This window comes from Pelophylax lessonae, assembly GCF_965119305.1.
Source record: "Pelophylax lessonae genome assembly, chromosome: 2".
In the NCBI taxonomy this organism is placed as follows: Eukaryota; Metazoa; Chordata; class Amphibia; order Anura; family Ranidae; genus Pelophylax; species Pelophylax lessonae.
This window is the reverse complement of record NC_138769.1, coordinates 561,084,343-561,228,521: the sequence shown is the minus strand read 5'-3', so window position 1 is coordinate 561,228,521 and position 144,179 is coordinate 561,084,343. Positions and strand designations below refer to the sequence as shown.

At 42.6% G+C, this 144,179-nt stretch overlaps 1 protein-coding gene across 1 annotated transcript; it reads left to right on the top strand.

Moving 5' to 3' along the window:
- The first annotated feature begins 30,855 nt into the window (after positions 1–30,855).
- Positions 30,856–127,970, top strand: SLC39A5 (solute carrier family 39 member 5). Its single transcript, XM_082245469.1, has 12 exons — positions 30,856–30,990; positions 44,890–45,168; positions 52,730–52,893; positions 55,191–55,371; positions 65,508–65,688; positions 67,718–67,887; positions 71,291–71,437; positions 90,684–90,759; positions 96,760–96,957; positions 98,033–98,113; positions 125,998–126,188; positions 127,526–127,970. The coding sequence occupies exons 1-12, from the start codon at positions 30,988–30,990 to the stop codon at positions 127,667–127,669; spliced, it is 1,815 nt and encodes a 604-aa protein (XP_082101595.1). The 5' UTR covers positions 30,856–30,987; the 3' UTR covers positions 127,670–127,970.
- Positions 127,971–144,179: the final 16,209 nt, after the last annotated feature.

The window sequence follows — 144,179 nt, the reverse complement described above, 5'->3', positions numbered from 1 at the left end:
ATTTAACTCTTTCAGCCGGCCGCTCGCACACGATCGTCAGTCGGCTAGCAGAGCAGAAACCATCCGGATCATAGGAGATCATGGATAATCATAATGCAAACTCTGAATGTGTTGATACATAACTGCCGCCACAGCAACATATATTTCATATGATTTAAAGTAGTCTGCATACCCATACCGCAATAGGGGAGAAACTTATATCACAAGGATGCTGACAATAACTGCACAATATCATTAAATGACCATCATATTACTGAAAGGGTCATAATAGTCAATGTGCAACAATAGAATCTGGTGTTCCACACAGATATATCGATCTGAATCAAATATAAATAATAAGTGTACAATCACCAAGCCGACACATTCAAAGAAGCATATTACATTTACAGCAACACATATGAGTATCATAATCCACAAATAATACACAGTAATAGTATAAAAATTACATAGCAGCATATAATCGCAAACCTAAAAACTATATAGGCAGAATTAATAACAGCCAATATATGTGCGCATACAAAAATTGTATATATAGACAACACGCTATAAATATAAGAATATAAATATTAAATTGATTAAAATTACATAATTAAAGTAACAAGCCGCAGCATGAAATAAAAAAATTAAGACTACATTTTGGAATATTAATAGGTGGGATAACAGTAAAATCTCAAAGGTGAACTGATCTCAATAATCACTAATGAAGCAATTGACATCTAGTTCTATATTTAAACCCTTGGGAGTTAAAGAACCGGTCAAATAAATCCAGTGAGTCTCTCGTTTGGAGAGTTCCTGAACTAAATTGGATAGATACTGGATCTATCTTGTCTATACCCCAGAATTTGAGGCCAGACGGGTCTCTATTATGTTTCTGCCAGAAATGTAAAGAGACACTATGGTCCTTATAGCCTTTCTTAATATTCTCCAGATGTTCAGATACCCTTTTTGGACAATGTTCTTTTTGTGCGGCCTATATACATTAGGCCGCATGGGCACTCTAGGCAGTAAACAACATGTGTCGAAAGGCACAAGATAAACTTCTTTATTTCAAAATTTCTGCCATTGGCACTCAAAACAAAAGAAGTTTTAGCTCTTTGTGTTTCTTTTACTTGCCTGCAAGAAACACATCTCCGGCAAGAGTAAAACCCGACTCTATCCCAAAAAATACTGGGTCTGGTAGGCGGGTCCAAGACTTTCTTAATAATTTGGTCACCGAATGAGGGAGATTTTCTAGATATGAACACAGGTACCCAGCACCTTGTCTATACAGAGAACCCTCCAATGTTTACGAAAGATGTCCTCTATTTCCCTCTACTGTTCATTGTACTGGGTAATAAAACCCCATTCATGATTGGTATTAATGGGAGTAATCCTGTCTTGAAGGCATACCTCCTGGGACATCATACCTACTTCATCAATGATTTTATCGGGCTTAGAACCATCATATCCCTTCTCCACAAAGCGATTCTTGATGGTCTGAACCTGCCTAGAGTAATCCAAATTAGAGGTACAATTCCTCCTAACTCTGAGGAACTGTCCCTTTGGGATATTTCTCAGCCACTGGGGATGATGTCCACTAAACATAGGTAGGTAGCCATTCCGATCAGTAGGCTTAAAGTATGCCTTTGTACTCAGATGGCCTTGATGGATCATTACTTCAACATCCAAGTAATGAACACTCTCCCTACTCCAATTACATTCCAGTCTAATGTTATTGGTATTATCATTCAAATGATCTGCGAACGATGTCAGTGATGATTCTGATCCATTCCAAATAAAAAACAGATCATCGATGTAGCGCCAGTATAAGATCAGTTCTTTTACACAAGTAGAATAGATATACCTGTCCTCCCACTCACTCATATGCACTCATATGCATCCTTGTAATATACGTTTCTCCCTTATTGTGGTATGGGTATGCAGACTACTTTAAATCATATGAAATATATGTTGCTGTGGCGGCAGTTATGTATCGACACATTCAGAGTTTGCATTATGATTATCCATGATCTCCTATGATCCGGATGGTTTCTGCTCTGCTAGCCGACTGACGATCGTGTGCGAGCGGCCGGCTGAAAGAGTTAAATGTCCAGAGAGAAGGGAAATAAAGAGAGGTAGCGGTGCCGCGTGCTCACGCCCTCTGTAGAAGTCAGTGTGATAACGAAACACGTCAGGGCGTGAGGTGAGCACGCGGCCACCCCGACACTGTGAACAGCTGATGCAGATCTGTCTCTACTCGCTCCCAACGCTGACAAGCAGGAGAGGAACGGTGAGCTTCCGTGCAGCTTCACTGGTGCTATTCATTTTGGACTTTGAGTGCCTGTATTTTTTGCATATTATGTGAGTGCATAGAGTGGGGGATCCGGGGGTATGTTTAATAAAACTTGTTTTGAAATACTGCCCTATGAGCCCTCTATGTTCTATAATTGTGGTGAGTGAGCATTACCCTGGGGGGTCACGTGGTGTGGTGGAAATATACTATATCTACACTCCTTTTGACCCTCTCACCAACGAAGTGCTCATGGTTTCACCTATGCATTAAGGGGTCATACTCTTTTCAGCGCTGCTTATGTGTTGGACTTTCTTATACATGGACTTCAAAAGGGATTGACACATTTTTTTATGGATATTTCTTCTCTTCTGTACACTTGCACACCTAATACCGCTGGATTACAGGCTGTTAGACACTTCCTTACTATGCTTGACAATCCTGAACTACCAAATGAATATGTCGTTGAATGCCTTGAGTTTATTCTCACCAGTAACCACTTCAAATTCGAAGGTCAAATGTATGTACAGACTAGAGGGACGGCCATCGGCAGTTCAGCGCCCTCATCATTTGCAAATCTGTTCATGGGCTATCTTGAGGATCAGCATGTTTAACCGTCCATTCCCTTCATCAGCTTTGTGAGGAGGTGGATGAGATATATGGACGACTTTTTTTTAATCTGGACTGGGAGTAGTGATGCGTTTTCCATTTGTGTCGATTTTTTGAAGGGAATATTCCCGGAATAGTCTTCAACCCAGATATCTCGGACCACCAGATTACTTTCCTAGACATCCTGATTACCAAGAAACATGGCACTGTCCTTACCTCTCTCTATACCAAACCCACTGACATAAATACGTTGCTCCATTATCAGAGCGCCCATCCAACTCCCTTACGCAAGAACCTACCAATTTCACAGTTCATGAGGGTGATACATATCTGCTCTGACGCCAAAGAAAGAGAGCGGCAACTTCATATTATGTACAATACACTTCCAGCAAGAGGTTATCCCACCCAGGTACTTGATCGTGCCCTTGAGAGGGCCACGTCCGAACGATGCAGAACTAACGACTCTAACGAACGCCCACTATTCGTACATTCCTTCAGTCGTGAATCCAACAGGATCAAGCATGCAGTAATGAAAAACTGTAATATCCTACAGGCGGATATAACCCTCGCATCAAGCCTTAAGACAAAACCCATGATTGCCTACAAACGTAGTAAGTCACTGCGGGAACATCTTATACAGGCTGATCCCAGGCGGAAGTATGCCCCAACTCCCTTTAAAATATCACACAAGAAAGGGTGTTACAGATGCCATAATTGCAATGTGTGTAACTCTCTCATCAGTGGTGAATATTTTTCACACCCACACAGGGGCAATCAATACCGGATATTGGACTATCTGAACTGCAATACTGAATTTTGTGTTTATATTTTGAAATGTCCCTGTGCGTTGACATATGTTGGTAAGACGAGGGGTATGTTTAAAAAACGGTTTCAGAAGCACAGAAGTGACATTAGGACCACATTAGCGAGAGTTGAAAAAGGCGAACAAGCCGATCCTAACAAACCTGTAGCGGTACATTTTGCCACGGCCAAACATCAGACCCACGAATTACCTGGGATGGCTATTGAACATGTCAGACAACCGACCAGAGGAGGCGACCGGGATCTACTACTCCTCCGCCGTGAGGCGTACTGGATCTATACTTTGGGTACGGTACAACCCGGAGGCCTCAACACCTATTTGTCTCTTACATGTTTTGTCGGAGACAGATAGTCCCATTATTAGCACCCTCGGGGCGACACTGACCGCTTTGTTTCCTGAGCTTTACTCGATTGATCATGTGCATTAACAAAAGATGTTGTCTTTTGTTTCCTTTCCCCTCCCCCCCTTTTTTTCCTTTTCCTTTCCTTTCAACCATTTATGTCAATCTTGAGTCTTTCACATTAATTGCTAGGGTGCCGCATTGTAGGTGGCATACGTTCTCATGAACATATTGCTCACGTAATTACTCCCTTGCAGACAATACGACACATGGTCCATGTCTAATGTTTACCTTTATACTAATGACCTATACAATGCAGCTCTCCTTCCCCTTATTGGGCAAGGCCCTGGCCTATTAATTATGTTTTTCTCTCTCCTTGACATACTGGTCCCTTCTCGTTCTCCCCTTTTTTCCCCCTTGTTTCATGCCTTTCTCTTTTTTCCCTCTTTTTTTACTTTCCTTTTGCATCTTTTTTCCCCTCCGCCCCCCCCCCCCCCCCCTTACCACACGGCACTCCCCACACCATTTCACCGTCCAGGTTTCCTTTCTCTTACTGATGTCTCCTCCACTTTTACAACGCATCTTTTCATCTCTTCTCTCTGTTTTAACTACCTCTTTCTTCTTTATCTTCTTTATATCTTATTTTTTATTTATATATTTTTATATTTATTTTTGGTTTTTATTTATTTTTATTTTTATTTATTATTTCTTTTAATTTTTTTACATTTTCCTATTTTTTATTTGTAATTTTTTCTATCATTATCACTTTTCTATTCTCTTTTTCCATTTGTATGCTTATTATTATTTATTTTTCTATTGATTTGTTTTATCATCCATATATTATTATTATTTTTTATTTGCATTTCCTTCTTTTTTTCAGTCTCCATTTCATTTGTAATCTCTGGCTTCTTTTCCCCCTTTTTCTTGCTCTGCATCCCATTTTTTCTGCCTAATATTCTTCTGTGGCTCTATATTCTCAATGCATTCTATTTGCCTGTGTTCTGTCACTCATTTTATTCTCTTTCTCCCTCCTTTCTCTTCAGCCCGTGCCTCCCCCTTCAGAGCCTAGCCTCTCTAATGCGCATGCGTGTCCCTGCGTCATGGTTCCCATGACAGCAGCGGACGCTATGCATCCAGAGGCATACCGTTCCTCATACAGGCGGCCTACGTGGCGCGCTACGATTGGCTCCCGCTGCGCACTGCTCTGCAATGGAGACGCTCTGCCCCGCTTGTTAAAGGAGGGATCGGGACGCATCTTAGCGATGTGCCCAAACAGCCTGCACACACCAGCCCCTGTCCTCATCAATAAGTCCCCAAGGTATTGTAACCCCAACATTTATTATATTAGTGCTGGCTTTTAATGATATTAACGTTTATTATGTGTATATTAGGCGGGAGAATGATGTCATCTGAGGTGGGTGTCACCTAATTGCACTGCTTTCTATTGGTAGGGTGTGCTGGCGAATATGTATCTAATTGTAACCGATCCAGTTGCCAACTGGTGATCGCTTCAGCACCCAGTACACATGAGCCTACAAACCGGGAAGGTGTGCGATAGGAATATGAACTATACGGGATCTGTGGGGGGTCTCTGATGTAAGGGTGGTCTCTGATGTAAGGGGGGCTCTGTGAGGGTCTCTGATGTAAGGGGGGATCTGTGGGGGGTCTCTGATGTAAGGGGGGTCTCTGATGTAAGGGGGGGCTCTGTGGGGGGGTTTCTGATGTAAGAGGGGGCTCCATGGGGGTGTCTCTGATGTAGGGACAGGGCTCCGTGGGGGGTGTCTCTAATGTAAGAGGGCTAAGTTATTAGTGATCATAAAAAAGTTCCAAGAAAAGTCCAATGAAGTGCAAAATAGGTGCAAGAAAATGTGCAAAAAAGTACAAAAAATATTTATGGTGACAAATCTTGCACCAAAAAAGCACCCTATGTGCTGCTTCCACCAATCACCCCAAAATGACTCACCAGACTTAAATAAAAGCCTTTGTATTTTATGGAATCACGCTATGTTGATTCATTTTTGCACATTGTAGAGGTTATGAATATTTAATTGTTATTTATTTAGTAGTGGTATATGGTATGTATACTGTAGTAGCCATGCAGATTTAATTATTATTTAGCACTGTGCACCTTTTACAATAGAAACAGATTTGGGTGATATATTTATTTATCATTTTAGGGTAAATACTTAGAGTAATTTTGCGCTGATTTTTTCCCTGTTTTTATCTTGCTGCTGCACCCACTTGCAGTCAATTAGCAGCAATTATACTCTTAGTTTTTCAATAGATACAGCCATGTTTAGGGGGGCGAGGTGTGAGGATGGGGGGCACCACAGGATTAGCTCGCAGAGGGCGCCTGAACACCTAAGGCCGGCCCTGAGTGCCAGAGATGTCCCAGTATGGAAGTGGTTAAAAAAAACAGGCAAAACGTAGAATGGCAAAGAGCTTCTATGTTTATCTATACATATTTTCACTTTTATCAATTATTGTGCAATACTGTATGGATGCGGCTCCCTTGGTGGCCAGGGTCTGGGCCGTGGGCATTGCCTTGAGACGCATGGTTTGGCTAAAGAGCTGGTTGGCTGACCAAGCTTCTAAGAAGGCCCTAGCTGACCTCCCTTTTCTGGGAGAGCATTTGTTTGGTGACTTATTGGATGAGTTGATCAAGGGCTTGACTGGCGGGAAGAGTACTCTTCTTCCTCAATCCTCCAAGGGTAAGACCCCGTACTAAGTGGGGGCCTTCTTTTACTGCTTACAAGCATTTTTTCGTGCCTCCGGGGCGCAAGAAAATGGTAAGCCGTTCAGAGCTTCTGGAGGGGCTAAAAAGCATTGGGACAAACCCAAGGCCGGTCAGTCAGGGGCTGCTGACAAGTTATTTTCAGCATTAAGGGGCGCCCTCACCCGGTTCAGGGGTGGGGAGACGCCTGCGCTTCTTTCGGTAACCCTGGACTTCATTTTCAACTGTCTCCAGGGCATTTGAAGGATCTGCGGGAGGCTGTGCAAGATCTCCTGGCTCAAGGGGTGATTGTGCCGGTTCCTCCGCAAGAACGCTCTCAAGGTTTCTATTCAAACCTGTTCACAGTGCCCAGAAAAGAGGGCAAGGTGTGCCCAATTCTGGACCTCAAGGCTCTGAACCACTTTGTGTGGGTGCAGAAGTTTTGAATGGAGTCTATTCGGTCAGTGGTGGCATCATTGAATTAGGGGGATTTTCTGGCCTCTATCAATCTCAAAGATGCGTATCTCCATGTCCCCATTTTCGAGGGACACCAGCAATTCCTCTGCTTTGCACTTTCAATTTGTGGTGTTACCCTTTGGTCTTGCCTCAGCTCCCAGAGTATTTATCAAGGTCCTGGCATTGGAAAAGGGTGTACAGTAGTAATAAATAGAACTACCCAACAGAATGGCAAAAGGCCTCTAATCTGTTTCATGTAAATGCATTTTCCCTTTAATTGCAAATTTACTTTTACAGTTACAGTAATACACAGTAAATAGAATTAACCAACAGAATGGCAGAAGGCCGTTATTCTGTTTCATATAAACATATTTCAACTTTAATTAAAAATGATTGTGCAAAATAGTATATAAACTCTAAAATATTCCCACATCGCAGACATGGTCCCCCTTTGCTGGTAGCACAGTATTTTGATAAGGTTAACAGCTAGAGTGGGAGTGAAATCTAAGGGGGAAAAAAAGGACTAATCAATTTTAAACTAAACCTCAGCTATGAATTAAAAAAAAAATGGGGAAAGTGACTAGCAAAAAAAAAAAAAATAAACTTTTATATTTACTTATAAATTACCTCTACCTCCTGCACTCACCTCGGCACTCCTTTTAAATGGGGAAAGGTTGGGTGGGCAGAGGTCATAGTGGTGGCACGCAAAAATAGCCAGGCTATCGAGGGCGGTCCTTGGAGCAGAGTAATGGCCACAGAGACAGAGCAGTGTTCGCAGAGGCTGCGTATTACAGCATGACACTGGGTCTGGGGGAGTGAGTCCAGAGAAGGCCACCATGGGGGAGGGAAGCAGGAGAGGCAGTGACAGATTCATGAAGCCAGGTTTCAGGGACACAAGTAAATTAACCTCTTCAGCCCCATAAGATTTTCCCCCCTTCATGGCCAGGCCTTTTTTTGCAATATGGCATTGCGTTACTTTAACTGACTATTGCGTGGTCGTGCGACACTATATTAAAAAAAATTGATGCCTTTTTTCCTACAAATAGTGATTTCTTTTGGTGGTTTTTATTTTTTGCTCTATAAACAAAAAAAACCAACAATTTTGAAAAAAAAAAAAAAACAATAGTTTTTACTTTATGCTAAAAAATATACCCAATAAAAAAATGTCAAAATCTAATTTATTCATCAGCTTAGGCCAATATGTATTCTGCTGCATGTTTTTGGTAAAAAAAAATCCAAATAAGCGTATATTGATTGGTTTGCGCAAAAGTTAAAGCGTTTACAAACAATGGGATATGTTTATGAAATGTTTATTTTTTTATTGTTTTTTTACAAGTAATGCCGCCGATCAGCGGTTTTTAGTGGGATTGTGGCATACAAAACAGACACTGAGTGCTGGTTCACACTAGTGCGATGCCAGACAACGAATGTGATTTGCACCGCATTGCTGTGCAGATCAAATGCAATGTCTGTGCAATGCGATTTCAGCCATACAAACCGTGTGGCTGAAATCGCATTGCATTCGCACCAAAATGGTGCAGGACCCATTTTTTGGTTCACACTTGAATCTGATCGCATGGGTGTTCAGACCTATGTGATCAGATTCCTGCACAATTTTACAGTTCGCACTACGATCTGCGAACCAATCTTGGGGCGATTCGCAGATCTCTGTGTGAACCACTGTGCGATTCTGGTGCGATGCGGGAACCGTCACTGAATTGCAGGGTTTCAGGTATTGTACCAGTGTGAACTGGGACTAAGTGACATTTTTTTGGGAACCAGTGACACCAATACAGTAAGCCGTGCAAACAAAAAGGCACTGCCACTGTATTAATGACACTGGCAGGAAAGCGGTTAACATCAGGGGCGATCAAAGGGTTAAATGTGCTCCTAGGGAGTGCTTTCTAACTGTGTGGGGATGTCTTGACTGGGAAAAGACAAAGATCCATGTTCTTACTTAGCAGGAACACAAGATCTTCATCTTCCCCTAACACAGAACGACGTTAGATGTCGGTAAACATCGGGTCTGCCTGACCCACTGATTGGCTCCCGCTGTGTCTAATCACAGTGGGAGTGGCTTGCCAGAGGCACACGGCCTAGGCCAAGTGCAAAAAATCATGTACAGGTACGTGATTTCGTGCAGGATGGCCGCCCTTCAGCAGTATATCTGTGTGGGGCGGTCCAGAAGGGGTTAAAGGAGTTGGTGACAAAGACGTCATGAACAGAGGTGAGTTGGTGCACACAGAGTGGGCATTCCAGAGGGCACAGGGGAAGGGGAGGCTGGTTTTGGGAAGAAGAGGAGTGGAAACGAAATTGTGTGGATTTCGTCTGCCAGAGGGTACAGGGTGATGGGTACATTGGGTACAGTTAAATAAAGGAGGCCCAGGGTTTAGGGATACATCTCCAGAGGTTAGGAGAAGCAGAAGGATGAGGGAGGTAATATGAGAGTGTGATCTATAAGAGGAGACATGCTCAGCGTTCTGGACAGGGCTCGCATGGGAACAGTGTTCCCGTTGGCAGCCGCATCCTGCAGGACTGGCCTTTGTATGTGAGCTGTCTGTGGCATCTGTGTGGGTGAAGAACGGAGTCGGCACTAGAGGAAGCAGAGCCAATGCTTACTGTATAGTTCCGGCTCCTGTCACAGACGAAGTGATACCAAATGTACTCTGTGACAGGAGCGATACAGAGAGCATTGGCTCTGCTCTCTACTGAAGCCACATGCTTCCCCCAGTGCCGACTCCAGTCACAGACTCACATTGATGCTCAGGGATGGACAGTGGGTCGGGAACCAGCCAGCAGTACCCACCAGTAGTACCAACCAGCAGTACCAGCCAGTAGTACCAACCAACAGTACCAGCCAGCAGTACCAGCCACTAGTACCAGCCAACAGTAACAGCCAGCAGTACCAGCCAACAGTACCAGCCAGTACTACCCACTAGCAGTACCAGCCAACAGAACCAGCCAGCAATACATGGCAGTAGTACCCACCAGCAGTACCCGCCAACATGACTAGCCAGCATCACACTACAGGAGGAAATAAAAAAGATAAAATGCCATTCACCATACTAGGATACTACTAGTGAGATACGCTTTTGACTCTAGTCGACTCTTGAGTCCGTGAGTAGGGAGTTAAGGCTGGGAGCACGGAGGAGTGATATTGCACAATAAGAGATTCATCTGCACAAGCACTTTATATATTTTTTTGGCAACGGACTTATGATTATCAAGTTGGATTATATAAGCACTTAATTAGCACTGGTCACTTTCGTACATAGAATTTATGAATTGTTTAGATTTTATTTATTTAGAGCACAATGTGAATGATGGTAAGAGCAGCATTTGGATTTATAACTTTCATTAAGGTTATTTAACCCTACACCATAGCGGCAGCTCCATTAATCCTGTGTAATTATAATCATTTATTATTGTTCATTATTTATTTATTTAGCACTACCGAGCGCAGCACCATAGTGCGTGAGCACCACTCATTTCTATTCCTTAGAATAAGCCAATGTTTTCCTAATAGGCCCTTGACCAATTTATGTAGATTAGAGTATGAGGAGGTGAAAGACCACTCAGATTTATTATCCTGACTAGTCCTTGGCTTGAAATGAAATATATTGTTCCTGTTAGTTTGTGCAGCTTCTTGAATATAAGCTTCTACCCAGGCCCGCCCCTACCATGGGTCCCACTGGGTCCATTGGACCCAGGCAGCACTTTGAGAGGGACAGCAAATTGATGGCCAAGATTTCTTTTCCAGCAGTTTTGTGTGTCATCAGTTTGCAGTGCGTTACAGGCGGCATTTCCCTATCTCATGCTGCCGCCTGTAGTGTAAACTGAGGAGTATGAGGAGATGGAGGGTCTCCTCCGGGGAACGTTCCTTATGTGATTGTGGTGTGCGTAATGATGTCAGACATTCAGACAAACAAAATAAAATAAGTTTGTGGTTTGGAATTAAACATATTGGTATGTCAAATAATTGTGCATGTAGACAAGGTAATGTTGCATATAAATCTGACTTCCTGATACATTTAATTTTAGTTTAATTATCATGATATAAAATAAAATTGTGTGGGCCTTTTGGTGGGCGTGATTTTTTTTTTTTGGGGGGGGGGCAGCATTTAACTTTTGGTCCCAGGCAGCACAAAGTCTTGGGCCAGCCCTGCTTCTATGGGGTATCATAGCTCTTTTACAAAACTTTGTTTTATTTTATTGGCTCGCCTCCTAAAATCGTCCTCTTCTGAGCAGTTCCTCCTGATCTGTAAAAATTGACCCTTAGGTATTGCTTTTAGCCACTTAGAGAGGTGAGAACTTTGCACTGGAATGTACCCATTCCTGTCAGTTTTCTTAAACAATGTTCTTGTGTACAGGCGATTGTGCAATCTTCTTGTAAATGGTAAGGTCAAAAAAGTTTACCTCAAAATGACCACTTGATACCACACTCATTATTGTTCAAGTTGGTCATAAACATTTGCAAAAATTGTAGATCTCCAATTTTACAATATATATTTTTTGTTCCTCTGGTAACCGATCATGTCACCTATATATTGTGGTTTGCATCATTTAGGACACACAACAAGAGCCCTACATGGCAAAATAAATGAAGACTGCGATATTGCGGCAAACAGATCGGACCCCTAACTGACATTTCTGACACTTTTGGGGGGACCAGTGACAATACTACAGTAATCAGTGCTAAAATATGCACTGTTATTGTAAATGTGACACTGGCAGGGAAGGGGTTAACACTGTTGGTGATTAAGGGGTTAAGAATGTGAAAAATATAATTTTTTTTTTTTTGAAAATTGTCGCTTTTTTTTTTATAGCACAAAAAGTAAAAATCGCACAGGGGATCAAATACCACCAAAAGAAAGCTCTATTTGTGGGAAAAAAGGACGTAAATTTTGTTTGGGTACAGCATCGTACGACCGCACAATTGTCCATTAAAGTAACGCAGTGCCAAATCACAAAATATGGCCTGGTCAGGAAGGGGGTAAAATCTTCCGGTCTTAAAGTGGATAAAAATACGCTCATTGAGAATTTTTTTGTCAAAGACATGTAGCTAAATACATTTTGGCCTAAATATATGACAAAAATTGAATATATTGGATATTTTTTAACAGTCAAAGTAGAAAATGTAAATTTTTCACAAATTTTTCGCTTATTTTTTATTAATTTCGCAAAAAAAACTAAAAGCGCAGAGGTGATCAAATACAAAATGATAAAGAAAGAGTGACCAGCGCTACGGACTGTAATATATGGTGGGAAGGTGAAAACGAAAAAAGGTGTAAGCTGCCCCAATCAAACCTTAAGTGTAAAGGTGAAAAGTGCTAAAATGGAGTGTGACGATTGGTTTTGGCGCTACCTTAGAAAATATAAATAAAAAATATAAATAAAATCATATACAGTGCCCCTAATGGCGTGAATGGGGGTATAAGGTATAGTGACCCACAAAATTGTGAAGTGTTGCCAAATAGTGTAAGTGAAGGTCTTAAAATAAAAATATAGAAACGAAGTGTTTATTCACATATATCCAAACACAAATCAATAAACCATGAAATAAAATAAACGGATGCCGTGAAATTGTTAACCCGCAACCACAAGTGTGTGAACAGGTTACAAATAACTGATAAAAGTGCCACACAAAATGTGATTATATGGTGAAAAGATGTTGATAAGTAAAGTCCACGAGTGGCCACTGGGTGGCGTTTGTGATGATATACAACCTGTATGATGGTATGTAGGGGGGTTCCTCTTCGTTGTAGGGGAGCAATCATGAGCCGGTGGCGGATGCCCTAGATGCTCACATAAGAAGAAGAAGGCCCCATAGTGAATAGATAAATCATACAGTCATAAACAAAGGCGTAGTAAACTCACTCGTTCAGATGATCAAGATCAGAAAAGCAGTGCGCGCCGGGATGCTTCCGCGTTCCACGGCCGACAACCGGAAGTGACGTTTGACGTCGGAGACTCCGCCCTACGCGTTTCGTCACAATGACGTCAACTGGAGCGGCCGCACTGCTTTTCTGATCTTGATCATCTGAACGAGTGAGTTTACTACGCCTTTGTTTATGACTGTATGATTTATCTATTCACTATGGGGCCTTCTTCTTCTTATGTGAGCATCTAGGGCATCCGCCACCGGCTCATGATTGCTCCCCTACAACGAAGAGGAACCCCCCTACATACCATCATACAGGTTGTATCATCACAAACACCACCCAGTGGCCACTCGTGGACTTTACTTATCAACATCTTTTCACCATATAATCACATTTTGTGTGGCACTTTTATCAGTTATTTGTAACCTGTTCACACACTTGTGGTTGCGGGTTAACAATTTCACGGCATCCGTTTATTTTATTTCATGGTTTATTGATTTGTGTTTGGATATATGTGAATAAACACTTCATTTCTATATTTTTATTTTAAGACCTTCACTTACACTGTTTGGCAACACTTCACAATTTTGTGGGTCACTATACCTTATACCCCCATTCACGCCATTAGGGGCACTGTATATGATTTTATTTATATTTTTTATTTATATTTTCTAAGGTAGCGCCAACACCAATCGTCACACTCCATTTTAACAACCAAAAGAAAGCTCTGTTTGTGGAAAAAAAGGGACGCAAATTAGGTTTGGGTACAGCATTGTATGACGGCGCAATTGACAGTTAAAATCCCGCAGTGCCAAGTTGAAAAAAGTGGAATGGTCATTGAGCAGCAAAATCTTCCGGTCTTAAAGTGGTTAAAAAACAAACTGCTCCAACTTGCGCACTTCACTGGCGGTTGCCATCTTCAAACGGTTGTAGTTTGAAAATTTTAAATCCTACAGTGAAGAGCTTTATATTGTGAGAATCAAAAGACACAGACCTGCATTTTGATGCATAGTATGTCTCTGAAATATTAAAAATGAAGGCACAGTCACAGTTTAGAAATTGCCCTTCAAATTTTAGGTGGCTAGAGTGGAGTTTCAATAAATGTCAATGGGCGGCGTGAGTTGAAAACAAATGGTCATATTGTGAAAACTATCAGGATTATGGCTTAGCCGTGGACATTTTTAGTGGCAGCAGGGATAGCTGCACATTTTGATATAAGATTTGTGTACGTGGGCTTGAAAATGAGGGAGTGATGGCAATTTAGAAATCATGTCCTGATTTTTCAGCTCCCACTCTAGCTTTTTGTCAGCTCCCACTCTAGTTTTGAACATTCCGCCATTCATTCCTATGGGACCAATTTTGCCACAAAAACGCAGATATGTTGTGAACCATTTGGCGAAACGTTCCACAAAGTAACAGCACACCAATCGGAAACAATCAGCTCCTTTCAGTATATTATATACTTGTCTATGTAGTGTAAAAACTGTGGGAGGAGTTAGGGTGGTAAATTTGGCTATAATAAGAATATATATGTGAGATAACAGTAAGTGGTCTTGCCATGCATGAACACTTAATAATTATATGAAAAAAAAGCAAATGTGAATCATGGTCAGGAAGATGCATTCCTCATTGCCACTATGGGTTATTGGGTTTTCTATGTCTGGTAAGTATGAGAAAATGTCATAGTAGGACAGAGCAAACCTAAAAACCCAAAAGCCAAATTTGTTTAATATTTGCATAACACTAAATAACTTCAATGATGACATTGACAAGAACATACATCAGGAAAGCAGTCTGAATAACAGTCCTCTGTCAGTGGTAGAGTTGCACATGTCAAGAAGAACAAAGTGAACTTAATGGTGAAATGTGCTCTGCTACTGTAAATCTTCTTCCTTCCCAAGAACCCCCAACAGGCAAAAAAATTAAGGAGGTAAGGATTTAACAACAGTAGTTAATGTACAAGGACCAAAAAGGTACCAAAACCAGAGCATAACCATGTATGATGGTGTCCCATTGAAAAAATCACACAGGGCCCTCCTGTTTCTCTAATCTCAAGGGCAACTGCTCAAGTGATACATTGAATGTATATATACATTCATTTCATCCATATATATTTGTCAATTGCTGCTGCTACGTGCAGTGGTGGAGCCTCAGTGAAGCCTCATCAGTGGCCATCAGTACAGTATCAGTGGCCATCAGTACAGCCCCATCAGTGGCCACTAGTGCAGCCTATCAGTGCCCATTAGCGCACCCTATCACTGCATCATATCAGTGCCCATCAATGCTGCCCTATCAGTGCAGCCCCATCAGTGCAGCTTATCAGTGCCCTCTCATCAGTGGCCATCAGTCCAACCTCATCAGTGGCCAACAGTGCAGCCTGTTAATGCCCATCAGTGCAACATATCAGTGCCAATCAGGGTAGCATGTCAGTGCAGCCCCATCAGTGAAGCTTATCAGTGCCACCTTGTTCCCATCAGTGCAGCCTCATTAGTGCAGTATATCAGTGCAGCCTCATTAGTGCCCATCAGAGCAGTTTATCATTACCCACGAATGCCGACTCGTCAGTGGCCATCAGAGCAGCATATTGGTGCCCATCAGTGCAGCCTATTAGCGCCCATCAGTGCAGCATATCAGTGCCCACCAGTGCAGCCTATTAGTGCCCATTAGTGCAGCATATCAGTGCCCATCAGTGCAGCATATCAGTCCTACCATATCAGTGTAGCCCCATCAGTGCAGCTTATCAGTGCCACCTCATTAGTGGCCATCAGTGCAGCCTTATCAGTGCTCATTTGTACAGCATTATGTCACAGGATTAGTAAGAATACAATCAGTGGCAGCAAATACAAGTCCAAATATCTTAAAAGTAATCATAGGATTATTTCACTTATTTTTATGAGTAGGAAGTCCATAGTCATTATACAAATAAGTGAAATAATCAGAGGCAGCAAACACAAGTCCAAATATGTTATAAGATAGGAGTAATCTTACTAACCCAGTGACATATTGCAATAGCAGCTTTTTTGCTGCCCCCTTACTGTAAGATTCTGGTACCTTTGGTACCCTTATTTACCATTTTCCTTTCAAAACATTGTGTCCCACCTTTCTAGTTAGGTGGAACGCATACACCTTTAAGACGGATGACGTCATCGCTGAGCGCCGCTGAGCGGCTATTTCAATCGCCAGCATTCTCTCTCACGTTGTTCGTTCAATGTGTGTCTACATGCTCACAAGCCTTGTCTTGCTGTTGGAACCTCCAGCTATTTGCCTTTACCTGGAACAGACCGGAACCTCGCAACTGATCCCGTATCTCGCTACCGGATCACTCCCTCACTACTGGACCCCTCTACTTACTAAACCTTACTAGTGATAAGTACCCCACAGGGGAATCCTCCATAACTAACTTACACTATCATCTTGTGCACATTAAGGACTGTTACTATCTATGCATACTAATTCTACCATCTGCACTGTTACATAGATTGCTAGCTCTTGAGTCTACTACCATCTATCCTTGCACTGGGTTAGTCTATCCTGTCTATGTCATCTGCTGTCCTTACCACCTGTTACCATACATGATTACTAACCTATCTGCATTCTACCTATTACCATCTACTACTCTCCTGAACATTACTATCAAGTGCTTACCATTACTGTCACTGCTCACACCTGTCCCTTCAGCACATCACTACCATACTATCATATACATCCATCACTCCAGGAACATCTTATTGAGTGTGTGTATATCTGTATGCTGAAGCAGACAGGCCCACAGTGATGAGTCTGGAGAGTTGGATCTGGTATTCCAACACATCTCTACATGACTACTAAGTGGAGATTCTGCAGCTGCAAATCCAGCTTACAATAAAAACGCAGGAGAGTTACACTTGCAAAGTGTCGGCCTAGGCCAAGATACAGCACTGGCTACGTGTACACATCATTATGTAGTAAGATAGTCCTGGGCCCCCTGTGCTTCTGGGTCTTTTAGAAGTTACATAGTCTATAATGGCTTTAGTTACATCCGTGGCTAAAATCATCTTACTAAGAGCCTGAAACTACTGTTCAGTCAAGTGCCAAAGAAATTGTTAGCAGTATGGAAAGGTTTTCTATCATGCTTATCTGAATGAGGCCCTAAAAGTAAGTTAGGCTAGTAATTAATGCTTCAAGTAATATGTTGTTAACATATGTTAGGGAAAATTCTAGTAAAAAAAAACTTTGAAAGTACAAATGAAGGGGGGCTTGTTTTCAAGCAGCGTAGTAGAGTTTTTCAGCACATGGACCACTTTATTTTATGGTGCAATTTATGTGTTTATATGCAGTGCACTTTGACTTTGTGCTCCCAAAACTCCCAAACTCCGGTTCATAGAAGTTTGAATGCACTTTTACCAATGTAAGTAAGTATGCATATTCCATACCTGGAATCCTCTTTATCTTCCCAGCCCAGTGCCTAGCCACTTCCCTGCTGCATAGAGAAGGCAGAGGGTTGCTTATGTAGCACATGTACAGGTAGGTGCTAGGTAAATGTATAGTGGGCTTTGTCTGCCTAACAGCAGGGCCATGATTTCTTTTAGTAGGGTGTCATGGTTTCCAGGTGTGTCTGCTGAAGGGGGAGTCTCCCCACTGGCTCTGTGAGAGGCTTCTCATAGGGCAGTGGAGGAAACCCAATCAGGGATACATTCAGGCTTGTAACTACCCCAGAAGGCAGATTCTGCCGCAAAGGATTCTGGGAGTGGGTATAAGTTTAAGGGAGAGCATGACTCATTGTCTTTGGTGGCAAGAAGAGTCCCAGGAGGGAGAGGACGGCTGTCTCTCCTCCTGTCAGAGGAAGTGGATGTCTCGGGTGCTGCCTGAGAATCCAGAGAATGCTGAGTTGAGCTGAGGGGGATCTGGTGTGCCGAGAACCAGCAGAGAGCGAGAGGGGTCCAGTCCCAGGAAAGCCTACACAGGTCGTGAGTACTGAGGATTGCTCCTTTGGGTCTGCCTAGAGTCAGCGGGGACTACTCCGGAGAAGGTTCTAGGATCCAAGTTTCAGCTAGCGGAAAAGGGAATACCTAATCAGAGGACCCTGAAGTGTCAGAGGGGGTACCTGCAGTTTGAGGACCTGAAGAGTTAATGCACAGTGTGAGTGCATCAGTTGAGAGTTGCAGCCATGCAGGAATACACAGCAAGCTACCTCAAGCCAAGGCAAGGCTGGAGAGAGTAGTCAGTGACTTTGCAGTGCTAGCAGTATCAGATGTTCAAGGTTCTACAGTCCTGGATCTGCTAGACTTAAGTCGGAGTTCCAGCACAGCTTTCAGAGATACACTGTGTTCAAAGAGTTAGTAAGCATTGGCTAGTGTCGGCTGGCGTCAAGACAGCGCTTACGGGAATTTTTGCTACAAAAGTCCCAGAATTGTACATAGTCAAGCCAAAGGCATATCCCACTCATTCCCTTCTCCCATCCCCTAAAATGATGCCGGAGTTGTCAATGTGTCAGTTCTCACACCCAGGGCTTCAGCTCACATGGGCTGGAGAGGTAACCGGTATCAATGGCAGCCCCACTACAGGCCTGGAAGCCTTGCTACATTTGGGGGCTCGTCAAGGATTTTGCCATTAGTTACTGGGCCAGTTGCCCCTGGCAACGGCAAAAAGAAACGTCCAAAAAATCAATTTTTGTGTCCAGAACTGTTATTCAAACACTGGGCCGGGTGTGAGACTGCAGCAGTGGGAGGTAGGGAGAGTGGGATGAAGTTGGAAGCACACATAGAAGCATGTTTATGGCAACGCAAATGTTCTAAGGAAAATTGTACTGTGATGAAGATCTTCCGTATAGACTATGAAATGTACTTAGCGATCAGGAAATGGAGAGCAGGAGGTAAAAGTGTCCGTGTGTATGAATGCTGCAACTTCTCTTCCGCAAGCAGTCATATCAGCATGGAGCATTGGTAGTTTCAAAAAACTATTAGATGGGCACCTTAAAGACCACAACATACAGGGGTATACAATGTACGGTTAACAGCAAACGCACACACACATTATAGGTTGAACTGGATGGACTGATGTCTTTTTTCAACCTCACTAAATATGTAACTATGTAACTATGCTTAACAGTGCGAAGTCCCAGGGTGGGCAGTGAAGATGGCGTCAGGGGTCCCAGGGTGGACGGAGAAGAGGACGCCGGAGGTCCTAGTGTAGACGGTGAAGATGGAGGCCAGGGGCACGGGAAAAGAGGTGCCAGGGGCCTGGTGATTGTGCATGCTATGTGGGAGGATGTTGGCCGTGCATTTGACAGCGGGACATTTATTCTGTATAGTCGCTGCACTTATACTGTGGGGATCGTAGTCGGCCATGCCGAGATGGACAGTGGAGCTAGTCCCAGAGCCAGTATGAAAGATGAGGACAGCACGTGTGTGGCAAGGAAACCTTGCTACACTTACGTAGCGTGGGTGCCATTCAGAGAACACCTTGTATTTTTTTCAATCATTACAAGATTTCTTCCGATTGGATGAGATGGGATTTGTCATGTCACCGCCCTGCCTCAAATTATGGGTGGAATCTGGGCTTGAGACAGGATATAAGGTAAAAGGCTCGCACCTGACTGGTTTTGCCATTCCTAGCCGACTGCATTCTAGGTCTCAGACCCAGCTTCACAGCCTGTCCCGTGCCCTGATTCTGGCCATGATTTGAGCTGATATTCGATGGTGAAAAAACACTTCATCGGTATGTTTAAGCCCCTATGTGGATACTACCTTCAACCTGGCCCATTGCATGTAAGTACCACGTTTTTACTACATATGCTTCTTGAAATAAGGCCAGACATCTTGTGATTGTGAATAAAATTCTGTTTGTGAATATGATTCTGCTGATATCTATTTAGCTACAGCTTCACTGCACATCACCAATCATAAGCAACCGTGACATTCAAGGGGTGTGCATACGTGCGACTGCAGGGCAGGGAATGCCTTCTCTGCTTATGATTGGCGATGTGCAGTGAAATCTTCCTGGCGGGATAGCTCAGGTGCGTTCACACTAGGATCCAAATGCAGCTGTTATGTACATATAAAAGTGCAGAGCTATGTGAGTATGGCAAGTGTTTACCTATATAATGTGAGTAAACAATGTAAGTACATATATACATAGTCTTAATAAAAGGACATTAACATATTCAAAACAGATTCTATATAAAGTGCACAGTGCATAAAAATGTTGACTTATTAACATTCAATTATAAGTGCATTCAGTATATATATATATAAGTCCATTCAGTAAATCACAATAGTGTTCATCCAAATCACTGTGGATGGCAGCCACAAACCTTAATATGCAGATCATCAAGATGTGATTATCTACCACCAAAGGAGGGTAAATAGCTTACCAGAAATCATGGATACCAGCGGCACTGAGTCATAAAAGCTGATAACAGCATAAATCTCCAGGGGGATGATCTATGAGATGGCTCCAGGGATCTCACTATATATCGCAATGGAAGGGGCACTACGCTCTAGGTTATATCATACAATCTATGTAGCCATAAATATAAAACATCTATACATAGTGTAATACCGCAAATTCTGAAGTTTATTAAAAAGTACAGAACACTTACATCAATGTTGAAGTTATAGCGCTTATCTCATCCAACAAGTAGAAAAACACATGGTACGCAATGGCCTGGGCAGGACTCAACCCCGGGGTACCATGTGTTTTCTACTTGTTGGATGAGATAAGAGCTGTAACTTCAACATTGATGTAAGTGTTCGTGATGGGCCGAACACTCCCCTGTTCGGTTCGCACCAAAACACCACGAACGGGGGATAAGTTCGTTCGAACATTCAAACTCCATTGAAGTCTATGGGACTCGAACGTCAAAAATCAAAAGTCCTAATTTTAAAGGCTAAAATGCAAGTTATTGCCCAAAAAAGTGTATGGGGGTCTGGGTACCGACCTGGGGGACATGTACCAGTGCAAACATTTTTTTTTTTAAAACAATTGTTTTTAAAGGAGCAGTGATTTTAAAGATGCTTAAACTAAAACAATAAAAATGAAAATTCCTTTAAATATCGTCCCCTAAATGTGCCTGCATTTGGTGCATTTGTACGATGTATAGATCTTGCTACAGCAATACTGACATTTCTAAAGGAAAAAATGTAATTTAAACTTGCTTGTGGCTGTAATGTATTGTCGGCTCCCCGCAATACAGATAAAAAAAGAAAAAAATGGCGTAGGGTCCCCCCCAGTCCCTTCGGGTCCGGTATGGATTAGAATCTGGTACGCAGAAATTATTGAAAAAAAACAAAACAAAACGCGCAGGGCGCAGGAACGAGTCCTGCTGTTAAAAATTCGATACAAAATTGAAATCGCATTAACTTGTCATACAGGTGCAGAAAAATTGGGCCTTGTTTGTTGGTGGTGCCTGAACACCGCAACCCTTCGCAGTTACTCTTGCTGGGTGCAGGAATGTGCCCTGCTGTAAAAATGAGATACGGAATTGAAATTGCATGCACCTGTCATACAAGTGCAGAAAAATTAGGCCTTGGGTATTGGTGGTGCCCTAAACCAAAAACATTGTTGGAAGCTAGCATTATGACGATTGAAGAAAAGGATAGGCAGCATATGCAGTCTTCAAGGGATGGCAGACCCCTAGCAAATTCAATCAGTTACATCAGCATCAGGGGCTTGATAGCTGCTGTTGATCCAGGACTGATTCATTTTAATAAAAATCAGCTCGTCAATGGAGTCTGTGGACAGACGCACTCTTTTGTCCATCACAAAACCTCCAGCAGCACTGAATGTCTGTTCAGAAAGCACGCTGAAAGCAGGACAGGCCAGTAGCTCCACTGCATATTGAGCAAGTTCGTGACCCAGTATCCCAGTGGATTCTTAGTTGGAAAGGTCTCCAAGTCTGCTCTTGCCCCTAGATAATCCAGCATCATATGATGGAGACGCTGCCAGTGATGCTTAAACCTAACAGCCCTGGGCGCTGAGGACTAAACAATTGGTTAAAGGCATCGGTCAGCTGGCCGCTTTCTCCACCTTTCCTCCTTTGGCTGAACGATGCCTTAGAAACATGTCCAGAGAATGTTAACCTCCTAGTGTCTGGAAAGGTGTTACACAAGTTTTTCTTCAAGGCGTCCCCAAGATGTTTCATCCTGTGCTCCCTCTTTTAAGGCAGGATGAGCTCTGCAACTTTATCCTTGTAACGTGAATTAAGAAGGGTTGCCAACCAGTAATAATCTCTCTCCTTGATACCACAAATCCTCTGGTCCTTTTGCAGGCTTTGCAGAATCAGGGAGGCGATGCAGCGTAAGTTTGAGCTCCCCTCTTTCTATTGACTCTTGAGCCTCCTTATCTGGCACAATAACGACCACAGGGCCTGGTGGGCTGCTCCCAGCTTCAGAACCCCAGTCCCATTCCGTCTCATCTTCGGATCTCCAATCACTGATCCCTTCCTCAATGGATCCGTACTTGTACTGAAAGGAGGGAGACCCCACATTAATGACCCCAGCCTCTTCCTCACTATTCATGCTGGTGGGTGAGGCCTTGATGGCCGCTGGCCATTTTTACTGAGATATAGGAACAGAGGCAGACTTCCTTTCTGCTGCGGTGGATTCCGGTGTATCCCCTGGCCGCCAACCCGCATGCTGAGCTGCTCCAGTATTGACAAAGCTGGACCACTGTCAGTCTGCATGGTCTCCAACTTCATCAGCACCCTGATCATGCCCCTCCCGCCTCTGTGGAGGAACCTGCACTCCATGCCTGTCACCTCCAGAGTGAGCCTGGACTCCCAAGCCACACACATCTGCCTGGGCCGGCCTTCACTTTTCTCTACCCACAGCAGCAGGTAGCCCCAATGCCCACACTGACTCCACGCTTGCACCCGAAGGGGGGAGTAATGTATGGGCTCCCCTAGTCACTCCTGATTGGCTGGGCGTGACCGACGTCTCCACCCATACTCCTTGTTTGGTGGTGGCTCCTCCTGCTAGGCAGTGCTTTCTGGATAGTGCTTTCCCACGCGGTGCAGCAACTCCTTCCGTGCCATGCTCTCTCTCTCTAGCCCGCAGGGAAGTTGCTGCAAAGGGGACCATGTCCCTCGCCAGACATGCATCCACTCTTCTTACTTGCAACAGGGCCCCAGCTGCGCCTCCCTCTCCCGAAGCCAGCTGTCCCTCTTTGCCAGGCAAGAGAATTGTCCCTCTGTCACATGCACGGTCAGCAGTCCTATCCTCGACACATGTGCAAGTAAGGCCCACCATACTGTCTCCAAAGATAGTCCCACTGCACCTACCGGCTTGGCCGACTGCTGTCTTCACAGTATCACTGCAGTCACTGTACAGAACAAATGTCCCGCTGTCATAAGCATGGTCAACATCAGTCCATATAGCCTGCACACACACCTGGCCCCTGGACCTTTCTCTGTTAAGCAGCTGCAGCTTTTATTCACTAACATAGATCTCTTCCCTGCTCTCCAATACTTGATAGCAAAGTACATCTCATAGCTGAAGTGCAAGGTTCCAGACATTTTGCAGGATTGACAAGAACATTTCCGTTGCCACGGGCAACCTTCCATGTGCACATAAATCTTCATCCCACTCTCCCTACCTCCCGTAGAGCTGACCTCACACTCGGCTTGAGTTTTGGAATAAAGTCCCGGACACAAAAATGGAGATTTTGAACCTTTCCTTTGGCCGTTGCCAGGGGCAACTGACCCAGTAACCCATGGAAAAATCCCAGACGAGCCCCCAAATGTAGCAGGATTCCCAGCTGTTTTGCTGGATATGGGTCCGCCTGGATTACCGCTAGCAACAACAGCACATTTAAGCATGTTCTCCAAGTGTGAGCACTGAGACAGTGACCAGTCCAGTATCTTAGGGTTTTTATATTGATTGAGAACTTGGATGGGAGAAGGGAATGAGTGGGATACTCCTTTTGCTCAACTATGCACAAATTGCTAGGGACAGCTGAAAAATGCCAATTGGCGCTGACTTGACACTGGCTAGATGCTCACAGCTTAGACACTGTCACCCCCCTTCTAAGCCCTCTCCACTGGCCAGCTGGCTCCCGGATTCCTCCGACCCTCTGGAGTGGTCCCCACTCCCAGGCAGACCCCTGGGCAGTTTTGAGTACCCACAATACTGTTTTTCCTGGAAACTTCTGCCCAGCAGCTCCACTCGGTCCACAGAACACCGGATCCCTCTCTGCAGCTCAGTTCAACCTTCGTCCTCCAGGCTGACTGTCCAGGACACCCTCCCCAGCGCTGACAGGAGGAGAGACAGCCATCACCCTCCTCCTGGGACTCTGCTTCCCGCCAAAGACACCCTGTCACATGCTCCCCTCAGACTTATAACTCATCCCAGGGTGAATTGTGGCAAACTCCGCCCATTGAGATAGCCATAAGCCCTGGTGTGCTATTTGCCAAGTTTCCTCCACTATCCAATAAGAGCCCTCATTGGAAACAGTGGGGAGACTCCCTAGGCTCAACAGGTCACACCTGGAAACATGTGACAGCCTAACTAAACGATCAGGCCCCCCTGATATGCAGACAGGGCCATCTATATGCTTTTTCCTAGCACCTACCTAGGAGGGTGCTACATATATATTTTAATACACAATGTTTTGTCAATTGTGGTGCTAGCAGCTTTTTGAAAATTATAGCGCAATGTTTAATTTAATTAAATAATTAAATTGATTTACTATTATATGTCATAGTTTAACACATATATAATTTTGCTATATATAATGTACAATAAAATATTAAAGCGTAACTCCACTTTTGTTGAGAAAAAAACATTCCCCTCTGGGTGATCTATGTATATCGCAGGGATTATAACAAGCTTTGTTGCAGATTTCTACCTTTTGTTATTCTGAATAAATCACTGTCTGTTCCTCTGTGCCCCTGTGCTAAGTGAGTCTATTGGGAGTGGTTTCATAATTATCAATCAGCTGTGCAGCTACAGGGCTCTAATGAAGAAAATCTGCTGGGCCTGCATCCCTTTAGACGTGTTCCTATTGGGAGTATCTCCCCCAAAAATGACATTTTTGTTGCAGGGGATGCCAGAAATCTGTCTTGTATCTTAGGCAGACTTCGGGGAAAATTGGTGAGCTTATCTCACAAGCAGGAAATTATTTTTATGGGGTTTGGTCAGTACACATTCTGTGTACAGAACAACTCCAGGTAGCCATATTGCATTGCATTTTCAGAAAATTACAGCGGCTGCAGATTGAAAAGGAAAGGTATTTTTTTTATAAAATTAAATTACAATATGATTTGTGTCGCAAATGTATATGCTATATTATTTTTTCTTTATTTGCTATTTTTTCCCCGTAAAAGTGGGGTTACCCTTTAATTGTTATTAATTAATTATTTGTGTAATAGAAACTGCTAGTCATGTTTTTGTTAGTTGTATTTAACTGTTTGCGGTAAAATCATGCAAACAGAATTGCAGGACACCTGTCGCTCAAAATAAGTCCCGGAACAAAGGATTATAACACGTCACATTTTGGCAACAGTACTGTGCTGAAAAAAAGTACAAAAAGTCCTACTTTTTCAAGTTACATCACTGCAGTGCAGTGGTGTGAACTAAACTAATAGGACATGAGGAAAGCTGTCTTAGACTGGCCATACATTATACAATTTTCTTGTTCAACTTTCCTTTAGATTTACCAAAACCATGTAATATAGGGTCAAACCTAAACACTTTCAATTTGTATGCAGTCAGGCAGGCCCTTGCACTACATAGTTTAAGGTAAATCTAAAGGAAACTGAATAAGAAAATTGTATAGTGTATGGCCAGCCTAACACAGTCCAATGCATATAGTTTGGTCCTAAGACTGACCATACACTATATACTGTAATCTGACTGTACAAGATCTACCATCAACTATGTAAAACAAAAGGCTACCTGATTGGATACTAATTGAATGGATTGTTTAGGTTTGTTCTCATATTAAAACATTTTGGTAAAACAAATGGAGATTATATAACAGATTGTATAGTTTATATTCAGTTTAGGACCTGACACTACTTCCTAACCAGCAGTGTTGCAAATGGACGGTTTGTAAAAAAAACAGGCACTTTTCTCAGGTCCGTAAATGTCTGTAGATGGGAGAAAAATGGCCATAGAAAAATACACTTGTCTGCGGCTCTGAAATATGCATGCGAAGTTCCAGAGACAGCCAATTAGAGAACTGCCAGGCTCGGCCTCTGATCGGACAATGGGTGTGTCTTATATTTACTCATGCCAAGCCGCATAAGTTGAGGCCAAGCCTGGCAGTTAACTTTTGGCTGTCTTCAGAGCCATGCATGCGCAGTTCAGAGTCACCAATAAAGATATAAAAAAATGCTTTGCCTTACCGGAAGTTAGTCACTCGAGCCCCCGACACTAAGGGGACACTCTGTCTTGAAGCACTGAGGGGTCACTTTGTCTGGAGGCACTAAGGTGGCACTCTGTCTGGAGGTACTAAGGTAGCACTCTGTCTGGAGGTACTAAGGTGGCACTCTGTCTGGAGGTACTAAGGGGGAACTCTGTCTGGAGGTACTAAGGGGGAACTCTGTCTGGAGGTACTAAGGGTGCATTCTGGATGCACTAGGGGGTTACTTCTGTGACACTGATGTAAGGTGACACTCTGGGGGCACTGATGTATGTAGGCACTCTGGAGGATGTAACAGACCAATGATGTAAGGTGGGACTCTGGGGGCACTTATATAAGGTGATACTCTGGGGACACAGATGTAAGGGGTACTCTGCGGACTCTGATTTGTAGGGGGAATGCTGGGGACTTTGATGTAAGGGAAGACTCTGGTGTGAATGTGGTGGTATCCTGACTGCTGCACTGTACATGTTGTTTTGTTTATTACTTACTCCTGACCACTGCACTCTGTACATTATTCTGTACATGGACCTGACCAAAGTTTTCATTGTCTCAACAGCTGCTGATTTTAATGAAGATCTTCTTTAAGGTAGGCTCAGTAAGACAAACATTTTATTTTTTTATGCATTAAAACATATGTAACGGAAAAATTGAATTAGAACAAAAATGATCATTTGTCCTGAGGTTTACTGTATTTGTGTCTGTGAGACTATAGGTTTTGGTGCACTAAATAATGTTTTGTGGGTACAAGGACTGTGGAAAGGTACCTCATGAAAGTGAGTACACCCCTCACATTTTTGTAAATATTTTATCATATCTTTTTATGTGACAACACTGAAGAAATAACCCTTTGCTACAATGTAAAGTAGTGAGTGTACAGCTGGTATAACAGTATAAATTTGCTGTCCGCTCAAAATATTTCAACACACAGCCATTAATGTCTACACCCCTATGTTAAAATGTCCAAATTGGGCCCAAAGTGTCAATATTATATTTTGTGTGGCCACCATTATTTTCCAGCACTGCCTTAACCCTCTTGGGCATGGAGTTTACCAGAGCTTGACAGGTTGTCACTGAAGTCCTCTTCCACTCCTCCATGGCAACATCACGGAGCTGGTGGATGTTAGAGAACTTGCGCTCCTCCACCTTCCATTTGAGGATGCCCCACAGATGCTCAATAGGGTTTAGGTCTAGAGACGTGCTTGGCCAGTCACCTTTACCCTCAGCTTCTTTAGCAAGGCAGTGGTCGTCTTGGAGGTGGGTTTGGGGTCATTATCATGTTGGAATACTGCCCTGCGGCCAAGTCTCCGAAGGGAGGGAATCATGCTCTGCTTCAGTGTGTCACAGTACATGTTGGCATTTATGGTTCCCTTAACCACTTAAGCCCCGGAAGATTTTACCCCCATTCCGACCAGGGGGTATTTTGCGTTTCGGCACTGCGTGACTTTAACGGACAATTGCGCGGTCGTGCGACGCTGTACCTAAACGAATTTGGCGTCCTTTTTTTCCCACAAACAGAGCTTTCTTTTGGTGGTATTTGATCACCTGTGCGATTTTTTGATCACGCGCTATAAACAAAAAAAGAGCGTCAATTTTGCAAAAATAGCAATATTTTTCACATTTTTTTATATGAAATTCCCCCAAAAAAAATTTAAAAATCAAAATTTTTTTACTTTTTCGGCCAATTTGTTTTATGCTACCTATGTTTGGTAAAAAAAATCGCAAAAAGCGTATTTTGATTGGTTTGCGCAAAAGTTATCGCGTTTACTAACAAAGGGAAAGATTTCTGTCATTTTTGTTGTTTTTTTTTTTAACGTGTAATGGCGGCGATCTGCGATTTTTTTTGCGGTACTGCGACATTGGGGCGGACAGATCGGACCCTTGACTGACATTTTTGACACTTTTGGGGTTACCAGTGACATTTCTACAGTAATCAGTGCTATATATATGCACTGTTACTGTAAAAATACACTGGTAGTGAAGGGGTTAACTTTATTTGGGAGGGAGGGGCTGTGTGTATCCCTAGGGGCGTGCTTTCTACTGTGATTGGCTGGGGCTTGAGCTGTATGGACACTGATCAACGGATCTACATACTAGATCCGAGTGATCAGTATCCTAACAGCAAGGAGAATGACAGGCAGCTTGTTTACACAGGCTGCCTGACATTCTCCCTCTCCCCCGCCGATCGCCGAGTGACCGGCGGACATCGGGTCCGCCGGTCACACGCGCGGGGGGGTCCGTGACCACGCGGGAGCGGGAGCGCGCCTCCGGGGGCGCGCGCTCGCTCCCTAGACCCTCACAAGCTAGTGACGTAGCCCTACGTCACTTTGCCTGTGAGGGGCTGACTGCCGACGTAGATCGGCGTTAGGCAGTCGGCAAGTGGTTAATTAACTGTAGCTCCCCAGTGCCGGCAACACTCATTCAGCCCCAGACCATGACAATCCTACCATCATGCTTGACTGTAGGCAAGACACACTTGTCTTTGTACTCCTCACCTGGTTGCCGCCCCACACGCTTGACACCATCTGAAACAAATACGTTTATCTTGATCTCATCAGATCACAGGACATGGTTCCAGTAATCCATGTCCTTAGTCTGCTTGTATTCAGCAAACTGTTTGCGAGCTTTCTTGTGCATCAGCTTTAGAAGAGGCTTTCTTCTGGGATGACAGACATGCAGACCACTTTGATGCAGTGTGCGGCGTATGATCTGAGCACTCACAGGCTGACCCCCCACCCCTTTAAGCTCTGCAAAAATGCTGGCAGCACTCATACATCTATTCCCTAAAGACAACCTCTGGATATGACGTTGAGCATGTGCACTCAAATTCTTTTGTCTCCCATGGCGAGGCCTGTTCTGAGTGAAACCTGTCCTGTTAAACCGCTGTATGGTCTTGGCCACCGTGCTGCAGCTCAATTTCATGGTCTTGGCAATCTTCTTATAGCTTAGGCCATCTTTATGTAGAGCAACAATTCTTTTTGCCATGAGGTGCCATGTTAAACTTCCAGTGACCAGTATGAGAGTGTGAGAGCGATAAAACCAAATGTAACACACCTACTCCCCATTCACACATGAGACCTTGTAACACTAACGAGTCACATGACACTGGGGACGGAAAATTGCTAATTGGGCCCAATTTGGACATTTTCACTTAGGGGTGTATTCACTTCTGTTTCCACTTCTGTTTCCAGTGGTTAAGCCCCCGTTCACACTGGGGCGACCTGTCAGGCGACCTGGTCGCCTGACAGGTTGCCGTAGGTCGTCTGGCATAGAGAAGCTGTGGATCCATTCTAATAGGAGCGACACAAGTCGCTCCGACTTAGAAAAAGGGTCTGGAGCTTCTTTGGGGCGACCCGGAGCGACCTGCATTGACTTCAATGTTATGAAGTCCGTGCCGGCCGCTCCGAGGTCGCGGTGCGAGCAGCGCGCCGCGACCTGTGAGGTCGCCCCGGGAAGTAGCGTCGCCCCAGTGTGAACGGGGCCTTAGACATTAATGGCTGTGTGTTGAGTTATTTTGAGGGGACAGCAAATTTACACTGTTATACAAACTGTACACTCACTACTTTACATTGTAGCAAAGTGTCATTTCTTCAGTGTTGTCACATGGAAATATATAATAAAATATTTACAAAAATGTGAGGGGGGTACTGACTTTTGTGAGATACTGTATATGTGGGCAGTGTACACAACAAGGCCTCACACTGACCATGACCATTGTTTGCGGTGGCAAACTTATTTTTCTGTTCTGTCCCAGGATGCCCCATGTCTTTCATAATCTTAGTCTTGCTCACATTTTGTCATGCTCTTTTAAATTTTTAATTGCAAAGCCAAGCAGATTACATGCTATGGATATTGTTATTGTTTACATATTGTTTGTAATGTTTAAAGGCTAAGTTCCCTTTAGGAACATGTTAAATGCTACAAATGTATTTAGGGTTTAACATGGTGCTAAACACCCCAACCCTCACCCCCTGATCAGAGCTTTCCACCTGAAAAACTATGAGGAACTGTCTGCAGGAGCCCAGCATTGCACACAAAATCCACTGATCCAGGGTGCAATGCTTTGTGAGCCCCTGTGGGAAAAAAAATAATAAATGCACATTTATTTCCTGCAAAAATATGTGCATATATTATTATTTCTTTAATGGTGAATTTAGACTTTAAATATTGATTGCCTTATTTTATAATAGGAGTTTCTGTCATATTTCAGGCTGTCAGTGAAAATTGTGCTCTGTCAGTAAATTTTTCATGTTTTGCAGGTAAAAAAAGTAATTGGGGATTGTTGACACAGCTAACCAGGTGTGTATATCATTTAGACCTGACACTGCTAGAAAGAGCTAATTTCCCCAGTGAGTGGCAGCAATGTCACACACATTGTCACTCCCCGGAAGGTGAAACTTGACCTTTGGGAATGTGGGCAGTTTCATTTTACCTGTATAAGAGGAGTAACAAGTAAATCCTGCTCTGATTGTCATGATATTTGCCTGGACTGGACTGTATATGATGCCAATGCAGCAGGAGAGAAGATTGCAGAGTTGATGTCTACTGAATACAATGGTAAATATTGTGAATATGGGTTTGCAGTTGTTTTTTTTTGGATCTTTTTCACAATTGTGTATGTGTGTATGTATTGCTCTGAGGTAAACATGTCATCAGAGACATATGGAGGCTGCCGTTACTGATAGTCCTTTAACTGGCAATGTGATTAATGGGTTTAATACTTTGGGTCACTGACCTAGAACAAGCTTAGTTATAGGGATCTCTGACTTCATTTTCTGCATGCTTGTGGCAAATAAATGATGCCTTAAGTATTGAAGGTAAAGGATCAGCATGACTGTTAGGCAGCTAGCATTTTCATAAAGAGGTCATCAATGGCACAGGTGTGCTTTAAATCAGTAAATATGGGCATCTGGATGGGGCGCTTGCCATCCTCCTTCACCAACCATATTATTCACCTTATTTGGAATTTCTTATGTTAAAATGTAGAACAGATTTTATACCAAGAAAAGGTATTAATGTTATAATTGTGGCTGTGTAAATACCTCCAAGGGTAAATTCTAAGCTGGCTCTGGAGAAATTATATGACGCTATTAAGAGTCAGCTGAATGTGCATCCAGGGGGGGTTGTGATTGTGGCTGGAGATTTAAATCATGTACAGCTGGAAATTGTTCTTTCTAAATTTCGTAATTTTTTGCACTTTTCAACAAGGGAGAACAGTGTTTTAGATAAGGTATATACCAATGTTTCTAGTGCTACTTTGTTGCCAAATCTTGGTCCATCAGATCAGGCCTCTGTAATGATGATTCCATGTTTTAGGCCTCATGCACACTGGGGGATTTTACAGTTGCTGTTTTGGGCAAAATATGTTTTTTTTTTTTTTTTGTTAACTGCCTCAAAACTTCCCAGACTGTTATCCTATGTGTTCACGCACACATAGGCTTTTAGCGGCGTTTTTTGGCAGGAGAGTTTAATGGCAGGAAAAAAAACCCTCTGCCAGTGCATTCTGAAGTAGCAGTGTTTTTGCTGAAAAATCTCTGACAGCTCCTAAACTCTGCTAAACGCTGGTGCCCAGCATTTAGCAGTGCATGTTTTTTTCTTTTGCGGAAGCTGCCCGTATCCTTAACAACCAGTGAATAGCTAGTTGTTAAGGAGCGGGCTAGCGTTCTTAACAGATGAGTCATCAGCTGCCAGGGAGGATACATGGTACAGCAGGCACATATCAGGAATATAAAATGTTAGGGTAACATATTCTTTAAGCCTCTTGTTTGAAGAATGTGAAAATATGTAACTGAAAATTACAATGGTGCGCTAATTACTAAATAATCAAACAAACAAAATTGTCCGTGAATAACTAAATTGATTGAAGAGGAGTCTATTCCATCTTGAAAAAGGGTGTTCCCAAACAAATACGTGCTGAACGAACTCTTGTGAAGTGATAGGTGAATTAACCTCTTACCAAACAAAAGTCCAATGGAGCATGATATAGTGCAATAACTGTGTATGAAAGTGACACCCAGTGATATGAATGGACCCTTACCACATAGGAGAGAAAACGAAGCATATGCTGTGGAACCAGGAAATCCAAACAAACGGCCACACTAGATGAAAAATCCAGAGGGATGGATGGATGGACGGATGCAGCTTCCCAAGATCTTTATGGGCTTCCACGGGTAGAGGTGCCAGCAGGAGGACCACAATGGAAAAAAGGAAGGGACTGATGGTGCATTACCCACGATATTTATTAATAAAATGACAAGAAAACACTTACAAGCATCCTGTATGTTTACAGCGATATGCCCAAAAAGAGTCGCGGTCGCCTGCAGTGCGATCCGGGACCAATAGCAAGGAGCGGCTTGCTCCCTCCGACGCGTTTCCATTGAATAGTCGGCTTCTGGGACTGGAGCCGACTATTCAGTGGAAACGCGTCGGAGGGAGCAAGCCGCGCTGCTATTGGTCCCGGATCGCACTGCAGGCGACCGCGACTCTTTTTGGGCATATCGCTGTAAACATACAGGATGCTTGTAAGTGTTTTCTTGTCATTTTATTAATAAATATCGTGGGTAATGCACCATCAGTCCCTTCCTTTTTTCCATTGTGGTCCTCCTGCTGGCAGCTCTACCCGTGGAAGCCCATAAAGATCTTGGGAAGCTGCATCCGTGCATCCATCTATCCCTCTGGATTTCTCATCTAGTGTGGCCGTTTGTTTGGATTTCCTGGTTCCACAGCATATGCTTAGTTTTCTCTCCTATGTGGTAAGGGTCCATTCATATCACTGGGTGTCACTTTCATACACAGTTATTGCACTATATCATGCTCCATTGGACTTCGTTTTGGTAAGAGGTTAATTCACCTATCACTTCACAAGAGTTCGTTCAGCACGTATTTGTTTGGGAACACCCTTTTTCAAGATGGAATAGACTCCTCTTCAATCAATTTAGTTATTCACGGACAATTTTGTTTGTTTGATTATTTAGTAATTAGCGCACCATTGTAATTTTCAGTTACATATTTTCACATTATCCATTTATTTTTCACAGTGCTGCTTTTGCACGTCTGTATTGGTTTGCACACCTTTTTTCATTTTTATTCTTGTTTGAAGAACAAGACCAGATATTAAAACTATACAGGTTTGGAGTAAAAAAGAAAATTCACTCTTGCAAGAGTACTTAGAATTGACAGATTGGAATGTATTTGCACAGGATGCAGATTTAGAAGAATATGCTTCATTTGTTCTAGCGGTATTCACTTTTGTATAAGGGTGTTACTAGTTACAAACCCCATTAAGGTGTTCTCAAATCAAAGACCGAGGCTGTATTGTAATGTGAGGGCTCAGCTTAGAGCGAGAGATATGGCCTTTAGATCAGATGACCCTATAGATCAGTGGTTCTCAACCCCCGGTCCTCAAGACCCACTAACAGGCCAGATTTTAAGTATCACCTTGGGGAGATAGAGACTAGAATACTGCAATCACTGAGCACCAAAATATATCACCTGTGATATATTTCAGTTATCTTGCAAACCTGGCCTGTTAGTGGGTCCCGAGGCCCGGAGTTGAGAACCACTGCTATAGATGGCCTATAGGAAAGCTCTGAATGATTTCAAATATAACTTAAGGCAAAACCTTTTTTTAATTTTGGGTAAAGTGGAAAGGGATTAGAACACCTGTCAGGTTTTATTGGGGTCTCTGCCCCTATAAGGGAGATTCACCTTCTCTATTTCTCCTGTTTACCATTAACATTAAAAGTGAAAGTAAATGAAAATCCCAAATTTTGGGTTTCCCCCTAGAAAAGCAATAGAACGAAAATCTTCCAATGGGGACACTAGTTCTGGCAATCTGGTGGCCCAAAGATTTCCCTTAATTTGCAGGGGTTTCCTCTCACTTCATGTTTTGGCTATGGGACAGGAAGTGGAGGTAAATCTCTGAAATAGGACACAGATGGCAGAAAACAATCTGACAGGGGTTATAACCCTCCTTTACTTACCCTTATCTAAAATGGAAAAAAAAAAGAATTGCCTATTGTTCTATTTTAAAAAAGGCTTTAGGGAGGCTAAGCGCAGATTTAAACTGTTAAATGTTAAATGCTAAATGTTAAATGTTATTTTGAGAATCCAAATTCTCGAACCATGTGAAAAAAAGATTAAAGCTATGGTAGATTTTAAATCTAGCAATACAGAGGTTTGTATAGTACTTTCTGATACCTTCAGGCTGGGTTACACCTAATACCGGTGTGGCTCACAGCAGGGGTCCGGTGCGTCCCTGTAGTTCTCTGCTACAGGGACGAATTATGCATGAATATTTACCTGAATTCAGGCCTAAAAAGGGAGCCAAAGACGCACAGAACCCCTGTGCAAACCGCTCCGCAGTCACCCTGGATATGTGTGAACCGGCTCAATTGAGAGCCGATCACAATCTCCTGTCTTGCAAATTGGATGCGGGGAAACCCACATCCAATTCACATAATTGTGAACCCAGCCTAAACCAATTTTTTGCTCACTTTGAGGATCAAAATCTGTGATGTGAAACCCATTGTAAAGAACCTGTGAAGGAGAACATATATTGATATTAAAAACACATGAGGTCAGATCAAGCTTGAGGAAGATTGACATCAGAAAGGCAGCAGGACCAGACAGGGTGTCAGGCTGTATACTGATGGTATGTACGGATCAGTTAGCAGGTGTTTTTACTGATAGATTTAATTTGTCTCTGAGAAAAAACTGCAGTACCAACTTGTAAATCTACCAGTATTGTCGCAATACCTAGCAGTAACATGCTTAAATGATTATCGCCGAGTTGCTCTAACATCTATCATAAAGTGTTTTGAGTGGCTTATACTATCACATCTTAAGGCAAGCATTCATGTTGATCTGGATAATTATCAGTTTGCCTATCATGCAAACGAGCTGCGCATGCATCATTGACCATCTCCACTGCAGGGCAGAGAATAAGAAACGCCTGTCTTGTGTGATGAAAACAGCCCAGCAGATCATAGGTACAGATCTAACAAATTTGGACACAGCATACGCCAGCCAATTAAAAAAGTTGGCAAAAGCTATTAGTAGTGCTCCGGCCAATCCGCGTTACAGTGTATTTGCCACATTTCCATCAGGGAAATGATAAAGGAAACTTAAAATGCACACTAATCATTTGAAGTGTTGCTTTCCCTGGGGCTGTATTGTCCGTAGACCCACAAAGTGCAGAGTTTTAGGAGTTTTACAATGTGTGAAATTTTTATTTTTTATTTATTTTTTTTATATTTTACCTATATTTAAGAATAGATATGTGGGCATGAGCTAGGATTATGTATGTGTGGTTGTGTTGAGAAATGTTGTTTTTTTTTTAATTGTAAAGTGTAATGAGTACTTTGATAAATTTAGTTGTATGTATACAATGGCAATAAAGTAAAATCTTATCTTATCTATCATGCCATGACCATGCAGAAGCCAAAGGCACAGGACTGGGTTCCTAGTCAACAACCATTTGACAGCTGTAAAGAGTGCAGGCAGAGCAGTCATCATCAGTCATTGATCCGTGTAAAATGGGAATTATCCTCTTCATAGTCTTTTGGTATAAAAATAGATTCTAATATTTCTTGAAAAAAAAGTTTTGCAATGGTGCAATCTAAAATTAGAAAATATTTTTATGAGTAAATTAAACATTAACTTGTCTATGGAAGTCAGAGCTAAGTTTCTGCACCCTTCCCCCATCCAAGCCCTAATTTGTATTCCAGTGGGCAAATGTAGGGATGGAAAAGCAAACTATATTTACCAGCACAGCTTTGATGTGAATGAGAGTGGGATATGTGACAGCTTGCTTGTGGAGCAGTAAGGAGCTTCTACAGCAGATAAACCGTACTGCATACACCAAAACTGGCAAGTATCATACTATAGTATATATTCCAGTAATGGACCAGTGCAGAGATAGAATCTTGGTATGTTATATGTCTTTTGTCTGTGTGTTTTTAATCGCTTACAATTTTAAGTCACTATAAAGTGGATAAATCCAATGTTTTGTACCGATTGTCCAAGTAATATTGAAGTAATTTTCTAGTACTATTCCTGTAGATGTTTATGTTATCATGTATACTTCTAGTTTATATTTTATATAAATATTAGAAAAAATATACATAATATAAAAAAGTTTTTTTTTTTATTCTGGGCATCCTTATTGCAGAGCGACCAAGCATTAAAGAATAATTTCAACATTCGTAATATGTTCGTAACCCATATTCAGGGTTTAACATGTAAGCTGTTACTGTTGCAGCAGCCATTTGCCATTGTGACAGTGAATGGGGATTCTTCTCCCTGCACTTGCTGTCACAATTTTTTTTTTTTTCCAAAAAAAAAAAAAATAGAACAAAAATTCAAAACAGAGCACAATATACTTTGATAGTCATACATTTCTCTCGTATTAATACTGTATATTTGCTTTCTAGCACTATATAAAGGCTATAAGTAGGCTAAACTTTCTAAAAACAGTTTAATATAACAACTAAAAGGGTCATTGTTACAGTGTTATTAAAGCGGAGTTCCGGGCACAAAAACAACCTTTTCTTTTTGTGCCCGTCCGCTTGGTCTTCTTAACCTGAAAAGGAATTGGATAGTTAGGTTTTTTGTTTTTTTTTACTCACCTTGTAATTTTAGATAGAAGATACTCACCTATTCTTCACTTCCTCCCTCTGCGCCGCGGCTCCGCCGTCACTTCCTGTCTTGCGATGATTCCTGGGAGCTGAACGTCATCGCTCCCAGGAATCAATGCGATGCACCGGGCCCGCTCGTCACTTCCGGGGCAATGCCGCATTCCCTGTTAAACAGCTTCTGGGCATGCCCAGAAGCTGTGGAGGAATGCGGCGCCACACCGGAAGTGACGAGAGGGGCCGGTGCAGGCGCATTCTGGGAGAAGAAGACGCGGAAGAGGACGCCGAAGAGGATCGCGCCGGCTTCAGCTGCCCACAAGAGAGATGGCAACGCTGTGGAAGAAATTTTATAAGTGAGTATTTCTTCTTGCAGGTAAGTGCGAACCGGGACTGATCAGAGGTTATCCATTGTGGAATGTACTAGCCCTGACTGTCCCGGGGGTATGTTTATTAAAAAAAAATTTCTGTGCCCGGAACTCCGCTTTAAGTTTTCCGTGTTTAGAAACTCAAATCAATACAAAACCGTATACTCAATTTTCAGTATGCTGTAAGTACAAAACTTATGGAGGAGCTCCAGGCTCCTTCATAAAAAAAATAAAAGTCAGCAACTACAAATACTGTAGCTGCTGACTTTTAATATTAGGGCACTTACCTAGGAATCAAGGGATGTGGGCACCCAAGCTGATTTTTCAAATGGCTATCGGGTGCTGCCGCCACCATCTCCATTAAGAGATACCGGTAGTGAAGTCCTGTGGCTTCACAGCCCGTTCCCTACTGTGCATGCGCGAATGAGCCAGCTGTGGGTGAAGGAGGAGGGGGCTCAAACTTCAGTTTCCGTGCGCCGTGGCTAACTGAGACAAAAATGGGAGCGGGTACCTGTCAAACAGGTACCCACTCCCCCTCCCCCCCAAATGGGGGAGGAAGCAGACAAGCGTAGCTTCCCCTTTTGGGTGGAGCTCCGCTTTAAGAGTAGTAACTCTGCTATTGCCTTATGCTGCATACAGTTATGACACTCTGATACGATGTTTACCCAGTACATGTCTGTGGCACTCCACCTCCCATCTGACCAAAACTAGCCAATCAATGAACAGATACATCAACAATAAAAATAAACATTAAAAGATCTGTAAAGACATTAATGACTAAACCTGTAACCATGGATCACACAGCTTTTGAAATTTATGAAGGGTACCTTTATGTAACAGAACTTGTCATTCCTTCAGCAGATTAGAATTTACTTGCTCTTGCCATTTCTCGAAAGTACAGGGGATCGAAGGTAACCATGTTAATAAAAATACATTTGCGGGCCAAAAACAGTAACCTAGAGAAAGAGGTCCGAGCTTGAGGATTAAAAAATTCCTCGTCTAAGAAACCTTGTACACTTGCCAATGGGTCGTTATGTAACAGAGGTTGAATAGCCTGATTATTGGTAACAGTAACAGTAATACCCTGCCAATAGCATACCAGCTTGGTGCACTTCCAGAGCATATGTAGAAGGTCCACAGAGGAACCTCCACATCTAGGACATTCTGAACTCTCTCTACAATGACACTGATATAATTTGTTCTATAAGCTCTATGTATTACTCGCTGTCACAATTAAAAAAAAAAACACGGCCATGTGGGGCTTACTCCCATCATTTATTCACAGAGTTCTGTAAATGTGAGAACTACAAGAACCGACAGCCTTTGCAGCTGTCGGTTTGTAGTTCTTAGTGAACTACCAGGACGCTGTTAAGTGCTCTAGGTAGGTTATTGATGTTTCCTGTCAGTGTGTAATGCCTGCCTGTTCGAGCAAACAGATACACTGACAGTCTGCAAGTGCCCTCCATTGTACCTGGGATCTGCGTGCTGATTGCGGGTGTAATGCTTTGCAGTAAAAATTTAAAAAATGCACATTTTTTACCTGCAAAAAGATGTGCATTTATTTTTTTATTTTTTACAAAGGTGAACTTATCCTTTACAAACTCTTCCCTATGCAGATAAGATAGTAGTAAAACCGTTGTGAAGCGGAGGCTCCTTCCGGCTTGCGATGTTCAGGCTGATGGCAGACTCTACCTACATGTTTCGCGATACGTCCGGTCATCAGGGGAAAGTGGTCTGCCAAATGTCGGACATCAGTTTAATACGCCAGCTCCACAGGAAGCACAGAGACCGGTAACAAATGGGCAAGCTCGATCAGAACGAGCACAGGAACCGGAACTGGACCCCATGAGCCGCAAGAGCAACCAAATGGAACGCAAACCGGAAAACGAACATTCCAGAAGCCATAATAGTAAATAAAAACATACAAAAGGTGCTATTTTAATCTGGGCAATAATTAACCTGTAAAAAAAAAATATATATATATATAAAGGACACCCTACTCAGGGGTCAACTTGGTAGAACGCAAGCGCATACTATGTGGAAACACAATATATATATAAAGCAGCTTGCTTCTAGCCGTAATTAAGTACAACTTAATACATAATTTAAAAAAGATCCTACTTGTGAAACCCCAAAAGGGAGATCATCCAATAAGGAAACACAGAAAAAGAATTCTTACATTAAGGCTAACATAACCCAATAAATAAAAAATTCCTAAAATAAAAACATTTATTTCAAAATAAAATTTCTTAATAATTAAAATACAAACCCATCAACCTGAAAAAAAATCGCAAGCCAGAAGAGCTAACAAATATTTGTAAAAATACTAAAAAATGCTAAAATATTAGCGTATACATAATATTGAACGGAGAAAGCCAGGCAGTTCAATAAGTGAGGAAGTCAAAGACAAAACAATCAACTTTTGTTGAACAGGAATGGCTACACATGGATCGAAATTCAGTCTTCCCCTGATGAACCAGCCTAATTTCAATCCATCTACGGCCAGTTTTACTTAGGCTTAAGCCCCATCAGCCGGTTTCTTTTGAATGGGCTGATAAAGGTCGATATTTGGCTGTGCGTACACCAGCCTGTCCAACAGAAGCCAGCTGAAAGGGCATGCTGGAAAACCAGCATCCGATTGGCATCTGATCAGCGCTGGCAGAAAATGGCTATGAGCGCTGACCGAGGTGTTTAGTTCCCCTGTCAAAATGCAATAGCTTAGTGGGGAGATCACTCTACTAACTCGCTGGGTTGAATGAAAAAAAAAAAAAAAGATAGTGTGTACCAGCCATTAGTTTTCACCTGCATTGTTTTCTGAAAAAGTGGATCACTTTTCAGAGAAAGGTACTGGTGCAGCCGAAGGCATTCATGAGGCAATATTGCTAGCTCCTGAATGCCTGTATGGGTTTTTTTAGTGGGAATATGCATATTTTTACCACAGCATTATGGGACTTAGATGGTTGAAGCATTCTGGTTGCCAAACCCTATAATTTATTTATATGGATCAAGTTTGAGTTGAATATGAGTTTGCCTTGAGACCAGCCTATTTACTTTTTTGGCGAACAGGCAAACAAATTGGCCATGTTTGCCCAGTTCACACACCCAAACCTTTAGGTGATGTTTGTAACATCGGTCAGGTTGTTTTTATTTGTAAAGAAAATGGCCGGGAATCCTAAGTGACGTCATTGACCTAATTTGGTCACCCAGCTTCCCTGGAGCTGTCCAGAAATTTGTCATTTGCGATGAGAGCAGAAAATATTGTTGGGTCCTGGTGAATGACAAGGATGAGGCCCTTTTCCAGATTAGTTTGAAAACAAGGTGATTTGCAAAGAGGGGGAGGCTTGGCCGCCCTTCTTGTAAGATACCCTGTTAATGCTGAGGGCATGTGGTATGGTATGGTTCAGGAGAGAGGGGCTGCATGCTCGCTGCCCCCCCCCCTTTCCTGGACACCCAAGCTGCATACCTAGATGAGAGCTTTTTAAATTTTTAGGAAGACTCCACACTGTGATGTTTTTTTTGTTTTCTTTTTTTAAAGGAACAGTACACATTGTTTACAAAAATGTGTACTGTCACTTTATTTATTTATACCAGCTTAGACAGGAGCCAGTTAATCTACCAGCATGTCTTTGGAATGTGAGAGGAAACCAGAGTTTCCAGAGGAAACCCACGCAGGCACAGTGAGAACATGCAAACTCTGACCCTGGTGCTGCTGGATGGAAGTGCTAACCACTTGGCCACTGTGCTGCCCTGAAAAAAGCAAACAAAAAAAGGCTCCCCCACCCTTGCATGGCAACATGTCCCCATGTTAATGGAGACAGGGGCTTAATCCCCACACCTGATATTTTGTCATATGAAATATTTGTCCACTGTAGCCTAGTCTTGAGATGTTAGATTACTGCTGTACTAAAATGGCTTTTCTTGTTTCTTGTTCAATTGTTTTTATTAGGTTTTCAATATAATTACAAAAAGGGGGGGTAAAGGCCACAGAACAGGTTCTCTCATAACAAGAATGTAAAAAGAAACACAAGGTGTGTTAAATTAGTTATCAATTACAGACCTATTGAAGTGGAAGTGATATGTGGCACACAAAAATTTTCAATCAAAGGAATAAAAAAAATGGAAATATAATTGAGAAGTGTCCTTCCAGTTTTTGTTATTATCATTATGGCATTTCCAGGGCTTAATGGGCTGTGGGAGTTTAGAGGACAGAGTAGTAAAGTAAGGTGGTCAGAAACAGAAAGGAAGAAAACAAAGAGGAAAATAAATGGGGGGGGGGGGGGGTAAAGGGGAGGAAAGATGGAGGTTAAGCAGGTAAATTAACCCCCACCCTCCCCCCAAGGACCGGACAAGTATAGTAGCAGTTCAAAGAGTTAGTGCTCTCAGGTCAGGTTAAGAACTTGAGAATGAAGAGGACCAGATCTTCAGGAATTTTACCTATGTATTAGATGAAATAGCCAATATTATCTCATATTTCATAGATCCATTTAGTCAGTAAAGAACTTCAGAGAAGTTTAATGTATGGGATTTCCATGGATGGGCAATTGTCTTTTTTAATTTCAATAGTTTTTTATTATTTTTTAGTAACAAGAAAAATAAATACAACATTGTTAATACAGTGATAATACACTTTGCATTAATAGAGGGCCAACGAAAAACATTTGTATAAGTCCAGTGTTAGTGAGGATCATCTGTAAACCGGCGTGTGAATAATACAATAACGGTAAGCTGGGTACCATGGCGCAACCCCCCCCCCCCCGGACACCCCACCGGGAACAACAATTGTGCCCAGAGGGGGAGAGGCAGCACCACCAGCCTAGATGCAATTTCAGCAATACCATACTATACAACTAAACAAAAGCCTAGTTTCACAAATAATTTCCCCAAAGGGTGTGCCAAGGTAGACGCGACGACTCCACACAATGCAAGTAACATAGTAATTAGAAAAGATGAAATGAAAAATGGGGAGACAATGTACAAGACAAACAATAAGAAAGAAAGAGAGAAAGAGGGAGAGAAGGAAAAATAAGAGAAAGAAGGAAAAATAGGAGAGAAGCGGTCAGCAATAGGTCATCTTTAATCTGCAAGTTATTCTTTCATAATATACAAAAGTATTCAATAGAAAAGGACACAACATTAGTGGTACAAACTCCAAGCAGTCCACAGACTCCAGTATCTGTTAAATAAGCATATATGGTACCTCAATTTTTATATGCCAACAGCTTTTCATAAGAATGATTCACCTTCACTATAGCCAGAACCTCCGATACATTAGGTGCAATATTCTACTTCCATTTTCTTGTTATAAGGCTTCTAGCGGCCAGGAGGATATGGGTTACTATTTTACGACAATCAAGTGGAAATGGGATGTATTGCAGGGATGTATTCCAGAGATAAGACTATAATCCTTCCACTTTATAAAACTCTGGTCCGACCGCATCTGGAGTATTCTGTCCAGTTCTGGTCACCAGTCCTCAGGAGGGATGTGTTGGAGCTGGAGAAAGTCCAGAGAAGGGCAACTAAACTGATTAGGGGGTTGGAGGACCTTAACTATGAAGAGCGGCTGCAATCGCTCGATTTATTCTCCCTGGAGAAGAGACGTCTGAGAGGGGACATGATAGCAATTTATAAATATCTTAATGGGGATCTAAGCTTAGAAAAAAAGCTGTTCATTCGAAGGAATTGCATGAGGACTCAAGGACATACAATGCGATTAGAGGAGAAGCGTTTTAACCTCAGGCAACGTGGGGGGTTCTTTACTGTTAGGGCTACAAGATTGTGGAATTGTCTACCACAAGAGGTGGTTTCTGCGGGTAGTATGGTGACTTTCAAAAGACTCTTAGACTTGCATCTCAAGGATCAGGAGATTAAAGGCTATGTTAGATGATTACAGTCACACACACCTACACAGGTTGAACTGGATGGACTATTGTCTTTATTCAACCTCACCTACTATGTAACTATAATTAAATTCCCAAGTTAGGTATCACCAGTGCCGGAGAGGGCAAGGTGAGGACCCCTGCAATATCAGAGATTATACTAAATATTTTAATCCAGAAGCTGGTCAGATGCTTATAAGACCAGAAGATATGCATAAGGTGGCCTACTTCACCGCATCCCCACCAGCACAGCAGGGGGCAATTGTCTTTTTTGGTGGCATTAAAAATAAAAGTGATCAATCTCCCTGCTGAGCGTGGAACCTCTGCAGGGGGTTTATTACGGCTATCTATTTTCACTATGGAGATGTGTTTAGTGCTCTCTTTATAATAGTTTTTAGTTTTTTTTTGTTTTAATTTTCCTGTCTAACATTTGCAAACTTGATACATTTTTTACATTCCTTAATGGCTGTTTGCAGATCTTGTTTTTATTATCTGTATAAAATCAGTGATTAAATGGTTAGTACTTCCACAAAGCAGCACTAAGGTGGTCAGTTTGAATCCCAACCATGCCACTACCTGCATGAAGTGTATATTTTTTATGTGCCTGTGTGAATTTCCCTTGGGTACTCTGGTTTCCTCTCACACCCCAAAGACATGCTGGTAGGTTAATTGGCTCCTGACTAAATTGGCCCTAGAATGTGTATGTATGAATGTAAGCTAGATTGTAAGTTCCTTGAGGGCAGGACTGATGTGAATGTACAATATATATATATATATATATATATATATATATATATATATATATATATATAGCATTGTGTAAATTGACAGTGCTATATAAGTACCTGTAATAAATAAATCCTGTAATTAGAGATCTTTGGGGGCTACCAGAGCAGACTTTTATCTAAGCATGCTAGTTGCTTGGCTATCTTTGGCTTCAGGATTGCCTGAATCAGTAAAAAGTATGCCTCAAGCATGACAGACAATTAATCAAAGTGACATTAGAGCCCATGATTGGCAAAACTTGTTTTATGTTAATGACTTGCCTCTGGGTTCAAAACAGTGGGTCGCTAACCTGTTAAACAAGTCAAGTCAGACCTTCTGATCTCTATTTTTTTACAGATGATTGAATCAGATAGAATTAACACTAATGTTTTCAGATGTAGAAGTCAGCAATGGAAGCCTCCTTTTTGCTCTCAGAAAATGATACTGTTATCAAATAAACATTTATTATTTAATTAAATGAATGGCACATTGGAAAGCATGGTAGGCTTTTAAATAAGAAAGCCCAGGACTGTCAACATGCTAGTTAGCAGCCTAAGGTGTAATTGATTCCTCTACTCCTCTGAGTCATTTAGCTGCTTTTTTTTTTTGCTTTTTTTTGGTACAACAACTGTAGACATACACCGATCAGCCATTATATAAATATTCAACATACAGCATGTAATATTTACCTGGCAAAAAAAAGTACCATTTTAAATGTTATTTTTTTTAAGTTCTGATCATAAAATGATTGTGATATAAAAAGAAAACATTATTTATTCCCTTTAAGTTATTGTTATTTTTTTTTTCTGTTTTTAGATGCTTTTCCATAGGGTCTGGCTTGTGCTTGCTTCCATCCTCTGGATATTCTGCACCCCCTTTGCATGTCAGGACAAGTTACACTATCAGAATGTCACTTCAAGCAAACAAGAACCCTCTAAACAAGGCCTTTTGAACAATATCACCTCTCTGGAGGAGGCTGAGAAGGAACAAGGGTACTATCTTCAGCAGCTCTTTCAGTTGTATGGTGAAAATAACACATTGACTTACCACGGGCTCACAGATTTACTGAAAAATATTGGGCTTGGAAAAGTACAGGTGACTGACTCAATGTAAAATATAATATACATATATAGAAAAATGAAATACTGACATCGGGGCAAAAATAAATAACACACATGAATGGAAAATGCATGTTTTAATTTAACTTGTAGGGACAAGTTAAAGTATAACTAAAGGCCAAACTTTTTTTTTTTCGTTTTGTATAAAGTGGAGATGGATTAGAACACCTGTCAGGTTTTTATAGTGTTAGGGAGATTCACCCCCTCTATTTGTCCAGTTTACCATTATCATTGAGAGTAAAAAAAGTAAAAGAAAATCCCAAATTGTGGGTTGTCCTCAGAAAAGTAAAAGAGGGGCAATCTTCCAATGGGGACACTAGTACTGGTGACCTGGGGGGCCCCAAGAGATTTCCTTAATTTAGAGGGATTTTCCTTTCACTTCACTGTTTGGGTCATGGGACAGGAAATTAAGGTTATTCTCTCCAAGGGGACACATATGGCAAAAATAAACCTTACAGGGGTTATAAACCTCCCTTACTCTATCCAAATTGAAAAAATAGTTTTGCCTATAGTTTCTGTAAGAATGTTTGAACTAAATTCTACTGGTGTATGGCCAGCTTACATCAACAACATAAGGTCAAACTGTTTATTACAGTGCATGGTAAAATGTTATATGTTTAATTTTTTTGTTTTACTGCAGCTTTTTGATTCAAGATGGCACACAGTGTACAGGTGTGAGATAATTTACTAGAGATTTGAAGGTTTACAATATAGAAGATCTTTTGGAGTACTACTGGACTTATTTAGCTAAGCAAGGAACAAGTTACTTAGCCCACAAATCTAGAGCAACCAATCAGAATTCATTTTCTCACTGATTTGGGCGCAGCAGACTTAAATCTGGATGGTATAGGTTACTGAACCTCCCACATCTGTATTAAATGCTTTACCTTTCTGTACTTATATCTTTCAGGGAAATGGGTTGCTTTATAACTACATTTAAAGCGTTATTAATCCAAAAACCAAAGGATTAATATATTGCAGTTTACCAACCATTAGATGTGGTGGCAGTATTCGTTTTCTTTTTTCAGGCCTTTTTCCCTCCATTTCCACTTGGTGATCTGGCCAGTAACACACCTCCTGTATTATAGAGCCCCAACTCTAGATGAAGGAGCAACAGAAACACTTTTGGACAGAAAAATTGTCATTTTGATGGGAGTGTTAGATGGACGAGCAAATTTAGATTCACTAACAAACTGAAGTCACATTCCAGATAACACTTTTTAAGCAGTTACAGCAAGCAGTTTTGGACATTTTGAGATAAAATTTTTCCATAAATAAATGAAAGCTGATCATTGTATGCCCCCCTGTCTTTGTTAAATGGTTTGTCTCTCCACTCTAACTGCCACATCTGCGGAACAGCTTGTTCTGTTGAAAAACAAACTAACGGACTATTCTAAGTCCTGTTGGCGAAGCTGTGGGGCAAATGGTTCGCTACTTCGTCTATTGTGGGATTGCAGGAGCTTACAGAGCTTTTGGAAATCCGTATTCTCCTTGATAGCCTCTGTCACTGGTGTTATCTCTCCTCCAGAACCGGACTTAGCTTTACTTAACCTCAAAATGTAAACCATACCCATCCAATATAGGTGTTTAGTCGCACATATCCTTATAGCGGCAAGATTGAATATTACCTCCCTGTGGAAATCCAATGCCCCCAATCTAACAGACGTGATCCAAAGGGTGAAAACCCAATACATGTACGAGAAGTTTCTTCCAACTCTATATCTCAATTCTCAAATAACTGGTGCTTGTGGGTTGCTAGGTTCCCAGAGACTCCTCCATTTTAGGAATTTATACTTGTACTGAAGTTTGAAAGTTTACTATGATGGTATATTCTATTGGTTTTTCCTTCTTTTTTCTTCTATGTATCCTCTTCTCTCTTTTTCCCTCTCTCCATTTTTCCGCTCTCTCACTTTTCTGATTCTTCCTATCTCTTTATTTTACAATACATACGCATCGAGTGCAATGTATGTTCGCTATAACTTTACCTACTAAGGTTGTAATAATATTGAATACCAGTGCCTTACTAGTATACTTCATAATTTGTACATTTCTTGAGGCGTGTTAGGCCGGTTTCTGTTTCTTGTTTTACTGTTTATGCAAGATATGATACAATGTAGTTTTTTGCTTTGTTATTCTACCTTTTCAATAATATACAATTGAACGAAAAACAAATTAACAGGCAGGATCACCAGGTGAAAATAACATAAAAAAATCTAAGGCCTCATGCACACTAGGCTTAAAAAGCACTGCAGCATTGGAGCCTGGGTTCACACTACTGTGAACACAGACATCGCATGTGATTCGCACCGCATTGCTATGCAGATACATGCGATGTCTGTGCAATGCGAATTCAGCCATACAGTTTGTATGGCTGAATTTGCATGCCATTCACACAAAAATGGTGCAGGAAAGTTTTTTTTTTCCCGTACTAAAATCCTGTTCAAAATTCACAGTTGGCACTGTTCGCAGAGGGCAGTGTGAACTGCCTGTGGGGAAGATGCGATGCGGGAACCCGCACTACAATTGCGCTGGTTCCAACATCGCAGTAGTGTGAACCCAGGCTGAGGGTTTTTTTTCAGCCTGTAAAAGTACTCCTATGTTAGACTATATGTCCATTCCCACACAAACATTTATATACGTAATAAATGAGGAGTGTTTACAGGCTGGAAAAAAACACCCCATCACCAGAGCTTTCAGGAGAGTTTTTGACCTAAATGCATGTAAATGCGTCTAAACGTTAGGTGCGTTTTGGCGCATTTGAGAGTAATGCATTCCAATGGCCAGAATAAATTTGTATTCTGGCTAGTTGAATCCATTTATGCTCAAACGCTTGACACTTCTGAACGCGTGTGCAATATGTGGCATAAGGTACATTTTTAAACAGCTTTTTTCTCGCTAGGGGTTCTCGCAATATAAGGAGAAAAGCAAATGCCCTGTGTGCATGAGGCCTAAAATCGAATGCAGCCATCACATCTAAGAAATAGTAAGCTGCAATATAAACAATGTTTGCTTTTAGGTTTAATACGACTTTAAGTACTTGTACTACTTTCAAGTATTTTTTAATTATCAGTATCTATCTATCTATCTATCTATCTATCTATCTATCTATCTATCTATCTATCTATCTATCTATCTATCTATCTATCTATCTATCTATCTATCTATCTATCTATCTATCTATCTATCTATCTATCTATCTATCTATCTATCTATCTATCTATCTATCTATCTATCTATCTATCTATCTATCTATCTATCTATCTATCTATCTATCTATCTATCTATCATTGAATGAACATCACACAAAAAGCCTTGGTCCTTGCGATACTTCCTTCATTAAATTGCAATTTCTTTACATATTTATCATTCAGTGTTTTACAAAACCTTTTACATAAACCAGATAACAGAAATGTGTCCCTCTTTAATCCTCATTTATCCTCATTTTGGTCTGATCTATATAGTTGTATATAAAATGCACTTTTTATCTTTGAAAAAAATTCCCACGGCTAAACCTTTCATCCAATATCTAAATTGCTGCATTTGTAAACTTCAAAAACCAGTATAAAGAAATAGTAGGGGTAAAAAAAAGTACTTGTGGGTTTAACCAATCATTTTTTTTTGCATAATTTCCTTTAAGGCGGCGTGGAAGGAGGGTGTCCTATGATTACATATTTTTGCTAATAGGTGTCCCTCGTCTCCATTTAAAAAAGTTGTAAGGTATGCCATATGTACCAAAATACCATTAATGTACCTTGGTTGCAGAAAAATAAAAGCTTTCTTTGGTTTTTAGAACAAGGCCTTACCTTAGCCCCTGCTGTGTTCATAGAAAACTTTATGACTTCCTGACCCCAGAGGGTTTAGTATGCAGCCTGGGCCTGTCTGGAGAGATGCTGAGAATGCCTTGCAAACATAGCATCTGTGGCAGCTTGCATTGACAAGGCAGGCAAATGCACACATGGAGAGATGCCATACAAACCTAGTTGATGAGTGCAGGGTGTGTGTGTTAATCACACTTGTATAAAGTACTCGAAACCCATACATGAGTAAAAGTACAAGTGCTCGATCAAAAAGTGACTTGAGTAGAAGTGGAAGTGCTCTATCAAAAAGTGACTTGAGTAGAAGTACTAAAGTATTCAACCTTTTTTGTACTTAAGTATTGCAAGTAGTTTTTTTTTTTTAATTTTGCTACTCAAGCAATGAAAGTAAAAGTACCAGTAGTTTTTTAAAAAAAATTGCTACTCAAGTACTGAAAGTAAAAGTACAAGTACTGTGTTATGTAGTTATTAAAGAAATAAGTCAAAAGTTTGAACATCCTATTGTTTTTTATTATTTCAAATGATTAACCTAAAGGACAATCACAATTCCTTTGGCTGTAACTTTTTGTAAACAAAAACAGATAAAGTATGTCCCTCCCTTCCCCCTTTAAAGCATCCCTCCTTCTCTTCCCTGTATGTTTTTTTTTTTATCCACAGCTTATTGGTGTGCGAAATCTTATATAAACCAATGTGATATACAGCAATATATTCCAATAATTAAATAAAGGAAGAGTGTATGAAATCAAAGTCAATAAAAAGTCCATATCTATAATGCCATAATACCATATATATATATATATATATATATATATATATATATATATATATATATATATATATATATATATATATATATATGACAAAACAAGATGAATATATTTTCAAAGGTGCAGGAATCAAACAGGTGCTATTCCAAATAATATGTAGGTGCAGACTCCCACCACCCTGTGGATTTCCCCCTTAGCCGGCGGATGAAGGGAAGTGCAAAATAATATCCAAATAGACTCTTCCAGTGAAACAAAACTGCAAAACCTGTGCTCTCAACTTCCAGTGAAAAAAGCAAAATCAGCCTCTTACCAGAAAAAAGGTCTATGTACGCTTGTGACTCTCCTTGGTTGGGGGAGGTTCTCTTTCCCCTTAACAGCAGATATGTAGACCATTTTATTTATACATACAGTAGCATTTATTTTCATATGCGCTGATTTACACATGACATTATACACATTTTTTTGAACTTCATGAAACCTGCCATCTACTGTTCTGGCAGTGGTAATTTTTATATTTGTAACGAGTAACTATGCAGCACAAAAAAAAAATATCGGAGTAGAAGTATTGAATTCATCGAAAAAATGTAGTGAAGTAAAAGTGGAAGTAGGAGAAAAAAATTATACTCCAGGAAAGTACAGATACCGCCTTTCGGTACTTAAAGCGGAGTTCCGGGCACAGAAGTCATTTTTTAATAAACATACTCCCGGGACAGTCAGGGCTAGCACATTCCACAATGGCTAGCCTCTGATCTGTCCCGGTTCGCACTTACCTTTTAGAAGAAATACTTACTTATAAAATTTCTTCCACAGCGTTTCCATCTCTCTTGTGGGCAGCTGAAGCCGGCGCGGTCCTCTTCTGTGTCTTCTTCCGCGTCTTCTTGTCCCAGAATGCGCCTGCACCGGCCCCTCTCGTCACTTCCGGTGCGGCGCCGCATTCCTAAACAGCTTCTGGGCATGCCCAGAAGCTGTTTAGCAGGGGAATGCGGCATCGCCCGGAAGTGACGAGCGGGGCCGGTGCCGTCGCATTGATTCCTGGGAGCGATGACGTTCAGCTCCCAGGAATCATAGCGAGACAGGAAGTGACGGGGTGAGCCGCGGCTCCGAGGGAGGAAGTACTCTGAGGTGAGCATTTACGATCTTCAATTAAAAGGTAAGTAAACAAAAAAAAAAATAACTATCCAATTCCTTTTCAGGTGATCTCGAACTAGCGGAGGGGCACAAAAAAAAAATATCGTTTTTGTGCCCGGAACTCCGCTTTAAGTACAGTAGTGAAGTAGTTCTACTTAGTTACTATACATCTCTGGTGCTAATGAGGTCAGCTGGTAACCCCTTTCTGTGTCTTACTGGCTCTCCCATCCCCAATCTACATACCAGGAAGTCATGAAGTTTACTATGAACACAGTAGGGGCTAAGTTAAGGCCTTGTTCTAAAAACAAAGAAAGCTTTTATGTTTCTGTAACCAAGGTACATTATTAGTATATTGGTACATAGGGGAGCTGGATTTTAGAAAAAAAAAAAAAAAAGGTAAACTTAGCCTTTAAGGCTTATAATGTAAAAGTAAACCTTTTTTCTCATATTTTGTTTTAATATGTTTAAGGTTTTTTTTTTAGTAGTTAAAGTTATCTTATATTTTTGAAAATGTTGTATAATATGTTTTAAAAATAAGTTCAAGCATGCTACTAGGGTAAGAGTAGTCTTCTGCAGTCACTATGAACTTGCAGAGATCAGGCTAGTGTGGAAATTGATACTGCAGTTTTCATCTGAACTCACTTGATACTTTCAGTCACCAGCGAGAAGTCATATTTAGCAGAACAGACAAATCTCATAGGAAAAGTGTATAAAGCGCTGCGGGTGTATTGCGGTGGTACTGTTCATGATTAGCTCACAGCTGTGTATATGTTGTTAGTATTGCTGCTGCAACTTTCATTCTGTAGCTTTACTTTCTGCAATTAAAAAGACATGATTGAGTTGATTTACTAAATGAGTAGAGACTATTTCCATAGCAGGTGAATAATGAAGTTGCAAAATGTACATTCACTTTTCAAAATAATGTTGTTATGAGAATAGAAAAAGAAAAGAGAGTGCACTGGCCTAGTGCATTATCCAACAGATTTATCAAAAAATATAATTAAAATAATAAAGCTGTCAACTCACAGAATGCAATAAGATAAAAAACCTTCTGACTTTGCCATAACTCCCAACTGTCCCTGATTTCAAGGGACTGTCCCTGATTCGGAACAATGTCCCTCTTTCCACCTTATCTGTCCCTCATTTTGGTGCGATCCATATATTTGTATAAAAATTCACTATCTTTTAAAAAGTGTTTTAAAGTGCTAAACTTTTAATCCAATTTCTAAATTGCTGCATTTGTAAATTTCAAAAGGCGGTATAAAGGAATAGGGGTGGTTAAAAAAAATACATGTACGTTTAACTAATCTTTTTTTTTTTTTTTTTTTTTATAATTCTCCTATAAGGGGGTGTGGCAAGGTGTATGTCCTGTGGCTACATACTTTTGCTAATAGGTGTCCCTCGTTCCCATTTAAAAAAGTTGGGAGGTATACTTTACAACTCCTTTAATTTCCCACACACGATTTTATAATCAAAATAAACACAGCTCAGTTGTATTCACTAAGATTCAATTTGTCCACTACCATACATGGATTGGAATTCAGCCGGTTCAGCAGGAACAAGCCAAATTTAGATCCATGTATGGGCAGGAAGGTTGTGAGAAGTCAATCTACCAATTGACTTCTGTACAAGCGCCTTTTGGATTTTCCCTGCTCGATAAATTTATGGCCAGCCTTAGTAAATCAACTCTAATGGGTAGGCTTCTCTGGACAATGCCACTTCAGTGGAAGGTATATATGTGGTTAGAATGGTGGTTCACTTGAACTACTTTGTATGGGCCAAGCACATCGTTAATCAATCAATAACTGGATTTACTATTTCCCTGCAGGTTGTACAGATCCAGCATACAGAGCTGGGACATGATCATGTCTCTCACCTGGATATTCTTGATGTCCAGGAAAATAGACATAAACATTTCCACCCCAGCCATGAACATTCACCAGTCTCTTCCACTGCCGGGGTAAAGGAGAGAGTAGAGGATGATAACATGAGGTGAGCATTTCCATTTGTTTTATTTTGTACCTATCCTGCATAGTTAGTAAGTACTTGATGTACATATATGTTCTTGTTTGCTGACTTTCTAACTGATGAGTTTGTGGAAGGATCATTACTGACAGAGTTAATAGAGCAGGAACGTATTTGGGGACACATATTTGATATAGATAGATTGATAGAAACAATGAAGTGACACTGAATTGTATCCTTTATCTTCAAAAATAATCCATACACATATTTAATAGCTTTGTAATCTATTTTTAAAGAAATTGTTTTTTAACTGTTTTTAACTATTTTTTTCTGCCTCTTTATAATGTCCTATATGAGTTCCTGAACCTCTCCTTTTCCCTCTCACTTGCGTTTCTTTGAACAATGCATATTAGTTGCAGTCTTATGTTCTGCTCTATGCACCCTGCAGATCTCATAGTTCATAGTCCATGGCAGGAGTGAGCAAGACAGCATAGCTACGTTCCTCATACAGTGGGACCATATAGAATGAAGGTAGCCACTCTCTAACAGGAAGTGAGGTCACAGCAGAAAAAAAGTTTGTAGATTTATAGAATTCTGAGAGTAATAAACCATCATTCATTGTCACTTTCAATAGGTTACACATTGCCTAGAAGAATTGGGCAAACACAGTATAGCCTTCAATACATTACTTGGTATAATTCCACAACTTTTTGGAGTGGTGCATTGCGTTATCGGACATTTCATTAACCACTTGCCGACCCTGCGCCACAGATATCCTGCGGCAGGCCGGCTCGGCTGCACGAACCGACGTATGGGTACGTCGGTTCGCAGGAACGCTCCTGGGGCATTAGGCAGCGGGGAAGCTGATCCACGGGGCCGGCGGCTGTGACTGCCGCCGGGCACCCGCGATCACTCCCCATAGAGAGAGAACAACGGTCTGCTGTTGTAAACAAAAGCAGACCGTTGTTCTTTCTGGAATGAACACAGAGCGCCTGTGTTTTCCTTTTTAGGATCAAAGGTCTCTGTGTTGATTCCACAAGTCCCTCCCCCATACAGTTAGAAAACACCACCTTGGCTCTCACTTAGCCCTTTGATCACCCGTGGGTCAACCTCTTCCCTCTCAGTGTCATTATTACAGTAACAGTGCATATTTTTAGCACTGATTACTGTAGTAATGTCACTGGTCCCCCCAAAAGTGTCAAAAATGTCAGTTAGGTGTCTGATCTGTCCGCCGCTATGTGGCAGTCCTGCTAAAAATCACTGATCGCCACCATTACTAGTAAAAATAAATAAATAAAAATGACATAAATCTTTCCCCTAGTTTGTAGACGCGATAACCTTTGCGCAAACCAATCAAAATACGCTTATTGGGATTTTTTTTATCAAAAATATGTAGTAGAATAAATATTGCCCCAAAATTGAAAAAATTTGATTTTTGCTTTTTTTTTTTTTATTGGGAATGTTATATAACAGAATGTGAAAAATATATATATATTTTTTTCAGAATTGTCGCTCTTTTCTTGTTTATAGCGCAAAAAATAAAAATTGCACAGGTGATCAAATACCACCAAAAGAATGCTCTATTTGTGGGGAAAAAAAGGACATCCATTTATTTTGGTTACAGCGTAACGGGACCGCGCAATTGTCCGCTAAAGTAACGCAGTGCCGAATGGCAAAAAATGGCCTGGTCATTAAGAGGGTAAAACCTTCCGGTCCAGAAGTGGTTAAGGCAGCCCATTTAACTAAATGGGTTGACAATGCACCAAAACAATTGACGTGAACCATTTTCGGCAGCACAGTGCACTGCAACACATGTACATTGACACTGCCTCAGTGCACTGGGGTGTCACCCAAAAAGAATGGCGCTATAACGTACTAATGCATGTAATGTGTGTTGTGCTAAATCTTTCATGTATTGGGGTGCCATTCAAAATAAATGTGCTAAAGTGATTTGCATTAATGCCAGCATTACCGCAATGCAACGGAGCTGAAATATGATCCCAGCATAATTAGCAACAAAGAAGGTTGCACATTTCATAGACCTCAGGTCGCATCAAAGTTGGACCAAAGTAGTGCAGGGACTACTTTGAAGTTGCTGTGACTTGAAGTCGCACAGATATGAATGGTATTCATTGGAACTTATGGGGTACGACTTGTCATGCCACTTGGCAGTCCCAAGTGGCAGGACAAGTCGCACAAGTGTGAAAGGAGCCTTATAATTATTATGGGCATCTAGTCCACATTTATACTGTTTCTATTTTGAACTGCTTTTGACTTTGGTATGACTAATGTATACTTTGTCACTTTTTTTCTGTGAACACCAGCTCAGATAAAACTCATAATACGCAACATGCTGCAAAGGCTGAGCCAGATCACAGCAAACCCACAGTGCCAGACGGCAAAATGGATCACGTAAATTCACAGCACCGAGAGTGGTCACACAGCGACATACTGCATCAACTGCTACACCTTCATGAGTCCGAGAACACCCACCAGCACGAAGATGTAAGTCACGTCCAGCAGTTCTTTCAGCTGCTGCTAGCTTTATCTTCAACTCCAGAAAAGTTACACTTTAACCCAACTGATATTCATTTTCTGTTCCTAGGTAGTTAGAATTCCATATGTATAATTTGTAGCAAAATAAAGACAGAATAGAAATAGCGTCAGACCTGGCACTAACCTATTCCATATAGATGGCATTATTTGCTGCAATGAATTGCAAGTATAAATAACGTTTCTCCTACTAAAGTCAATGTAAACCCAAAACTTTAAAAAATTTCCGCACTTTTATATTTTTGTTGGAAACGGTGAGTAGTAATTGGTTGTGCCTGAGGCTTGGGTGACACTGGTGTGACATACGCTCAGACTTTGGGAGCACATGTCACATTATATGTATAAACCAACGGTTCCCTATGAGAGCAATATTAACTGGTCCGGCATAAGTCATTCTGACGGTGAAAAAGTTTCCTACACTACTTTGGTCCGTTTGCAGCCCATTCAATATCATTAAAGTCGAATCATCATCTTAACTGATCCGACTTGTGGCATGAGACTTGTACTCTGAGGATCTTAAAGGGGAACACCACAGCAAAAAAAGAAAAGAGGGGTGGGGCCGGGTCCCTCCCCCAAGATCCATATCAGACCCCTATCCGAGCATGCAGCCCAGCGGGTTAGAAGAGGGGGGAAGAGCGAGTGCCCCCCCCCTCCTGGACCATCAACATGGGGACAAGGTGCTTTGGGGCAGGGCCAATCCAACACTCACATCCCCATGTTAAAGTCATGTAGCCTGGTATGGTCCAGGAGGGGGGGGGGGTGCTCACTCGTTCCCCCTTCCTGCTTTCCTGACCTGCCAGGCTGCGTGCTCAGATGAGGTTCTGGCATGGATATTGTGTTTGTTTTCTTTTTTCAATTTTGGCGTGGGGTTCCTCCCACAAGATTCATTCCAGACTTTAAGGGCCTGGTATCGTCGGATCAAATTCAGATTCTGTTCATTGAAGTCGCATGGAAGTTGGACATGAAATATTAGGGCAAAATTGGATCGGACAGCTGACCCTGCAGTTTAGTAAAAGAGTTGTCACTCTGTGGTAAAGATGGCTGCGAAACATATATAAAAAAAAAACATTCACCCCCCCCCATTAAAAAAATAATATGTCTGTCAAAAGTTGAAGAGGAGGGGGGGAAGTGGAGGAAGATCAGAACTTTCCCTTTTGGGTGAAGTTCCTCTTTAAGTTTTATAACATATAGGAATGGCCTTGGAGGGTGGATCAGGACTATGTGCAGTGCTGATTCCCCCCAGTGCCCCGGGCTTCCCCCTGTTTTGTACCCCCCCAATTCCCCCACCTGGCAGTACTGCTGGCTTCCCTCTCCTCCCGGCTGCTGCGGTGGATGTTTCAATTTGGAGAGCGGGGGAAGTGGCTAGTAAATATGTAATTTACTGACCCCTTCCCTTTCTAAATGGACACAGTAAACACACTCACTCACTGTGTTCATTCATAACTGAAGTATAGTGAACTGTGTTTACTATGCTTCAGTTTGTAAATGAACAAGAAGCCACTCAGCATAATACTTCCTGTTCATTCACTGTCCCATACAGCCTCAGCTGCAGAGAAAGGCATGCATGTTTGAGCTTTGGGGTGCACATCCTAATGCACTAGGCTATGTACACATTCCATACATTCAGGCTCTATCACAGAGCAGAATATCAGATATTGTTAGCAAAAGTAATACAAAATCCATAGCAGATTAAACAGCTGTGACATCTGACGCAAGAAAAACCTTTAACAGAAAGCTGTAGTCCTGTCTCTTGCTGTAATGATTTATTTACTTGTTTAGACTTTGAACTGCAGTAAAATATTTTATGACCTGGGAGCTTTTTGTTTCTGCTGCTACTTCTCATGTTCATTTCCTTTTAAACCCCTGATATAGTGCTGTTCTGATTACCCTTAAGTGCCGGCTCACATTGGTGCGATGCGGGAACCCTGCGAACCCACTGCGGGTTTCCACATCGCACCCGATTCACAGGCAGTTCACACTGCCATTTGTGAACTGCTGGGAATGTCAATACAAAGTTAACGACACCCCCAGATTAATTTGCATATCGCAGTGCGAACTGTTAGTTCAGACAGGAATCGGATCGCATGCAATCCAATTCTGGTGCGGACCAAAAAAGTGTCCTGTGCGACTTTGGTCCAAATGCAATGCAAATTCAGCCATGCAATCTGCATGGCTGAGTTTGCATTGCACAGACATCGCATGTTATTTGCATAGCAGTGCAGTGCGAATCACATGCGATGTCTGACATCGCTATAGTGTGAACCGGCACCTAATCATCTTTAATGCATTAAAGAGGGTCTACCCAGACAGCTGATTGGCCAAACATAGGCAGCAGTGCTAGTTCCAGGAACGTCTCTCCCCAATGTAATGCTAATGCTTTGCCTCAGAAATGGTATTGCTGCTTTAGCCTGCTGTGTTTTTTTTTTTTTTTGATGTAGCTTGTTTTTTTTTTTTTTTTTTTTAAGTACCCTTTCACACGGGTGCCCTTGCTTAGTGGATCACTCCGCTGATCCCCGCTGAACAGACAGATGTCAGGTCCATCTTCGTTCATTGTGCAAAGCGGAGACAGACACAGTTCTGCTCTCCTCTATGGGGAAATCGGGTGAAAATGGACCGCCAGTCTGTTTTCATTAGATTCTATGTAATCAGATCCATCAGACGGATGGAAAATAGGACCACCATCCCTCTGGTTTTTGCAAGCAGGATCTGAATATATATAGGCAGATGTCAGCTGACGTGTCCCCTGTCCTTAGAGGATGGTGCAAGGTCCGATCAGGTCTACATGAAAAACTGTCAGACAGCCCATGTGAAAGGGGCCCAAAGCTGTAGTCCAGGTTAGATACCTTTACCACAATAAGTAGTTGTACCACTGATTTAAAGAACAGTAATTGGTGTAAAAAATGACATTAGTTTCAATAAATTGCTCTAAAAGATTTCCTCCCTTGATGCCTTGTAACAAATTGAGTTATAAATCATACTGGCTTGGGAAATTGATCACTAGATAACTAGTTACATTGTTACATAGTTAGTGAGGTTGAAAAAAGACACCAGTCCATCCAGTTTAACCTATGATGTGTGTATTTACTGTTAACCATACATTGTAAACCCCTGTATGTTGGTGGTCTATAACCACTTACCGCCCGCCCACCGTCAAATGACGGCGGAATAATGCGGCTCTCGTTCTGGGATGACATCATATGACGGCACCCCAGAACGGCCACTCTCGCGCGCCCGCGGGGGCTCGCAGTGCGGCGATCGTGGCCACGACGTGTTGCTAGGACACGGCACGACCCCGATCTTGGTAAAGAGCCAATGACGTGGCTCTTTACTTATGTGATCGACTGTGTCCAATCACAGCCCGTCACATGTAAATGAGGAAGTGCCGTTTATCGTCTCTCCTCGCCTCACACTGTCAGAGTGTGTGGCGAGGAGAGCTGATCAGCGGCTCCTTCTCAAAGGGGAGTCTAAGACAGGTAATCAGATTACAGAAAAAGTTAAAAACCAGTGCCCACAGTGCCCACCATCAGTGCCCACAGTGCCCACAATCAGTGCCCATCAGTGCCTGCTCATCTGTGCTGCCCATCAGTGTCCATCAATGCTGCCCTTCAGTGCCCATCAGTGTAGCCCATCAGTGCTCATCAGTGCTGCCCGTCAGTGCCCATCAGTGCTGCCCGTAAGTGCCCATCAGTGCTGCCCATCAGTGCCCATCAGTGCTGACCATCAGTGCCACCGCTCAGTGCCCATCAGTGCCGCCTTTCAGTGCCCATCAGTGCCACCTATCAGTGCTTATCATTGCCGCCTATCAGTGCCCATCAATGCAGCATATTAGTACCTCCTCATCAGAACCCATAAGTGCCACCTCATCAGTGCCCATCAGTGCCGCCTTATCAGCGCACATCAGTGAAGGAGAAAAATTACTTATTTTCAAAATTTACTGACAGAAAATAAGAAAAACTTTATTTTTTAAAAATTTTCTGTCTCTTTTCTTAGTAGGAAATAAAAAACCCAGTGGTGATTAAATACCACCAAAAGAAAGCTCTATTTGTGTGAAAAAAATTATAAAAATTTCACATGGGTACAGTGTAGCATGACCGCGCAATTGTCATTCAAATTGTGACAGCGCTGAAAGCTGAAAATTGGCCTGTGCAGGAAGAGGGCACTGTATTGAAGTGATTAAGGTGCCCATATAATAGTTTTTTGAAATTATCGATGCTCCCTGCTGATACCACTGCATGTGGAAGAGAATTCCACATTCTTACTGTTCTGACAGTAAAGAACCCCTTACGCAGTTTAAGGTTAAACCGCTTTTATTCTAGTTTTAGTGAGTGGCCACTTGTCTTTTTGGATTTCCTTTCTCTGAAAGGTTTGTTCCCTATGCTAAGGTCACCAGTACAGTATTTGTACATTGATATCATATTGATATTAATGTACGGTATTTGTACATTGATATCATATTTCAAATTTCTCCAGAGAGAATAAGTTCAATCCTTGTAGTCTCCCTCATAGCTGATGTGCTCCATTCCCCTAATTATCTTTGTTGCCCTTCTCTGGACTCGCTCCAGTTCCAGCACATCCTTTCTGAGGACTGGTGCCCAGAACTGGATGGCATATTCAAGATGTGGCCGGCCCAGAGTGGGAGAATAATCGCTTTATCTCTGGAGTGAATCCCCTTTTTTATACATGCCAGTATTCTATTGGCTTTGCTTGCAGGGGCTTGGCATTGCATGCCATTGCCAAGCCTGTTGTCCACTAGGACCCCCAGGTCCTTTTCCATCTTAGAGTCACCCAGAGGATCACCGCCTAGCGAGTAACTTGGGTTCGTATTTCTGGCACCCAAGTGCATTACCTTACATTTTTCACGATTGAACCTCATCTGCCATGTAGTTGCCCATCCCATTATTTTGTTCAAGTCTGCTTGTACGGTTTTAACGTCCTGCATGGAAGATATTGGCCTGCTTAGTTTAGTATCGTCCGCAAATACTGAGATTGTGCTAGATCTCCCATCCTCTAGGTCGTTTATGAATAAATTAAACAGGATTGGTCCTGGACAGATCCATGGGGGACTCCACTTTCCACACCCGACCAATCCGAGTACTCCCCATTTATCACGACTCTCTGGACTCACCCCTGGAGCCAGTTTTCAATCCAGGTACTCACCCTTATGGTCCATACCTACGTACCTTAGTTTGTACAGTAAGTGTTTGTGGGGAACTGTGTCAAATGCCTTTGCAAAGTCCAGATACAGCACATCCAGAGGCCTTCCTTTATCTAGATGGCAACTCACTTCTTCATAGAAGGTTAATAGATTGGTCTGGCAAGAATGATTTTTCATGAATCCATGCTGATTGCTACTAATAATACCATTTTCATTACTAACGTCTTGTATATAGTCCCTTATCATTTCCTCCAAAATCTTGCAGACTACTGATGTTAGGCTAACCAGGCTATATTTCCCTGGGATATATCTCAGGCCTTTTTTAGATATTGGTACCACGTTTGCTTTTTTCCAATCAGCTGGCACCATTCCTGTCAGAAGACTATCCATAAAGATCAAGAGCAATGGTCTGGCTATCACCTGGCTGAGTTCTTTAAGGACCCTCAGATGCAAGCAATCCGGTCTGGTGTATTATTTATTTTAACATTACAAGCTGGGTTAATGTAGCACCCCCAATTATTTTGTGAAGACTGAAGAGAAGAATTTATTTAGCACTTTTGCCTTCTCTCTGTCCTCTGTGGCCAGATTCCCTTTGTCATCTTTTATGGGGCCAATGTGTTCTGGTCTTGCTTTCTTACTATTTATATACTTAAAGAATTTCTTGGGGTTTTTTTTTTTTACTCTCTTCCATTATGTGCCTTTCGTGTTTTATTATAGCCGCCTTGATTTCGCCTTTACATTTCTTATTGCACTCTTTGTAATGTTGGAATGCTGCCAATCACCCCTCAGCCTTGTATTTTTTGAAGGCCTTTTCTTTAGTTTTAATATGCCATTTTATTTTGGAGTTTAGCCACCCAGGGTTTATTTTAGCTCTTTTAAACTTATTCCCCTTTGGAATGCACTGGCCAATCCCTTTATTTAGTATGTTCTTGAAGCACTCCCATTTTCCCTCTGTGTTCTTTGTTCCTAGGATTCTATCCCATTTTATATCGTCTAGCAAAGAGCGCAGTTTAGGGAAGTTGGCTCTTTTGAAATTCAGTGTCCTTATATTACCCTTGTGTTTCCTATTTCTATGATTTATACTGAAACCTATAGTCACTGTTTCCTAAGTTGCCCCATATTTCTACATCCATGATTAGGTCTGTATTGTTAGTAAATCAGTAGGTCTAGTACCGCATTGTTTCTTGTGGGTTCGTTCACCATCTGACCCATGAAATTGTCTTGCAAAACATTTAGGAACTGCCGAGCCTTAGATGTTCCTTCTGCCCAGTCTATATCTAGATAATTAAAGCCCCCCATTATGATGACATTTCCCATCCTTGCTGCCATTCCAAGCTGTGATAACTAGTATCTTATCTATTTCAATCTCCATTTTTTTAAATATCGCAATGTTTATCTAAAGCCATTTCTTAATTTTGGAAAGAGTAGCAAATGTTTTAAAACCTCTCTGGGGATTTTTTTTTTCTGTCTGAGTTCTCTATCTCTATTTGTGCTGGTGACCATTGTCATCAAGACAAAAAGTTAGGGGAAATCAAAAATATAAGTTACCACTGGATCAGAAATGGATGTAAAATCATCCAATGGGAATACTTATTCCTTATGCCTGGTACACACGATGAGATTATCGGACGAATGATCATCCGTTTGCTTGCTAGTCTCATATCGAAAATTAAGAGGTTCCTAAACTTACGAAAATTCTCGTATGACAGAATTAAAATGCAGAAGTGATGTAATATATTGCATTGTATTTGTATTGTATTTTTCGGATGACAACTGAACTGATTAGAGAAAATTTGTAGGACCTGATTCTTATATTGTACAAGAAAAAATTTCGTGCTTGTCTCATCCGAAAATTTTGCATGAAGTGTCATGACCGGCTTCCGAAAGCTGTGTACTAATGATCAGATTATTGTGCAATCGCTTCAAAGGCGTTTTTTTCTCATGTTTTTCTGATTGTGTGTACGGGTCTTAAGACAGCTGTCTAAGAGAGGACTTCTCTTAATTTGGAGGAGATCTTCATTCACTTCTTATTGCGTGTGAAGACACAACTCCCCATTGGACAAAGACAACACCTTGACCATTCCCTTTCCAGCAGCATTTAAACAAAGGGAATGTGGAAGACATGGGTCACCAGAGAGGTATAAAAGTTCTTCTATTAAGCCCCTTGCACACAGGTGTCAGTATTTACTGATGTTTACTTCGGAACTTGTGGACAGAAAGTCCTTGTGTAAGGCTACATCATCGTTAATCCGCTCAGCGATTTCAAATGGCTGCAAAATGTGGGACGCAATTGCAATGCCATTACTTCTAATGGCACCTCAATCGCGCCGTGATTTGCTGAGATTTTCACGCGGAAAAATCACACCGCAATCGCGGCAAATTGCAACGCATGGTGCTGTTGCCCAAAGGAAGCTCAGGTTCCTTTTTGAGTGACAGGAGTCCCGCATTGCAATTTAAGTGCGATTTACCATGCGAAAATCGAGGCAAAACCGCTGTGCAATTGGGGGGCCATTAGAAGTAAGGTGTTGTTTTTGGCCAATGGGGAGTTGTGTTTCCAGACACAAATAGAAGTGAACGAAGATCTCCCCAAAGTAAGAGAAGTCTTCTTTTAGACAGCTGTTTAAAGGCCCGTACACACAATCAGAAAATCATATAAAAAATACCACTTTTGAATCGATTGTAATATAATTTGATCGTTAGTACACAGCTTTTGAGAGCCAATAATCGTGGCAAAATCGCAGCGCGATTGGGGTGCCATTAGACATTCCGTCCCACGTTTTGCAGCCATTTGAAATTGTGGGGCGGAATTCCATCTGCGAACATGTATGATTGCAGCCTAAAAAAAACTGTGTGTAAAGATCTTGAGAAACGTTGAGTATAGGTGTGTAAAGGTGCGTATGCATATAGACGAGTAAAGTTCTTCATTGCCAGTGTTGCAATATACTCATTTATACTTGTGTAAACATGCTTATAGATGTATAAACATGCATATGCGTGTAAATTACTGCACTCAAATGTAAAATTTTCTATTTTTGATTTACGGCTCTATACTCATCGCTGCAGCTGTGTGCATTGTTCCATAGAGGATAATGCATATAATTTCAAATCAGTCAAAACAGAGTGTTTTTTACTCCTGTGTGCAAGAGGCCTAACAGGGACATGTCTTCTGGATTTTATTTCACCCTGACAGGGTTGCTTTAATCATCCCTTTAGCCAATATTGCAAAGTCACTTAGCTCTCTACTGGAAATCCAAAACGCCTCCACTAGTATTAGTTAGTTCAGCCATATGATAAAAAAGTAAAATAAAATAAAACAATCAAAATATGGTTTATCTGACCCAAACTCAATAAATAATTCATCTACAAATGCTACATTTATTTCAGTTACTTATATAGCACCATCAATTGAAGCAGTGCTTTACATATATGTATACATCCACATAGGTCCCCAACTTACATTCATACATACACATAAGACTAATTTACCTACTAGCATGTCTTTGGTGTATGGGAGCATGACCTTTTTAATTACCCCTAAAACAAAATCCCAATCTTAAGAGCTATTTTCAGTTTAATCAAACTGACCAAACCAGCCTCTTCTTTTATCTTTGATCGGACTGACTAAATCAGCCAACAACCATATCCTTTTTTCCTTTTTTTCCCTTTACTTTTTCTATGTGTTTTTTATTTTATCCGTGTCTTCTTTTGCTGTTCATTTCCATGAGTATGTTGTTGGGGGATATTACGGACAATTGTCTTGCATTTATGCAATCGTCTATTTATTTTATTACCGTAATTCAAAAGGTGATCCAACTGTCAAAGATTACATGCATGGTCTACTTTTGTCATTTCAATGTTAGAAAGTTAAGTAATGACTTCTTAAAATAATGGTTTACCTACTGAAATTTTAAAAAAAAGGGGGTCGCGGGGCTAGTTCTAATTTTAGGACAGAGGGCAGAACCAGGTTACGTATACCTTCCTCCTACCTTCCTTGTTGTGTGTGTGTAGCCCTATCCTCACAGGATGTTGTATATGTTTGACTTAGTAGCGGAACTAACAGGGTTGCAAAGTCTGCACTTGCGACCGGGCTCTGGTGTTCCACCACTGAGGGGGCAAACACTGTTTACCTGTCATATTGTGTCACTGGGGAAAAGTAAACTTGGAGGGCCTGGCTGTCCTGGGACAGAAGTTGTAGCCTTTTCTTGCAGACAGGACGGGGTGCTGTGGTAGGGGATGGACTACCATTCCCATGATGCTCTGTGTAAGTGTAAAGTCATAGGATGCAGCGCAGGGTGCAAGCTGAGTGGAGAACAACCTTGCTGTTCAGGAAGTACGGAGACATGTGGGCAAAGGTGTAAGCAGCAGAGAGGGAGACTTCTATAGTGTACAGTGGAGCCAAGGCTCTGCATGAGGTGAAAAAGAAAAGAAGATCCACAGTGTCAGAGCAGTCAGTGGAAGAGACCTCAGAAGGTCTTGGAACTTTACAATGCAATGGACCTGTCTACAGGACACCACCGGTGGCCGACAGTGGCGGAGCTACCAGGTTTGCAAAGGTTGCTACGGAACTGTCATAAAGGGCTCTGCAACAGGGGATAAGGGCCCTGGGCTCGAAGGGAAGAGCCCTGGGCACGGAGGGAAGAGCCCTGAAACCAGAGAAAAGGGCCCGAGACCAATGGAAAGGGCCCCAAGTGGGGCCCTTAGTGGTTTCTTGGACCTGGGCCCTGAAGGTTCTCGTTACGCCTCTGGTATGACCTAAATACCAAAATATACTGATGTTGAAAAATATAGAAAATCCTTGTGCTTATTCCTTTTGTTCATACTGTCCATACTGTCCTAGGTATGTGGATTTCATGCATAAGGAGATATGCTCCTGTGCAGAATCAATTTCTTCTCTCTATATTGTAGTAATCAGTGCGTTTTTTTTCCTCTACAGTGTTTGAACGTAACACAGTTGCTGCTGAACTTTGGGCTTGGCGGGGTATCTGAAATCACACCTGAGCAGTTCACCCTGTTGTGTCCAGCACTTCTCTATCAGATTGACAGCCGTGTGTGCATTAAACACAATGATCAGTTAACCCTTGAAGAAACACATTTGCAGGAATCCCTGCTAAAAGGTGTGTTATATAGTACATTCTTTTCTTCCTATGTAAGTATTTCATGTTCTCACATTACTCTCAAAAGCACTAAAGCTGATGGTGCTTTGAAAATCGTATCTAAAATCTAATCTGATTTTAGATTTAATAAAACTGGAGCACACAGAATCTGGTGCAGCTGCACATAGTAACCAATTAGCTTCTAGGTTTTAGCCCTCGTTCACACTGAACGTGGCTTTTATCTGAGTTCGCATGATTTTAAAGCTGCATTTTAGTCAGACTTCGGGGGTGACTTGAAAGACATTTGTGCGGGTTCATGCACAGATGTCTATTGAAATCACCCCCGAAGTCGCCAAAAGTAGTGCAGGATTTACTTTTGGAAATTGGCAAAGTTGGTGTCGCCCCGATTGGAACGCTCCGATTTCCGGAAATAGGCTGCAATTTGACCTGTCAAATCGCATGTCAAATTGCAGCTCGCATGCCTAAGGCCCCTTTCACACATGCTGTCTGTTTGTCCGTTTTTCATCCATCTGTTGACGGATGAAAAACGGACATCAATGTATCTCCATGTAAAAACGGATGACAACGGATGATCATCTGTTAACATCCATTTTCATGCGCTTCTGTCAATGTCCGTTTTTTTGAACGGATGAATGCCCTATTTTTCATCCGTCAAAAAAACGGATCGGACGAAAAACGGATGACAACAAATGACAACGGATGAAAAACGGATGACAACAAATGACAAAGGATGAAAAACGGATAACAACGGATGAAAAACAGATAACAACTGACAAAAAACGGATGAAAAATGGATGAAAAACGGATGGAAAACTGATACATTTTGATGTGACTGAACTGAAGAACTCAACGGACCGTATGTGTGAAAGGGGCCTAAATGAGAAAAAAAATTAACTGATTCCTTCATCCACACTTTACAGAGGAATCAATGTCCCTCTGCAGCTATTATATTTTGACATCTCTCAAAATACCTGTACAGTGCCTGCATTTGATTGGATGCAGCCACTGTTCAGCCAAAAATTTTCCATCGGGCTTCTTTGATAAAAGTCGATTGTTCAATCAACTTTGGGTGAACTGAGCAGGGCAACCCCTGAGTAAATTTAATCTGGTTCCTTCCTTAGTGCACTTACAAAAGGAAATCTGACGAAAGGCCTCGCACAGTCCTTTGGTCTACTGGTACAGGATCAGTAAGTAGGTTAATAGGTGAGCTCCACTCAACGCTCTATGGGAAGCTAATCAAGAGTTGACTTTCAAAGCTCACCACACCATGTCTGCTGTGGCAATAGTGCAGTGGTTTTGGGTTTATAAGAGTGGTATTTTGAATAGCTTCTCCTTAACAGCAACCAAACAGAAACAATTAGAACTGCAGGACAAAGATGGGGCTCCATCTTTGATTGAGCATTCAGACCTAGTTACTAAATCTGGCAATACACAGTTTGAATTTCAGCCAGTTACTGATGAACCGGCTGAAATTTGCTAAATGAGTGGCCCTGTAAGTTCCCTTCCGCCTGACATTCTTTGAGTAAAAAATCTTACAAAATATATTTTGTAAGAAAAATCAAAAGAGCCCAATGGAAAATTGTTAGCCTGAACATTGATTGCATTCAAGCAGCTTCAGTTACTGTCCAGGTATTGTGACAGCCTGTAGCAGCTGTTAGAATACAATAGTACAGCACGGTGGCTGAACAAACAAAATCTAATAGTGTATGGCTAGCTCAAAATCCTTGAAAAGTCTGATTGTCCATCTGTGTGCACTACTTAATTTTTTGGATGATGTTTTCTAAGTGCTCACTAACTCAGATTTAGACAGATTTGTGAACAATATTTGAGAGAAATAGGCCTTTTGTGTACATAGAAAAAGTCTTAGATATTTGGGTTTAGCTCATGAAAAATGGGGGCAAAAACAAGAGTGTTGTGTTTATAATTTTGTTCAGTGTATTTTCTGTCCTCTATATAATAAAACAAACTCTGTATAATTGGTGTGATTGTTTGTTCTACTCTTTTGATAACAATCTCTTTTGTTTTTCAGTGTTGGGCTGGGGGACACTTGCTGTCACTGTGATCAGTGCCCCAACACTCCTGGCTGTAGCCTTAGTCCCACTTCTGAGACGTCCACTCTTCCGCTACCTGCTTAGGTTCCTGGTGGCCTTAGCTGTGGGGACTCTCTGCGGTGATGCTTTACTGCACCTCCTGCCCCATGTATGAAAAAGTATTTTATAGTGGTACATCCTTATGTATAGAAGCAAACATTTGTCATAGAACTTCTAATATACACTATATTACCAAAAGTAATGGGGACGCCTGCCTTTAAAGCGGAGTTCCACCCTGGATTTGTTTTTTTTTTTTTTAATACCCCCGGGACAGTCAGGGCTAGTGCATTCCACAATGGCTAGCCTCTGATCTGTCCCGGGTTGCACTTACCTGCAAGACGAAATACTTACCTTGCAAACGTCTTGTCCAGCGCTGCCATCTCAGATGTGGGCAGCTTGAAGCCAGCGCGTCCTCTTCGGCGTCTTCTTCCGCCTTCTGTGGTCCCACGATGCTCTGCGCCGGCCCCGACGTCACTTCCGGGTCGCGCGCGTCACCCCTCCACAGCTTCTGGGCATGCCCAGAAGCTGTTTAGAAGGGGATGACGCGCGCGACCCGGAACTGACGTCGGGGCCGGTGCAGGCGCAATGATTCCTGGGAGCTATGACGTCCAGCTCCCAGGAATCATTGCAGAGCCAGGAAGTGACGACGGGCCGCGGCCGAGGAAGGAGGAAGAAGGAAGTAAGGTAAGTATATTTTCTTCGCTACGAGGTAAGTAAAAAAAAAAAAAATATGCGATTATCCATTTCTTTTTCAGGTGACCCGGAGCGAGAAGATGGAGGTAAGTATAAAAATAGGGTGGAACTCCACTTTAATGGAATCGCAGTCTTTGTCCGTAGGGTTCAATATTTGAATTGGCCCACCCTTTGCAGCTATAACTGCTTCAGCTCTTCTGGGAAGGCTATTCACAAGGTTTAGGGGTGTGTCTATGGGAATGTTTGACCATGCTTCCAGAAGTGCATTTGTGAGGTCAGGCACTGATGTGGACAAGAAGGCCTGGCTCGCAGTTTCCACTCAAATATATCCCAAAGGTGTTCTATTGGGCTAAGGTCAGGACTCTGTGCAGGCCAGTCAAGTTCCTCCACCCCAAACTCACTCATCCGTGTCTTTATGGACCTTGTTTGTGCACTGGTGTGCAGTCATGTTGAAACAGGAAGGGGCAATCCACAAACTGTTCCCACAAAGTTGGGAGCATGAAATTGTCCAAAATTTCTTGGTATGCTGACGCTTTAAGAGTTTCCTTCAGTGGAACTAAGCCCAACCCCTAAAAAAACAACCCTACACCATAATCTCCCCTCCACCAAATGATTTGGACCAGTGCATAAAGTAAGGTCCATTAAGACATGAATGAGCGAGTTTGGGGTGGAGGAAAATGACTGGCCTGCACAAAGTCCTGACCTCAAGCAGAAAGAACACCTTTGGGATGAATTAGAGCTGAGACTGAGCCAGGCCTTCTTGTCCACATCAGTGCCTGACTTCACAAATGCGCTTCCGGAAGAATGGTCAAACATTCCCATACACACACCCTAAACCTTGTGGACAGCCTTCCCAGAAAAGTTATAGCTGCAAAAGGTGAGCCAACTCAAACTTGAACCCTACAGACTAAGATGCCACTAAAGTTAATGTGCGTGTAAAGGCAGGCATCCCAATACTTTTGGGATATTCAACCCAGAACAGATGTGGCTATGTACATAGCTCTATTGTGCATTGGCATGTTTTAGATGTGTTGTGTTAGATATATGAAAGATTCCATTTAAATAGTCTTAAATGGGAAACCGCAGGTCAACACACCTCAAATGCATAATTCATCTAATTGTTCCCCACACACTTGAACGCAATATGTGGGTATGAGCAGACTCTTTTAACAACAATGGATATTTTCTTGTCTGTGCATTATGCTTGTGTTTGAAATTGTACCAAAATTCAGAACAATGGATCTGATATGGAAAACCCCCTAGACAATCTACAGTAAAATATTTTAAGTAAGTGGATAAAAAACTGTGCTATCCCTATTCAATAGTATTATTAATATTATAAAGTGCTCATAAAAAAATTCATATGCAGTGCAGTATAATAAATATGGAATAACACCTTGTGTATACCTATACCTTCAGAATAATATAAAGTGCAATTGTGCTATAATTGGTTACTCAATAATATTGGTGCAATTGATGAGTAAAAAACAGCCCTACGGCTGTTAAAAATCTCATTTAAAACTTTAAAAAAATATATATATAGTGCCAACAATGGTAAGTGAGTGCAAAAATAAATATTAAATAAAGTCCGTGCTACAGTTGAAAAAAATGAATGCTATAATAATTAATAAATAAAGTCTGTGCTGCAGTGATGCATATATATAAAAAATATAAAAATGTGCAAATAGTGCAAAATAACAGTCCTTTCAAGTAACTCTTAATGGTGCCAATGCATACATATATGCCGCAATGTAGTGACTCTCAGCTTCAATATGGAATGGTAAGAATTCCCACTTACCAGATGTGATGGACTCCCGGTGGCATACGCCAGCAGGAATCAATAAACGCTTTAGTCACATAACTCCGGTATCCTGGTGAAAAAGTAGGGTCCGCAGTTCCTTCTCCTGTATTTTCTCAAAATATAAAGGGAAGAAGACTCCTCATAGTGTAGACAGTTCCAAAAAATGCTTTATTCAGTATAAAAAACACATAACTGGCCAATCGTGCAAGAGTACAAAAATATGTACTGGATGTTTAAAGCACAAAAAAGTTTGGTTTAGCTGGTACCCCTGTTTAACAGCTCGTAAGCCTCGCGGCTATGTGCCGAATCTGTCAGTATGAACTCGCGCCGTACCCGGAAGTGAAGGAATCGGCGTGCGGTTCAAAGACAGGGACCAAATCGAGGCAGCGTGCGTTGCAACTTAATTAAAAGTAAAATATTTTAGCCTAGGGTGTTGGGAACTTACTAGAAGAGGCATGTGGAAGGAGAGTCCAGCACAAGAGAGCTAAGTGAAGTAATAGGGAGCCAAGTAAAGGTAAAAGGAACTCGAGGGAGGTGAGCTGAGGAAGAAGGAGGAGAGTGGAGGAGAAGAGCGGTGAGTGGGGGACAAAAAAGGTAAATGGAACAAGAGAGAGGTGAGTAGAGAAGGAGGGAGGTGATTGGAGGAAAAACAAGGCTAGTGGAAGACAAGGGAAGTGAATAGAGGGGAAGGAAGGTGAACTGGGGAAAAGAGAGTTGAGCTGGGGATGAGGGATGTGAGCTGAGGACAAGGGATGAGAGTGGAGGATAAGGGAGGTGGATGGACTGGGTCCAGTAGAAAGAAGTGATGTGAAGGACCAGGAAGGTTAGTGCAGGGGTAGGTACTGTATGTGCAAGAGGAGGGGGATCAGGAGGATGAGAGTGATGAGTAAAATGAATGCATGTCTCATGTATATTCCTGTTTTTGGAGTATGCTTGTTGATAGAGTGTGTGCTCTAATTGGCTTGACTTTACTGTTGTGCCTATATTGTCCATGAACTTTTATTAATTATTTCTGCAGTCTCAGGAAGATCACACATCGCTTGATCATCAACAGAATTCTCATCACATGGAACCAGTATTAAAAGGGTTGTGTGTGCTTGGAGGTATCTATTTACTATTCCTTATTGAGAATCTCCTGGGACTCCTGAGGCAGAGAAGACATAAGGTGACTGATTTTATAAATATAACTTTTTAAATGTTACTCAAACTAGCCATTCATTTAGGGATTTCAGTATTAATTGGTCTGATTGTTTGTTCTACTCTTACTGTTGGTTTTTCCGTACCTCCATCCACACAAATAAGGTGGATGGAGGAATCCCCTTGCCGGGGACATTGTATTCACTGATATGTGGCTGTTGCTAATTTGCCGGTCGAGCTAACTGAGGAAAATTCTCCAATGTGTCCCTTCAACAGAAGTCGGAAAAGTAATGACTTCTATCAAGCGGCAATGGCTATTCGCCAGTCTAAAATCATCTGGCCCCTGTTGAACCAGTCAAATTTTGTTCAGTATATGGGCAGCTTTGGGAACTAAATGCACAGACCCTCATGGCATCCCATCTGCTAAAATGCTCTTCCACTATTCTGTATATTTCACAGTTAATGACTCTCACAGTTGGTTGGCCTAATTTTCCATTATGTTAGTGGAAATAATTTCCTCAGACAGTCTGTATTAACATAAGCTACCAGTCAAAATATCCTTTACCCTTATAATTTTACCTGCTAAGTCAGTATCCTGGAACAAGAATATTTGTATCAGTTGTCTACCACTTCACTGGCTGCAAGCTTGTTCCATGTCAGTGACACAGCAGTTGAAAATGGAAGGATCCGGATTACAGCTCATAAACCTTAACAAATGTTTTTTTCAATGGCATGTTTTAAATTTCCATATATAAAGAAACTCAGAGTAAGCAAAATCATTGAACTATAAAGAATGGTAAATGCTGTAGTCTCAAAAGATGATACCTTTATATATCATAAATACTTTACAATCCTTAATTAGAGACAATTGCCCTCGCCCAGAAAATTGGATTTTTCCTACAGCTTACCTGTAAAATCCTTTTCTTGGAGTACATCATGGGATCAGCCATAATAATTACTATCTGGGTTATACGCCACCTATAGGTAAATGGACACTGGCAACCAAAAAGACAGGAAGTCCCCCTCTATATAACCCCTCCCATATAGGAAGTACCTCAGTTTTGTAGCAAGCATACATCCCAGACAAGAGGGGAGGGACCTCTGTGTCCCGTGATGTACTCCAAGAAAAGGATTTTACAGGTAAGCTGTAGGGAAAATCCAATTTTCTTTATCGTACATCTAGGGGAAACAGAGCAGACATAATAAATACTATTTGAGACGTCCCAAAGCAATGCACTTGAGGGGAGGGGGACACTAAATACAAAAGAAATTAAAAGAATTACATAGCTGCCTGCAGGACACTGCGGCTCAATGCAGAATCCTCCCGGGTCCTAACATCCACCTGATGATAGAATCTAGTGAACGTATGTACTGAAGACCAAGTAGTGGCCTTGCAAATATGAGCAATAGACGCTTGATGGCGAACTGCACCTACACTTCTGGTAGAGTGTGCCTTTACCGGAAAAGGTGGAACCTTCCAACCTTACGCCTGGATAATGACCTGGCGAATCCACTGAGAAATTGTAGACCTAGATGCTGCCTGCCCTTTCCTGGGCCCTTCTGGCAGCACGAACAAAAGGTCAGTCTTCCGAATCTGAGCTGACATCTTAAATAGGCCCTAAATGCACGTATTACATCGAGAAAATGTAACAAGTTTTCCTCTGCTGTTTAAGGATTTGGAAAGAAAGAAGGCAGTATAATGTCCTGATTCAAATGAAACACGGACACCACCTTGGGCAAAAACCCTGGGTGTGGACGTAGAATCACCCTATCTTGAAAAAAAAGCCAACGTGATACCAATATTTAAAAAAGGGCAGAGATATATTCCGGGTAACTATAGGCCGGTTAGCCTAACATCAGTAGTCCGCAAGATTTTGAAGGGGATGTTAAGGGACCACATACAAGACTTTAGTAATGAAAACGGTATTATTAGTAGTAATCAGCATGGATTCATGAAAAAACGTTCTTGCCAAACCAATCTATTAGACCCGGTTCACACTTCTGCGTGTGCCGGGTTCGCATGTCATGTCGGAGCGCACTGCTCCGACATGACATGCGATCAGCTGTGCGGTGCGAGTTTAGCCATACAGTTTGTATGGCTAAATTCGCACCGCACCCGCAGCAAAGACGCACAGGAGGCATTTTTGCTGCCGCATCAGGATCGGATCGCACAGCGGTTCACACTTGTGCGATCCGATCCTGTGCGAACTGCACGATCGCACTGCGATATGCGATCAAACTGGGGGTGTCGTTAAGATTACATTGACACCCCCAGCGGATCGCATATGGCAGTGTGAACTGCCGAGGGTGCGTGTGCGATGCGGGAACAGGCTGCGAATTCGCAGCCTTCCCGCATCGCAATAGTGTGAACCGAGCCTTAACCTTCTACGATGAAGTGAGCTGCCACCTAGATAAAGGTAAGCCAGTGGATGTGGTGTACAGTATCTGGCCTTTGCAATGGCCTTTGACACCGTTCCCCACAAACGCTTACTGTACAAACTAAGGAAGGTAGGTATGGACCATAGGGTGAGTACCTGGATAGAGAACTGGCTCCAGGGGAGAGTCAAGAGGGTGGTGAATAATGGGGAGTACTCGGATTGGGTGGGTGTGGAAAGTGGGGTCCCCCAAGGTTCTGTCCTGGGGCCAATCCTGTTTAATTTATTCATAAATGATCTAGAGGAGGGGATATCGAGTACAATCTCAGTATTTGCGGATGATACTAAACTAAGCATGCCAATATCTTCTATGCAGGATGTGTAAACCTTACAAGCAGATCTGAACATGATAATGGGGTGGGCAACTACATGGCAGATGAGGTTTAATGTTGAAAAATGTAAAGTAATGCACTTGGGCGTCAGAAACACGAAAGCAAGCTACTCACTGGGGGGGGGGGGGACCTCTGGGTGAGTCTAGGATGGAAAAGGACCTGGGGGTACTGGTAGACAACAGGCCTGGCAGTGGCATGCAATGCCAAGCCACTGCAAGCAAAGCCAACAGAATACTAGCATGTATAAAAAAGGGGATTCACTCCAGAAATAAAGAGATTATTCTCCCACTCTACAAGACTCTGGTCCGGCCACATCTGGAGTATGCTGTCCAGTTCTGGGCCCCGGTCCTCAGGAAGGATGTGCTGGAACTGGAGAGAGTCCAGAGAAGGGCAACAAAAATAATTAGGGGAATGGAGGGCATCGGCTATGAGTAAAGACTTCAAGCACTGAACTTATTCTCTCTGGAGAAGAGACGATTGAGGGGGGATATGATATCAATGTACAAATACTGTACTGGCGACCCTAGCATAAGGAACAAACTTTTCAGAGAAAGGGAATACAATAAGACACGTGGCCACTCACTAAAACTAGAGGAAAAACGGTTTAACCTTAAAATACGTAAGCGGTTCTTTACTGTCAAAGCAGTAAGGATGTGGAATTCTCTTCCACAAGCAGTCGTATCAGCAGGGAGCATTGATAGTTTCAAAAACTATTAGATGGGCACCTTAACATATAGGGGTATACAATGTATGGTTAACAGCAAACACAAACACATCATAGGTTGAACTGGATGGACTGATGTCTTTTTTCAACCTCACAAATTATGTAACTATGTAAAAGAACCAGATGAATATGCTGAATGGGCTCAAAATGCTGTTTCTGTAGAACCGCCAGGACCAAACTTAAATCCCAAGGACACAACGGTGGGCTAACTGACGGAAGCATACATAGCACCCCTTGTATAAATGCTCGGACCTAGGAATGCAAAGTTATCGGTCTTTGAAAAAACACTGACAAGGCTGAAACTTGACCTTTAATAGTGCTTATGGCTAGCTTCATATCTACCCCTACTTGCAAGAAGGCTAGAATTCTCCTGATGATATATTTATGGGGATGCCTCTTCCTGGCCTCACACCAAGAACTGTAAGACTTCCAGACTCTGTAATAAATGCCCCTAGAGACTGATTTCCTAGTGTTTATCACAGTAGAGACTGCAGGACCAGATATACCCCGCTCCCTCAAAATCCAGGCTTTAATAGCCAAATTGTCAAATTTAGAGATTGTAAAGCAGGGTGGAATATCGGACCCTGAGAGAGCAGGTACAGACGCAGTGGGAGAACCCATGGCTTCCCATTGCCAACTTTGGAATTTGGGCGTACCAAATCCTCCTGGGACAAGCTGGAGCCATAAGAATTACTGGTTTCCCTTCTTCCTGAATGTTGTGCAGAAGTTGTGGCAGCAGCTGAACCGGGGGAAAGGCATAGATCAGGGAGAACTGCTCCCAGGGAGTGACCAAGGTATCCACTCTGACTGTGAGTGGATCCCTGGTCCTGGACACAAATTATGTATGGTTCCTTGATGTCTATGGATGCTAGAAATTCTCCTCCTTGCAGAGAGGCGATGACTGAGCTAATTGGCTTCATTCGGCATATGCGAATGTTTAAAACTGGTTCAGAGCTTTGAGATCCAGAATAAGTCTAACATCTCCGTTTGGCTTGGGGACTACGAAAAGGTTTGAGTAAAAACCCCTGAAGTCTCGTCGTCCAAAACTTCTGTAATCACTGCTTGAGACCTCAGATGGTCCAGAGCCAGAAATAAGAAACTTCTTTTTAGAGGATCTGCAGGTATGTTTGACCTTACAAACCGAGGATGAGGAAACAGCCAAAATTTTGATTTGTACCCCTACGAGACTGTGGAAATAACCCAGTTGTCCTGAATCATTTCCACCCAGGCGTCCCAGAACTATAGCAGCCTTCCCCCCACCCGACTGAGTGGGGGAGTTCCTTCGCAAGGTAGATTTAGAGCTAGGCTTGGTAGGCCTCTGGGTCCAGGGTTTCTTCTGCCCTTGACCTGAAGGCTTGTCTCTAGATCCAGGCAGCTGAGGCTGTCCAAACTGCTTGGGATTAGAAGTACTGGGAATCTGAGTGTTAGACACCTTAAAAGAAAAATGTTTACTTAACCCCCCCCTCCCCCAAATCTTTCAGATATATTTGTCCAGATTGTCTCCAAATAGGTGCTCTGCGTGAAAGAGAAAGCCAGCTAGTAATTTTTTACACGGTAATTCCGGAGACCAACTTTTTAGCCACAGGATTCTGTGCATATGAACTGACAGAAGAGCAAATCATGGCATTTGCTGTATGGAGTCCTTAAGAGCATCTACTGCAAAACACAAAGCCTGAGGTAAATCTTCAGCAGACTCTCCCTGAGAAGGAACACTCCTGGACACCCCTTAATACGGTCTTTCAAAGATTGACAAACTCCTATAGCCGCCACTGCCGATTGTATTGCAGACCCTGCAATAGCAAAGGAAGCTTTTAGTAAAGATTCCATTTTTTTATCAGCTGGATCTTTAAAAACCTGGGCATTATCTACAGGACAGGTTAGATTTCTGTTTACAGAATAAATAGCAGCATCCACTGTAGGCATTCTCCATTTTCTCGTGAATTTTTCCTTCATAGGATACAACAAAGAAAACCTTTTGGAAGGAATAAAAATCCTATCAGAATGACCCCAATCAGCATATACTATCTGCTCTAAAAGTGGATGTAAGGAAAAAGCCTGAGAATTTTAAGGAGGGCGTAAAGAGCCTAATGAGGAAAAAGAGACTTCAGAAATCTCTAAGGGAGGTCATTTAATCCTGACCGGACCATTTCAGTAAGAGACTGAATTAATCTCTGGGATTGAGAGGCCAAGAATCCTCAGCCATTTACAGCTACTTCTTCCACATCTTCTGACCAATCCTGAACTAAAACAGGGGGGCTCAGGTGAGGGGAATCTATCATGTTTTCTCCCGCCTTGTGACACTGAAGCAATCATGCCAGCAAGGCCGGCTAAAGCTGATGCCAAATCGTCCTTAGTGACGTAGGCTGAGACAGAAGCACTAGATGTGGCTACTATGCCTGACAACTGTAATGGCTCAGATTGGCCAGTCTCCTCTGGCCTCTCAGGGGAGATTAACACAGAGGATGCATGGCTAGGATCTTCCAATCCTGACGGCGGCACACTTGTGCTCCTTTCCGCTGTGCCCCCCCCCCCCCCACTCCTTTTCCATGAGGACATTGCTCCAGAAAAGAAAACTTGAGGTACATACTTTAGTGTACTCAAAGCTTGTGCCAAGCTGTAACAGCTTATTACACACAGCACAGTTTTGCCAAAGTAACAGAACCTGTCAGTGCCTGTAAACATCCACCCACAGTGACTTATGCACCCAGCTGCAGCTGCTGTGTCCTATCCAGCTTCTGACAGAAGCTCACGTCACCAGGAACACTCCTCAAATGCTGCGCCGTCTCCATCCCTTACTGCGTATGTGCGGCATGCTACGTGCACGCCTGCATGCCATGTGCACGCCAACGCGTCATGGACACGCTCCCTCTCAGCTCCACGTGCACGTAAATAGGCTGAACTTGCGTGTGCGCGATCTCCCGACACAGGAATGGCCACCGAAGGTGCTCCCTGAACCTAGAGCCACAGAGGGTAAGCGGATTAACGGCCGGGATGTACAAAGTCCGCGTGCCCGCCAAGCATCAGGAGGGTTGAGAGCAGAAAAATGTAAGGCATCCAAGGTACGCATGCCACAGCTAAATACACATACTGCCTCTAGTGGAGACATAAAACATGGCACCTAGTATCTGTTGAATTAGAAGGTAACAGTTCATCATACTGCCTATAGCTATACCTTGGACCTGTAGGGCACCCTGCTGGAACGCCTTTGGAATTAGTCTTACCAAGGGTCCGGATCCCAGGGTCCAGCGCCCAACAGCATTACAGGCAATATCTCGTTTTCCTTTACCAAGGCTCAGGTACCATCCTTTTAGTCTTTCACTTTCGGATGGATCTGATTTCCAATCCCCTTGGATCCAGAGATCTTAACCGGGATTGTAGCATAATTTTTTTTCTTCTTTAAAAATATGGAGAGCTTTTCCAACCATGACCATCACCTCTAAGACACTGGCGAAAAAAAACTGAGGTACTTCCTGTATGAGAGGGTTTATATAGAGGGGGACTTCTGTATTTTTGGTTGCCAGTGTCTATTCAACTCTAGGTTGCGTATAACCCAGATAGTAATTATTATGGCTGCTCTGTGTCCCGTGATGTACGATAAAGAAAGTATGTTTTCAAAAGATATACAATGCGCTCACATTAAAGCGGTTGTAAACTCCACTTTGTTATTTTTTTTTTTTTTCAAATATGACTTTTATTGTAAAGGTTGAATCAGACAATCAGTACAATACAGTGTAATGTAACCAAAATATGCAGAACACGAAGGTAAACAACAAGTAAGTAGGCAGAAAGCACGCATGGACGTGCTGCTAGTGCAAAGGTCAAAACATAAACTGAAACATCAACAAAAGAAAATAAGAGCATCATGTAAGCATCGACAAATGCAAAAAACCACACTTTGTTATTTTTACCTACAAGTAAGCCTATAATAAGGTTTACCTGTAGGTAAAATTATATCTCCTAAACGTGCACCGCCCCAGATCTTAAGAGCTTCTTGGTGGAACCGAGGGCTCCCACTCACAGCGCCGGAGCCCACAAGCCTGGAAGAAAGGCCAGGGGAACGTGTCAGCCCCCTCAGCGGTGACCGGGTGCAGCAGGGAGGGCTTCACTCTAAGGTAAGTATTTCATAGTATGCTAGTATGCAATGCATACTAGCACATTATGTCATTGCCTTGCAGGTTATTTTTTTCCAGAGATTTACAACTGCTTTAAGATGAATAGCCTATTTATTGTATCCAAAAATGTATTTCCTGTCAGATCAGTCGCTGCTGCTCTCCCTCCTTGTGCAGGGTTACTGGTCTTATACTTTGCCCCTTTGTAGTTTTCTGCAGGCAGCCTGTAGTAGGAGGGCTTGCTGGGCCTTCTGTACAGGCTATATATATATATATAGCATAGTCCCCACTGCTTTTACAAAGTAATAACTGGGTTTATAAAGGCATCTGGTGCACAAATGTGGACTTCTATCCTTTGCCTGGAGTTCAGCTTTAACCACTTAAGCCCCGGAAGATTTTACCCCCTTCCTGACCAGGGGGTATTTTGCGATTCGGCACTGCGTGACTTTAACGCTGTACCTAAACGAATTTGACGTCCTTTTTTTCCCACAAACAGAGCTTTCTTTTGGTGGTATTTGATCACCTGTGCGATTTTTTGATCACGCGCTATAAACAAAAAAAGAGCGTCAATTTTGCAAAAATAACAATATTTTTCACATTTTTTTATATGAAATTCCCCCAAAAAAAAAAGTAAAAATCAAAATGTTTTAAAATTTTCGGCCAATTTGTTTTATGCTACCTATGTTTGGTAAAAAAAAATCGCAAAAAGCGTATTTTGATTGGTTTGCGCAAAAGTTATCGCGTTTACTAACAAAGGGAAAGATTTTTGTCATTTTTGTTGTTTTTTTTTTTAACGCGTAATGGCGGCGATCTCCGATTTTTTTTGCGGTACTGCGACATTGGGGCGGACAGATCGGACCCTTGACTGACATTTGTGACACTTTTGGGGTTACCAGTGACATTTCTACAGTAATCAGTGCTATACATATGCACTGTTACTGTAAAAATACACTGGTTGTGAAGGGGTTAACTTTATTTGGAAGGGAGGGGCTGTGTGTATCCCTAGGGGCGTGCTTTCTACTGTGATTGGCTGTGGCTTGAGCTGTAAGGACACTGATCAACGGATCTACATACTAGATCCGTTTTATCAGTGTCTTTACAGCGAGGAGAATGACAGGCAGCTTGTTTACACAAGCTGCCTGACATTCTCCCTCTCCCCCGCCGATCGCCGAGTGACCGGCGGACATCGGGTCCGCTGGTCACACGCGCGGGGGGGTCCGTGACCACGCGGGAGCGGGAGCGCGCCTCCGGGGGCGCGCGCTCGCTCCCTAGACCCTCACAAGCTAGTGACGTAGCCCTACGTCACTTTGCCTGTGAGGGGCTGACTGCCGACGTAGATCGGCGTTAGGCAGTCGGCAAGTGGTTAAAGGCTAACTGCACCTTTTGCACCATGTTACACCTGTATTCAGGGTGTATGGTGCAAATCCCCCCCTGCCCCTCAACAGTATGCAGGGGTTCTTCTCCTCTGCAGCACTTTTAAAATTGACACAGTTGTGTGGGGCTCCACCAACACAGCCGTGTCCTTTATTTACAGATCTCTGTGAATGGATGAACTACAAGTTCAGTCTTCCACCGCAGATAAAAAAATTGTAAATCTTTTGTATAAAAAATGATTGATCATCATCGCAGCTCCCGGGAGGGTGTCCAGGGGCCACCAAAAAGACCAAAAACCAATTGTAGCCCGATATGTGTGTTGAAGATTACTGCCAAGATGATGAAAAAAATATATATTAAAAATATTTTTATCAAGTTGGTATTGTAAAAAATACAAGATTGCAGCAAGGCAACCAAAAACAGGAAGTGATAACACTTCGACATAGTATAATGTGGTATGACACCGCCTGCAAATTAATGTAGATGATGAGTGGTAACAGTGTAGATATCACCAACCAAATTACACACCTCCATCCCTAAGCATTTGTATAAAAAATGATTGATAAAACAATCAATTGGAGTCTATTGGGACTTTAAATGAAGCATTTGTCCATCTGGGAAAAATTGCTTCCATCCCTATTGATCACATCAGAGAAAGGGGGAAGGGGGATAGAAAGGGGGTTAAAATACATAATAGCAACTGGCAATTTAATATATAGGTACGGTCATACAGATCCACATGTAATATAATTATTGTAGCCAGTTGTAAAATGTAGAAATAAGGCAAAAGAAGGTAAAGGGGGAGATTGGGACTTTGAATGAGGTGTGTAGAGATGATTGGTGTTTTGACAAGATAATAAAGGCGGGTCTCACATGGTAGTATAAAATAATTTAATATAAATTGTTATAATCAATTACATATAAAATATAGAATAACATCATGGCGTATTGGTAAATGATACATCAAATAAATAATAACAAGATTAATAAAGTATCAAAAAATGGATAGAATAATAAATTGTAGTCATAATGTGGGTAGATCCAATAATCGTATAGTGGGAGAATAATTAATTATATCAAAGCATCGTAGACTCAACATGTTTCGTGGACCCAAATCGCCACTTCGTCAGGAGTGGATGCATGATATTGATCTATAAATTAATGAAAAATTGGAGTGATGATAATAAATCGAAAGAGGGAAGGATGAAAAAATGGGGGAAGGGAGGGAAAGACCCCAAACCCCCAAAAGAATGCCAACTTACATAGCAACCAGATGGTGTATGGTATTAGAGATATCAAAGGCCCCCTTGTAAGTCCCACCCGGGAGCTGAGGGCACACAGGCAGGCGGGCAAGGCGGGATACGTTGCACAACCAATGATGAGTGTGTGTTGAAGGGAAGTGAAGTACGAACCAAGAGGTGTAGCATCAAGATAGGATCTGTGTGTAAGGTAAAAGAATAATAATTATAGTGAACAAAATATTGATAAATAATTGTTCATGTTGGGGTATCATAGTGCTACATATAGATGTGAAAAGGAAGAAAAAGAGAGAGGTAAAGGACTAGAAACAGATAAAACTAGGTAGTCTATATCTGTTGAACAAGTACCAGAAACCGAAAAGTGAAGTGGGAATAGGACAAGATAGGGTGAAAATCATGACCACATATAACCCGAAGGAAATGTGCAAAAAGGAGAAAAATGAACCAAGATAAGGATATGGAAACTGTGCACTTCGTGTGAAAAGTAAAAGTTAGTAAATAAAAGTGGGAACGTGAAACAGTAGAATAGCAAAAATTACCGAAAATATATCCCAGACTCCATATAGAGGTGCCCCGCATCAGCCAAGAGCCGCAAAAGCAGTGTGGACCCAGCGTCACGATAATGCAGAGATAAGACCCAACGGGGATCCGCCAAGGACAGAGGTGGCTCTAGACTTTCTGAGGCCTTAGGCGAAATTCAAATATGAGGCCCCCCACGCACGATAAAAAAAAAGAAATAAGCAGGCGATATTAAAATTAACTGTATAAATTGCATATTTTAAGGCAAACATTAATACATCTCAGAACCTCGGTATTACACAGCTCTTAGAATCTTATTTTTGTAATTAAATTATTCTACAAAATATCTATACACAAACATTGATTATAGAAAAAAAATTTGTGGCTGACTAATCAGTTCTTGTTGGTATCTCCTAAAAGTGAAAAAAGTTGTTGACAGTGTAGTAAAAGAACACTATAGGGTCAGGGACACAAATGTGTATTCCATCCAATGCAGAGTGAACAGTGCCCCCCAACGATGCAGAGTGACCAGTGCCCCCAACAATGCAGAGTGTCTAGTGCCCCCATCAATGCAGAATGACCGGTGCCCCCATCCAATGCAGAGTGACCAGTTCCCCCATCCAATGCAAAGTGACCAGTGCCCCCATCCAATTCAGAGTCCCCAGTGCCCCCATCCAATGCAGAGTGACCAGTGCCCCCATCCAATGCAGAGTGACCAGTGCCCCATCCAAAGCAGAGTGGCCAGTGCCCCCAACAATGCAGAGTGACCAGAGTAACCAGTGCCCCCATCCAATGCAGAGTGACCAGTGTCCCCATCCAATGCAGAGTGACCAGTGCCCCCATCAATGCAGAGTGACCAGTGCCCCCATCCAATGCAGAGTGACCAGTGTCCCCAACAATGCAGAGTGACCAGTGCCCCTATCCAAAGCAGAGTGACCAGTGCCCCCAACGATGCAGAGTGACCAGTGCCCCCATCCAATGCAGAGTGACCAGTGCCTCCATCAAAATATTAGGGCTGCAGCTACAAGCCACTACTGCCTGGGCTGGCAATATAAAGAATTGTGGATGGATGGTGGTGGGGTGGTATTCCATTTAGGTCACTCGCTCACTCACTCACTCCGTCTGTCCTCTGGGCTGCTGATAGAAATCGTGGGGCCCTGTACAGCCTACCTGACAAGGCCCCCCTAGAGAAAATATCAAAGAGATATTTTGCTAAATATACACTAAAACCAGCATTAGCTGACACAAAACACAACCTAACTTACTAAATTTCTACTAAATCTAAAATTTACAAAACTGTATTGAGGTAATAAATAAAGCTCTATGTGTAAATGAGGTCTGGGGCCTCATTCACATAGGCCATGTGGCCTGTACAGTATTAATCAGTGGATTGTTTATGTGGCTGGAGCCACCTGGAGTTGCGTGCAGGCAACCTATGTTACACTATGTGGCTGTATGAACCCATCTGCAGGTCCTAATTTGAAAGGTTTATGGGTTCAGGTGTACAGCCCCCAACACAAAATGTGGGCATTTGGGGCCACTCTCCAACACCTGCCAAATTAAAACCTGCAGCTGTGTTCATATAGCTGCTGCGTCTCCATAGAGTAGCAGGTAGCTCAAGCCGCATAAGCAAATCCCTCATTCACATGGCCAGAGATCCTGTGTAAATGAGCCCCTTTAATTTATTTTATTTTTTACAATTTTATTATTTTTTTTTACTATAAAAACAATTTTTAAACAACTTTGTTGAGCAGATGAATGATCAGGAAGTGCTCTGTGCAGAGGCTCTTTGTTCGTTCACAAACTGAAGAATAGTAAATATAGTTTACTATTCTTCAGTTATGAATGAGCATGGTGAGTGAAAGGTAGCTATCACTCACTCATTGTGGAAAAAGGAAAGGAAGGGTTGGTAAATATGATATATTTACCAATCCCCACCTCCATCCTGAAACGACCCCCCTGTGTGTGGGGAGAGAAGAAGATATTGCTGGGGGGTGTACAAGGGAGATCAGAATACTGGAGGGGGGGGGGGGGGTTGGATCCTGGACAGGGAGAGTGATCATAGCGGATACATAGGGGGATTGGTTTTGGGGATAACCCAGATTAACGATTAATAAATATCCATAGAATTATTTATAGATTTGAAAAAAATAATAATAAACATTATATATATATATATATATATATATATATATATATATATATATATACATATACATATACATATACACATATATATATATATATATATATAGTAAAATGATTAAGGGTTATTATAGGTAAGGGAATGGGACTGACCTGGAGTTATGGATGCAATTGAACTAGTGCTAAGACTCAATTAGGAATCCTGCAATGATAAATATAAGCTATAGGTATTAGGAAATGGGGCATTATTAACCAGAATGGCTAGTAAAGGGTTAAATAGAAGTGATTTAGCAGTGATACATAGATTTGTAGAAGGGAACTGAGTCTGTTATGGGTGATGATAGTGTAGAAGGGGAGAAGGAATTACATTGCATAGGGGAATGAGTGATTTGTGGCAATGAGTTGTGGGAGAACCAGACTAGGAGAGAGGAGTGGGGAGCCCCAGCCACATAAACACTGAGCCAGGCTGGATAAGATAAGAGACATATAACGGTGTCAGGGAGGCAGAGCTGGTGAGGGGGAGCAGAAAAGGACATACAAGCTGGGCAGTTGGAGGAATGGGATGGACTATGAGACAGGACCAATCACATGGAAGAGGGAGTGACTGCACAATCAACTGTTAACTGAGAAGGGAAAAAGATACGAGCATAACTGGAGGGGGGGGGGGGGAGGTTGATATATGACAGGGACAGTAAGCAGGGCAAGAATCTGGAGGGGGCGAGCTGGTCTGAGAAACAAACTTACCCAGGTAGATAGAAGGTAATAGACAAAAGAAAAAGGGGCTCACCGACCTAGTGCATCACCACTAAAACCATTTATTAAAATATTAAAAAGTATACAATATACTCACAAAGCAGGTGTGATATTACACACATCAACATTGCATATAAAATCTCCAAGGTAGCCAAGGTCCCATACGTAGCTAAATGGCATGCAGAGTGCCGCATGGGGCTGCTGTGGCTGGGCTGATGTGTTTAAGGGGCGAACCCCCTTCCTCAGAGCCAGAAAAGTTACTGCTTGGCCACACTCCGGAAGGCCAGGGATTAAATGGGAGCTGGCCACACCCCTTCCTTTTCCACCCCAACCCTGGGAGTGGGAGGGGGGAGGGGGGGAAGAAAGTGAATGGGGGCGGGTAAAGGGAATGGGAAGGGAAAGGAGGGGGGAAAAGGGGGGGGAAAAGGGGGGGGGAAGGGAAAGGAACCTGGATGGGTGTAAAATCCCACCTGGGCCAGAACCCCCACCTTTCCGAGGCCAAGCCAGACTGCGTGATCAGCAGTATAAAAAAACACAGCTAGTGACACACTTAGTTTAGAACGCAAAGCAGGTGTGATATTACACACATCAACATTGCATATAAAATCTCCAAGGTAGCCAAGGTCCCATACGTAGCTAAATGGCATGCAGAGTGCCGCATGGGGCTGCTGTGGCTTGGCTGATGTGTTTAAGGGGCGAACCCCCTTCCTCAGAGCCAGAAAAGTTACTTCTGGGCCACACTCCGGAAGGCCAGGGATTAAATGGGAGCTGGCCACACCCCTTCCTTTTCCACCCCAACCAGGGGAGTGGGAGGGGGGAGGGGGGGAAGAAAGTAAATGGGGGCGGGTAAAGGGAATGGGAAGGGAAAGGAGGGGGGAAAAGGGGGGGAAGGGAAAGGAACCTGGATGGGTGTAAAATCCCACCTGGGCCAGAACCTCCACCTTTCCGAGGCCAAGCCAGACTGTGTGATCAGCAGTATAAAAAAACACAGCTAGTGAAACACTTAGTTTAGAACGCAGAGGGGAGAATAGGAAACCAAATGTAACAAATAATAATTAGACGTTACGGATTAGATATTAACATTCAGTGACATGAGTACATGTGGATTCAAATGGATATTACGAAAACTCATTGTCATACCTTCCATACAACGGCAAGTATGATATTAACAGTGCCTATGTCCACTGACCTTAGATACTGTAGGGTATACATTGTCCATAGTAATGCAGTACATGATGGTACGATGAAAAACTACAAGACAGTCGGAATTATGTGCATGTAGCCTATTTTTATATATATGATGCCTGAGTCCACTGTAAGGGGCATAGATGCTGTGGTGGGCTTACCGATGGTCTTTGTTGACTGTATGACAGTGCCGTCCCTTTGGAACGCACGCCAACCCGCACCCGGAAGCCAAAAACCGGAAGTGCGGGTGGATGCGTTCCACCGCGTCCTTCGTCACTTCCGCTCCTCCGCTATGGGCCCCTGCACGGTCCAACAAGCATCAGCCCCATGCGGCACTCTGCATGCCATTTAGCTACGTATGGGACCTTGGCTACCTTGGAGATTTTATATGCAATGTTGATGTATGTAATATCACACCTACTTTGTGAGTATATTGTATACTTTTTAATATTTTAATAAATGGTTTTAGTGGTGATGCACTAGGTCGGTGCGCCCCTTTTTCTTTTGTCTTTTCTCTCAGTTGGTTCTGGATACCCTTGATCCTGAGGGGGCAGCAAGACCATTGGCTTTTTTTCCACCTGACTCTGAAGTATCTCTCTTCCCTCCATCATATTCTACTTGAGCGCAGGAGATTTGCTTTACTACTAGATAGAAGGTAATGCAGGAAGCAGAGCTAAGATCGGAGCACTGAGAAGCGCAGGGAGAGAATGACGGGAGGCTTTGAATCGGCTACAGAGGGAGAGAGTACAGGAGGACCTGTGGTGCCCCCTTATCAGCGGCCCTGTCTGTCTTTACCTTTTTCTCTCTTTTGCTCTTCCCTTTTCTCCTGGTACCGCCAGCGGGAGAATGCAGGGGGGGAGTTACGTCGTGTCGTGATGTCATCGCTATCCATTGGCCGATTGCAGGAGCAGGAGGAGGAGACTCGCAGCACAGCACGCATGGGTGAAACCACGATGTGAGTGCAGGGCCCAGGTCTTTAATCCTGTACAAGCGCCCGCGCCGCAGCAATGTGGATGCGGCCACCGGCGGCCAAGGTTACATTTACATAATATAATACTTATATTATTTACTGGGCAGAAAGGCGGCTGCGAGGCCCCTTTAAGCGTGAGGCCTTAGGTGGCCGCCTAAATCGCCTAATTAGAGAGCCGCCTCTGGCCAAGGACATGACTATCCCGCGGGCCAACTACTGCATTTATGATGGAAAACACAGACCATCGGCACATTGACGCCAGATGAGGTCATGCGTCGACGGGGGGCGTGGCGCCGATGCGAGGAGGTTCCGCCCACCCGATCCCCCGTGTAGGAGACAGAGGGAGAAAGGAAGGGCACCCGGCTCGCATCGCAGCTCCCGGGAGGGTGTCCAGGGGCCACCAAAAAGACCAAAAACCAATTGTAACCCAATATGTGTGTTGAAGATTACTGCCAAGATGACGAAAAAAATATATATTAAAAATATTTTTATCAAGTTGGTATTGTAAAAAAATACAAGATTGCAGCAAGGCAACCAAAAACAGGAAGTGATAACACTTCGACATAGTATAATGTGGTATGACACCGCCTGCAAATTAATGTAGATGATGAGTGGTAACAGTGTAGATATCACCAACCAAATTACACACCTCCATCCCTAAGCATTTGTATAAAAAATGATTGATAAAACAATCAATTGGAGTCTATTGGGACTTTAAATGAAGCATTTGTCCATCTGGGAAAAATTCCTTCTTCCCTATTGATCACATCAGAGGAAGGGGGATAGAAAGGGGGTTAAAATACGTAATAGCAACTGGCAATTTAATATATAGGTGCGGTCATACAGATCCACATGTAATATAATTATTGTAGCCAGTTGTAAAATGTAGAAATAAGGCAAAAGAAGGTAAAGGGGAGATTGGGACTTTGAATGAGGTGTGTAGAGATGTTTGGTGTGTTGACAAGATCATAAAGGCAGGTCTCACATGGTAGTATAAAATAATTTAATATAAATTGTTTTAATCAATTACATATAAAATATAGAATAACATCATGGCGTATTGGTAAATGATACATCAAATAAATAATAACAAGACATAAATTTATACATCATCAAATGCAAGAGCTAGTAAGGGGGTCCCCAATTCCACATTCACAAGACCAACAAGATAAAGTATCAAAAAATGGATAGAATAATAAATTGTAGTCATAATGTGGGTAGATCCAATAATCGTATAGTGGGAGAATAATTAATTATATCAAAGCATCGTAGACTCAACATGTTTCGTGGACCCAAATCGCCACTTCGTCAGGAGTGGATGCATTATATTGATCTATAAAATAAATGAAAAATTGTAGTGATGACAATAAATCGAAAAGAGGGAAGGATGAAAAAATAAATAAAAAAATAAAATTGACACAGTTGTGTGGGGCTCCACCAACACAGCCAGGTCCTTTATTTACAGATCTCTGTGAATGGATGAACTACAAGTTCAGTCTTCCACTGCAGATAACAAAATTGTAAATCTTAATAGAACACAAGTGACAATTGACAATTCATCCAGCTCTCCAACTGAAATCTTGTAAAGACAAGGAGCGGGAGGAAGAGTGGGCAGGAGCCACTGATTGAAGGTGCAATGCTTTGCAGGCTCCTATAGAAAAAAATATTAAATGCACATTTTTTCCTACAAATATATGTGTATTTATGTTTTTTGTCTTAAAAAGGTGGGCTTAGCCCTTATTAAAAATCCTCTACTGAGAAGTCAGATGCAGCATCTACCTAGTGGATAAACTAGTGTAAACCCTTACTAAAGTAGCACTGTCCACGTAGGGCTTGCTGTGTGATGACTTCTTGGGCCTCCTCTGATTACCTGCAGACAGTCACTTAGGGACAGTTCACTCATCCATCCTTACTCCCAGTTGCTCGTTACTCAATAAACAGTCCAGGAGTTTTGGTTTTATATACTGTATATTGTGGATCTTGGATGGGAGAAGGAAATAGAGGGAAACTCAAACTTGAACTATTTACAGTGGATAAGGACAACTCTCACTTGGCCTCACCAGGTAATTTGTGGAAGCAGACACACTGCTTTAACCATACTACCAATTGTATGGAAGAAGTAAGTCTTCTTGCTTTCTCTAGCAGCAGACTTGTTGCAACTACTTTATCTTCAGGACACTCTCTAACATCCCCTTGACTGACACCTGTCCACTGACTCTTCCACAGAAGGGGTGGTCCTCTCAGAACAGGCCCCACAACACAGATCTGTACTCACTGTAGGCAGAATCGGATCCTCTCCAGTGTCTCCCTTCCAGTCAGCTCTGCAGGACCTCTGGGTTCAGCTCCTCTCTGATTCCCCTGTTCTCAGGTCGACCACCTGAGGCCACATGGCAGCTTCTACAGAGGAGGGGCAGCCACCCTCTCCCACTGGGACCCCGCTCTCCAGCTGAAAGACCCCAAGCACATGTGTCCTTGGCATTTTTACAGTTGCCCAGCCTGCACCATGGCACTTTTCTCTGACAATCACCAGGGCTGTACTAAATGCCTGTGCACTCATTTGTCAGGTTTCCTCCCACTGCCCAATAAGCCTCCCTATTGGACCAGTGTAAAACATTTCAGACAAGCTTAGCTGCATCTGAGTACCACAAGCAGACCTCACTAGCATATCCTGCTCTCTGGTAGGCAGAGAGCAATATAAATTTACCTGGCAATCTCTCTGGTAAGCAGAAAGATTCAAAAATGATATTCTCTCTTCTAGCACCTACCTAGGAGGATGCTACACTAACAATACAGTAACATTAAGAGTTCAGGATGGAGAGTGGGGGAAGGGGCTAGTAAATGTGTAATATGCTGGCCCCTTCCTTCTCTAAATGAATACAGTGAACACACTCATAATTGAGGCATAGTAAGCTGTGTTTATTATGCTTCAGTTTGTGAATGAACAGGAAGCAAATCAGCACATAGCACTTTCCACTCATTCACGTGGCTGCAGAGAAAGGCATGTGTGATTGAGCTTTGGGATGCACACCTATGGAAAGCACTGTATATCTTTTAAAAAGCTAATTTTTATTTTCTGTATGAGCACAGTTGTCTTATGGTGTGTGAACCATTACTATCAGCAATAGTGGCAATTGGATTTCTCAATGAAGGATTTTTGTTAAAGGGACATCTCCCCTGTTTGGACAGGTTATTATTTATTATTGTATTTATCATACTATTCATCTTCACAAGAATGCAGTGTTTATCTTTAGGAAACATTTTTTTTCTGGGTGAACGCAGTTGTTGGTCTTATCTTACAGATTTCTATTCTGTTCACTCCAAACTTGAGTTACTGTAAGTGTATACCCCCATAGGGACACATTTGCCTTTTTGTTTTGATTGCAGGCAACATGGTGTAAGCTAGCTGGTAATTTCCTTTAAGTAAGCAAGTTATGCATTTATTTACATTTAATTGCCTTTCCATCACTAGAAACCTCCCAACGTGAAAAAGCCTGCTCAGGATGAAGTATGCACCACCATGTTATGGGAACTTGGAAAACCTGTTGGTAAGTCACACACTTCCAAACACATCAGAAAACAGACTTGCTTTGGTTTATGTGAACTTAAGGAAACTTACAGTTTATTTTTTTGTGTTCATAGTTTATGACTTAAAGTGTAAGTCCAGGCAAAAACAAACTAATGCTAAAACTGCTCTCTGCCACATTCTAACCCTAATCTATCTAACCCTGTAAAGCAGAAATCGCTGTACTTATTCTGCAGCCGATCCGGATAGGTCTCTAGAGGCGGAAGTTCTGTGCAGGAGAGGACAACAATGGCTGTGAAATGCCTGGGGAGTGGCATCACCCATAGAGTTACTATGGGGCTTCTGTTGTCTGCTGCCTCTCCTGCACCCGCCTCCACGCTGAGGACGCCACTGACAGCTGCTGCTGGGACGGGACTGGCAGCAAAATAGGTAAGTATAGCAATGTTTGCTTTACAGGGTTAGCTAGATTAGGTTTAGAATGTGGCAGAGAACAGGTTTAGCGTTAGTTAGGTTTTGCCTGAGTTTCTACTTTAAAGGTCCACCATCTCAAAGTTCGCCGCCCCCCCTTGCAGTTTTGCCCTCTTCCTTTTGCCATTTCCTTTCCTCGTCTGAAATGGCGCCCCTTAGAGTTTCTGTAGTTGCTGCCTTACTTCTTAACTTATTTCTATGTGTTGGCCACAGCCAAGCTGGGGTTCTGTAAAGCTAGCCATACACATAGAGATTTATCTATTGAAATCTCCCTTATGGGCTGTTCTGTTGTGACAACCAGCATTTAAATGTGCCTTTTCCCGTGTTTAACCTCTTCAGGGCCACCCGCTGTTTTTATACTGCGGCAGGGCGGCCCTCCTGCGCAAACCGACGTAGACCTACATCAGTCACGCGCCTGCAGCTATGGGGTGAGCGTGCGCTGCGGGTGGCGCGCTCCCGCCCCCACTCTGCAGCGAAAAAGCCGGTGCATGGGTCAGGCAGCTCTGATTGCCGCCTGACACCTGCGACCGCTCCCTGCTGAGAGAGAAGAACGGTCAACTGTTGTAAACACAGCTGACCGTACTTCTCCCTGGAAGGATCATAGAGCCCCTGTGATCCTTCTATATAGGATCGCAGGTCTCTATGATCATTTCCCAAGCCACGCCCCCCCCACAGTTAGAATCACTCCCCTAGGCTCACATTTAACCCCTTGATCACCCACAATGTAACACAGCCGACTGTCCTTCTCCCTGGGATGATCGCAGAGCTCATGTGATCCTGCAATATTGGATCACATGTCTCTGTGGTCATCTCAGAGACCACACCCCCCCTTGGGTCACATTTAACCCCTTGATCACCTATACTGTTAATCCCATCCCTGCCAGTGTCATTATTACAGTAACAGTGCATATTTTTAGCATTGATTACTGTAGTAATGTCACTGGTCCCCCCAAAAGTGTCAAAAATGTCAGTTAGGGGTCCGATCTGTCTGCCGCAATGTCGCAGTCCCACTAAAAATCGCAGATCGCAAAAATTGCAGATCGCCGCCATTACTAGTAAAAAAAAAAGCAATAAAAATTACATAAATCTTTCCCGTAGTTAGTAGACGCGATAACTTTTGCGCAAACCAATCAAAATAAGTTTATTGCGATTTTTTTACCACAAATATGTAGCAGAAAACAAATTGGCCTAAAATTTAAGAAAAATTTTGATTTTTAAATTTTTTGGGAATGTTATGTAGCAGAAAGTGAAAAATGTTTTTTTTTTTTTTTTTTCAGAATTGTTGCTCTTTTTTTTTGTTTCTAGCGCAAAAAATAAAAATTGCACAGGTGATCAAATACCATCAAAAGAAAGCTCTATTTGTGGGGAAAAAAGGCATCAATTTTATTTAGACAGGAGACAATTTACCTACCAGCATGTTTTTGGAGTGTGGGAGGAAACAAGAGTACCCGGAGGAAACATACAAAAGCTTTGTTTAAACACCAGAAAAGTACACATTTTAGTAGATTGTATGTTATTTATGACAACACTAAATTATAAAAACACAGTGCACACTAACCCCTTCATGACCGCACTATAGCGGAATGACAGTTACAGCGCGGTCGCACATTGCCGGGAGGGTGTCATGGCGTCCTTCCATGGTCCCGCTTCTTGCACGCCCACTACAGCGTGCAGCAGCAGGCATCTGAGATCACTGTGTTCTTGAGACACAGCCGATCACATATCCTGGTAAAGAGCCAATCACGGTGGTTCTTTACTACATGAACAGCTGTGTCCAATAACAGTGTAAACAGGATTTGCCGCTTATTAGCATTCCTCTCCTCACGCTGACAGCGCGTGAGAGCAGAGCCAATAACTGGCAAATCCACACAGGGGCCATCTACACTGATAATCAGGGCACTTATCAGTGCCCTGATTATCAGTGCAGCCCCAACAGTGCCATCCTGTGCTGTCAACAAGTGCTCATCAGTACTGCCTGTCAGTGCCCATTTTTCAAAATTTTTAGTCTTTTTTCATTTGTTTAGCAAAAAATTTATTATTTAAATACCACCAAAAATGATAAAAAGTTTGTTTGGGTATAGTGTTGCATGACCACGCAATTTCCATTCAAAGTGTGACAGCACTAAAAGCTGAAAATTGGCCTGGGCAGGAAGGGGGTAAAAGTGCCCAGTAGGCAAGTGGTTAATAGGAATAGTGTATAATCTTCAGATACTGTAATTAGCGCAACAACTTCAATCACAGAGTAAGAGTAAAAGGTAGGAGTGAGATATCCATTAACCATCTAATTACAAATCTTCGCATTCTGTTTTCATGTCGATTTTACACAGCATCCCAACTTTTTTGAATTGGTGTTGTAGGAGGTGTCATAGGTTTAGAGTTCGGTGAAAATATAAAATTACAATATTTTAAAACCTTGAATAATTTGAATATTGTGGTGAATGTAGCTTTTATGGGCCGTTAAATAAATGTAATTGAATTAGTATTATAAAAAAAAATATCAGTTGCACACACTGTTATGCAGAGTAGCTACATCACTGCAATCTATAAAGACAGAATACCAAAATGACATTAAAGTGGAACTTTAGTCAGAAGTCCTGCTAGATCACTTTAGGCTGACCAATTTTCGTGTATAGCTATGTAAAACATTACTGTTTAAAAACCAGTAAGGGTCCTTTCACACGGCATGGTCAGTTCTCTGCTCAGCGGGGAAACGATCCGCCGATCCCCGCTGAGCAGACGGATGACAGCTCCGTCTCTGCTCTGTGTGCGGAGCTGTCATATTCCCCGCTGTCCTCTATGGGGAGATCGGATAAGAACAGACCGCCTGTCCATTCTCATCCAATCCGCCAGACGGATGGAAAATAGGGTTTCCGTCCCGATTTCATGGACAGGATCGGAATCGGATAGCAGCGGGTGTCAGCGGAGATGTTTCTGCTGACATCTGCTGCCCCATAGGGATGCATGGATCATCCGATCGGGTCCGCCTGAAAAACTGACATGCGGATCGGATCGCCCATGTGAAAGGACCCTAAGGGTCACTTTGCTCAGCGGGGGATCAATCCACTGATCCCTGTTGAGCAGACGGATTACAGGTCCGTCTCCACTCACTGTGCTGAGACGGACCTGTCAAGAATCCCGCTCTGCTCTATGAGGAGATCGGATGAAAACGGACCGCCTGTCCTTTTTCATCCCATTCTATCCACCAGACAGATGGAAAATAGGGTTACCATCTGTCTGGATTTAATGGATGGTATTGGATAGCAGTGGGTGTCAGAGTGTAAGTGCAAAGACACATGAAAACATACACGTTATGATAAAACACAGAAATGTATTTACTATAAGGTTTCTGTGTAAAAGTAACAGACAGTAATAGTGCATTCTTGAATAAATTAGCTGAATAATAACTGAGATTAAGAGCAATATAACTTGATATATTATATAAGGCTGCTTCTAGGGGAATCCACAATTGTAAATTACCCCAGAAGCAGAGGCAAGCACTTAAACAACAATGAATCACAATATAACAATTTTACACAAGCTGGATGACCTCTACTTAAAGTGGAGTTCCACCCATTTTAGTAACTTTAGATGTATGTAATCCCCTTTAAAACTACTTTTACCAATGGAAATTTTTTTTTTTTGCTAGGAAATACCTTATTTTCTTCTTTATTCATCCTCTCCTCACGTCCGGGTCCGGCCGCCGATCGGCGATTATGTCATTCGGCGATTCGCAAGGGCTGCTGGGATGTATCTCATGGAATGAAATCTCGCATTATTACACAGGTGTCCTGAGCTGTACTGTATGTATTGGATTGAGGCCGTGCTCTGGCCCGCCTCCGCCCCGCTTCCTCTCAGTGAGCGAGGACAGAAAGCATTATATCCTCACTGAGCTCACTGAGAGGAGGCGGAGCGGAGGCGGGGCAGAGCACGGCCTCAATCCAATACAATACTGGTCACCTCACAGTGGAATACTTCACAGCCATTGGTGCAGGTGCGCCTGGATATGTGCCTGGGATCCCCCTCTCTCAGGCTGGATGTCCCCAACTGGCCGTGGATGCCTGAAAAAACACGGTGGACTGACCCGGGAGGCAACACCTCTCCCCTGGGTCCAGTCTCTTCTCCTGCCTTGTGGTGATTGAATTCTCCTCAGCAGACAAGATGGTGTTCTTCATTCCTTCCTTGCCAGAGAGAATGCTGGGGTGTATAGTCCTGTCCCCAGTGGTTAGAATGGAGCCACCTGTGTTGGGAACTACATGTCCCAGAGTTCTTTGAAGTTCTTCAGCCCTCCCTGGACTGTCTAGCACCTTCTGAAAATGAGAAACAGGGGAGGGTACTGAGTCTTTGTGAATTCCTCTCACTCACTGCACAGCTGCTGGCAGGCACTCTGTCCCTTCAGTGAGAGCCTTGGTCCGCTTGGCATGGCCATGGAAGCTGTGAGGCACCCGCTACACAAGCAAATGTGACAGTTAGCAATCCCAACATTCCAGGAATGGAACTTTTTTTGAAACTGTTAAATTAATGGGTTTAGTTCCATTTTATGATATACTGCTGTTTGGGGGCTCTGGGCTTCAGCAAAATGGCAGCCTCCAGCAAGAAGCAAGTTGTTATGGGTAAAGTTCCACTTTAAGCTTTGCCCACCAATCTTATTATCGTGGAGGCAAAGTGCAATTATTTCACAAAGGACAAGTAATCACAGCCAGGTATCAAATTATAAAAAAGATCAAATGTGATTGTTGTGGGTCTTTGCACATAGTTGAAGCATCTTGTAATGTTTAAGCAAGCCTGTTAATATTATAGCTGAACTTTACATTAATAAAAACAAAAAAAAACAAAAGAAAAAAATATTTTTTTTGTTACATCGCTTACCTGTGCTGAAGTACATCACACACTGTGCAAGTAGCTGGGTCCTGGAGAAAACTTCACTGCAGGGATACTGGTCCCCTTCATGTTTTTGAACTTCTGACACTGCAATGGTTAACAGCTTTAGATCTTCAGGCAGAACAGCAGTAGTCAATGAAAGGGAGAGGGAGAAGGGGGCATGTTCCTCTCAGGCCATCTGTACCACTGTTCTGTCTGAAGACCGGAAGCTGTTATCCACTATAGCGCCAAAAGTTCAGAGCCAGGAAGAAGAAATGCACCCCCCACAGTGAAGATTTATCCAGCTGCCGCCTTCTACTAAAAGTTAAAGTAAATTAAAATTCCAAATTATAGGTCTTCACCTGAACAGGAATATAGGGGAAATCTTTCAATGGGACACTAGTTCTGGTGACCCTGTTGAAATTAAAGAATTTCCCTCTCTTTGTAGGGATTTCCTCTTATTTGCTGTTTTGGCTATAAGACATGAAGTGAAGGGTAATCTCCACAATGGGCCACTGATGGCAAAAAAAATAATCTGACAGGGTTTTATAACCCTTCCATACCCTATCCAAAATGAAAAGAAGGTTTTCTCTTTAGTTTAATTTTAATCTGCATAAAGGGATAGCTGATGTATGAGATCATTTTAAACTATGCATTCATCATTTAAATCTCAAGTTAAATCTCATTTTCTCTCAAGACCCCGAGTTTTATGAGACTTCTGGAACGCAGGCTATTTGTCAGCCAAGACACGACATTCAGGTGGAAGAAAAAGGAAGCAGTCATCATTGTCACTCAGGACACTCACACAGTGCAGCCAGTGGAGGAATTGCAGAGTTTGTATGGATGGTTCTTCTCGGAGATGGAATACACAACTTCACAGATGGCTTGGCAATAGGTGAGCAGATATGAACTCCGCAACCTCCTAAGCCTTTGTTCACAATGCCAGTTGTCATATGATTTGGCAGTTCAAAATCACATGACAAGTTGCACCCTGTTTTCAGCAATGGAACCTTTCAGATTGCAGCGACTTTGAAAAAGGTCCCTTCACTACTTTTCTGTAAATTCATTGCGACTTGCATTGGCTTCTGTTAAATTAAGTTGCAAACCGCAATGAAATCGGAGATCAAAATTGTACTGATCTGCAACTTTGAAATCATGCTGAAGTAGCCCGATTTCAAAGCCACACTGGTGTGAACTTAGCATTATCATTAATAGTTCGTTCACACTGCTGTCAGATTTTTCCTTGCAGTGCACTGAAGAAAGAAAGGAGTATGGTGATGCATGCATGTTTAAGCACATTGCACTATTTATTGCAAAATAGTGATACACGGTGCAGACTGATATTATCTTTGTATTCCTAATTTCGTCACAAATCCCAGAGTTTTTTTTTTTATCAGCTAAAAACTTATGGGACTGCTGATATCATTATAGTTAATATTACTAATACAATTTTGTCCACCAACACTGGGCTCACCATGCTGACAGAATTCCTGCTGCCTGTCTTTGATTTAAGCATTTTTATGTTAAAATCAATAACACATAGGGGGAGATTTACTAAAACTGGACTGTGCAAAATCCTGGTGCAGCTTTGTATAGTAACTAATCAGCTTCCAGGTTTTATTGTCAAAGCTTAATTGAAGCTGATTGGCTATCATGCACAGCTGCACCAGATTTTGCACTCTACAGTGTTAGTAAATCCTCCTACTATTGTTGTAAGAATTAGCCAGGGAACTCCATCCAAGTTTGGATACGGGACCCCAAAATTTGTGGTTATGTTCTTGGGATAGGGCAATGTAATTCAGAATCTCTGTATATGCAATTTTCTTAGCTAATTCACAGTACAGTCTTCCACTGCTAAGCTGATTAATTATGAACACGACCATAACAAATGTCTCCAGGGAGGAAAAAGTTAGTTATTTTTCTTTACAGAGGACTGTTGTGGTGAAAGAAGTTTATGCTTTTCTCCATAGGAGCTGCTTTTTCTGCAGGCATATCTGGAGGCCTCAGCACAACCATTGCAGTATTTTGTCATGAACTGCCCCATGAGCTTGGTGAGTAATAAACCTATTGCTGTCTGTATTTTGGGCTCATTCAGAGCTGGCATAAAAAGGAGGTATTAGGGTACAATACCCCCAAAACCAAATTGCTGGATATTTTTCAGCCCCAGTCCAGGTACCTTTAGTATGGTACGGTACAATAAATAAAAATGCTTTGCTGTGTGTGGTGGGGAGGTGCCAAGAAAATGTAGGTGAAATATAAAGGTCTTATACCACTCTAATCATGGTAAACTCCAACCCCCACTCCTGTCCATCCCTTCCTATTGCTGGTGGTAGCTGCTAGTCAACCTTGTAAGATGTTTGTTATGTGGAACCATGTCTTCCTGGCTGTGTTGTTCCAGACACAACTCAGTATACGATATAAGGAGATGAATGTGATCCTTGGCCAGCCATTAAACATGATAATTAGAGTTTACCATCATCTGCTCCTATCTCAAAAAGGATGAGTTTACCATCATCTGCTCCTATCTCAAAAATATTATTCAACTTGCTGCATCACACAGTCATGTATTCATTATGTGGTTACTCTCTTCATCATGCACTTAGATATGTCATGCACAGCTCTTTGTATGGCGCATAAGAATTCACACAATTCAGTGTTTGGAGTTGGCTTTTTGTTTTATTTAATATTTTCCAGAATAGAAAATGATCACTACATCACAGATTTCTTTTTGGGCATAATATTTTTATAGATCGTAAATCTAAATGCTCTTCCTATAGCCATTGCAATCATGTGGGGTACCAGTTTCATACAATGCTATGGATAGAAGCAACCTTTTTTGCCTTTCCATTTTGCCTTCCTCTAGATCAACTGTGGGTATAGGATCACGTGTGTGTGTGTGTGTGTGTGTGTGTGTGTGTGTGTGTGTGTGTGTGTGTGTGTGTGTGTGTGCGTGTGTGCGTGTGTGTGTGTGTGTATATATATATATATATATATATATATATATATATATATATATATATATATATCTCTTAAACAAAATTATAAATGCAACACTTTTGTTTTTGCCCCCATTTTTCATGAGCTGCAGACAAAAGGCCTATTTCTCTCAAATATTGTTCACAAATCTGTCTAAATCTATGTTAGTGAGCACTTCACCTTTGCCAAGATAATCCATCCACCTCACAGGTGTGGCATATCAAGATGCTGATTAGACAACATGATTATTGCACAGGTGTGTCTTAGGCTGGCCACAATGAATTTTCTTGTACAATTTTCTGTTAGATTTACCAAAAAACATATAATATGAGGTCAAAACTAAACACTTTCAATTGTATCCAATTAGGCAGGCCTTTGTACTACATAGTGTAGAAAAGAAATCAGGTGCGCTAAAATTCACTAGTGTCACAAATCAGGAAAAGGTGTGACACTATAATGAGTGTCCCCCATATACCTGTGATGTGTTTCCAAAATTGATGTGCACTTGAACGGGTGTACAGTAAATACTATGCACCCTGGTGCATATACTTGGGTGTGTTATGGTGAATAGGTGATGATAAATGGATAATGTGATACCAACAAAGTGCACAAGTAATTCAAAGAAAAAGTGTCCAATATTTCAATGGTTGCCACCTCAGTGTATAGTCCATATACATATAAAAGTGCATAAAGTCCCAATCTTCCCCTCACAGGCTAAAGTAAAATCCACTCTGTGGGTTCCTCTAGATCCGTGGGGTGCAGATGGGTTCCACCACCTTTGTGGGGATTAGCCCCTTACCATAGAGAAAAGAGGTTAAGGACGGATAATCGGCCCAGTAGTGTCTTGGGAATTCAGGGAGGTCACCGTGAAATAATCAGATAGTAAGTGTGGCCTCTTACCGGATCGCTCAAACCAAAAGGCGACTGTCTCACTGATCTTTCGGTGTCTCAACCCAATCCCGGTCCACTCTTGTTCTGGGTGTTACTCTCCACACAGGTGAGGGCTTCCACGTGTATCTCACAGAAACAGAATCAGACCATAGCGCAGTACCTTTGACAATTTATTAAAACAAAAGTATCCAGTGCACTTACAGTTTGATGTTAACTAATGGACACAGGAAACCAATACCGATATTGGAGAGGCCGTGGCCGCCTGCAGTGCGGTCCTCAGCAACTTGCAATGACGATGCGGGGCTCCTGTGTGACGGGTTTCCACTAAACAGTCGTCTAGACGGCTGTTTAGTGGAAACGCGTCACAGAGGAGCGCCGCATCGTCATTGCAAGTTGCCGAGGACCGCACTGCAGGCGGCCACGGCCTCTCCAATATCGGTATCGGTTTCCTGTGTCCATTAGTTAACATCTAACTGTAAGTGCACTGGATACTTTTGTTTTCATAAATTGTCAAAGGTACTGCGCTATGGTCTGATTCTGTTTCTGTGAGATACACGTGGAAGCCCTCACCTGTGCGGAGAGTAACACCCAGAACAAGAGTGGACCGGGATTGGGTTGAGACACCGAAAGATCAGTGAGACAGTCGCCTTTTGGTTTGAGCGATCCGGTAAGAGGCCACACTTACTATCTGATTATTTCACGGTGACCTCCCTGAATTCCCAAGACACTACTGGGCCGATTATCCGTCCTTAACCTCTTTTCTCTATGGTAAGGGGCTAATCCCCACAAAGGTGGTGGAACCCATCTGCACCCCACGGATCTAGAGGAACCCACAGAGTGGATTTTACTTTAGCCTGTGAGGGGACGATTGGGACTTTATGCACTTTTATATGTATATGGACTATACACTGAGGTGGCAACCATTGAAATATTGGACACTTTTTCTTTGAATTACTTGTGCACTTTGTTGGTATCACATTATCCATTTATCATCACCTATTCACCATAACACACCCAAGTATATGCACCAGGGTGCATAGTATTTATTGTACACCCGTTCAAGTGCACATCAATTTTGGAAACACATCACAGGTATATGGGGGACACTCATTATAGTGTCACACCTTTTCCTGATTTGTGACACTAGTGAATTTTAGCGCACCTGATTTCTTTTCTACACAATTTTATCACCATTTGGTTCGAAGGTTGCAGCTATTCACACTACTGATCCTGCGCACTTATTTCATTTTATACACTTTGTACTACATAGTTGAAGGTAAATCTAAAGAAAATTTTAAGAAAATTGCATAATGTATGGCCGGCCTAAAAGGCCACTCTAAAATGTGCAATTTTTTGACACAGCACAATGCCACAGATGTTGCAAGTTTTGAGGGAGCGTGCAATTGGCATGCTGACTGCAGGAATGTCCACCAGAGCTGTTGCCCATGAACTGAATATTAATTTCTCTACCATAAGCCGTCTCCAAAGGCATTTCAGAGAATTTAGCAGTACACTGGCTTACAACCGCAGACCACGTGTAACTACACCAGCCCAGGACCTCCACATCCAGCATCTTCACCTCCAAGATCATCTGAGACCAGCCACCCGGACAGCTGCTGCAACAATCGGTTTGCATAACCAAAGAAATTCTGCACAACCTGTCAGAACTCTTTTTAGGTGAAGTTCATCTGCATGCTGGCCGTCCTCATTGGGGTCTTGACCTGACTGCAGTTCATCGTCGTACCGACTTGAGTGGGCAAATGCTCACATTCGATGGCGTCTGGCACTTTGGAGAGGTGTTCTCTTCACGGATGAATTCCGGTTTTCTTAGATCTTTGAGTTCAGCTCATGAAAAATGGGGGCAAAAACAAGTGTTGTGTTTCAAAATGTGTGTATGTATATATATATTTCTCCCCCACACACACACACTCCAAACTGCATTAAATAGTGGGTGTGGCCAAATTTCACTAACAGAGGGAGGCTTTCATAGGGGCATTTAACCACTTTCAGACCGGAGGATTTTGCTGCTCAATGACCAGGCCACTTTTTTCAACTTGGACTGCGTGAATTTAACTGACAATTGCGCGTTCATGCAATGCTGTACTCAAACGAAATTTACATCCTTTTTTTTTCCCACAATCAGAGTTTTCTTTTGGTGGTATTTGATCACCTCTGCGCTTTTTTATTTTTTGCAATATTAATATAAAAAGAGCGAAAGTTTTGAGAAAAACTTTTTTTATTTTTACACAAGGATGTAATTGAAATGATACATTGCTCACGCCTGCCATGGGTATATGTGTAATTACACCCCAAAATACATTCTGCTGCTTCTTCTGAGTACAGGGATACCACATGTGGGAGCCTAGCTGTGTACGGGACCCCGAAAACCAATCACCACCTTCAGAATTTCAAAGGGCGTAAATTTCTCATTGCATTTCTCACAACCTATCACGGTTTCAGAGGCCCTGAAATGTCAAAATAGCACAAAACCCCCCCAAATGACCCCATTTTGGAAAGTAGACACCCCAAGCTATTTGCTGAGAGGCATGGTAAGTCCATGGAATAATTTATATTTTGTCACAAGTTTTGGGAAAATTAAATTTTTATTTTATTATTTTTTTTTTTCTAACACAGTTGTCACTAAAAGATAAATTGCTCACACATGACATGGGTATATGTGGAATTACACTCCAAAACACATTCTGCTGCTTCTCCTGAGTACAGGGATACCACATGTGTGAGACTTTTTGGGAGCCTAACTGTGTACGAGACCCCGAAAACCAATCGCCACCTTCAGGTTTTCTAATGGAGTAAATTGCTTATATTACTTCTTCACTACCTCTCACAGTTTCGGAGGCTCTCAAATTTCAAGATAGCAAAAAAAACCCCAAATGACCCCATTTTGGAAAGTAGACACCCCAAGCTATTTGCTGAGAGGCATGGTAAGTCCATGGAACATTTTATATTTTGCCACAAGTTTTGGGAAAATTACATTTTTTTAAAAAAAAATTTTAACACAAAGTTGTCACTAAAAGATAAATTGCTCACACATGCCATGGGTATATGTGGAATGACACCCCAAAATACATTTTGCAGCTTCTCCTGAGTACAGGGATACCACATGTGTGAGACTTTTTGGGAGCCTAGCTGTGTACGGGACCCCGAAAACCAATCACCACCTTTAGGTTTTCTAATGGCGTAAATTGTGCATTTCACTTCCTCACCGCCTATCACAGTTTCAGAGGCCCTGAAATTCCAAGATAGCACAAAACCCCCCCAAATGACCCCATTTTGCAAAGTAGACACTACAAGCTATTTGCTGAGAGGCATGGTGAGTCCATGGAATATTTTATATTTTGCCACAAGTTCCAGGAAAATTTATTATTTTTTTAAAATTTTTTGTTGTTTTTTTACACAAAGTTGTCGCTAAATTATATATTGCTCACACATGCCATGGGTATATGTGAAATGACACCCCAAAATACATTCTGCTGCTTCTCCTGAGTACGCGGCTGTCTCCTTCCCAGGGGGGAGTACCAATACACCAATTGGCTTATATGAATGAACGCCATCTGAGATTTTGCCCATACATTGTATGACTCTCATACATAGCCCATACATAGCCAATGCGTGGCTCTCGTCTGCTTGAATTGAAGCATCCCCTACAGCTGGGATTGTGGGACTCGACACTTCCCTACCTGTGTCCCTGGGCATAGCCCTGGGAGCCCATTCTGTTGCCTCCACGAGATGTCCACAGCATAGATTCAGGGCATCTTTCATCCTGAATTCGCCTTCATGCTATTTTATATGTTGTTGTCCACCTGGGATTTAAAGGGGTCTCTGAAGAAGCAGTTGTGAACCCATTGTCCCTTTGGGGCTAGGACTATGCTGTTATAGTTATAAGTAGACATTTTCTATTGTCAAGTCTATTCATTCTTAACCTTGTGATGTTTTATATTTCTATATGAATAAAATGATCTTGTTGTTTGAAACATTTTCTTTGTTTTGATGACTTATGCTCACCTGCACCAATCAAGCCCCCCTCAAAAATCCCATTAATTTTAATAGGTGTGGTAGGGCCCATTGATGGTTTCCTTGGATCAGACCACACCTGCATCTTATCAATTCTGAGTATGGGGAAACCACATGGGTGAGACTTTTTGGCAGTCTAGCCCTGTACAGGACCCCGAAAACCAATCACCACCTTCAGGCTTTCCAAGGGCGTAAATTGTTGATTTCACTCCTCACTACCTATCACAGTTTCGGAGGCCATGAAATGCCAGGACAGCACAACCCCCCCCCCCCCCAAAAGACCCCTTTTCGGAAAGAAGACACCCTAAGCTATTTGCAGAGAGGCATGTTGAGTGTTTTTCAGATCTCACTTTTTGGCCCAAAGTTTTGAAAATTTAAGAGGAAAAAAAATGCATTTTCCTTTTTTTTCTTCATTTTCCAAAATAAATGAGAGCTGCAAAATACTCACCATGCATTTTAGCAAATACCCTGGGGTGTCTACTTTTCAAAAAGTGGTCATTTGGGGGGGTTTGTGCTATCTTGGCATTTCATGGCCTTCAAAACTGTGATAGGTAGTGAGGAGTGAAATCAACAATTTATGCCCTTAGAAAGCCTGAAGGTGGTGATTGTTTTTTGGGGTCCTGTACGTGAATAGACTGCCAAAAACTCTCACACATGGGGTATCCCTGTACTCAGGAGAAGCAGCAGAATGTATTTTGGGGTGTCTTTCCACACATACCAATGGCATGTGTGAGCAATATATCATTTAGTGACAACTTTGTGTAAAAAAACAAAAAAAAAAAAAACAAATAATAATTTTCCCAAAACTTGTGGTAAAATATAAAATATTGCATGGACTCACCATGCCTCTCAGCAAATAGCTTGGAGTGTCTACTTTGCAAAATGGGGTCATTTGGGGGGGGTTTGTGCTATGTTGAATTTTTGAGGGCCTCCAAAACTGTGACAAGTAGTGAAGAAGTTAAATAAGCAATTTACAAGGAGACGGGGCGTGGTTCGTCAATGGCGCCGTGAGAGGCCGAGCAGTGAGGAGCTCTGCGTTGTGGAGGAGAGCGCCGTGCAGTGAGTGAGTCGGCTCTCCCCCCCCCCTCCCCCGCTAGGTGCAGAGCGGGGCCCGAGGCTCATGGAGGACGGTAATGGGGAAATCCAGGCTCGGGGAGCCATAAAGCAGAGGTGGTGGCAAGGAAACAGGCGGTCATATGCTGAAAGTGCGGGACCCTGCCTCAGAGTGAGAGAGGTACAGCATAGGGTGAAAGACCGTGCGGGTCGGTGTGAGCTGAAGGGCTGAGGAGGAGGAGAGCCGGGGTTGAGTGCCAGCTGGGACAGTAGATGCGGAGGTCACTGGTCTCCCCCGTATATATGACTCAAGCAGCCAGCCCGGAGCCAAAGCAAGCCCTAGAGAGAAGGACAGACATTACCTCTTATTTTCTGAGACAGAGGCATCACGAAGTACTGGTGGGATCAAGGCATCACAGAAACGCCAAACAAACTCAGGAATGGCAGTTCAGCAGGAAGGGCCCAAAGTTACAAACACTCGATCTACTGGGGTCTCTTCTGGTGGGAAGAAGCCTTTAGTAATGGATATATCGCAGGAACAAAGGAACGAAGAGCCCAAAGAGTCCCTGACTATGCCGCAACAGCCCCAACTGCCATCAACAGCGCGGAGTGGGGTGAGTTTGTAAAGTTGATCCCGACGAAACAGGATATCCAAGATATGGCTGCAGCAATCGTGAGTGACATTAAAATGGAAATATGTGGTTTAAAACAAAAAGTTGATCAAATTGAAGGCAGACTGGTGAATACAGAGTCAGTACAATGTGATTTTGAAGTCAGAATCTCTGTATTAGAAAGTTCACGAGCACAGCTGCAAAAACAAGTCACCTGGTTGCGGCTGCAGCAGGATGATGGTGAGAACCGCAGCCGGAGGAATAATATTCGGCTGCGGGGCATGCTGGATTCCGTAAAGGGCCCAGAGCTCAGAACCACGGTAGTGGGTATTTTGAATGGTCTGTTGGAGAGACCCCAAATGGAAAAAATGGAAATTGACAGAGTGCACAGGGTTAAAGCGCCCCGAAGGACGGGAACAGATCTAATCCCAGATGTCTTGATTGGGATTCACCTGTTTTCACTTAAAGAAGACATAATGAGACAAGCATGGGCAAAAGGGCAGATTGAGTATGAAGGTTCTCAGTTGAAATTGTTGCCAGATCTCTCACGGGGGACCCTAAAGATGAGAGCCGCAATTAAACCCCTCCTAGAGGTCATAAGAAAAGTGGGAGCAACCTATTTTTGGGGACACCCCTTCCATTTGAAAGTGGTGAAAGACAGAGAAACGTTCTTATTGAAATGGCCAGACCAGCTTCCCGCGCTCTTTACATTTTTGGGGTGTGCCCCAATCCATGTGAGTGACTGGTTAGATGTCCTAGGAAACTCCGTGAACTACCACATGAATTGAACCACACAACATGGGTGAAATTTGGAGTAGATAGGTGTGGGAGCAAAACAAACGCTCGGGACAAGGAGACAATAATATAACGAACCTAAAAGTGTTGCATACAGGTTCCTGGCCTATTCCATGGTCTTTTTCTGTTTTTTTTTTCTTCCCGGTTTTTCCCATGCCTTGTTTCGTTTTTGGGGTTCTCCCTATCTCCTCCTCTCCCTCTTTGTGTGATGTGTTTTGTTTTATCGTGTTTTTCGTATGGGGGAACTGTGGTGTGTGTTTTTTGGATTTTTTGCTTCACAGGAAAATTAAATATTATATATTTGTATCCGTAGAGATCAACTATAATTTCACAAGGGGTTTTTTTTTTTTTTTTCTTTTTTTTTTTCTCTTTTTATGCTTGTGTTTGTGCCCCCGCCAGCCACAGAGGGCCGGGGCATGATCTTAAGGGTCACGAGGGAAAGGGGCACTGAGGTAGAGGTAACTTGAGAGTGTTCCCTCACTTTGTGCGGGACACGCTTAAAACACAAAGAAGATATGTGAGATCTAATAATACCGAATTTAAATCACTATTAGGGTGTATACAGAGGGTATAGTGACTCAGGGAATAGCAGATAGAGGAGTATTTACGAGACTCGGCTATGCGTACTCTTTCAGAAGACCAAGTATTGACATTGGAAGGCGAGATATCGGGGGAAGAGCTGGCCGCTGCGATCTCACAGACCAAGGCACATAAGGCACCTGGCCCAGATGGCTTTACTTTAAGTTACTACAAGAAATTTGGGGAGCGTTTAAAGAACCCCCTACTATCACATTTCAATGAAGTGGGAAGAAGAGCGGCGTTCCCGTTTGGATTCTCTACGGACGCATATTACTTTATTACTTAAAGAAGAGAAGGACCCCCTGTGTTGTGGTAGCTATTGCCCGATATCTTTGATAAATGTAGACACTAAACTATACGCAAGAATATTGGCAAATCGGCTCTTACCATATATGGCAGACCTGGTCCATTTTGACCAAGTGGGCTTTATTCCTACCCGGGAGGCCCGGGATAATACAATTCGAGCCATAGATCTAATACATTTGGCACGTACATCACAGAAGAAGATGGTTCTTTTCGCGGCGGATGCGGAAAAGGCCTTTGACAGGGTGGCGTGGGATTTTATCCGGGCCACCCTGTCATATATAGGCCTGGGACCGCAAATGCTGCAATTTATACTGGCACTTTATACGGTCCCTACGGCGGCGGTTAGGGTAAATGAATGGAGGTCAAGCTACTTCCCTATCTCTAATGGCACACGGCAGGGGTGCCCTTTATCTCCGCTTATATTCGTGTTGTGCCTGGAACCCCTACTGTGTAGAATTCGGAGTTCTCCGGATATAGCGGGAATCCAAAGCGGGGGGGAACAACACAAGGTGGCCGCGTTTGCGGACGACCTGCTGTTTTTTGCTACTAACCCTTCTCTTTCACTACCAAATATTCTAGACGCCCTGAAAACATATAGTGGGTTCTCTAACTATAAAATTAATGTAACTAAATCAGCGGCACTCAACGTATCGTTATCTGACCAAGAAGAGAGAGCACTTCGAATAGTGTTTCCGTTTCAATGGGCCTCAGATACGCTCAAATACTTAGGGATACAGTTAACGGCAGATCCTGAGGATCTCTATAGAAAGAATTACCTTCCGCTTGTAGGAAAGATTAAAGCAGATCTCAGAATATGGCAGCTGTTGGCAGTGACGTGGTTTGGGCGCAGTAGCGTTATTAAAATGAATGTGTTACCCCGTATCTTGTATTTAATGCAGACAATTCCAATAGCAGTTCCAAAAGAATTTTTTCAATCAATTAAGGGCATACTCCGCGCCTATATTTGGGTAAACAAATCCCCTAGAATTAAGATGCAGATGTTGGCCTTACCCAAAGTAAGAGGTGGGATTGGATTCCCAGATATCCTGAGATATTACAGGGCGGTCCATTTAGTAAGGGTGGTAGACTGGCACTGCAATAAACGTACCAAACGATGGGTGGATTTAGAGAATGAGGAAATAGGACAGTTAACCCCCCCAGCCCCATGGTCGGTGTTCGAATCTAAAGACGCTATTCTCAAACATCCTACAGTGGGAGCGACTATAAAAGATACTAAGAGAATTCAGTCGCATTGGAAGGTAGCTCCGGGTCTGTCTCCGATGACACCAATTTTGGGGAACCCGGATTTTCCCCCGGGGTGTATAAATGCCAGAATTCGTAGGCGGGCTCAAGATGGTAAAAGGCGCCTATGTGATATATGGCAAAATGGGCCTATGCCCTCCCTAGAAGAACTTAGGACAGGTGCAGGAGAATCGTTAGATTATTTCAGCCTTTATCAGCTGTATAATTATATTAGATCAGCTCGGCGGAAAGGGTACGCACCACGAGAGCTAACGGACCTGGAAAATATGTGTAGAACAGGTAAAGCAACGGGCCATCTGATCTCAAGGTTCTATACACAACTATCAGAAGATGAGGGAGACCAACAATTGCCGTTTATCCAAAAATGGGAGCAGGAGTTAAATACCGTGTGGTCAAAAGAGCAGATAAATAAGATCCTGAGATTAGTTCATCAATCGTCACTAGATTGTAAGATCCAAGAGACAGGGTATAAAATTCTAACCAGATGGTATAGAGTCCCATCACTATTACACAGAATAAAAGAGACGGTCTTAGGAAAATGCTGGCGGTGTGGATTGGAGGATGGAAACATGGTCCATATTTTTTGGGGATGTAAAAGAGTGCGGCCATTTTGGAATAAGATAGCAGTGGCTATAAAACATATAACTAATGTGGATATACTAGAGGACCCTGCGTTGTGCCTGCTGCATTTGACGGGAAGCTCAGTGCGGAGCTACAGAAAGTCCCTGACTCTGCGTCTGTTGAATGCAGCAAGGGCATGCATACCTATTTTCGGGAAACAGACAGTGATCCCAACTTACGAGTTGTGGTGTGGGAAGGTCAACGAGATCTATCAGATGGAAGAGCTGTCCGCCATATTGGGAAATTCAGAGGATCAAGTTAAGTTGAGATGGAGACCCTGGGTGCAATACTTGGAAGCCAATTCTTCTTAAAGGGAGTTTAAGAGAGAATTACCCTGGGCGGAGCCGGGTCCAGGCTGTGGGGGGACGGTCCCCATACCCCTCCTGGTGTATGGTAATATAGTATGGAATACATCTTCATACAAAGAAATGTTGGGAACGTGTGCATAAAAGTGTAACATTTTTTTTTTTTTTTTGAGTCTTTGGTTTAATTGGGGGGAGGAGGGTGGGGGGAGGTAAGGGGGTGGGGTTTGGTCAGAATATGACAATGTTTGTTTGAAATGTATGTATATATAAAAAATCACCAATAAAGATATAAATTAAAAAAAAAAAATAAGCAATTTACGCCATTAGAAAACCCGAAGGTGGTGATTGGTTTTCGGGGTCCCGTACACAGCTAGGCTCCCAAAAAGTCTCACACATGTGGTATCCCTGTACTCAGGAGAAGCAGCAGAATGTATTTTGGGGTGTCATTTCACATATACCCATGGCATGCGTGAGCAATATATCATTTAGTGACAACTTTGTGTAAAATAACAAAGAAAAAAAAAACAGATTGCCACCTTCCCGAAACTTAGGGCAAAATGTAAAATACTCAATGGACTCAATATGCCTCTCAACAAATAGATTTGGGTGTCTACTTTCCAAAAAGGGGTCATTTGGGGGGTGTTTGAACTGTCCTAGCATTTTATGCTCAATCTTAGCCACACATCACCCACTCTTCTAACCACTTGAAAACCAAGCCTTTTCTGTGACTTTTTGTTTACATGAAAGAATATTTTTTTTTTTACTAGAAAATTACTTTGAACCCCCAAACATTATATATATTTTTTAAAGCAGAGACCCTACAGAACAAAATAGTGGATGTTCAAAAATTTTTGTCACACGGTATTTGCGCACAGATTTTCCAAGCGCAATTTCTGCGAAAAAAATACATTTTTTTTTTAGATTTAATGCACAAATACACTATATAATTCCTAATTGTTTGGTAAAATGTAAAAGATGATCTTATGCCAAGTACATACTGTAGATATCAAACATGATATGCTTTAAAATTGCGCATGCCGTGCAGCTGCAACAAAATACGTACATTTTTAAAAGCCTTTAAAAGTCTTTACAGGTTACCACTTTGGACTTACGGAGGAGGTCTACTGCAATAATTACTGCCCTAGACCTGGCATTCGTGGCGATACCTCACATGCATGCTGCAATTGCGGTTTTCATATGACACTAGACCAACGATTGTGTGCGCCTTTGGGCGCAAGCACGGGGGGGACAGGGGGGCTTGATTTTTTTTTTATTTTGCTTTTTTATGTTATTTTGACATGTTTCCTTTCATTTTTTTTTTTTTAATCATTTTTATTGTTATCACAGTGAATTTAAATATCCCCTATGATAGCAATCTGTAGTGACAAGTACTTTTTTAAATACTTTTTTAAAAAAAAAATGGGGTCTTTTAGAATCTAGATCTCTCCTCTGACCTTAAAGCATCGAACCGCACCAAGATTGGTGTGATAAGATGCTTTCCCAAATTCCCAATGGCGCTGTTTATTTCTGGCGAAACAGAAGTCATTCGTAGCTTCCGGTATCTTAGGCCATAGAGATAATTGGAGCCATTCTCGTCTCCAATCAGCTCTATGGTTAGATAATTGAACCACCGTCTGCACTCTCAGGTTAAACCGGTGGCACAGGAGAGCGCGAGAAAAACCGCGGAAGGCGGCGGGAGGGAGGGGGAGTCCCCTCCCACTGCTTGTAAAAGCAGTCTAGCGGCTAATTATCTGCTAGGATCACTTTTACATGTAAGCCGACCGCTGGCTGTAAAAAATGATACCAAGATGATGCCTAAATCTGCAGGCATCATCCTGGTATAACCACTTAAAGTCCAGCAACGTACCAGTACATTGCTGGTCCTTGTTTGGCATATATTGTAGGGTTTTTTTTTTGCAGCCTGTGGCCTGAATGAAAAAAAGAGAACCTAACAGAAATCTCCGCCAGAAAATGTGTAGTACACCCATCATTAGCCGCCCAAAACATCCAAACCCACTTTCTAATGATGGGTATACATGACAAATTCCATGTATAACTATTGTTTTTTTTAACTGTGGTGGTGAAATCACCTCCTACAGCGCTGCCATTAGAGATTTCCATATATGCTGAGCGCAAACGCTGTTTGTGTCAGAATATATAAAATCAGTGTGGCAGCTGATGAGTGTACCTGCAAGGCAAACTGGTTAACAATAGAATAGAAATAAAAGATTACATTGGTACCTGAAAAGTAAAAAATGGTTACCAATGAAAAACAGTAACAAAGTACAGTAAAAGTAAAGAAGGAAGAGTAGAAGAGCAAAGTAAGAACAGAAAAATAACTCAAACAACATATTTTTGGCTTTTTTATTTTATATTTTTTTTGTAACTTTTTTTTGTAATTTTTTTTGTGACTTTTTTACACTTTTTTTTTTCTTCAACTCAACTGCAACATTCCAGCTTAGGGTCTCTCAAAATGATGATAGCCATCGAACATCTTTCGATACCCTGTGTTAGTGTGCCCTAGACTGTGTTGTGCTGTACCCTACACTAATACTCCACTAGTGTGTGTGGTAGCATTGGAAACATTCCCCGATGCAGAGACCAGGTTGGTCAGGACAGAAGGGACAATAATAACGGGTGTCACGCCTAAATCCGCGCCGGCTACAGACACGACATCTTCTTTGGGGGTGTCTTTGGGTAGGGGTACGCGGGAAAACATGTGGAAAATGCCTCTCATGCAGCCGGCTCACTGCATCTGGTAGGGGAAGTGGGGCAGGAGCACCTCCTGGATACAGGTAGGCTCCGATGATGTCTTCCTGGAATTCTAGGAAGGATCCAGTTCGTCCTGATGCTTTGTATAGCACAAAAGCATTCAGCATAGCCATTTGGAATAAATAAACAGACACTTATTTGTACCAGCATCTGGCTTTACGGACAACTAAGTATGGTGCCAAAAGCTGGTCGTTGAGGTCCACCCCTCCCATATTAAGGTTATATTCATGGACACAGAGGGGCTTCTCCAAAACACCAGTTGCTGTATGAATTTGGACCATCGTCTCTGCGTGAAGGGAGGACAGAACGAAAACATTCTGTGTATCCCTCCACTTCACTGCAAGCAATTTGTCCATTTTCAAGCAGGCTCTCTCCCCCTGACTAAGACAGGATTCTACAAGCCATTGGGGGAAGCCCCCCGGCGATTAGGTTGCACAGTGCCACATGCGCCAATTTGAAATGAAAGAAGATGACTAAAAAAGTGGCACCCTTGAATAAAAATTGTCCACGTACAAATGGTACCCCTTTCTGAATAAGGGTGACACCAAGTCCCAAACTATCTTGCCGCTGCTCCCTATGTAGTCTGGGCAGTTGGGGGGCTCCACAGTGCTATCTTTTCCCTGGTAAACACGGAAACTAACTGTCACACAGCTTATACAGACCCTGTACCTGGCATGCTTGCTGGGGAGATTCTGCTTGGTAGCATGGCGGCCATAAAACGTAATCAGGGACTCCTCAACGCAGACAACTTGTTGGGGGGTAAACAAGGCTGCAAACCGCTGATTGAAGTGGTTTACGAGGGGCCGAATTTTGTGGAGCCAGTCATATCCAGGGTCTCCCCGAGGACGACAGAGTTCATTATCGTTGAAGTGCATGAACCACAGAATTTGCTCGTATCTCGCCCTGGACATGGAGGCAGAGAACACGCGCATATGGTGAATTGGGTTAGTGGACCATTATAACCGCAACTCACTCCTTTTAGTCATGCCCATGTTAAGGGAAAGGCCCAGAAAGGTTTTAAACTCAGAAACCGTTAAAGGTTTCCAGCCGAATGGTCTGGCAAAGGACGAATTTGGGTTGGCGGTGATGAATTAACCAGCATATAAATTGCTTTGGTCCACAAAAGATCTTCCGTGAAAAACAGCTCAAAAAAATTAGGGGGGGAATGAATTCCTGGTTGGGCAGTGAATGGGGGAAGTACGGGAGGCGGGCGCTGTCGAATCAGTGGGCTGCCAATTAGGATATGCCAGCAATTCAGGGAGGGCACTATGGGCTCTATGGGCCTGTCTTCAAATTTGCGGTGGCTACGGGCCACTACTCGTGCTAGCCACCGCACCAGCTTTAACTGCACTTATGGGACTCGCCACGTCATCAAGTGATACTGCAGTGCTGGTATGTCTAGGTCCAGGTTGTACTAGGCCGCTGGTGCTAGCCAGTTCACCAGAAGTGTGAATGGCGCTAGTACCGACCCTTTGCTCCATACGAGCACCCTGCAATTCCTGCACCTCAGCAACTCCAGAATGGGGTCGGGTACACCTGATCTTAGCAGGGACCCATCCGTCGTCAAAGCTATCTGTAAAAAAAAAAAAAAAAAAAAAAAAAAAAAAAAAAAAAGCTATCTGTCAGGGAGCCACTGCTCTCTACAGGCTCATATACTAACCCTGATTCTGCCAGTGAGGCTTCCCCATCGCTCTCATCTGACATGGTCAGTATGCTGTAGACTTCTTCACTAGTTTACCTCCGTTTGGACATTTTAGCCACTAAATTTACAGGTACAGTAGTCTGACTCACAGGTAAAAAAGCACCTGGTTGTCAAGGACTATGTCAAACGGTACAAAAAAAAACTGCTAGTGCTAGCAGGGATCAGGCCTGACTCTGCTAATGCAGCAGTTTTGTATGTTTTGTTTTTTGGCAGTGACAGTAATCTATTGATTACTGCACTTGCCTGTGTGGGGTGGGGTGGGCTTGGCGGAGGGGCTAAACGCAGGTGCTGGCAGGTGTCGTGATCAATCCTGCTAACGCTGCGTTTTGGGAACCGTTCAGATACTATACTAGTAATGGAGGTGTCTGTGTGCATATGTGGTAATCAAGGGGTTAACTAATATTTCTAACTATGCGGCGGGGATCTGCGCTGTCCTAGACTGATGCTAGCGCTAACTAATGTCACCTGTGACACTAATAATAGTGATCAGAAAAAAACTGTACACTATAAAAGTGACACTGTGACAGGGCAATGAAGGGGTTAACTGGGGGTGATGAGGGGGTTAAATCTTTATGGGGGGGTGGCCGGTATCCTAAGGCTATTTGGGACAGAAGCTAACTCGCTAGCACTAACTGAAGTCACAATCACACTAATACAGAAATATAGACAAATGCTATATACTGTCTATAGTGTGAAATGTGACAGGGGGTGAAGGGGTTAACAGGGGTTGATCAGGGGGTTAAATCTTGATTAGGGGGATTGACGGGGACCCTAAACTTACTTGGGACAGAAACTAACTCGCTAGCGCTAACTGAAGTCACAATCACACTACTACAGGAATACAGAAAACCACTATATTATCTGTATATAGTATGCAATTTGACAGGGGGGGGTGTTAACTGGGGGTGATCAGGGGGTTAAATCTTTATTGGGGGGTGGCGGGTATCCTAAGCCTAAAAGTAACGGTCGCTAACGCTAAATGATGTCACAAGGCACACTAATGCAGAAATATAGAAAACTGCTATATACTGTATACAATGTGACAGGAGGTGTAGAGGTTAACTGGGGGGGGTGATCGGCGGTTAATTGTGCCTATCTACATGTGTGTGGGTGTGCTTGGTGCAGTATTCACGTTTTGATCCTCTCTTTTCTCTCGATGAATCCAAAAAGGATTTTGGGAGGAGAGAGAGGGTCATTTCTGTGCCTGTTTACAGTTCACAGGCACAGGTCGGTCTGTGATTGGTCAGGACCAATTAGCAGGTCCAGGCCAAAAATCATTGGTGACTGATCGGTTCTGAACCGAATCAGACCATTGGCGGGGCCGGGGGGCGTGCGGGAGCACACCCCAGGGCCTCGGGAACGAGCGCCGTACATGTACGGGGCTTTGCCTGTACGAGCCAGCCTGCCGCAGTACATCTGCAGTGGCTGGTCATAAAGTGGTTAATACCAGGAGTGCATTATGTACAGAGTGCAGAGTTCGGGGTTGTGCTGCACACAGTGTAGAGTTCAGATACAGTGTAGAGTTCAGATACAGTGTAGAGTTCAGAGTTTAGCCTTCTTCCACAGCTGCTTACTTCTGCATTCCTCATCCACATCTCCCATTCACCCCTCTTCAGCTCTGACCTTTGCATGCAACCCCCTCTCCACTGCCCCCATCTTCTCACCTCCTTAACTACTTAAGCCCCGGAGGATTTGGCTGCTCAAAGACCAGGGCCTATTTTGCGATTCGGCACTGCGTGACTTTAACGGACAATTGCGCGGTCGTGCGACACTGTACCCAAATTAAATTGACGTTCTTTTTTCCCCACAAACAGAGCTTTATTTTGGTGGTATTTGATCACCTGTGCGATTTTTAATTTTTGCGCTATAAACAAAAAAAGAGCGACAATTTTACAAAAAAAAACAATATTTTCAAATTTTTTTTGTATGAAATCCCCCCCCCCCCAAAAAAAAATGTAAAAATCTAAATTTTTTAACATTTTAGGCCAATTTGTTTTCTGCTACATATTTTTGGTAAAAAAAAAATCTCAATAAGCGTCTTTTGATTGGTTTGCGCAAAAGTTATTGCATGTACTAACTACGGGAAAGATTTATGTCATTTTTTATGTTTTTTTTTTTAACTAGTAATGGCGGCGATCTGCAATTTTTTTTTTTGCGGGACTGCGACATTGTGGCGGCCATTTTTGACACTTTTGGGGGTACCAGTGACATTACTACAGTAATCAGTGCTATACATATGCACTGTTACTGTAAAAATGACACTGGCAGGGAAGGGGTTAACTTTATTGGGGATCAGTGGGTTAAATATATCCCTAGGGGCGTGATTCTAACTGTGGGGGGCGTGGCTTGTGATGTAACCACAGAGACATACGATCCTACATAGCAGGCTCGTACAGTGCAGTTACATCAGTCGTCTGCCTTTCTCCCTCTCCAACGGGAGATTGCGAGTGGCCGGCGGACATCGGAGCTGCTGGTCACCCGCGTGGGGATGTCGGGGAACGAGGTATGGTGCCCACGTTTGTAAGCATGTCTGACAACGTCGGGGCATGCTTCTAATGAGACAACAGAAGGTGTCCTGAGGTATTTCCTCCTAGATTTGGACCAGGGCATCACTGAGCTCCTGAACAGACTGGGGTGCAACCTGGCGGTGTCGGATGGACCGAAACATAATGTCCCAGAGGTGTTCTATTGGATTTAGTTAAGGGGAGCGTGGGGGCCATTCAATGGTATCAATTCCTTCATCCTCCAGGAACTGGCTGCATACTCTTGCCACATTAGGCTGGGCGTTGTCCTGCACTAGGGAGGAACCCAGAACCCTCTGCACCAGCGTAGGGTCTGACAATGGCTCCAAGCCTGTAGAGGTCTATGCATCCCTCCATAGATATGCTTACCCAGATCATCACTGTCCCACCACCAAACGGGTCATGCTGAATGATGTTACAGGCAGGATAACGTTCTCCACGGCTTCTCCAGACCCTTTCATGCTTGTCACATGTGTTCAGGGTGAACCTGCTGTCATCTGTGAAAAGAACAGGATGCCAGTGGCAGACCTGCCAATTCTGGTGTTAAATGGCAAATGCCAATCCAGCTCCACGATGCTGGGCTGTGAGCACAAGGCCAACTAGAGGAAGCCGGGCCCTCAGGCCACTCTCATAAAGTCTGTTTCTAAATTGTTTGGCTAGAGACATTCACACCAGGGGCCTGCTGGAGGTAATTTTGTAGGACTCTGGCAGTGCTCATCCTGTTCCTTCTTGCACAAAGGAGCAGATATCGGTTCTACTGATGGGTTAAGTACAAAAAGAGGGGGGTAATGGGACTTTGAGTGAGACATACAAGTTGTCTCCATCCCTGGTTCAATGAGGCATAAAGGAGGGTTGGGACTTTGAATGAGGAGCAATGCAAAAAATGGGCCAAAAGGTGATGAGTATAAAATAAAAGTATCAAAGTTTATTGCGGCTACCACAGCATGTAATGCATAAATACATGTTGTCAATGATTAACATGATAGAAAGAACATAAAAAACATAACATCACCAACAGAGTCATAAACCAACAAAATGAAATACAGTGATACAAATAATTGCATTACAATATTGATGTTTGAGATAAAAAGTAAATCATTGAAATTAAATATATTACAAAGAATGAGGTAGATATATTTAGCACAGTAATGGCATCATATTGCTCGACGCGTTTCATAGACCAAGCTACTTCCTCAGGAGCAGATGCACAAAAGGGTGTCTAGAATAAATATACATCATAAGAAGAGTAATAAACAGAAAATGTCAAACTCAATCTGTGTGTCAAATAGTAGAACCGGAGGGGGGAAGGGAATATCTCCACCAGCGGTGAAATGGTCTTCTCGAATAATTTACCTTTAAAGTAGCATATGAAGGTATATGATAGCTGGTGGCCAGGGACTGTCAAAGCGTCCAAAAACGTCCTCGGTGGGAACTGAGGGAGTTAGACCCAAGGTACAAATGTGTGCAGGAACCGCATTTAATAAAGATGGGTTAAGTTCCTTCTACGGCCCCGTCCATCTCTCCTAGAGTAACTGCCTGTCTCCTGGAATCTCCTCCATGTTCTTGAGACTGTGCTGGGAGACACAGCAAACCTTCTGGCAATGGCACGTATTGATGTGCCATCCTCGAGGAGTTGGAGTGCCTGTGCAACCTCTGTCCAGGTATCGCCTCATGCTACCAGTAGTGACACTGACCCTAGCCAATTTTTTGAGTAGTGTATGTATGTATTTTTTTTTTTTTTATTTTTTTTTTTATTTCCTTGGTTGAACTAGAAGGTCTTTTTTTCAGCCAGAATAACTATGTAACTACATACTATGTAGCTATGACCTATGGCAAATTTATAGGATAAAACTAATGTGTATGCAATTGCATGTATAGCATGCTTTTCATGCTTTCTTTCGGAGAACTAAATTAAACTTCTACTAAGAGAAAAATTGCTGCTATCTAAAGATGCTTGTTTAGTGGCTGCAGCATCAGTTCTTTTTGGGCCACTGGCCAGCAAATGCAGTAAGCACCAGATTTGCATGCTCATTCAAAGTCCTAATATAATAATATGTGCCCCATGTGTGAATGGAAGGTATTCTGTGACTGGAAGATGGGAGATTGTACTGTTCATACATTTCTCCTTCAGTCACAGAAAGCCCTGTATTTAGTGAAAATAATGCAAGACGTTTGATGAATGGAGGAGGTATAAAGTGAGCAACACACTATGAGAACTGTACCCCAGGAATTTCAAAATTATTTTTTTCCCCCCAGAATTCAGCTAAAGACTCAAAACATTATTTATTTATTTATTTATTTATTTTGGAAAGTGTAGGTAAGGTTTGCTGTCAATTTGCCATTGAGAAACTTTCTCCTAAAGTGTTGTTAAAGAGGACTTTCCCCCATCCCTACCGTATAAACCTGTGTGTAGTAAAAAAAAAAAACATTCATATTTACCTATTTTGCCTTTGTGCTGCCTGGGTCCCAGTTCCTGCAACGTCAGTTTTAAAATGTCCATGATACTGAGCACATGCGAGATGAAGCACATGACATCATTTGCTTCATCTTGGCAATGCGCTGTACGACTCTACTGGCATCTGCTGGGAAAATAAGCCCTTTACCGAGATTTTGGAGAGTCGATTTGTTTCCCCAACAAATTAATTTTATTTTGTATGATGCTTGCATGAGGTGAAGCGCTTGACTTTATGAGCTTCATCTTGCACATGCACAGTAAGAATACAGGAATATCTTGCAGTATAGGTACAGGATTTCCCTGAAGGCATGAGTGACATTTCCTTCCAAGGGGGCATCTGTGTGGCTGGGGCTACATAAACACTGCCTTCACTGAAACCAGGATGTGCAAGAGGAAAAAGACATTCAAAAAAAGGTGTTAGACGATTTTGAAATTTAGGGAACAGGTCCGCTTTGAACCCATAAAACATACAGCAATAAAACTCTTGTGGTTGCTACTTCAACTTCTTGGAGAAGTAAGAGGAAACTACCTCTCAGTTTTCACTGTAGCAAGTGTCCCCATATAAAGATTTGCCCTCACCTTTTGTTCTGGTGACAACTAAAAAAAATAGTAATTTCCATAATTTTCCCAGTGACAAAAGTCATCTAGACGAATATCATTGAATAATAAAAAATGATAAAAAAAAATGTGCACTTGGGTGAATTTTATTTTTCCTTAATAGTAGCTAATATTATACCATCATATAAGATATGCAAACATAAAAAAAAACATAAAGTGTAGTGCTACAAAATATAAACACAAAAAACGTGAAGATTAATTTCTACCCTGTGTGTATTACATTGACATAAGGTCATAAAAGTCAATCTTTTAAGTCTTATCTGTTATTATGTGAGCTTAATAACAGTGCAAATAAACATTATTCTAATGTAGCACTGTCCCCGTAGGGCTTCCTGTGTGTTGACTTCTTGGGCCTCCTCTGATTACCTGCAAACAGTTGCTGGAGGTTTTCACATATCCCTCCTCACTCCTGTTTTGCTCATTACTCAATAAACAGTTCAGGGTATTTGATTTTTGGTAATTATTGTGGAACTTGGATGGGAGAAGGGAATAGTGGGACACTATTCACAGTAAATAAGGACAACTCTCACTTGGCCTCATTGGATTACTTGTGGAAGTAGACACACTGCTTTGACCATACTGCCACTTGTCTGAAAGAATGAAGTCTTGCTCTTTTTAGCAGCAACAACTACTTTATCTTCAGGACACTCTCTAGCATCCCCTTGACTGACACCCCTCCACGGACTCTTGTAGCTGAAGGGATGGCCCTCACAGGACAGGCTTAATGATACAGCTCTGTACTTACTGTAGGCAGAATCAGATCCTTTCCAGTGTTTGTGTGGATTGAAAACATGTTATTTTATGTCCCTTGAGGGTGTTCAAGCATTTTCTACAGAAGTGGTAGCCTTCCATATTATAGAAAAAAGTGGGCCTAACAGGTGGATCATATACAGTATCTCACAAACGTGAGTACACCCCTCACATTTTTGTAAATATTTCATTATATCTTTTCATGTGACAACACTGAAGAAATTACACTTTGCTACAATGTAAAGTAGTAAGTGTACAGCTTGTATACCAGTGTAAATTTGCTGTCCCCTCAATATAACTCAACACACAGCCATTAATGTCTAAACCGCTGGCAACAAAAGTGAGTACACCCCTAAGTGTAAATGTCCCAATTGGGCCCAAAGTGTAAATATTTTGTGTGGCCACCAATTTTTTTTCCAGCACTGCCTTAACCCTCTTGGGCATGGAGTTCACCAGAGCTTCACAGGTTGCCACTGGAGTTAGAAACCTTGCGCTCCTTCACCTTCTGTTTGAGGATGCCCCTCATATTTTCAATAGGGTTTAGGTCTGGAGACATGCTTGGCCAGTCCATCACCTTTACCCTCAGCTTCTTTTTTTTTTTCAATCAGATAATTTTTATTAAAGAAAAAAATTACAATACAACGAGAGATGAGTACAATAATTAAGGCACAAGCACTTGTACATAAAACAATATAACATCAGGTCTATGTTCACCCAGAAGTACATATATATATGTAATCATCACATAACCCAATAAATAGATACCTTCGTCTCGTCATAAACATATGATCTAATATATAACTGTTTTTTGTTTTTTTATCCCCAACAAACGGGGCTCCTAGAGCTCACTCATACCAAACAAACAAAAACAAAAAAAAAGGGAAAAATTAAATCACCCCCTCCCCCATTACTTTGCCTCTATATTAACCATCTCTTTCACCTCTTTCCCTGCCAGGACAGGTATTCTCAGCAACAAAATAAGTTTTCTCCCAATACATTAAGTTGATCTCCACTTTAGGGACCAGAAAAATCAAGAGTTTCTTAGATTAAGGAGGACATGCCTCCCAAAATTCTAATAGTGGCCAGCTGCACCGGGGCTAGCCCCGAAGCAGCTAGCCAATGCTCCCATATACATTCAAATTTCCTAAAACTACCCCTGTGTTTATAGGTGAAATGCTCACGAAGGAGTGTCGTATTAACCTCCCCAACCAACTCCAAATGACTGGGGGGAGAAGGAGAAAGCCATTTCCTCGCTACAAGTTTTATAGCTAAAAACAGCACTCTCAAAATTGCCTTCTGTATAGGAGGAGAATAATTCTCCTCATTCAGGAAAACCAGCAAACCTAATTTAGGATCAAAAGGAAGAGTAGTATTCCATATATTATTTATAGCTGATATTACTGTTGTCAAGTATCGAGTAAGCTTAGGGCATTTCCACAACATATGTATGAGAGTACCATTATGAATCTTACATCGAGGACACAGCGGAGAGTCCCTCCTCTGCCACTTATATAGGCGAGTAGGAGTATGGTATGTACGATATACAATAAATAATTGTGTGAGCTTCTGTGTGCATGAGAGAGAGACTCTAGTCACATTGTCCAAAATATTAGACCATCCCTCATTAAATATGGGACCAATATCCTCTTCCCACCCCTTCCTGCATGTCAAAGACATCAGATTAGATACTTGTGTCAAAAAAGAGTTATATAGGATTGAAATAATACCTCTTTTGATGGATTTTCCCAACAACCCACTCAATATCACCAACAAGAGACCTTTGCCTGTGCAGATATTGCATGTCTCAACTGTAAATATTGAAAGAACAAGACATTTGGGAGTCCAAATTCCACTCTAAGTGATTGCAAATGCTTCAACGTTGTACCCTCATATAATTGTGGAATATATCACAATCCATATTCAGACCAAATACAGACACCCTCCAATTTAAGTAATTTAACAAAGTTATAATTATGAAAGAGTCAGGAGTATCCAGTATATCCTACATATTTTAAGTGTTGCTTTGTTTTAGTCCACGGTCTATCTAAAAGAACCAATGTGGGACATGCTATCAGTTTCCCTTCTTCACCTGCCTCCAAACACTCTACTACATCTTTATTAGATAAAATAAAATATATAATATGCCTGTTTGGCTCCCAACATTCTATATTTCCCCACCCTGCCAAATGTTGAAGCTGTGCTGAGCCATATAATAGAAATAGGGATTAGGAACTGCAAGACCTCCGGTGTCATTAGCTTCCTAGCCCTCAGCTTCTTTAGCAAGGCAGTGGTTGTCTTGGAGGTGTGTTTGGGGTCGTTATGTTGGAATACTGCCCTGCAGCCCAGTCTCCGAAGGGAGGGGATCATGCTCTGCTTCAGTATGTCACAGTACATGTTGGCATTCATGGTTCCCTCAATGAACTGTAGCTCCCCAATGCCAGCAGCACTCATGCAGCCCCAGACCATGACACTACCACCACCATGCTTGACTGTAGGCAAGACACACTACTCCTCACCTGGTTGCCGCCACACATGCTTAACACCATCTGGACCTAATACGTTTTTTAAAATATGTGAGGGGTGTACTTACTTTGTGAGATACTGTATATTAGGGGCTATCTTATTTCTCATAGATGTGGTCCCCCTAAAGATTACGGATGGCTTTTCAGGTAACATAGGGCCTAAAACTAATTTTTAATACAAAGCAAAACTTTTTAAAAATATTCTTTATCAAATAATGTTGTAATTAGAAAGTGGTAATTAAAACCAAAGGTTTCCAAAGTCATTGAAGCCCCAAAGTCATTGAAGCCGTGTTATTTTCTATTAATCCATTTTGATCTTGTTCCACATCGAAGATTATTCTATCCATTCTATCCCTTCATCATATCCTTTTTCAAGGAAGCTAGATCCCCATATTTGAACTTGTTCTAAATAGTCCTCTGTTCAGGGGCAATTGTGCCTGAGTCTTAAAAACTGACTCTTAGGAATAGAGGCTAGCCAAGAGGGGTGATGATGACATTACCCACTGTAATGAATCTGCAGTAATGTGTCATGCCCTGTCTGCTTACCTCTCTGGTCTGTGTATCAGCTTTAGGGACCTTGCTCTCACACCTGTGTATTTAATTAATCTACTCTCAGCATGGCTCCACCCCAGCCTCTAACAGGAAACACTATTTTAACCCACTCACTGAAAGCCAGCCTTGCCCAAACAATAACTGTGTGAAGGCTTCCCTGGATGATTTTTGCCATGTGCTCTACGGCTGATTCCCGTGTACCGACTTTGGCTTGTTTGCCTGACCATCCCTGGCTGCTTGTTATCCCGACCTTCAGCTCGTTCTTCTGATTACCCCTGTCTAGTTGTTATTCCAAATATTCCTTGTTGCCCTGGACTACTACTTCCTCTCCACCCACCTTAGCCAGCCGTGAGAATGAGCTGGGAGCCGCTACCTGGAGTCAGCTGCAGCCAAGTCCATCCTCACCATCAGAGGCCCTGGTGAAAACCTGCTGGCTCCTAAACGCTAAGCCCTGGGGAATGTTATGCTCTAGCTCCCTGTCCAGGACTGTGGCTGCGACCCTGTGTAGCTGCTACTGAGAGCCATCAACCCTCAGCAGTCAGCTGTTGGGTCCACAACCTCTGCGGCCTCCCAGTCATTTGGTCCCGCAGGTGACCTGACACAATTGATGTCTGCCGACACCCAGCAATAATTCTGTACACAGGCAGAACTGCAGTCTGCCTATGTAAAAAAGGCAGATTGCCGTCCTGCAGTATGGAAGGATATACAAAGCAGGGACACAGATCTATGTCTTCCAATAGTAAAAGCACCTCCCCCACAGTAGTAAAACACTTGTCAGGTACACAGTTAACCCTTTGATCGCCCCTGATGTTAACCCCTTCCCAGCCAGTGTCATTAGTACAGTGACAGTGCATATTTTTTACCACTGATCACTGTATTAGTCACTTAGGGGTTTATTTACTAAAATTAGAGAGTGCACAATTAGTCACACTTCTGCAGAGAAACCAATCAGCTTCCAGGTTTTATTACCAAAGCTTAATTGAACAAGCTGAGATTAGAAGATGATTGGTTTCTCTGCAGAAGTGTAACTGATTTTGCACTGTCTAGATTTAGTAAATAAACCCCTTAGTGTCTGATTTGTCAGCCGCAATATCGCAGTCCCGCTATAAGTTGCTGATCACCGCCATTACTAGTAAAATAAAAAAATTCCATAAATATATCCCATAGTTTGTAGATAAAACATTTGTGAAAAACCAATCAATATATCGGGATTGGCCTAAATTGATGAAGAAATTAGATTTTTACATTTTTTTTATTGGGTATGTTTTATAGCAGAAAGTAAGAAAAAAAAATATATATATATAAAATGTATTTATTATTTATATATTTTTTTAAAATTGTCGTTTAAACCACAGAGGTGATCAAATACCACTAAAAGAAAGCTCTATTTGTGGGGAAAAAAGTACATACATTTTATTTGGATAAATCGCACGACTACGCAATTGTCAGTTAAAGTAACAAAGTGCCATTTTGCAAAAAAAGTTGCCAGGTCTTCTGGAGGGCAAGTGGTTAAAGCCCATTTTCAACAAACCCTCCCCAACATATACTTTTTTTTTTTCTGGTGTTATTTGACCAGTCACACAAAGCACAGGGTTCATTTTCCTTTTCACTACTTCTCAGGTATCATGCTTAGTTTTATTGTATTATGAATGCAGGGCTCTGATGACACCCTGCACACACAGGTAGGGACTTTAAGAATTCTGAACATCATATAGTGTAGAAGGGGACCGGCGCTGGACCACAGAGCAGTCAATTTGGATAGCATCGGAAAGAAGGCAAGTATTGCAGAAGGAGCTTTTTTTTTTATCTAGCGGTGTGCGATTCTTTTATCTGTTTTTTTTTTTTTTAACTGGAGGTAAACGTTGGCCTTGCTTACAGAGCAGGCTGCATTGCTGGAGTGAAGACTAAGTAATTATTTACTCCTTATTTCTTTGTCCCTATACTAAAGATGCTTTTAACCTTTACATTCGCATCTGCAATAGTTTTTTTTATTTTATTTTCCTAGAGTTAAGCTTAAAAAAAAAAAAAAAAAGAAAGAAAACATACACTGTATACCTGTATACTCACAGATGCTGCAGCTCTCCAACGTTGGCTCTAAGACCAAGAACTGATTGATCACATGATCACCCAGTTCTCGGTCTGTTTGGAGAGGGGAGCAAGGGCCGTCAGTCACCACTCACTGAAGCGCTGGGCTCAGCTGGTTCAGACTCTCAGCCATGCACTGAGAGGTAGAGCCAGCTGTCAATCAGGCAGCTGGTTTCCAGAGCCTGAGAGCTTCTGCTGATAGCAGGCTATAGCCTGCTGTCGGCTGAGTCTGGGTCACAGGAGAGCATAAGTAAGTGCATTCCTATTACCCATAAGAGAAGTATGGGCAAAACATTTCTAATACCATACAACCCAGGAAGATTGGGAGAATCATATATATCACATCTCACCTAGTTTCGTCTATAGCTTTATGTTGCTATCCCACCCGAACTGCTATGATGATTTAACAGATATCAGAAAGAGTTTGAATGACAAAATAAGCACTTTAATGATGTATGTATTTAAAACCTTTACATAAAAAATTTACTCACCACAGAAAAATTTGACTTTTTTTTCTTTTTTTAGGTGATTTTGCGGTCTTGCTGCAGACCGGTGTTCCAGTAAAAAGGGTCCTTTGCTTCAGTCTGATTTCATCATTTCTCTCATATCTGGGAATGGTGGTTGGAGTTGTAGCCAGTAGGAGCTCTGCTCAAGTAACTCCCTGGATGTTTGCTGCCACTGCTGGGATATTTCTATATGTGGCACTTGTAGATATGGTATGCTATTTTGATTGTGTGTCAGTATTTGTGGAAATTTTATTAGGCTTATATGTGGCCCATCTATGTATGGCCTTAAAAGATAAGTTCTCTATTTAAAGAATAAATGCACATTTTTTTCCAGGTAATAAAATGTGCATTTTTTTTCTAAGGACCCTGCAGAGCATTGCACCCGCGATCTGCAATCTCATGCTCCTGCAGACTCTTAGCATATAGCTGTCTGCTCATACAAGCAGGCAGTTACCTGAGATCAGGAAGATCAATGGACTAGGAAAGCGCTCAGCAGCTCATTGAGAACTACAAGCCATCAGCCGCAGTGGGTACTTGTAGGCATTCATTTTCAAGAAACTGTGAATAAATGATGCGGCTGTGTGGGAGGAGCACCAACTGCTCTGTTTTGAAATTATGCGGGTGCAGGGAGAGGATCCCTCGCCTGCTGTCACAGGGAGGAGGGAATAGGGGTGGGGAGTGTTTGCAGATGCAGAAACATATTACATGTTCTACCCTAAAAATGGGTGGAGAATGTAACATGTTCCAAAGATTACCTTAGCCTTTAAATTGATAGAATATGATATACCATTCTCTTTTTTTTTTTTGTATGAACCCAACCACTGCGACATTGTGTCGGACAGATCGGACCCCTGACTGACATTTTTGACACTTTTGGGGGTACCAGTGACATTACTACAGTAATCAGTGCTATAAATATGCACTGTTACTGTAAAAACGACAGTGGCAGGGAAGGGGTTAACTTTATTGGTGATCAAGGGGTTAAGTATGTCCCTGATGTCCGTGATTCTAACTGTTAGGGGGCGTGGCTAGTGAAGTAATCACAGAGACATACGATCATATATAGCAGGATCGTAATGCCTCTGTCATTACTTCAGGGAGAATGACAGACGGCTGTGTTTACATCAGCTGTCTGTCTTTCTCCCTCTCCTGAGGGAGATCACGAGTGGCCGGCGGACGTCGGAGCCGCCGGTCACACGCGCTGGCTAGGCAGGGAACGAGCAGGGGCGGGAGCGCGCCGCCTGCGTGGGCGAGAGACGAACCCCTACGTCACTTTGCGTGTAGGGGGCTGACTGCCGTAGTAAATAGTCGTGCTGCAGTCGGGAAGTGGTTAAATCTTTAGCAAACCTGCACACACTAGGACTACTTTTTGAGTGAAATCTGATTAGCCTACCAGTAGGTTTTTGGCAAAAAAAGGGGTAATAAGTAATGTTAGTCGATCACTTTAATGACCTTTTATCGTAAGATGTGCAATGTTATTTTATGAATTTGTGAGTAGCCAGCTAAGCAAATCGTACAGTAACTACATTGTATCATCTTCTATTCAGCTGCCCCAAATGCTACACCACGAGAGCTCCGACCTTTGCCAAGGAATGGACTGCGTCCTCCACAGTACTGGCTTCCTGTTTGGATGCGGCATTATGCTGTGCATTGCCCTGTTCCAGGACCAGATGGTGTTTCTCAATTTATAGAGGAAAGAAGGACAATGGATCTCAGGAACTGTCAAGTGGATTAGCAAACAAACACACATTCTTTTAGGGATTTTTTTTTTTTTTTTACATAAAACCTAACTGAAACCATGTCATAGCATTTTTGGGAACTTAAACTGGTGCCAAATTCATAACATACTAGGCTTCATAATCCCCTCAGCGTAAAACAGAAAAAGGCTGTATTTTCTAATGTGTACAAATATACCTGTGAAGGACAAGCTATATTTTTGCAGCACTCCTCATACCATTTTACCTCTTACACAACAGAACAGGACATGCAACTCTCTTAATCAGAGTAAGTCACCTGGTGCCCGGGCCGTCTTTAATATTGACTGGAACCAGGGCAAACATTTTCCCCCCATGCAATTCCGCTTTCCACCCCAGCATCCCAAAATACAAACACACACATAGACTTATCTACAAAAAAAACAAACTTTAATGGGCCAGACTATCCCCATCCCCAAACTACCCCTATCATTACACAGCACCCCCACAGCGGTCTCACCCTGATAGTGTCAGGTGAACACCAGCACACACCAGTCGTTCCCCCCCCCCCCCCGGGGCGAACCCTCTGGCGAAGAAGTTCTTCAGCGGGCATAACATGCTGCTGGCATAACACCAAAGCAATCACCAGCACCCCATAGCATTCAATTCTGTCCTCATCTCCTAAAAAGCCAAATACACTTATCACCTATCTGCAGGCAGCACAGGCTCAAGGGGCAGCTCAGCTGCTTTGGGCCCCACAACAATGACTGGGCCCTGGCCAGCTGCCCCTTTTGCCCGGTGTTAAAGACGGCCCTGCATGGTGCAGAAGGACTATTAATAAAACCTCCTGCATGTTCCCTACTAATAATAAAACAATTTTATTGAGCTTGCTTCATTTGTGGATTTTTAGCTATATAGAGTTTAAATTTAAGTGTCAAACAGAACATGGCAGTCTCTCGTTTAAAAAAAAAAAAAAAATGGAGGTAGGAAAATTGAAAACTGGAAAGTGATGGCAAATACCACCTATGTCTGATTGGAAACTTTAAGCTGCCCCTTGGAAATCAAACCTGTTGAGCTGGCCAAATTTAAACTGGTGTGTTGATGTTCCTACTCAACAGAAGTCAAAGTTTGATTAACTTCTGTCAAAGGGACATGCTGAAGAAGACTCCTCCAGTTATCTTATTTGTGTGGATGGAGGAATCAGTTTAGTGTATTTATTTTTTTGTTCACTAAAAAAAAAAAAAAAGTTAACAGTGTATGGCCAGATAAAGCAAGTTGCGTAATTAGAGAAAGGCAAAAAAATTTGTTGTCTAACAAGGACATCTTCAGCCAGGTAAAGATTTATTTTTTCCCTGGCTTTCATTTGACATTCTAGAACAATCTAGTTTATTTTTATCAATTACCAAAATGGGAAGTAAAGAAACAAGAGGAATCCAAAGGAAATCCTTTTTCATTTTGTTAACTGATAAAAATAAACTATTAACACTTCTTTTTCTGAAAGCAACCTTAACCACTTCAGCTTCTTAAGATTTTATACCCCTCATAATCAGGCAATCTTTTGCTATTTAGCATTGCGTCTATTTAACAGGTATTTGCACATTCATGCAACTCTGTACCCAAATTAAATTTATACTACTGTGCAAAAGTTTTAGGCAGGTGTGAAAAAATTACAATTTGGCCTTCGTCTAAGATGCTGAAATCCCTACACCTGCCCATTTTTTTTTTGCTTTCAACACATCGATTTCAGGGGCAACATGTTCACTTGCTGACTAAAATATTCCACCCACTTGTAGGTGCCATTGTAAAAAAGATAATTAATGTTTATCACTTTAGCTTTTAGGGGCCATAACGGTATGGCTGATTAGTGTGTATATATACAGTACCTCACAAAAGTGTGTACACCCCTAACATTTTTGCAAATATTTTTTACATCTTTTCATGTGACAACACTGAAGAAATGATACTTTGCTACAATGTAAAGTAGTAAGTGTACAGCTTGTAAAAGAAGGCAGCAAAAGTGAGTACACCCCATAAGTGAACAAGTTCAAATTGGGCCCAATTAGCCATTTCTCTCCCCGGTGTCATGTGACTTGTTAATGTTACAAGGTCTCAGGTGTGAATGGGAAGCAGGTGTGTTAATTTGGTGTTATCGCTCTCACTCTCCCATACTGGTCACTGGAAGTTCAACATGGCACCTCATGGCAAAGAACTCTCTGAGGATCTGAAAAAAAGAATTGTTGCTCTACATAAAGATGGTCTAGGCTATAAAAGATTGCCAAGACCCTGAAACTGAGCTGCAGCATGATGGCCAAGACCATACAGCGGTTTAACAGGACAGGTTCCACTCAGAACAGGCCTTGCCATGGTCTCCCAAAGAAGTTGAGTGCATGTGCTCAGCGTCATATCCAGAGGTTGTCTTTGGGAAATAGACGTATGAGTGCTGCCAGCATTGCTGCAGAGCTTAAAGGGGTGGAGGGTAAGCCTGTCAGTGCTAAGACCATACGCCGCACTGCATTAAATTGGTCTGCATGGCTGTCATCTCAGAAGAAACCTCTCAATCATTAGGATAATGTATTGGAAGAATATTAACTCGTGTTTAGAATCTTACCTGAACAAATGTAATGTGAGTCCCTGCAGAGAAATAAAATTGTTCATATGAAACTAAACCTTATCGGGGGAATGAATTTAGTCGGTGGACTCCTGATGATTTGTTGTATACTCCGAATCTGTCCACAAGTGCCAGACCTTCTCAAATTTCCTAGGGCAACACCGGGACAAATAAGCATCTTTGTATAGGGGTACAACCTTATTGATTAAACGCTTCCAGAAGGGCAGAATATGGGCTGTGTCTGATTTCCACTTGAGCACTATCACCTTCCTATCATAAAATAATAAATGACCCAGGAGAGTACGCATCGTCCTACTAACAGCCAGAGGAGTCAACTAACCCCAGGAGGCAAACACCAACTTTTACAGGGACATGTATAGTAGTTAGGGTAGATATAACCTGGATCACTTCCTGCCAGTAGCTACTAATCTGAGGGCACTCCCAAAAGATATGGGTAAATCCAGCAGGGTCATTAGAACATCTCCAACAGCAAGAAGAGGAATTAGTTGTAGTTGTTGTGGTGTAAAATAAATTCTGTGCACTATTTTAAATTGGATCATGCGGTCTTTAGTCGATATTAGTGCTTGAAATGGGCTGTCCCAGAAATCTTCCCAGTCTTCATTGTCCAAGTTCTGCTCCTCCGAACACCATGCAGTCAGCAGGGAATCTAGTCCCATATGAATGGAGGGAAGTAGTGACTCGTAACAAAGTGTTTTTTTTGAGAGCGTAATCCCGGAGGAGAACCTAAAAAAAATCATCCTGCTCCAATCTAAACAATGAGGACCCAAATTTCCCTGCATAGGCATGTTGGAGTTGCAGAAATCGGAAGAAGAATGCATTAGGCAGTGTAAATGTATTTTTTCTTAAATTAATAATAATCGCATCAACCCATTAGGCAACTGTTGATGGGGAGTTTGAAATCAATTTCTGCAGTATTCGTTTGCTGGCTACATACATAGATTGAAAACACATCACATGCGTTACAGGTGGGAGAATATCTTCTGGTCTAATCCCTAACAGAGCTATTTTTGGATCTGCATGAACATGTGTAGAGCTTAGTGTATTAGGGATATCAAATATATGTTCCCAATACCGATGTTATTAGGGCAACGCTATAACATGTGTATAAGTGTGCCCATTTCGGTAGTACATCTTGGGAAGTTTGGCGTAGTTGCTTTGCCCCAAGTATGTCATTTTTTGGGAGTATAGTGAGACCTGTGAATGATAAATAACTGGGTCAGACACTGAGAGAATAAAGAGAGTCTCCATAGCCCTACGCCACCACTTGAGACTACCACTCTCTGCACTAGCGTTAATTGTAGTATGTAAAGAGGAATATATGTAACTAAAAAAGTCAGTTTGGAACTCCTTGTGGATACTGCTAAGGTTAAGCTTATAGAAGGATTATATTTTAATGAAAAAGTTACTGCCTGACTCTGTAGAGCATGCCGTAACTGTAGATACTGCAAAAATAATTTGTTAGATGGTTGGTATTTCACTGCCAATTTATTAATTGGTTGTATAATCTCTTAATCAAAAAGCTGGTGGAGAAGAACAATCCCAGCCCTTTTCTATGAGTCAAAGCTTTTACGTTTTGCTACATCTGGTAATAATAAATTGTTCCATATAGGCATAAATTGGATATATCCTTCATGAGAAGTAAGTTGCTGGATTGTGGTCTAAACTTTATGAATAAAATGGATTGTAGGGAAGCATCGTTTGCTATAAAAATGATGGGCTACTATTAATTGTACCTGTGGCTCCACCAAAAGTTCAGAGAGTACAATTTGTTGTATAGGGTCTATAGCATTCCAACCATTTAAATGTTGAAGTTGTGATGCCAGGTAGTACAATCTAGCATTGGGGACAGCTAGACCACCTCCATCCTTAGGCTGCTGCAGAACTCCCAATCTAATCCAGGGGTGCTTATACCTCCAGATAAGGCCTCTAAAAAGGGTATCCACCTGATGAAAAAATTGTGGCATCCAACCTATTTTTACCAGGTTGGCTCTGCCGATAAAGGCAGCTTACTCCATATTTTCCCAGTCTGTTTAAAACATTTAAGCAGTGGATCTAGAGTTCTCTTTACATACTCAGAAATTTGAAATTTGTGATGTTACGAACGCCCAAATACCTAAATTTAGGGACTACTGCTATTTGGGACGCGGAGCTTAGCATATTATTCACAAGAGGGTCTACTGCTAAAAGAACCGATTTGTCCCAATTTATTGTGAGACCTGAAAAGGAACCATATGTAGTAATTAAGGACATCCCTGTTACTAGGGAGTGTGAAGTGTCTCCCAGAATTAAAAGCGCATCGTCAGCCTATAGGGCGATCTTGTCCTCTTCTAAAGATCTGCGGAACCTGATAATTTTCAATGACTGACGAATAGCAGCAGCCAAAGGTTCGAGAGCCAGATCAAAAAGGAGAGGTAATAATGGGCTGCTCCGGTCTTGTTCCTCGTAATAAAAAGGGGGGCAATATATGTACATTCACCTGGACCCGTGCCACCGTTGCAACATAGAGAAACTGTATCCAGCATATAAACTGGGATCCAAATCCAAATTTCTGTAAATAGTGCCATTGAAAATTTCACTCTGACACTATAGCTCTGTTACCTACATTATCAGTTGGGACCTGCAGATTGAGAAATAGACATCTTATATTTCTTGCAGTAGACCTGCTTGGAATAAAACCAGACTGATCTAGGTGCACTCTCTTAGAGATTACATTTGCCAATCTAGTGGCTAGCACTTTTGCCAATAGCTTTACATCTGTAAGCAATGATATTGGGCGATATGATTCTGGATTATTATGGGTCTTGCCAGGTTTTAATAAAACAATGATAATCCCCTTATTCATAGAGGAGGGAAGATGACCACTCTCCAATGCTGCATTAAATACCTCCAATAGTTCAGGCAATAATTTGTCTTCAGAGATTTTATAACCCTCCTCTGGTAACCCATCAGCACCTGGGGCTTTATTGTTCAGTATCCTGAAGCAGCAACCCAAAGTTCTTCTAGAGTCAGGGGTTTATCCAATGCCTCCTTGTCAGCAGCTGACATTTCTGGTGATATAATGGAGTCTAAAAAAGATTGCAGTTCAGCATCTTCATAGGATACTTTGCTGCTATATAAATCTTAAAAAAAAAAAAAATCACAAAACACAGATGAGATCTTCAAAGTAGTACATGCCCTTTAAGTTGAGGATTCTTTGAGTTCTACTACATGGGTTGAGGGTTTTTGGGCTTTTATAATTGTAGCTGATGAAGAGATGACCTGTGTTTTCCCCCTCCTCAAAATAGGGTTGCTGGAGAAAAAAGCGTTTCGCTCTGCTTTTTTTACGGAAGATTTCCGCATAAGACTGCTGACTTTGTATCCACTTCTGCTGAGTTTCTACAGTAGGGTTCGTTATATATTGACGTTCAGCCTGCTGGACAGCTTTGGCTACAAAGCGTTCCCAAACCCTACATTTCCTTTTCATCTTTAAAGGCCTATATAAGAGAATCATTTATATTTCAAAGAGTCCCAGTAAATCTGCATTGATACAGAGGGCTTATTATTGACACTATAGACAGAAATGTCACATATAATATCTTCCGTTAAAGAAAAAAGGTCTAACCAATAGGGGTTTATTTTCCATAAGGTACAAGTCTGGGCAGAGTACATAGTTAAGTTAAGAACCAATGGAGAGTGGTCAAATAATCCCCTAGCTGCATAGGTCACTTCAGTTATCACTGGTAACATTGTAGAATTGGTTAGAGCTAAGTCTATTCTAGATTATTATGTAGGATTTATATAGCGCCGACAGTTTACGCAGCGCTTTACAACTTGAGAGTAGACAGTACAAATACAATACACTTTAAAACAGTAGGAATCAGAGGGCCCTGCTCATTAGAGCTTACAATCTAAGAGGGAGGGTCAAGAGATACAAGAGGTAATAACTTTGGGGGATGGGCTGATGGAGAAAATAAAAGTACAGTTGTTAGGTGGATGCCAGATAGGTTTCTCTGAAGAGATGTGTTTTCAGGAATCGTCTGAAAGTAGACAAAGTAGGAGATAGTCGGACAGATAGGGGTAGAGCATTCCAGAGGATGGGAGAAGCTCGGGAGAAGTCCTGGAGGCGAGCATGGGAAGTGGTTACAAGGGAGCTAGAGAGCAGGAGGTCCTGGGTGGAACGAGGAGAACAAATTGATCGGTATTTTGAGACCAGATTAGTGATGTAGCTGGGCACCAAGTTATGGATGGCTTTGTAAGTTATGGTTAGTAACTTGAATTTAATTTGTGGGTTGAGTGGCAGCCAATGGAGGGATTGGCAAAGAGGGGTAGCAGACACAGAGCGGTTTGCAAGGTGGATGAGCCTGGCAGCAGCGTTCATGATGGACTGAAGGGGGGATAGTCTTTTTAAAGTTAAGCCAATGAGAAGGGAGTTGCAGTAATCAAGACGAGAGATGACCAGGGAGTGGATTAGAAGCTTTGTGGTATCATTGGTTAGGGAGGGACGTATCTTGGAGATGTTGCGGAGGTTGAGCCGGCAAACTTTGGACAGTGACTGGATGTGTGGCCGAAAGGATAGTTCAGAGTCCAGGATTATAACTAGGACCTTAGCATGGGTGGACGGGTTGATAGTTGTGCCGTTGATGTTGACAGAGACATCAGGGGAGGAGGACCGTGTGGGGGAGGAAATATCATGAGCTCGGTTTTGGATAGGTTCAGTTTGAGGAAGTGATGTGACATCCAGGCTGATATGTCTGTCAGTAAGCTGGTGATGCGTGAGGAGACTGATGGAGTGAGCTGAGGGGTGGAGAAATAGATTTGGGTATCATCAGCATAGAGATATTGAAAGCCATGGGAGGCAATCAGCTGACCCAGGGAGGAGGTGTAGATTGAGAAAAGGAGTGGTCCAGGGACAGAACCTTGGGGGACCCCGACAGAGAAAGGAAGAGGAGACGAGGTAGTAGAGTTGTAAGTAGCACTGAAGGTGCGTTGGGATAGGTAGGATGAGAACCAGTGAAGTGTACGGTCATGGAGGCCAAAGGAGTGGAGTTTTTTGAGGAGGAGGGGGTGGTCTTCTGTGTCAAAGGCAGCGGAGAGGTCCAGGAGGAGTAGTACAGAATAGTGTCCAATGGTGTTTGCTGATAGTAGATCGTTTGTGAGTTTAAGGAGAGCAGTTTCAGTGGAATGTTGAGGGTGAAATCCGGACTGAAGGAGATCAAGAAGATTGTTCTTAGTCAGATGGTCACTCAGTTGGTTGTAGACCAATCATTCAAGGAGTTTGGAAGAGAAGGGGAATAAGGAGATGGGGCGTAGATTGTGAAGGTTGGTGGGGTCCAGTGAGGGCTTTTTAAGGATGGGAGTGACTAGCGCATGTTTTAGAGAATTAGGGAAGATGCCAGAAGAAAGGGAGAGGTTGAAGATGTGAGTTAGAGAGCATAGAATAGAGTCAGAGGGTGAGCGTAGCATGTGCGAGGGAGCAGGATCCAGGGGGCAGATGGTTAAATGGATGTTCGATAAAAGTACAGCAACATCATTACTAGTAGGGTAGAACGAGGGAAGTAATGATTGTACCTGTGGATATGGGTTGTTAAGTGGGGGAGGTTTTTGCACATTGGAGATCTCCTCCATTCTAGATGAAGTTTTATGGGTACTGGAGAAGCAGGAAAAAACTTTGAGAAGGATGTAACATTCTCCAAACATCCCTCAGGCCAATCTCCAAAACCAGCAAATGAAGTGCTGGCCGGGTTCACCTGTGCCATAACTGTACCAGATTTATCTAAGGAGGGATCACAATAATAACTAATAACCATCAACCAAGGGACAATATTGATTTCTATATACTGTATTGTACAGTATCGGAAAACATAACTAACTTCTGTATCAGTTTGTATCTGCCTGCAGGCAAAATCAACATTGTTTGCAATCAATATAGAAACACCTCTAGAATATGTAGTGGAAGTAGAATGGTATTGTGTGCTATATTGTTGCTTATTTCAGATAATTTAAAATAGACCATTTTAAATGAGTTTCCTGCAGGCAGAGAACGGATGAGGAAAACTGCTTTAATGTAGTGAACATTGCTTGCCTCTTAATTGGATTGCTAAAACCCCTAATGTTCCAGGATACCAAAACTTGCACTGGAGCAGGCATAATTTAAATGGTATCAAATTTAAACTGTAAATCTCGATATTATGGGTCGAACACACCCTCTTCAGTTTGCACGAGGATACTTCATATGGGGGAAAAGTTCATTAGAACATTTGAACTTCATTAAAGTCTAAGGGACTCAAAAGTCCTCATTTTAAAGGCTTAAGTTATTGCCCAAAAAAAAGTGTATGGGGGTCCGGGTACTGCCCTGGACATGTACCAATGCAACATTTTTTTTTAAAAAAACAATTGTTTTTAAAGGAGCAGTGATTTTAATGATGTTTGAAGTAAAACAATAAAAATTAAAAATTCCTTTCAATATCGTGCTTGTAAAGTGGCGCATTTCTATGATGTATGGAGCCTACTGCAGCAATACTGATATTTCTAAAGGAAAAAATGTAATTCAAACTTGCTCGCGGCTGTAATGTATTGTCGGCTCCCCGCAATACTGATTAAAAAAAGAAAAAAAAAAACGGCGAAGAGTGCCCCCACTCTGGTATGGATTTGGATCTGGTACGCCAAAATTATAAAACAAAAAAAACCGCACAGGGCGCAGGAACAAGCCCTGCTGTTAAAAATTTGATACAAAATTCTAATCTCATGTGCAGAAAAAAATGGATTTTTGTAAAATCTTACTGTAAAATCCTTTTCTCTTAAGCTCATTGACAGACGTAGTCCTCGTTGATTCATAACAACTCGGGTTATGCTGCCCTCTACAGGAGTAGGACTAGAAAGGAAAGAAAACATTCTGGCCACACCTTAGGGGCAGTCCCAGAGGGTATATCCTCTCTCTCTCTGCTACAGCAAATCAGTTATGTCACAAAGCAGTGTTTAGAGAATTTAACCCAACCCAACTCAAAACAGAGGGGCGGGTACTACGTCTGTCAATGAGCTTAAGAGAAAAGGATTTTACGGTAAGATTTTACAAAAATCAATTTTTCTCTGTCGCTCATTGGCAGACGTAGTCCTCGTTGATTCATAACAACTCGGGACGTCCCAAAGCAGTACCACAAATGAGGGGTGGGAAAATGGAAATCAAATCCAATCTAGAAGGCCCAACCGGTGCCAACTAGAAGTTTTCAATGCTCATCAATCAAAGATGAGACTCAACAGAAAATTCCAACAGAAAAAAACCCTCGAGGTAGACCACCGGTCTCCTCAAATTGCGGCCTGCAAAACCTTGCGGCCAAATGAGGCATCCGCCGATGCCATCACATCAATCTTATAAAATTTTGTAAAGGTATGTACCGACGACCAGGTGGCCGCCTTACATACCTGGACCACTGACGCCTGATGGCGGAAGGCCCAGGAAGTACTGAGCGCTCGAGTGGAGTGCGCCTTAACAGGGAACGGAGGATTCCGACCCTTAATAGAATAAGCCTGTACCACCGTCTGTCTAATCCATTTGGAGATAGTCGCGGCAGATGCAGGCAACCCCTTTCTGGGGCCATCCGTGATCACAAAAAGTGAATCCGTCTTACGGAACGATTCCGTAGCCTTCAGGTATACCCTGATTGCCCGAACCACATCCAAGGAATGCAACGCATGTTCCCGATGATGATTGGGCTGAGGACACAAGGAAGGTAGTACAATATCTTCATTCAGATGAAAGTCTGAAACCACCTTTGGAAGAAAGGATGGCTTAGGATGAAGAACTACCTTATCCCTATGAATCACTAAATATGGGGACTGGTCTGACAATGCAGCCAGTTCTGACACCCTGCGTGCAGAAGTGATAGCCACCAAGAAGACCACCTTCTGGGATAAAGTAAGCAAGGGAATCTCCCTGATGTTTTCAAAGGGAGGTTTCTGCAGAACCGACAAAACCAAATTAAGATCCCAGGCCGGTAAGGGCGCACGGACTGGTGGAGCCAGGTGCCGCACCCCCTGGATGAAATTCCGCACCAAGGACTTAGTAGCCAAAGGCTTCTGAAAGAAGATTGCTAATGCTGAAACCTGACCCTTGATGGTGCTCAAGGCTAGTTTCTGCTCAACCCCCTTTTGCAGAAAGGCCAATATTCGGGTCACCGAATAGGTACGTGGAGGAAATCCTAAAGATTCGCACCACGCGATATACGTCTTCCATGTGCGATAATAGACCTTGCTGGAAGTCGCTTTCATTGCCTTAATTAGCGTAGGAATAACTGAAGCTGACAACCCTCTGTCCTTCAGTACCTGGGTCTCAATGGCCAGGCCATTAAACCCAGCGACTGTAAAGCACAATGGAAGATCGGTTCTTGAGACCGCAGACACTCCCTGAGAAGAAGTTCCCAAGGAGCGTTCGCGACCAGCATGTCCAAGTCGGCCAGACCGGCTTGACGAGGCCAGCCTAGAATTTCCAGGACAACTGGAGCTGACTGGATCCGAACCAGGCTGCCCTAGAGCTATCTGGCCCCGGCAATCCGACAAAGTCTGATCGTTCTCTGTTCCCACACATTTATCAGACACCTGATTCCTATCAGGAGTGGTGATTTCTCCTGGTTGAACATTAGGGACCGAAGTCACCCGGCTAGAGGCTCCTTGGTCTGTCTGTTCAACCGGATCTGATGAGGAACTGAGGCTAATCTTTGGAAAAGGTAAAGAAAATGATCTGTTCAGGGAACGGTAACTACCGCTCCCTGTAGTACTTAAATGTTGGAAGGGAAGAATCGAACCGGTAGCAGTGGTCGATGCTCGATCTAATGCTCCGAATACCGGTGAAGACGTCCCCCCACCCTCAAGCCGGGTGGGGGCGCACCTTCAGGCTGTGTAATCCTTTGCTTCAGGTTTGGCTGAGTCGGTTTTTTGTTTGTCCGACCAGCCCTTCTTGAACCCTCCTAGAGGAGTTTTGCCCTTCCCGCTTGCTCCAGCAGAGCGAACGAACCCTTTATGGGCGGTAAAGAAAGGTCCCCGCTTGTTACGAGGTCCTTTAGCTTTAGCAGCCTGTGGCAAAAAAGTGCTTTTGCCCCCAGTGGCATCCTTAATGATCTCATCTAGGGTGGCCCCAAATAGGCGATTCCCCTGAAAGGGGAGATTCGCCAAGGTCTTTTTGGAACCTAGGTCCGCTGACCAGCATTTTAACCACAGCAACACGTCTGAGGATTACCGCTGACATAGATGCATGCCCTAATAGGGGGGTAGCATCCAAGGCTGTGTCACAGACAAACTGTAGTCCTTGTATAATCTGTTCCATCAAATCAGATGTTGCCTGGGGGATATCTTTCCCCTTCAGGTCCTGGCGCACCAATCTCGCCCATTCCGTTAATGTCTGAGAAACTAGACCAATGACAATTACTGGTCTAAAGGCTGACCCTATCAGGGAAAAGATAGTGCGGGACTCCGCTTCTACCTTCCGATCCACCGAATCCTTAAAGGACGAAGCGTCCTCCACTGGAATAACCGTGGCTTTATTCAGTCTGGAAATAGGTGGATCCACCACTGGTGGTACCGTCCATTTCTTAATGAGGGATTCCTCAAACGGATAGCATCTAGCAATGCGCTTGGAAATAGTAAAGGTATGCTTAGAATGCTCCCATTCCTCTTTAATCTTATTACCAAAACACTTGGGTAAAGGAAAAACCTTCACCGTCTTGGTGGGTTTGCTAGTACCAAAGGGAATCTCTATTTCAGTTGCCTCTGCCGGTAAAACCTCAAGTCTTAAGGTTTCCCGAACCGCCACAACTAGTGCGTCCACCAATGCTTCTTCCTGAATTATGGCGGAAGCATGAACGTCCTCCTCACTGTCTGAGGGAACTTTACCTGAGACAACAGCCCCTGCAGAGGGACCTGCAGCTGCAATGACTATCTCAGAATCTGAAGTATCAGATGATATAGGGGTAGGCGGGGGTCGCTTTCTTGACCCCCGTTCCTGACAGGCCGTCTCCACCCGAGCCACCAAAGACTCCAAAACTGCTGTAAATGCATCCATACTCTGTGCACTGGCGGGTCCCGCGGCCCCCTCGAGGGAAACAGGTGGGGGGTACCTGTGTGGCAGGGTCCATGATAATTCCAGATACTACCCGGAAAAAATCAATTTGCCAAAAAATAAAACTTTTTTTTTTTTTTTCCAGACCCCCAGCGCCACAAAGCCCCTCAGTGTTACCTGCTTAGGGACCCCTACAGAGCGAGAGAGAGATAGACCCCAAGGCTCACCACTTGATGCTCAGAGTTTCAAATGCAACTTGTCTCAGCGCTGTCTAGAACAGACAGGAAGTCTTTTGGCTGGCTTCCCGGGAAAAAAGGAGCCGGCTCCTGTACGCCTTCCGGCGCCTCCCCTAGCTCCACGAGGTGTTTGGGTCACCTCAAACATGGCCGCCCCCATGCTGGAGACACGAGGCTACGCCAAAATGGCGGCCTCGTGCGATCTACCAGACAATGGCGGCGGCCTGTACAGAATAACGGCATGTTTGCGGGAGTATCTCGGCCTCACAAACCTTCACCCTCATGGTGATCAGCGTGGCCGGCGGTACCGGACCCTGTCGGGCCGTATGCGGTCCGTGGCCGTCGGGAGGCATCTGCTTAGCTGGAGGAATATGATCTGGAATGCAGTATACATGTATAGACATCGCCCTGTGGCTTCTGACAGGTAGGATACCTTATACTATCACAGTAATGTTCTAATACTGCCACTGACTACAATCATTTAAACATTTTTGCAATTAGATTGTCAGCTCCCAAACCAAGCCTCCTGGTTTCTTGTTCACAAAAATCACACTCCAATAGGGGGATCTGTGACATGTTATAGGATAGAGGGGAGACCCATCCTTACCATTACAGAGAGGGGCCCGCGTTCACCACAAGACCCGTCAGGGGGAAAGGGGGAACATACTACTCACCCTACCGGAACCAGGCGGGCGCCAACTCCTGACAGTACCCCTCTCCACCAGGTTGGGAGGGCTGTCGACCAATACGGACGCCGTGACTCATGGTCATTGGCGTTTAAGCGAGACGTTCAACTCGCAGGGTCAGTCCCCGTCCAGTGGGACTATGTCGCGGCCGACCCAGCACGGAGCTATGGCCTGCACGCACTCGTAGGCTGAACTGGGGTGACCACTGGATCTCAACATCCAGCCCGTCGCCCAGTTCCAGCTTTCTTGCTTGAAGATCTCACAGGAACACTGGAGAAAAAAGCTGTCTAAAAAATCTTTCTAAGAAAAAAATCCTGCCAGGACCGAAGATACAGGTGCAGAAAAATTGGGCCTTGGTTGTTGGTGGTGCCTGAACACCGCAACCCCTCGCAGGCACTCTTGCTGGGCACAGGAAAGGTCCCTGTTGTTAAAAATTCGATATATAAAATTCAAATCACATGTACTTGTCATAGAGGTGCAGAAAAATTGGGCCTTAGTAGTTGGTGGTGCCTGAACACCGCAACCCCTCGCACTTACTCTTGCTGGGGGCAGGAACGGTCCTGCTGTTAAAAATTTGATACAAAATAGAAATTGCATGTACTTGTCATACAGGTGCAGAAAAATCGGACCTTGGTTGTTAGTGGTGCCTGAACATCGCATCCCCTCGCACTTACTCTTGCTGGGCGCAGGAACTGACCCTGCTGTTAAAAATTTGATTTGAAATTGCAGGTACTTGTCATAGAGGTGCAGAAAAATTAGACCTTGGGTGTTGGTGGTGCCCGAACACTGCAACCCCTCGCAGTTAATCTTGCTGGGCGCAGGAACGGGCCCTGCTGTAAAAATTAGATACAAAATTTAAATTGCATGCACCTGTCATACAAGTGCAGAAAAATTAGGCCTTGGGTGATGGCGGTGCCCTAAACCAAAAACATTGTTGGAAGCTAGCATAATTAAGATTGAGGAGTAGGAATAGGCAGCATATACAGTCTTCAAGGGATGGCAGACCTCTAGTAAATTCAATCAGTTACATCAGCATCAGGGGCGTGATAGCTGCTGTTGATCCAGGACTGATTAATTTTGATAAAAGTCAGCTGGTCAATGGAGTCTGTGGACAGACGCATTCTTTTGTCCATCACAAAACCTCCAGCAGCACTGAACATCCATTCGGAAAGCATGCTAGAAGCAGGACAGGCCAGTAGCTCCATTGCATATTAAGCAGGTTCTGGCCAGTGGTCCATCCTCAAGACCCAGTGGATGCTCAGTTGGAAAGGTATCCAAGTCTGCTCTTGCCCCCTGGATAACCCTGCACTATATGATGGAGACGCTGCCGATGGTTGCCCTGGGGTCTAAAGAATTGTTTTAAGGCATTGGCTGAACGAAGCCTCAGAAACGCGTCCAGAAAATGCTAACCTCCCAGTGTCTGGAAAGGTGTTACACAAATTTTTATTCAATGCGTCCTCAAGATGTTTCATCCTCTGCTCTCTCTGCGAAGGCAGGATGAGCTCTGCAACTTTACCCTTGTAACATGGATCAAGAAGGGTTGCTAACCAGTAATAATCCCTCGCCTTGATACCACAAATCCTTGGGTCCTTTCGCAGGTTTGCAGAATCTGGGAGCCCATGCGCACTAAGTTTGAGGAGGCATGAGATTCTTAGTCCTCTGGGTCAATAAGGATGACATTATCAGGAGCAACCTCTCCCCAGCCACGTACAACTCCTGGGGATTCTGGGGAATGAAAACCATCCCTAGAAGACTGCTGTATGTTATCCTCTAGATCAGTGGTTCTCAACTCCTGTCCTCGGGACCCACCGGTATTACCTTTGGAAGATGCAGACTAGAATACTGCAATCACTGAGCATCAAATAATATCACCTGTGATGTATTTTAGTTATCTTGCAAATCTGGTCTGTTAGTGGGTCCTGAGGACAGGAGTTGAGAACCACTGCTCTAGATTCATGCTGCCACAATCCTCCTCCTCCTCTTGTGTGTTTTGTGGCCCCCGCAAGAATGATATCTACATAAAGGAGGCCTTGTGAGGAAAGGAAGTCCTCCTCTTCCTCCTGCTGTTCTGCCTCAAGTTCCCTGTTCGTGATTCCACGAAGCGTGTGCTCTAGCAGGAAGACTAGAGGGATAGTGCCACTGATGCATGCATAATCCCGGCTCACCATCCTTGTGGCCTCCTCGAATGGTGACAGGACAGTGCATGCATCCTTTATCAGAAGCCAGTGGTGTGGCGAAAAGAAGCCAAGCTCCCCTGAGCCTCTCCTTGTGCCATACTTACATAGGTACTCACTGATGGCCCTCTGCTGCAAGTGCAGTTTCTGCAGCATTGCCAATGTGGAGTTCCACCTGGTGGGCATGTCAAAAATGAGGCGGTAGGTGGGCAGGTTGAATTCCCGTTGAATGTCAGATAGCCGAGCACTTGCATTGTAGGACCGTTGGAAATGGCCACAGACTTTTCTGGCCTGCCTCAGAAGAATTTGTAAGTCTGGGTACCTGTTCAAGAAACGCTGCACCACCAAATTCAGGACATGTGCAAAGCATTGAACATGTGTCAACTGTCTCTGTCAGAGGGCGGAGAGAAGGTTGGTGCCATTGTCGCATACAACCATTCCTGGCTCAAGCTGCCCTGGCGTCAACCACCTCTGAGCCTGCCCCTGCAGAGCTGACAGAATCTCTACCCCTGTGTGGTTCCTGTCCCCTAGACAGATCAACTGAAGCACTGCATGGCATCTTTTAGCCTGACTGCTTGAGTAGCCCCTTGCTTAGGGAGCACTGCTGGCTCAGAGGACAATACAGCAGAAGAGGACATAGAGGTAGACGAGGAGGAGGGGGTGGAGTAGCCAGATATGACAGAATCAGCACCAGCTTTTTTGAGACGTGGTGGCAGAATAAGCTCCAGCACTGAACCCTGTCCTGCATCCTTCCC

Excerpts from the sequence above, each read along its gene's own strand:
- SLC39A5 (XM_082245469.1), top strand. Across the intron at positions 52,894-55,190 it reads GTAGAGGATGATAACATGAG|CTCAGATAAAACTCATAATA; the intron begins GTGAGCATTTCC and ends TGTGAACACCAG. Across the intron at positions 71,438-90,683 it reads TGAGGCAGAGAAGACATAAG|AAACCTCCCAACGTGAAAAA; the intron begins GTGACTGATTTT and ends TTCCATCACTAG.